This window comes from Mustela nivalis, assembly GCF_964662115.1.
Source record: "Mustela nivalis genome assembly, chromosome: 3".
In the NCBI taxonomy this organism is placed as follows: Eukaryota; Metazoa; Chordata; class Mammalia; order Carnivora; family Mustelidae; genus Mustela; species Mustela nivalis.
In genome coordinates this window covers 30,424,878-30,569,056 of record NC_139022.1, presented here as the reverse complement: position 1 = coordinate 30,569,056, position 144,179 = coordinate 30,424,878, and the positions used below count along the sequence as shown (strand labels likewise).

The following is a 144,179-nucleotide window of genomic DNA, read 5'->3' as shown; positions in this document are numbered from 1 at the left end:
TTGCATGGAGCACTGGGTGTGGTGAAAAAATAATGATACTGTTATGCTGAAAATAAATAAATGAAACAAAACAAAACAAAACAATGAATCTTGAAACACTGAAAAAAAATAAAATAAAAATTTTAAAAAATAACAAGAACAACACCTTTAGAAGAGCTTTTTTTTTCTTTTTGCAATAATGAAGTATTTTAAATCAGAAAAAAAAATAAAATAGATTCTTGAGGAAGTGGTATATATATAATGGAATATTACTCAGGCATAAAAAGAATGAAATCTTGCCATTTGCAAGATATAGATGGACATTGATGGAGCTAGAGAGTATGTGAAGCAAAGTAAGTCAGCCAGAGAAAGACAAATACCATATGATCTCACTCATCTGTGGAATTCAAGAAAGAAAACAAAGGAGTAAAGGGGGATAAAGAGGGAGAGGCAAACCAAGAAACAGGTCTTAACTACAGAGAAAAAACTATGGCTACCAGAGGGGAAGTGGGTGGGAGATGGGTTAAATACATGATTAGGATTAAGGAGGGCATTTGTTGTGATGAGCACTGGGAGGTATATGGAATTGTTGAATCACTATGTTGTTCACCTGAAACTAACATTCCAGTGTATGTTAACTGACTGGAATGCCAATAAAAACAACAGCAAAGACACAGGGTGACAAAATGGGTTAAAAAAAATAAGACCATCTATATGCTGCCACAAGAGACCCATTTTAGGGGTGCCAGCATGGCTCAGTCCATTAAGCATCTGCCTTTGCTCAGGTCATGATCCCAGGGTCCTGGGATCGAGCCCTGCATTGGTGTCCCTGATCAGTGGGGAGCCTGCCTTTCCTTCTCCCTCTGCCCACCCATGCTCTCTCTCACTCATTCCTCTCTTTTTTTAAAAAAGAGAGACCCATTTTAGATCTAACACACCTGAGATTGAAAGTGAGAGGATAGAGAAACATGTGTCATTCAAATGGATGTCAAAAGAGAGCTAGAGTAGCAATTATATTGAGTGAAACAAATTTAAAAGAAAGACTGTAAAAATTTATTTAGAAGGACACTATATGATAATAAAGGGAATGATCCAACAAGAAAATATAACAATTGTAAATACTTGTATACCCCAAATGGGAGCACCCAAATACATAAAACAGTTTGATAATGAACATAAAGGAACTAATCAGTAATAATACAATAATAGTAGGGGACTTTACTACCCTACTTACAGTGATGGACAGATCATCAAAACAGAAAATCAATAAGAAAACAACAACCTTGAGGGGGGACAAGATGACGGGGAAGTAAGAGGAGGCACCTTTTCAACCTGTACCCTAAAAAGTGAGCTGATTACCTACCAAACCTGTACCCTAAAGTGAGCTGATTACCTACCAAAGAACTCCAATCACCCAGGAAATCAGCCTGAGATCAGAATTATACACATCTGGATCTCTACAGGGGCAGAAGATGCCAGTGGGCAGGTAAAGTGGTGTGGGAACGGTGGACTGATATCGGAAGATAAACAAAAGGGGGAGGGAGCCACCAGAGGCTACTGGTAGGAAAGTAATACCCCCAATACAAGCGAGAGTGCCCTGCATCTGGGGACCAGCATTAACTTGGAGGCTGGTTGAAAGCATTCCAAAAGAGCAAAGGATCACGCTGGGGGTGGGGGGGAGATTGTAGGAATCGGGTTGGCTAGGGACAGGGGCTTAAGTCCCGGTTCCCAGGACAGCCTCCCCTGGCGCTGAGCCAGAGAGAGTGCGGTGGAGAAACCAGGTCTTTGTCCCTAAGCCGCCAGCGCGCCCGAGAACGCGTGGGGTCCGGCTCCTGTGAGGGGCTGGGAGACATGCCAGATGGAAGAATGCGCGAGCCCTGCAATAGAGCCTGAAATGGGCGTGCCCCTCATCCTCCCCTGAGAGAGGTACAAAGGCCCAGCTGGCGCCCTTTGATGTGCGCCACTGTTTCAGAGCCTAAGACGCATGCACCAAACTCTCCCCTGAGAGAGGTGCACGAAGGCCCAGCCTGGTGCTTTTGGACCTGCACCCCATTCTCAGAGCCTGAGACCCACGCGCAACCCACAGCCTCCCCTGAAAGAGGTGTGGGCAAGCTGGGCGCTCTTAGACCCAGAAAGACCAGGCACTCCCAGCCCAGGCCAGTGGGAAAATCTCAGTGTGCGATTGCTGTTTGGAACCTCTCTGGCGGTCTGGAGCTGCCCAGATAGCCGCCACTGCCGTGGCTTTGGGTACAAGCAAAAGATCTTGCGACCCCAGGGACCGGGACTCGGAATCTCCTCTGCCAGCGACCAAGGGGGAACTTATTTGGGCTCTGCAGCCAGACTGAGGCTTCTCTCTGAGAGGGAGGTCAGGGTGCAGTTTGTTTTCCTCTAAAACTACAAAAGCCATCAAAAGCGGTCAAGGTGAGAGAAAAAAAAAAAGTGAACAAACATAAAAACCGCCAGAGAACAAAAGCCTGAAAAAAACCAGTTTCCTCAGAGCCCACCCCCTTGAGGGGGGCAGGAGGACTTAAATCAGGGAACATCATTGACTGAAAAACCACTTGGCAGGCCCCTCCCCCAGAAAACAAACCAAGAAAGAAAAAAAAAAACAAGGACGACAAGAGAACAAAAACCACTACTTCATAGGAAAATTTTTATTATTTACTTGTTCCCACTACTCTGGTTCATTTTTTTTTAATATATAGATAATTATTTTAACCTATTTACCACCACAGTGAGCTGTCCAGTACATCAAATTCCATAATAAACTTCTAACCTGAACTTTTTGATACATACACTTATGTTTTTCTTTCGTATTTCTATTTTTTGAATTTATCTTTTTTAATTTTAGTTTAGTTTAGTCTAGTTTATTCCTTTTAATTTTAATTTTCCAATATTCATAGAGACTTAAACTTCAAAGTAATACCCTCTTCCCAATCAATAGTACCCCTATAGGTAAACCAATTTTTAATCCCCCTTTATCTTGGGAAAGTTGAGTCCTTTAACAAAGATATCAAGGTACATCCAGGAAGAATCAAAACAACCTTCCTCGCCCACACTGAGAATTTATAACCACTCTCCCATCTTTTTCTTCCACCAGTGTTTCTGTGTTTTTGTGTTTGTCCTGATAGTATATAAATCTTACACTTGGGGTTCTTTTTGATGAGATTCTTCCTTTATTTGCACATATATATATATATATTTTTTTTTCTCTTGTCATATACTTTTATCAGTCTTTTTGTTTGTCTTTTTTGTTTGTCTACTCCATAAATCTTACCTTGGGGCCCATTTGGGCTGAACCTTCTCTTTCATCTTCCCTTTCTTTCCTGTCTCTCTCCCTTTTTTTTTTTCTTTTTGTTTTCTTCTGTCTCTCGTTTGGGTGGGGAATTCTGATTACTCAGAAGTGTTCCAAGGTGCACCTTGACTGCACCACGGTCAATACATCCAGCAACATCTGTTCAGTCAACTCTCACCAAAATGACTAGGAGGAGGAATGCCCAACAGAAGAAAATTAGAGAGGATGGGTCTTCTGCAACAGAGCTAACAGCTATCAACATAGACAATATGTCGGAAAGAGAATTCAGACTAACAATTATCCAGGCAATAGCTAGGTTGGACATAGCCATGGATGACCAAATGGAATTGATTAGGGCTGAGATGAAAGCGACGAGAGATGATGTTCACAATGTTAGGGCAGAGCTTAAAGCTACCAGGGCTGAGGTTCACAATGCTCTCAATGAGTTCCAATCTAACCTAAATTCTGTCAAAGCTAGTGCAACTGAGACAGAAGATAGAATTAGTGATCTGGAGGACAAACAGATAGAGAGAAAGGATCAGGAAAAAGCATGAAACAAACAGCTTAGAAACCATGAAGACAGAATCAGGGAAATAAATGATGCCATGAAATGTTCCGATGTCAGAATTATTGGAATCCCTGAAGGGAAGGAGAAAGAAAGAAGTCTAGAAGATATAGTGGACCAAGTTCTTCATGAAATTTTCCCAATCTAGCGAATGGAACCACTGTTCATGTACTAGAGACCAAGCAGTCTCCACCCAAGAATATAGATTCCGAAAAACATCAAGGCACCTGATAGTCAAACTGAGGAATCAAAACTGTAGGTATAATCTCTTGAAAGCCGCTAGGACAAAGAGGGTCCTTACTTACAGAGGAAGGCCCATCAGAATAATGTCAGACCTGTCCACAGAGACCTGGCAAGCCAGAAAGGGCTGGCAATATATATTCAGGGCACTGAATGAGAAGAACATGCAGCCAAGAATACTTTATCCAGCAAAACTGACATTCAAAATGGATGGAGACATAAAGAGTTTCCAAGACCGGCAAGACTTAAAAGACTATGCAACCACCAAGCCGATACTGCAGGAAATATTAAGGGGGCTTCTTTAAAGGAGGAAAAAGCCCAAGAATAGCCTTGAAGAAATATAGAGACAATCTACAGAAAGAAAGACTTCAAAGGTAACACGATGTCAATAAAAACGTATCTATCCATAATCACCCTCAATGTGAATGGCCTAAATGCACACATAAAACGGCACAGGGCTGCAGATTGGAAAAAATGACAGGACCAATCCATATGTTGTCTACAAGAGACCCATTTGAACCTAAAGATACACCCAGACTGAAAGCGAAGGGATGGAGAAGCATTTTTCATGCCAATGTGCCTCAAAAGAAGGCTGGGGTAGTGATTCTCATGTCAGAAAAATTAGACGTTAAACTAAAGACTGTAGGCAGATATATAGAAGGACACTACATAATCCTTAAAGAGATTATCCACCAAGATGATCTAACAATTGTAAATATCTATGCCCCCAATAAGGGAGCAGCCAATTACATAAGAAAACTGTTAATCAAGATAAAGAATCATATTGATATGAATACATTAATAGTAGGACATTTTAACACGCCTCTCTCAGAAATAGATCATTGAAGCAGAAAATCAATAAATAACAAGAGCATTGAATGACACACTAGACCAGATGGACCTCATAGATATATATAGAACATTCTACCCTAAAACAACAGAATACTCATTCTTCTCAAGTGCACATGGAACCTTCTCCAGAATAGACCACATACTGGGTCACAAATCAGGACTCAACCGATACCAAAAGACCGAGATTATTCCCTCCATATTCTAAGATCACAATGCTTTGAAACTGGAGCTCAATCACAAGAAAAAGTTCCAAAGGAACTCAAACACCTGGAAGCTAAAGACCACCTTGCTTAAGAATGCTTGGATCAACCAGGAGATCAAAGAAGAACTGAAACAATTCATGGAAACCAATGAGAATGAAGACACTTCTGTCCAAAACCTATGGGATACAGCAAAGGTGGTCCTAAGGGGGAAATACATAGCCATCCAAGCCTCCCTCAAAAAAACTGAAAAATACAGAATACACCAGCTGTCTCTACACCTTAAAGAACTGGAGAATCAACAAAAGATCAAACCAATTCCACACATAAGAAGGGAAATCATCAAGATTAGAGCTGAGATCAATGAGGTAGAAACCAGAGATACAGTAGAACGAATCAATGAAACTAGAAGCTGGTTTTTTGAAAGAATCAATAAAATCGATAAACCATTGGCCATGCTAATCCAAAAGAAAAGAGAGAAAGCCCAAGTTCATAAAATTATAAATGAAAAGGGAGAGATCACAACTAACACCAAGGAAGTAGAAACAATCATCAGAAGTTATTATCAACAGTTATATGCCAATAAGCTTAGCAACCAAGATGAAATGGATGCATTCCTGGAAAAATATAAACTACCAAAATTGAACCAGGAAGAAATCGACAACCTGAAAAGACTGATATATAGTAATGAGATTGAAGCAGTGCTCAAAAACCTCCCAAAAAACAAGAGCCCAGGACCTGAGGGATTCCCTGGGGAATTCTACCAAATTTTCAAAGAAGAAATAACACCTATTCTCCTGAAGCTGTTTCAAAAAACTGAAGCAGAAGGAAAACTTCCAGACTCTTTCTATGAAGCCAGCATTACCCTGATCCCCAAACCAGGCAAAGTGCCTACCAAAAAGGAGAATTTCAGACCAATACCACTGATGAATATGGATGCTAAGATTCCCAACAAGATCCTAGCCAACAGGATCCAACAGCACATTAAAAAGATTATCCACCATGATCAGGTGGGATTCATCCTTGGGCTACAAGGATGGTTCAACATTCACAAACCAATCTATGTGATAGAACAAATTAATAAGAGAAGAGAGAAGAACCACATGGTCCTCTCAATCGATGCAGAAAAAACATTTGACAAAATGCAGCATCAGTTCCGGATTAACCCAGCAATTGCACTATTGGGTATTTACCCTAAAGATACAAATGTAGTGATCCAAAGGGGCACATGCACCTGAATGTTTATAGCAGCAATGTCCACAATAGCCAAACTATGGAAAGAACCTAGATGTCCATCCACAGATGAATGGATCAAGAAGATGTGGTATATATACACAATGGAATACTATGCAGCCATCAAAAGAAATGAAATCTTGCCATTTGCGACAACATGGATGGAACTAGAGCGTATCATGCTTAGCGAAATAAGTCAAGCAGAGAAAGACAACTATCATATGATCTCCCTGATATGAGGAAGTGGTGATGCAACATGGAGGCTTAAGTGGGTAGGAGAAGAATAAATGAAACAAGATGGGATTGGGAGGGAGACAAACCATAAGTGACTCTTAATCTCACAAAACAAACTGAGGGTTGCTGGGGGGAGGGGGTTTGGGAGAAGGGGGTGGGATTATGGACATTGGGGAGGGTATGTGCTTTGGTGAGTGCTGTGAAGTGTGTAAACCTGGTGATTCACAGACCTGTACCCCTGGGGATAAAAATATATGTTTATAAAAAATAAAAAGTTAAAAAAAAAAAAACACTTCAAAGTATAAGGGATAGAAGGAACATTCCTGAACTTCATCAAATCTATCTAAGAAAGACACACAGCAAATATCATCCTCAATGGGAAAAAGCCTGCAGCCTTCCCATTGAGATCAGGAACACGACAAGGATGCCCACTCTCACCACTCTTGTTCAACATAGTATTAGAAGACCTAGCAACAGCAATCAGACAACAAAGAGAAATAAAAGGTATCCAAAATGGCAATGAAGAAGTCAAACTCTCTCTCTTCGCAGACGACATGACACTTTATATGGAAAACCCAAAAGACTCCACCCCCAAACTACTAGATCTCATACAGCAATTCAGCAGTGTGGCAGGATACAAAGTCAATTTACAGAAATCAGTGGCTTTCTTATACAGTAACAATGAAAATACAGAAAGGGAAATTAGAGAATCGATTCCATTTACTATAGCTCCAAGAACCATAAGATACCTGCGAATAAACCTAACCAAAGAGGTAAAGGATCGGTACTCGAGGAACTACAGAACACTCATGAAAGAAACTGAAGAAGAAACAAAAGGATGGAAGACCATTCCATGCTCTTGGAACGTAAGAATAAACATTGTTAAAATGTCTATACTGCCTAGAGCAATCTATACTTTTAATGCCATTCCAATAAAAATACCACCGGTATTCTTCAAAGAGCTAGACTAAATAATTCAAAAATTTGGATGGAATCAGAAGAGACCCCGAATCGCTAAGGAAATGTTGAAAAACAAAAATAAAATGGGGGGGAATCACGTTACCTGATTTCAAGCTTTACTACAAAGCTGTGATCACCAAGACAGTATGGTACTGGCATAAAAACAGACACATAGACCAGTGGAACAGAGTAGAGAGCCCAGATATGGACCCTCAACTCTATGGTCAATTAATCTTCAACAAAACAGGAAAAAATATCCAGTGGAAAAAAGACAGTCTCTTCAATAAATGGTGCTGGCAAAACTGGCAGCTATATGTAGAAGAATGAAACTCGACCATTCTCTTACACCGTACACAAAGATAAACTCAAAATGGATAAAAGACCTCAATGGGAAACAGGAATCCATCAGAATCCTAGAGGAGAACATAGGCAGTAATCTCTTCGATATCAGCAATAGCAACTTCTTTCAAGATATGTCTCTAAAGGCAAAGGAAACAAAAGCGAAGATGAACTTTTGGGACTTCATCAAAATCAAAAGCTTCTGCACAGCAAAGGAAACAGTCAAGAAAACAAAGAGGCAACCCACGGAATGGGAGAAGATATTTGCAAATGACAGTACAGACAAAAGCTTGATATCCAGGATCTATAATGAAATCCTCAAGCTCAACACGCAGAAAACAGACAATCATATCAAAAAATGGGCAGAAGATATGAACAGACACTTCTCCAATGAAAACATACAAATGGCTATCAGACACATGAAAAAATGTTCATCGGTACTAGCCATCAGGGAGATTCAAATTCAAACCACATTGAGATATCACCTTACACCAGTTCGAATGGCCAAAATTAACAAGACAGGACACAACATGTGTTGGAGATGATGTGGAGAAAGGGGAACCCTCTTACAGTGTTGGTGAGAATGCAAGTTGGTGCAGCCTCTTTGAAGAACAATGTGGAAATTCCTCAAGGAATTAAAAATAGAGGGAGAAGTCAAGATGGTGGAGAAGTAGAAGGCTGAGACTACTTCAGCTAGCCGGAGATCAGCTAGATAGCTTATCTAAAGATTGCAAGCACCTACAAATCATCGGGAGATCGAAGAAAAGAACAGCAATACTGGAAACAGAAAAACAACCACTTTCTGAAAGGTAGGACTGGCGGAAAAGTGAATCCAAAGCTACGGGAAGATAGACGCCGGGGGGAGGGTCCGGCTCCCGGCAAATGGCGGAGCAACGGAGCACAAAATCAAGAATTTAAAAGTCTGTTCCGGTGAGGGTCATGCTCCAGAGGCTAAACCGGGGTGAAGCCCACGCAGAGTCAGCGTGACCTCAGGTCCCGCAGGGTCACAGAAGGATAGGGGGTGTCTGAATGTCGCAGAGCTTGCGGGTATTGGAACGGGAAAGCCGGCTACAGAGACAGAGCCGACAGTAAGCTCACAGCTCGGTGTTACCTTGAAACGGTCGCAGGCTCGGTGAGCTCGGAGCGCGGCCGGAGGTTTTTTAACTAGTTCATCTAGTTCATCTAATATATATATTTTTAACTAGTTCATCTAATATATATATTTTTTCTTTTTTATATTTTTCTTTATTCATTTTCTTTTTTTAACTTCTTTTTTTCTTTTCTTTCTTTTTCTTTTTTTTTCTTTCTTTCTTTTTGAACCTATTTTTATCCCCTTTATCCCTCCTCACGATTTGGGATCTTTTCTGATTTGGTTAAAGCATATTTTCCTGGGGTTGTTGGCACCCTTTTAGTATTTTATTTTCTCCTTCATATACTCTTTTTTTTTTTAAGATTTTATTTATTTACTTGACAGAAATCACAAGCAGGCGGAGAGGCAGGCAGAGAGAGAGAGAGAGCAGGAAGCAGGCTCCCTGCTGAGCAGAGAGCCCGATGCGGGGCTCGATCCCAGAGCTCTGGGTTCATGACCTGAGCCGAAGGCAGAGGCTTTAAACCGCTGAGCCACCCAGGCGCCCCTCTCCTTCATATACTCTTATCTGGACAAACTGAAAAGGAGGAAAAATTCACGACAAAAAAAAGAACAAGAGGCAGTACCAAAGGCTAGGGACCTAATCAATACAGACATTGGTAATATGTCAGATCTAGAGTTCAGAATGACAATTCTCAAGGTTCTAGCCGGGCTCGAAAAAGGCATAGAAGATATTAGAGAAACCATCTCGGGAGACATAAAACCCTTTCTGGAGAAATAAAAGAAATAAAATCTAACCAAGTTGAAATAAAAAAATCTATTAATGTGGTGCAATCAAAAATGGAGGCTCTCACTGCTAGGATAAATGAGGCAGAAGAAAGAATTAGTGATATAGAAGACCAAATGACAGAGAATAAGGAAGCTGAGCAAAAGAGGGACAAAAAGCTACTGGACCATGAGGGGAGAATTCGAGAGATAAGTGACACCATAAAACGAAACAACATTAGAATAATTGGGATTCCAGAAGGAGAAGAAAGAGAGAGGGGAGCAGAAGGTATACTGGAGAGAATTATTGGGGAGAATTTCCCCAATATGGCAAAGGGAATGAGCATCAAAATTCAGGAGGTTCAGAGAATGCCCCTCAAAATCAAGAAGATTAGGCCCACACCCCGTTACCTAATAGTAAAATTTACAAGTCTCAGTGACAAAGAGAAAATCCTGAAAGCAGCCCAGGAAAAGAAGTCTGTAACATGCAATGGTAAAAATATTAGATTGGCAACTGACTTATCCACAGAGACCTGGCAGGCCAGAAAGAGCTGGCATTATATTTTCAGAACACTAAACGAGAAAAACATGCAGCCAAGAATACTATATCCAGCTACGCTATCATTGAAAATAGGAGAGATTAAAAGCTTCCAGGATAAACAAAAACTGAAAGAATTTGCAAACACCAAACCAGCTCTACAGGAAATATTGAAAGGGGTCCTCTAAGCAAAGAGAATGCCTACAGGTGGTAGATCAGTAAGGAACAGAGACAATATACAGTAACAATCACCTTACAGACAATACAATGGCACTAAATTCATATCTCTCAGTAGTTACCCTGAATGTTAATGGGGCAAATGCCCCAATCAAAAGACACAGGGTATCAGAATGGATAAAAAAACAAAACCCATCTATATGTTGCCTCCAAGAAACTCATTTTAAGCCCGAAGACACCTCCAGATTTAAAGTGAGGGGGTGGAAAAGAATTTACCATGCTAATGGACATCAGAAGAAAGCAGGAGTGGCAATCCTTATATCAGATCAATTCGATTTTAAGCCAAAGACTATAATAAGAGGTGAGGAAGGACACTGTATCATAATCAAAAAGTCTGTCCAACAAGAAGATATAACAATTTTAAATATCTATGCCCCCAACGTGGGAGAAGCCAACTATATAAACCAATTAATAACAAAATCAAAGAAACACATCAACAATAATACAATAATAGTAGGGGACTTTAACACTCCCCTCACTGAAATGGACAGATCATCCAAGCAAAAGATCAGCAAGGAAATAAAGGCCTTAAACGACACAGTGGACCAGATGGACATCACAGATATATTCAGAACATTTCATCCCAAAGCAACAGAATACACATTCTTCTCTAGTGCACATGGAACATTCTCCAGAATAGATCACATCCTCGGTCCTAAATCAGGACTCAACTGGTATCAAAAGATTGGGATCATTCCCTGCATATTTTCAGACCACAATGCTCTGAACCTAGAACTCAATCACAAGAGGGAGTTTGAAAAGAACCCAAATACATGGAGACTAAACATCATCCTTCTAAAGAATGAATGGGTCAACCAGGAAATTAAAGAAGAATTGAAAAAGATCATGGAAACAAATGATAATGAAAATACAACAGTTCAAAATCTGTGGGACACAACAAAGGCAGTCCTGAGAGGAAAATATAGAGCGGTACAAGCCTTTCTCAAGAAACAAGAAAGGTCTCAGGTACACAACCTAACCCTACACCTAAAGGAGCTGGAGAAAGAACAAGAAAGAAACCCTAAGCCCAGCAGGAGAAGAGAAATCATAAAGATCAGAGCAGAAATCAATGAAATAGAAACCAAAAAAACAATAGAACAAATCAACGAAACTAGGAGCTGGTTCTTTGAAAGAATTAATAAAATTGATAAACCCCTGGCCAGACTTATCAAAAAGAGAAAGGACTCAAATAAGTAAAATCATGAATGAAAGAAGAGAGATCACAACTAACAACAAAGAAATGCAAACTATTATAAGAACATACCATGAGCAACTCTACGCCAAAAAATTTGACAATCTGGAAGAAATGGATGCATTCCTGGAAACATATAAACTACCACAACTGAACCAGGAAGAAATAGAAAGCCTGAACAGACCCATAACCAGTAAGGAGACTGAAACAGTCATTAAAAATCTCCAAACAAACAAAAGTCCAGGGTCAGACGGCTTCCCGGGGAAATTCTACCAAACATTTAAAGAAGAACTTATTCCTATTCTCCTGAAACTGTTCCAAAAAATAGAAATGGAAGGAAAACTTCCAAACTCATTTTATGAGGCCAGCATAACCTTGATCCCAAAACCAGAAAAGGATCCCATCAAAAAAGAAAGCTATAGACCAATATCCTTGATGAACACAGATGCGAAAATTCTCACCAAAATACTCGCCAACAGGATTCAACAGTACATTAAAAAGATTATTCACCACGACCAACTAGGGATTTATTCCAGGGTTGCAAGGTTCGTTCAACATCCGTAAATCAGTCAATGTGATATAATACATCAATAAAAGAAAGAACAAGAACCATAGGATACTCTCAATAGATGCTGAAAAAACATTTGACAAAGTACAGCATCCCTTCCTGATCAAAACTCTTCAAAGTGTAGTGATAGGGGGCACATACCTCAATATCATCAAAGCTATCTATGAAAAACCCACCACAAATATCGTTCTCAATGGAGAAAAACTGAAAGCTTTTCTGCTAAGGTCAGGAACACGGCAGACATGTCCATTATCACCACTGCTATTCAACATAGTACTAGAGGTCCTAGCCTCAGCAATCAGACAACAAAAGGAAATTAAAGGCATCCAAATTGGCAAAGAAGAAGTCAAATTATCACTCTTCACAGATGATATGATACTATATGTGGAATACCCAAAAGACTCCACTCCAAAACTGCTAGAACTTGTACAGGAATTCAGTAAAGTGTCAGGATATAAAATCAATGCACAGAAATCAGTTGCATTTCTCTACACCAACAACAAGACAGAAGAAAGAGAAATGAAGGAGTCCATCCCATTTACAATTGCACCCCAAACCATAAGATACCTAGGAATAAACCTAACCAAAGAGGCACAGAATCTATACTCAGAAAACAATAAAGTACTCATGAAAGAAATTGAGGAAGACACAAAGAAATGGAAAAATGTTCCATGCTCAGGGATTGGAAGAATAAATATTGTGAAAATGTCTATGCTACCTAAAGCAATCTACACATGTAATGCAATTCCTATCAAAGTACCATCCATCTTTTTCAAAGAAATGGAACAAATAATTCTAAAATTTATATGGAACCAGAAAAGACCTCGAATAGCCAAAGGGATATTGAAAAAGAAAGCCAACGTTGGTGTCATCACAATTCCGGACTTCAAGCTCTATTACAAAGCTGTCATCATCCAGACAGCATGGTACTGGCACAAAAACAGACACATAGATCAATGGAACAGAATAGCGAGCCCAGAAATAGACCCTCAACTCTACAGTCAACTAATCTTCGACAAAGCAGGAAAGAATGTCCAATGGAAAAAAGACAGCCTCTTCAATAAATGGTGTTGGGAAAATTGGACAGCCACATGCAGAAAAATGAAATTGGACCATTTCCTTACACCACACACCAAAATAGACTCAAAATGGATGAAGGACCTCAATGTGCGAAAGGAATCCATCAAAATCCTTGAGGAGAACACAGGCAGCAACCTATTCGACCTTAGCCGCAGCAACATCTTCCTAGGAACATCTCCAAAGGCAAGGGAAGCAAGGGCAAAAATGAACTATTGGGATTTCACCAAGATCAAAAGCTTTTGCACAGCAAAGGAAACAGTTAACAAAATCAAAAGACAACTGACAGAATGGGAGAAGATATTTGCAAATGACCTATCAGATAAAGGACTAGTGTCCAAAATCTATAAAGAACTTAGCAAACTCAACACCCAAAGAACAAATAATCCAATCAAGAAATGGGCAGAGGACATGAACAGACATTTCTGCAAAGAAGACATCCAGAAGGCAGACACATGAAAAAGTGCTCCATATCACTCAGCATCAGGGAAATACAAATCAAAATCACAATGAGAGATCACCTAACACCAGTCAGAATCGCTAAAATCAACAAGTCAGGAAATGACAGATGCTGGCGAGGATGTGGAGAAAGGGGAACCTTCCTACACTGTTGGTGGGAATGCAAGCTGGTGCAACCACTCTGGAAAACAGCATGGAGGTTCCTCAAAATGTTGAAAATAGAACTGCTCTATGACCCAGCAATTGCACTACTGGGTATTTACCCTAAAGATACAAAGGGGCACGTGCACCCGAATGTTTATAGCAGCAATGTCCACAATAGCCAAACTTTGGAAAGAACCTAGATGTCCATCATGATGAATGGATCAAGAAGATGTGGTATATATACACAATGGAATACTATGCAGCCATCAAGAGAAATGAAATCTTGCCATTTGCGACAACATGGATGGAACTAGAGCATATCATGCTTAGCGAAATAAGTCAAGCAGAGAAAGACAACTATCATACGATCTCCCTGATATGAGGAAGTAGTGATGCAACCTGGGGGCTTAAGCGGGTAGGAGAAGAATTAATGAAACAAGATGGGATTGGGAGGGAGACAAACCAAAAGTGGCTCTTAATCTCACAAAACAAACTGAGGGTTGCTGGGGGGAGGGGAGTTGAGAGAAGGGGGGTGGGGTAATGGACATTGGGGAGGGTATGTGCTTTGGTGAGTGCTGTGAAGTGTGCAAACCTGGTGATCCACAGACCTGTACCCCTGGGGATAAAAATAGATGTTTATAAAAAATAAAAATTTTTAAAAAATCATAAAAATAAAAAAAAAAGAAATTAAAAATAGAGCTTCCCAATGACCCTGCCATTGCACTCCTGGGTATTTACCCCAAAGATACAGATGTCGTTAAAAGAAGGGCCATATGTACCCCAATGTTTATAGCAGCAATGGCCACGGTCACCAAATTATGGAAGGAACCAAGATGCCCTTCAACGGATGAATGGATAAGGAAGATGTGGTCCATATAGACTATGGAGTATTATGCCTCCATCAGAAAGGATGAATACCTAACTTCTGTAGCAGCATGGATGGGACTGGAAGAGACTATGCTGAGTGAAATAAATCAAGCAGAGAGAGTCAATTATATGGTTTCACTTATTTGTGTAGCATAACAAATAGCATGGAGGACATGGGGAGTTAGGAGAAGGGAGATGGGGGAAATTGGAAGGGGAGGTGAACCATGAGAGACTATGGACTCTGAAAAACAATCTGAGGGGTTTGAAGTGGTGGGGGGGTGGGAGGTTGGGGTACCCGGTGGTGGGTATTATAGAGGGCATGGATTACATGAAGCACTGGGTGTGGTACAAAAATAATGAATACTGTTATGCTGAAAATAAATTAAAATAAAAAGAAAACAACAAGTTTGAATGACACAATGGAACAAATGGATTTAATAGATGCATTCAGAATATTTTATTCTAAGCCAGAAGAATACACATTCTTTTCAAGTGAACAGGGAACCTTCTCCAGAGTAGATCACATACTAAGTCACAAACAGGCCTGAAAAATTCAAGATCTAAGTTATATACCATGCAACTTTTCTGACCACAATACTATGAAACTAGAAGTCAACCACAAGAAAACGTCTGGAAAGATCGGAAACACATGGTAGTTAAAAAAAAAAATACAAATCTTACCCTTATTACCCTTATAAAAACAGAATATGTTTACCATAACTCAAGAAAAAAAGTTCAAATATAATATTTCCCAAAAAATTCTCAAAGAAATATTCCATTTTGACAATATCATTAACTTTATATCATTTTTCCTCTTTCCAATGATGTTTTGTAAGTTTCTTGGCCTGAGAAGTATTAAAAACTGCATTACCATTGTAAAAAAAATACTATGAAACAATGAATGGATCAACCAGAAGTCAAAGAAGAAATTAAAAAGGACATAGACATTAGGGAGGGTATGTGCTTTGGTGAGTGCTGTGAAGTGTGTAAACCTGGTGATTCACAGACCTGTACCCCTGTGGATAAAAATATATGTTTATAAAAAATAAAAATTTTTTTTTAAAAAAAAAGGACATAGAAACAAATGAAAATGAAACCCAGATGGTCAAAACCGGTCCTAAGAGGCAAATATACAGAAATACAGGCTTACCTCAAAGAGCAAGAAAAAGCTAAAAAAAAAAAAAAAAAATCCTAACCTTTCACCTAGAGGAGCTAGAAAAAGAACAACAAACAAAACCTAAAGCCAGCAGAAGGAAGGAAATAATTAAGATGAGAGTAGAAATAAATGATACAGAAACTACAAAAACAATAGAATAGATCAACGAAACCAGGAGTTCTTTAAAATTTATAGCTCTCTAGCTATGATTATCTAGAAAAAAGAGAAAGGAATCAAATAAATAAAATCACAAATAGGGGAGAAATAACAGCCAACACCACATATCATAAGAAATACAATCCCATAAGAGAATTTTATGAAAATAACTATAGCCCAACAAATTGAACGGTCTAGAAGAAATGGTTAAATTCCTAGAAATATATAAAATACCCAAACTGAAAAGACAAGAAATGGAAAACTTGAACAGACTAATAACCAGCAAAGAAACTGAATCAGTAATCAAAAAACTTTCAACAGATCAAAATCACAATGAGATACCACCTCACACCAGTCAGATTGGCTAAAATTAACAAGTCGGGTAATAACAGACATTGGCAAGGAGGCAGAGAAAAGGAAACCCTCTTACACTGTTGGTGGGAATGCAAGCTGGTGCAGCAAATCTGGAAAACAGCAGGGGGGGGGGCTCCTCAAAAAGTTAAAAATACAGCCACCATACGACCCAGCAATTGCACTACTAGGTATTTATCCAAAGGATACAAACATAGTGATTCAAAGGGCACATGCACCCCAATGTTTATAGCAGCAATGTCTACAGTAGCCAAACTATGGAAAGAGCTGAGACGTCCATCAACAGATGAATGGATAAAGAAGATGTGGTCTATATATCTCTAGTGGAATATTACTCAGCCATCAAAAAGCATGAAATCTTACCATTTTGCAATTATGTGGATGGAACTAGAGGGTATTATGCTAAGTGAAATAAGTGTATCAGAGAAAGACAAATACCATATGATTTTATTCATATGTGGAAATTTAAGAAGCAAAACAAGGGAACATAGGGGAAGGGAGGGAAAAATAAAATAGGATGAAATCAGAGAGGGAGACAAATCACAAGTGACTCAACTATAGGAAACAAACCGAGGGTTGCTGGAGGGGAGAGGGATGTTAGGGTAATTGGGTAATGGGCTTTAAGGAGGGCACTTGATAGAATGAGCACTGGGTGTTCTATGCAACTGATGAATCACTGAATTCTACCTCGGAAACTAATAATACACTATATGTTAATTAATTGATTTTAAGTTTCAAAAAATTCCCAATGAACAAAAGTTCAGAACCAGGGAGCTTCACAGTTAAATTCTACCACTAATTTAAAGATGAGTTAATACTTACTCTTCTCCAACTATTTTTAGAATAGAAAAGGAAATTCATTCTTTGAGGCCAACATTACCCTAACAGCAAAACCAGATAAAGATACCAAGAGAGAGAGAGAGAGAGCACGATACACCAACATCCATTATGAGCATAGATGCAAAAATCCTCAACAAAATCTTAACAAACTGAATCCAACAATATATTAAAAAACTCATTCACCATGATCAAGTGATATTTATTCCTGGGCTACAAGTGTGGTTCAACTTCTATAATCAATGTGATACATCACATTATTAAAGAAAGAATAAGAACCACATGATCATTTCAATAAATACAGAAAGACAAAGTACAACAGTGATTCATGACAAAAACCCTCAACCAAGTAGGTTTAGAGGGAACATACCTCAACATAATAAAGACCATCTATGAAGAATGGGGGGGGGGAGTGAGAGCTTTTCCCTCTATGGTCAGGAACAAGACAGGGTTACCCACTCTAACCACTGTTATTTAACATAGTATTAGAAGTCCTAGCCTCAGCAAGCAGACAACAAAAATAAATACAAGGAATCCAGACTGGCAAGGAAGAAGCCAAACTTTCACTCTTTGCAGATGACATGATACATTAAACAGAAAATCTGAAAGACCCCAACCAAAAAAGTGCTAGAACTGATACACAAATTCAGCAAAGTTACAGGATATAAAATCAATGTACAGAAATCTGTTGTATTTCTATACACCAACAATAAAAAAGCAGGAAGGGAAATTAAGGCAACAATCCCACTTACAACTGCACCCAAGACAGTAGGATACCTAAGAACAAATCTAATCAAAGAGGTGAAACACCTGTTCTCTGAAAACTGTAATATACTCATGAAAGGAATTGAAGATGGCAGAAAGAAATGAAAAGACAGTTCATGATGATGGATTGGAAGAACAAATATTGTTAAAATAGCTATACTATCCAAATCAATCTACAAATTTAAGGCATTCCATATCAAAGTACCAACAGCATCTTTTACAGAACTAGTACAAACAGTTCTAAAATTTGTATAAAACCACCAAAGACTCTGAATAGCCAAAGCCATCTTGAAAAGGAGAAACAAAGCTGGAGGCATCACAATTCTGGACTTTAAGATATAATGCAAAGCTGTAGTAATCAAAAGAGCTTGGTACTGGCACAAAAATCAAAGGAACATAATAGAAAACCCAGAAATGAACCCAAAACTAAATGGTCCATTAATCTTCAACAGAGCATTAAAGAATATCCAATGGGGAAAAGACAGTCTCTTCAACAAAACAACATGCAAAAGAGTAAAACTAGACCACTTTTTACACCATACACAAAAATAAATTCAAAATGGATGAGAGACCTAAGAATGTGTCAGGAAACAACAGAAATGCTTGAAGAAAACATAAGCAGAGAAAACACAGGTAACTTCTTTGGCATAGGCCTTAGCAACTTCTTCTAAATAGGTCTTGATACAGGTATCAAGGTAAATAAAAGCAAAAACAAACTATTGGGACTTCATCAAATTGAAAGCATCTGCCCAGCATAGGAGACAATCAACAAAACTAAAAGGCAACCCACTGAATGAGAGAAGATATTTGCAAATGACATATCTGATAAAAGCTTAGTACCCAAAATCTAGAAAGAACTTAAAAACACAATACCCAAAAACCAAATAATCCAATTAAAAAATGGGCAGAATGCAAAAAAGTCCACGTTCTCCCAAAGAATACAAACAGATGGCCAATAGACATGTGAAAAGATGCTCATCATCAATTCAACATCAGGGAAATGCAAATCAAATCTACAATACATTACCACCTCCCACCTGTCAGAATAGCTAAAATCAACAATATAAGAAACAACAGGTGTTGGTGAGGATGTGTAAGAAAAGGAACCCTCTTTCATTGTGGGTGTGAAAGCCACTCTCTTGTTTTTTTTTTTTTTATTGTGTTATTTAGTCACTATACAGTATGTCATTTGTTTTTGATGTAGTGTTCCAAGATTCATTGTTTACGTATAACACCCAGTGCTCCATGCCATACGTGCCCTCCGTAATACCCACTACCAGGCTCACCCATTCCTCTAACCTCCTCCCCTTTAAAACCCTCAGTTTGTTTCTCAGAGTCCACAGTCTCTCGTGGTTCATCTCCCCCTCCGATTTTCCCCAATTCACTTTTCCTTTCCTTCTCCTAATGTCCTCCTTGTTATTCCTTATGTTCCTCAAGTAAGTAAAACCATATGATAATTTACTTTCTCTGCTTGATTTATTTCACTCAGCATAATCTCCTCCAGACCCGGCCATGTTGATGCAAAAGTTGGGTATTCATCCTTTCTGATGGCTGAGTAATATTCCATTGTATATATGGACATCTTCTTTATCCATTGGTCTGTTGAAAGGGACCTCAGCTCTTTCCACAATTTGGATATTGTGAACATTGCTGCTATGAACATTGGGGTACATATGGCCCTTCTTTTCACTACATCTCTATCTCTGGGGTAAATACCCAGTAGTGGAATTGCTGGGTCATAGGGTAGCTCTACTTTTAATTTTTTGAGGAATCTCCACACTGTTTTCTAAGTGGCTGCAGGAACTTGTATTCCCATGAACAGTGTAAGAGAGTTCCCCTTTTTCCACATCCTCTCCATTTGTTGTTTCCTGCCTTGTTAATTGATAAAGTCTCTCTTGAAAACAGTATGGAGGTTCTTCAAAATGTTAAAAATAGAACTACCTAATGATTCAACAACAGTGGGTATTTACCCAAAGAAAACAAGAATGCTAACTGAAGAGGATACATGTAGCCCAATACATGGGGTATATGTACCCCAGTACTGTTTATAGCAGTATTATTTACAATAGCTAAAATATGGAAGCAGCCCAAGTGTACCTCGATTGATGAATGGATAAAATAAAATGTGGTATACATACATACATGTATGTATATATAATGGAATATTACTTGGCCACAAAAAATGAATGCTTGCTATTTGCAATATCATGGATGGAACTAGAGACTAGAGAGTACAATGCTAACAAAAATAAGTCAGAGAAAGACAAATACTATACGATTTCATTCATGTGGAATTTAAGAAACAAAACAAGCAAAGGGAAAAATATAGAGAGAAAATATTATATATGTTCATATATATGTATATATGAAATATATAGAGAGAAAGACAAATCAAGAAACAGATTCTTAAAAAAAAAAAGAAACAGATTCTTAATTATAGAGAACAAAGTGATGGTTATCAAAGGGGAGGTGGGTGGGGATTTGGGTTAAACATGTGATGGGGATTAGGGAGTGCACTTATTTGTATAAGCACAGGGTGAGCTATGTTAGTGTGGAATCTCTATATTACACATGTAAAACTAATATCACACTGTATATTAATTAACTGGAATTAAAATAAAAACTTAAAAAACAGTAATCCCTCATGGGAAAGTCAACACTGTGCTCTAATTTAGACTATGGTGTTAATTACTTTTTATAGTAGGCCTTCCGAAGGACTAGGTGGACTACAAAACAAGCTTCTCAAATCTCGAAATTTCGTCTGGAATTTCACTGGGGCATACAAAGTGGTTCTTGAGGTCTTCCCCACCCCATCTGCCCCCACCCCCACACCATGGTTCAAGTCCCCTGGGGAGAAAAGCGAACCTGATAAATTAGTCACACTTCTGTGCAAATTAAAGCAGCCTTCCTTCCCAGTGGCATTCGCATTAAAAAGAGAAAGATGTTCTAGGAAGGTGAACCGGTGGGAGTAAATGTTTAATGGTGGAATTGTAAACAAATCGTGTAATTTGCAGGAAAGGAGCAGGCCCGGTTTGTGGGAGAGTCTGAAGTCAGACCTCCGTGGCAGCTGCACGTGAATCCTGTGGGAGTGGAGATGTGGGAGGCGCAGAAGGATGGATTTAGAATTACATTGTTGCAATCCGCAGCTCTCCACTGAGCGCCTAAAGCTATTGAACACTTTCCACCGCACACGCACTGGGTTACCCCACTAGTCCGCAGCCAGCACTGTGGGCGCGGCACCCAGAACTTACCCAGTTCCGCTGTGAGTCTCTCTGGAGAAGAAACGAAGAAAAGAGGAAAATCTCAATGGATGAACACTGCGGCGTCACTCCCCTAGAGCGCACAGACTCGGTCCCTGTGCGTTCTGTGCAACCAGGACCGGCTGCGTGCGTTGGAGGAGTGGACTTGGTGGCGGGGCAAGTGGCAAAGCAAACCTCCAGCACCCTGCTCCCAAGTACCCCGGGGTCTGAAGTCCTTACCTCCCCCACCCACCAAGTCCTCCCCCTTCTCCCACCACTTTCTGCTACTTAGGGAAACGGGCGGCGTGCGCCCCTCTCCCTGCTTACCTTTGTCCTTCTCAGCATGCTTTCTCAGCTTTTCTGAAAGGTCGAGGGAAGGGGGGCGTAGGTGAGGGCGAGTGCTCGCCCTTCTTCTGCAAGGTCCCACCCCAGCCCCGCGTCGCCGTGCCCCTTCCGCCTCCAGCACTTTCTTCCCAGCAAAGCGCGCGCCAGGCGGGAGACCACCCTCACACACACCCCACCCCCCAGTCCAGTCTGCCCTTTACCTTGGCACTGCCGTTGCTTCTGAAAGAAGTACAGCGCCAGCGTCATGAGGAGAGCCAGTAGGAGCGGCAGAGCCACCAGCGTCCCGAGGAAAGCCCTCTTCCAAGGGGAGCCTCCGGGTAAAAAGGCATCTGGAAAACACCTCACAGGGAGCTGTTTCGCTCTAGGCGCCACTGAACACTTCAGGGGCAAGGCTATTCTACACCTAGCGTGCCGAAAAGCCTTCCAAGCCGCCAGGCGTTAAATCTCGTGGGCAATCTGTAAAACGTGCACGAGGGCGGCCGCACCTGCGCTCCGCGCAGCTCTCCGCGAGGAGGACCCCAGTACTAGGGGTGGACTTAAGCCACGATAGGAAAATACAAACTGAAGGGTATGGAAGGGAGGACTGATGGATCCCACCCACTCCCCCAGCTTTTAGCTTCTGGGATCTTGGCCCTATCCTCACCCCTCCACCCTAAACCTCTCTCCATAATTGTCCTACTTCTGAAGAACATAAAAATGGAAGGTGTTAGTATCCGAAAACCAGAGAATTATTTCTCTGTACCCACACGGTTAAACCCACAAGTCATTTTCCCTGCCTTTTTTTTTTTAATTAAAATTATCTTTATATTTATTCAGAAAATCCTTAAAAAATAAAAAGTGTCCGAATAGAACAAAGAAATCTACCAATATTTCAGGATACAAAATCAAAATACAAACATCAATTTGGAGTTTGTTGCATTAGCAACAACTTAAAAATAATATTATCAAAAATCTTAAAATACTTCAGAAGAATTTTATGATAGGTGATCTTCTTCCCACTTCTTACAAACACTTGCTTCTAGTTCTCATCACAGCGTTGGAAGAATTGGCTCACTGGGGAGGCTTTGTCCTCAGGCAGGATGTGACTGAGACCCTCTCCCACAGGGGCCAGTGGGCAAAGAAATACACAAACAAAATGGAAAGTAACCCTTTAGGAACTCCTGTGGCAATGTAACATTATAATTTGGTGTCTGGAAGATTATTATTTTCAAAAATGATGGTTTTTATCTCAGCAGTCTTTTTAAAAAATGTATTTTTTCCTTTTTTATGGTAGTAAAATATAAATTTTACTATTTTAACCATTTTTAAAGGTACAATTCAATAACATTAAGTTACTTTCACATTGTTGTGGATCATCAATACCGTCCCTATCCAGAACTCTCTTGTTCTCCTACACTGAAATTCTACCCCTTAAACACAAACTCCCCATTTTCTACTCCCTACCCACCTTGAACGCCAGCAACTGGCAACTTCTATTCTACCTTCCATCTTTATGAATTTGACTACTCTAGGTACCTCCCTTTAAGTGAATCAAACAATATTTGTCCTTTGGTGTCTAGCTAATTTCATTTAGCATTATGTGGTTCTTTTTTTCTTTTTCACTTTAATTTTTCTAGTAGCGCATTTTTATTGACTTGTACAAAAATATTGGGCCACAAGGGATTGGTCCTTCACTACAGATGGTTTACGGAGCTCTGATCTGTAGGTTAAGAGCAAGGGCTCCAGGTTCAATGCCTTCCACATTTGCTAACCTCTACTGTGTCCCCTTGTTCAAGCTTCTCCTGCCTCCTTCCTCTTTCCCCAATGACCATACATGTTCGTTCCCATTCCCACCGCTGGAACTTTGTGTTTGCTGTTCCCTCTACCTGAATGTGCTCCTCACAGACATGCATGTGAACCACATGCTCTTTTGAAAAGCATAAATGCAAATAAAAAGAGAAAGAATTGGATTTGGAAAGAGATGTCCTCCTTTTCCCTTTTCTTAGAACATTTCCTCATAAAACTCAAAAAACCTTTTCTCTCTCCCTCTGAGATATATGTAAATGTTTTTGAAAGCTAAATAAGCTCTTACTAGCTTTACAACCCAGAAATGTTTTTAATTATTTATTTATTTATTTATTTTAATTTTTTTTTAATTTTATTTTTTCAGTGTTCCAAGATTCATTGTTTATGCATCACACCAAGTGCTCCATGCAATAGTGTCCTCCTTAATACTCACCACCAGGCTCACCCAACCCCAACCCCTCCTCTCCAAAACTCTCAGCTTCTCAGAGTCCACAGTCTCTCATGCTTCGTCTCCTCTGATTTACCCCAACTCACTTTTCTTTCTTTCGCCTAATGTCCTCCATGTTATTCCTTATGCTCCACCAGTAAGGGAAACCATATAAGGAGTTCAGAGCCATTTCTTTGAAATGTAAATATCAAGGAGAAGGTGTCCCTTTGTCCTATCTCATGGGGTTTAAGGTGCCTGGCTCCAAGTTGTGACTATATGTTTGTCATAGAGATAGAAGCCACTCTATTTTTCCTCTGGATAACACAATTAGCTAACCCGAAAAGCCACCCCAATGACACAGTACATTTTCAATAAACTATGTGTGACTTGTGGTGTTGTTGGGTCCTCTTACTCAGTGACAAGTTATCATTTAGAAGGGTCAGATTTCTCTTTGTTTTTCCACAGTCGACCCTTGAACAACACACATTTGAACTGCGTGGGTCCACATAGATCTATTTTTTAATATAAATACAATACAGTACTCTAAATGTATTTTCCTCTTCTTAAGATTTTCTTTTTTTAAAGTTTTTATTTTAATTTCAGTTAGCTAACATATATTGTAATATCCGTTATAGTTGTACAATACAGTGATTCAATACTTCCATACATCACCCAGTGCTCATCACTACAAGCCCTCCTTAACCCCCATCACCTGTTGAACCTATCTCCCTGTGACTGACCTCCCCTCTGGTAACCATCAGTTTGTTCTCTGTAGTTAAGAGATTGTTTCTTGGTTTCTCTCTCTCCCCCTCTCTCTTATTTTATCCCTTTGCTTGTTTGTGTTGTTTCTTAAATTCCACATACAAATGAAACCATATGGTATTTGTCTTTCTCTGACTTATTTTGCTCAGCATAATACCCTAGATCCAACTATTTCCTTGCAAGATAGCGAGATTTCATTCTTTTTATAACTGAACAATGTTCCAGTTCCAATGTGTGTGTGTGTGTGTGTGTGTGTGTGTGTGTGTGATTTCTTCTTTATTTGTTCATCAACTGATGGACACAGGCTGCTTCCATATTCTGGCTATTGCAAATAATGTTGCTATAAGCATCAGGGTGCATGTACCCCTTCCAATTAGTGTTCTTGTATCCTTTGGGTAAATACCAAGTAAAGAACTTAACAGGGTCATAAGGTAGTTCCATTTTTAACTTTTTCAGCAACCTCCATACTGTTTTCCAGAGTGGCTGCACCAGCTTGCATTCCCAGCAACAGTGCAAGAGGGTTCCCCTTTCACCACATCCTTGGCACCATCTGTCATTTCCTGACTTGTTACTTTTAGCCATTCTGACAGGTGTGAGGTGACATCTCATTGTAGTTTTGATTTACATTCCTCCAATGATGAGTGATGTTGAGCATCTTTTCTATTTTGTTTGTAGTTTCCATATAATTTATTTCTGCTCTAGTCTTAATTATTTCCTTCCTTCCACTGGCTTTCGATTTTGTTTGTTCTTTCTCTAGCTCCTTTAGATGCAGGGTGAAATCATTACCTTTGAGCTTTTCCTTGCTTCCCCGAGTAGGTCTGTATTGCTGTAGACGTCCCTCTCAGAGCCACTTTTGTGGATACACCAGACGTTTTATTAGACTATTGTGGTTCCATTTTCATTTGTTTCTGTGTACTTGTTAAGTTCTTCTTTGATTTCCTGGCTGACCCATTCGTTTGTTTAGTAGCACGTTACTTGACCTCCGTGTGTTTTTTTGTGTTCTCTCCAGATTTTGTCTCCTTGACTTCAACTTTCACAGCATTGTGGTCAGAAAAGTTACGTGGTGTGATTTCAATCTTCTTGAATTTGTTGAGGTTTTTTGGTCTGCTAATATGTGATCTATTCTGGAGAATGTTCTGTGTGTACTTAAAAAGAATATGTGTTCTGCTATTTTAGGATGGAATGTTCTGAATTCATCTGTTAAGTCCATCTGGTCCCGTTCGTCTTTCCAAGCCATTGTTTCCTTGTTGATTTTCTGTTTAGATGATCTGTCCCTTGATGTAAGCAGGGGGGAGGAGGTTACTGTCCCCTACTCTTATTGTATTACTATCAATGCATTCTTTTATGTTTATTATTAATCAGTCATCTATTTGTGTGCTCCTATGTTGGGTACATAAATATTTACAATTGTTGATCTTTTATTTGTATAGACCCCTTTATTATTAAATACTGTCATTTGTCTCTTTTTACAGTCTTTGTTTTAAAGTCTGTCTTTTCCAAGGTAAATCATCGCTCCAGCTTTCTTTCGACATCCCCGTGCATGAGAGATGTTTCTCCATCCCCTCACGTTCAATCTACAGGTGTCTTTGGGTCTAAAATGGATCTCTTGTAGGCAGCATCTAGATGGGTCTTGTCTTTTATCCATTCTGCCACCCTTTGTCTTTTGATTGGAACGTTTGGTCCATTTACATTCATGGTTTTCCTTATCTCTGTGTTAAGTGTCTCAGTCATGTCTTCTAGTCTTTTCTCAAATCTGGTGAGTATGCTTATGATCATTCCTTTATTTTTTTCCCCTAGTTTCCTTAAAGGTATATTGGATTTTTTAAATTAACATATAATGTATTATTTGCCTCAGGGGTACAGGTCTGTGAATCATCAGTCTTACACAATTCACAGCACTCACCATAGCACATACCCTCCCCAGTATCCATCACCAAGCCACCCTATCCCCTCCCTCAGCAGCCCTATGATCATTGCTTTTTTTTTTTAAATTTCTTTTCAGCGTAACAGTATTCATTATTTTTGCACCACACCCAGTGCTCCATGCAATCCGTGCCCTCTCTAATACCCACCACCTGGCATGATCATTGCTTTAAATTTTCTGTCATACATGTTACTTACATATGTTTCATTTAGCCCTCTACCCTGGCTTTATCTCATTCTCCCATTTGTGATCAATTTCTCTGTCTCTTCATTTTGTCTGCCTCTCTGTGTTTGTTTCTGTACATTAAGAATGTCTTCTGCTTTTGAAAGCAGTGATTTTATGAAGAGTAGGTCCTGGAGTGCCCTGCAGGATAATGTTCCCTGTTTACGAGAAACTAGCACTTTAGCAAACCATCTTATGTGTTCTACTTATACCTTGCTGTTGGGTCTGGCCCCTTATCTTTTCAGTATAGTTGTCTACCCTCACTCTCCTCCTGCTGTGGGTGTGTTTGCTCTCAGTGATGTCAGTGAGACCCAGGCATGCCTGCTCTGAGGGGGTGTGCCCACTGGGGAACTTGGGAGTGTAGTGGTGATGTTAGCAGTATTTGCATTGGGCCCTGAGTCCAGAATCCTAAAGCACTATGGTGGCTGGGAGCTCTTGCCAGGCTGGTCTGAGTACAAGGCTGGCCATAGTGCTTGGTGATGGCTGGATGCGGCTGAGCCTGACATGTGAGGGTGGCTGGTGGTGCACATGTGGGCACTGCACCACAGCTGGGCAGGGTTTGTTGTGGCAGCTATGCACCTGTTGGCTGGACAGGGCACATGGGCATCTTTAACAAAATTTGCCCTGAACTCTGGGTCAAGACAATAACTGTGTATGCAGCCCCACCTCCCGCAGGGGGCTCTGTGTTTATGCTGGAGTGGGGGGAAGAAGATGGCACCTGCCACCTCCCTTATTTTTAGAGAAGTCCCCCAACACTCTCTGAAATCAGGATGAACAGATCTGACTCCCATTTACCTCAGCTTTGTGCAAACTGCCTTTTTTACATTGCCTCTCTGTGCAGTCTGCTGTCTCCCTGAAGGCAGTGACCCAGCTGTCACTCACACTGTAAGCCAGTGCATGGTCTGATGACTTTTAAAGCTCCAGGCTCCAAATCCCACTGTTTTTATAAACTTACAAACTTAAAGACAAACGTTAGGGGAAAGAGTCTTCCCTGGGTAAATTCCCTGGTACAAGGGCCCATTTTTCTGCCCTCTCTGTGCATGCAGCCTCCCTCTGCCTTTCTGACCTTCCCAACCTCTCAGCTGCAGCTTCTTCTCTATATTGAGCTGTGGAGTTTCTGGTTTGACTTGGATGTGGATGGCATCTAGTTGTAGATGTGGGATAGGAGGAGCTCAGGGTCCTCCCACTTGACCATTTTCCCAAGATCCTCTCTCCCTTATGGCTTTTAAAAATAGCATCTTCTTTTCTCTAGCTTACCAGATTGTAAGAATACAGCATATAATACATATAGAAAATCTGTGTTAAGCTTTTCTTTTTATGTTAACGGTCAACAGTACATTATTAGTAGTTGAGTTTATGGCTGTCAGAAGTTAATAGGGGGATTTTCAAATGCTCAGGGCAGAGGGTGGTGAGCACCCTTAACCCCCCGAAATTGTTCAAGGGCCAACTGTAACATAACTATTTATTTGTACCAATGCGAAGAATGACCAGAAGTTAGGTTTATCCTCAAGACTTAAAACAACTAGTCATGAACATTAAACCCTTCAGTATGTGCCTCATAATAAGACTTGGGTCCTAGATAATGGCCTCACCCTTCAACTCATTGCCTAACTATCTTCTTCCCTAACATACCACTTTTAAATCCACATGCACACCTCACCACACCTTAGCACCCTTCCCAGCTTCATTTTTATGTTACAGCACCTAATATCTTCTAATCTTATGATATAATTCACTCTCTTGTTTATGTTTCCCCCACAGAAATGTGAACCTGAGGGCAAGAGTTTGCGGCACATTGCTTACAAATATCATTTGGGGGGTGAAATTAGGAACACATAGGCTCTCGTGATGACCTCTAACAAGTAGTTTCTGGGTTTTAGGGCAGAGACTTTGGTGCATAATGTTGATTCTGTGGGGCCTCCCAGCATACTGTTTGGGAGAGTGGTAAGCTGTTGTACTCCCAGTAGGTTCCTCATATCCAAAGGGCTGACTTCTCAGGTGTCAAGTTCAGTCCACCCCAGAGACAACCAGGCTCCAGTACTATTGTGCCCTTTTAGATGACCTTTGGAACAATGCGCATGGAAGATATGGTGGATAGGAAGATGAGGGTTAGTCAGCATCTACTCACCTGCTATCTGGATGGTGAACTCTTTCTTCTGGAGCAGGAGAGAGTTCTGGATGGAGCAAGACACATTGCTATGGACATCTCCTTGGACAAGCACAGATATTTCCAGATTGAACAGGCCCTGAGCATCCTGGACAATTGTTTCCGTCTCGGGAGATAAGCACTGTCCTTTATGATCTTTCCACTGAGCCTGGGGTTTGGGGTACCAGCCACTGGAGCTGCACCTCAGCTGAACACCTCCCTTATTGAAGCCCTCAAGGGAGATGCGAGGGTCTGAGCCCAGCCCTGGGAGAGGCAGGAAAAGTGGGAAAGATCAGCCTCCTTCCTAGAAGGTGTACATGAAGTTCATGCTACTAATGCAACGTCTACAGTCATCATAAGGCATCACAAACTGTGACTGCTCTTAACACACATGTAGGCTCATAGCCCCCAGCTGTGGGCTATGAATGACAGTCTAAATTTGTGGTGGAACATGGGGTAAATGCCCCATGGGGTGGGACATGGGTAGGTGGGACATGGAAACAGTAGTACCCATGAGGGACATTTGGAGATATTGTGGGGGGCATTTGGCTAAGCAGGGGTCCTGGCATTTCATCATATTACACAAGAGACTGTCCCCTGAAGTAAAGAAAAATGCCACCCTACATTTCCATAGATTGTCCTCTGTCTCTCTTGAATCCCACCAGAGTTCAGGTACCTATGTTCCACACACTCTTTTGTCTCTCCATCCTGTGGAGCTAACTTCATATTTTGAATATGCAAAACATTGATATTTTTAAAGAGCAATACTGTAAAAAAATGTACATCAGGAAAGCCCCAGACCTTCCTCCATCCTCTCCATCCATTGCTCTCTCTTCTCCTTGAGGCAGCCAGTTCCATGAGTTCCTAGTGCAGCCTTCCTGTGTTCCTTTCATGCAGTGTTTGTTTTTTCTTATACCAAAGTTTACAGGCTATAGAACCTCTTCTGCACCTTGCTTCCTAGAACCTCCTCCTCATTTTTGGGGGGGTGTGTAGTGTGGATCACTCCATTGGGTGATGGATCATACTCAACACCTTTGCTTAGATAGTTAGATATCTCCCTGTTATGACCATTACAAAGGATGCTACACAGATTAAACTAATATGTAAGCCCTTTTCCTGTGTGGAGCTGTGGGAGGCTTATCTTCAGGGTAAGCTCCTAGAGGTGGGCTGCAGTTCAAATGGTGGATGTATAGGTAGTCCTGTTAGCTATTGCCAAATTCCTATGCACTGGAGCTTTGCTTCGCTTTCCATCACCAGGGTACAAAGCAGAGGCCTGCTTCCCCACAGCTCCACCAAGGGTGTATGGTCAAACTGTTGAGTTTTTGCCAATCTCACAGGTAAAAATTGCATCTCAATGTAGCTTTAATTTGCCTTTCTTTCATAATGGGTAAGGGTGATCATCTTTTTTATGTTTAAGGGCCATTTGTGTATCTTTTGTGAATATTTATTTTGTTCAATTTGTAATGAATCTTCCTTTTTAATAGTTTTTTTTAAAAAATAGATATGGGGTACACTATAGAGTATTATGCCTCCATCAGAAAGGATGAATACCCAACTTTTTTTTTTTTAGATTTTATTTACTTATTTGACACAGAGAGAGCACAAGTATACGGAGAGGCAGGCAGAGAGAGAGAGAGAGAGAGAGAGAGAGCTGAGCAGAGAGCCCGATGCGGGACTTGATCCCAGGATCCTGAGATCATGACCTGAGCCGAAGGCAGAGGCCCAACCCACTGAGCCACCCAGGCACCCTGAATACCCAACTTTTGTAGCAACATGGACGGGACTGGCAGAGATTATGCTGAGTGAAATAAGTCAAGCAGAGAGAGTCAATTATCATATGGTTTCACTTATTTGTGGAGCATAACAAATAACAAGGAGGACATGGGGAGTTAGAGAGGAGAAGGGAGTTGGGGGAAATTGGAAAGGGAGGTGAACCATGAGAGACTATGGACTCTGAAAAACAACCTGAGGGTTTTGAAGGGGCAGGGGTGGGAGGTTGGGGGAGCCAGGTGGTAGGTATTAAGGAGGGCACGGATTGCATGGAACACTGGGTGTGGTGCAAAAACAATGAATACTGTTACACTGAAAAGATATAAAATAATAATAATAATAAATAAAGTCACAATAAAAAAAAATAGATATGGGGCCACCTGGGTGGCTCAGTGGTTTAAAGCCTCCGCCTTTGACTCAGGTCATGATCCCAGGGTCGTGGGATTGAGCACCGCATGGAGCCTGCTTCCCCTTCTCTCTCTGCCTGCCTCTCTGCCTACTTGTGATCCCTGACTGTCAAATAAATAAATAAATAATCTTTTAAAAAAATAAATAAAATTAAAAAATAGATACGTTTTCCCCTTTTCTGTGTTTCTCTGTCTATTCTTGAGCAAAGCAGCTCTGTCTCTTTGGCCAAGTTACATACCTGCTACCTCCAGTTCCCAGACGGCTTCCTTGGAGAAGCTGCTGGAGAGGAAACGGCACCCGTACAGGCCCTCATCAGCAGGAACGACACCATGGAGCCACAAGTTCACACTTCCATCCATGATATAATCCTTGATGAGTTTTGTCCTGTTCTGGAACTGTGCCATTTGCTGGCTGTAGAGCTCTTGTCGCCCCTGGTACAGGTGCACCACGTCAGAGATCTGACTCCGGAACCAGCGGATCTCCATATCCTCGGCATCCAGGTATGGTGACAGGTGGCACGAGAACTCCACGTCTTCCCCGACGAGTGCCAGGATGGGCTCCCCGGGGCCTACCACCCTGACCTCCTCTAGGACAAGAAGCCAGAATGACAGCTGGAATCAGCTTTCACCCAAGGTGAGTTTATAGCACATTCCTTTGCAGCTCAGCAATCTACAGAAAACCATTCAAATGACAAAAGACACTTTGCAAGACAATTGGCTTTGGCTTTCTAAACATGTGATTGTCATGAGTATGCCAGGTGAAAATATACACAAAGGATATTACAACCAGGTGCGGTGCTGGACTAGTAATTGGTTTGAACCAACCAGCTGCAAATGTTTTCTTGGGGACAGTTACATAAATATGTCCAGGACATTAAATGAAAAGGAATCTTGGACCAAAAAAAGCAAGTTTCAAAACAGTATGTACACTATTCTCTTATTTGATTAAAAAATGACATGTTTGCATAAAAACATGGGCAGATAAAAGGTCCAAAAAGACATATACTGAATCGTTCTTGGTGGTAATTTCTTTAGGATGGGAATAGATATGTTCCTGTTTTTTCCTTATCTGATTTTCTAACTTTTTTATAATGCACGTGTACAGTTCCTGTAATAACAAAGAGTATTAACGTAATCTATGGGGGTTCCTTGCATCATGGGTTTTTCTATCTAAAGACCAATTCTGGTCTTCAAGATCTTTATTTATCAGAATTTTAAAAATTTGATCATCCTCTTAAATGGTGCCTCCTTGTGGCTCCTCTACTCCCCGTTTTCTGCAATTCCCCTGAGAGTGGCTATTTCTGGCACAGTCCCTTTGCATGTGCTGTTTCCTGCCACTCAGGATGCCTTCAGTATTCTTTCTGGCTTCACCTTTTCTTGTACCTCCTTTTCTTCCTTTGAAACTCTGCTAAAACCCATTCCCAGAGCTTCCCCTTCATATATCCCTCCCATTCTTCACTTTGCTCATAGACCATAGCAGTGATGTTTGTTGTTACTCACTCCATTTGAAACACCTTGTTGCCCACTGGATACAGCCCCAACACCCTCTCTACCAGCTTCCTTTTCCAGGTTCTCTCAAGCTGTCTCTTCCCCCACACTTGATGCCTGCCCCTTTTCCTGGGAGCATGGACTGCCTCAGTTTACCCTCCATCTGTCATCTTCCTGGAAATTATGTATCCTTCATGAGTCTACTCAAGCAGTACCTCCTCTCTAGTGTTCTTGTTGGCTTTCTGGAAAAAAACAAATTTCTCTTTTAGCTGTGCTTACAGATCTTTGGATATGTTTCTCTGACAGCCATATCGCTGAACAGCTTTTATGTTTTATCTCCTACCCTTGACCTTCTTGAGGCCTGGGATGTGCCTGGTCATTTCGGTGACCAGCTCGGGGAATCAGAGAATTGCATTTGCTTAATTAGTTTATACTCTTTGTTGGCTGCTTCCTTTGTGAGAGATGTTGAGCCTGAGGTCCTCCCTGTCCTTCAGAAGCTACAGCTTATATGTGGGGGAGGGCCTGATACAGCCGAGGGGGCTGTGGATCTCAGCCCTGGGAGCCCCTGGCGGGAGGGAGGTGAGAAGCTAAGGTGTTCATGGCCCGGCTGGCTGGACCACCGATTTGACAACTACCTGAGTTCAGCTTTCCGGGCTGGAGGAGAAGAAAGAGATGGGTGAGGAGGAAGACACTGCTGGGGAGAGGCCCTCTCTGGCAGGAGTCTGGGAAGACTGGGAAATCCACCATTTCTTCTCAGCGACAGGGGCCCCTGGAGAGGAACAATGAGATGCAGAAATGGAGCAGGAGAGCTGGAACACAGCCCAGCAGGCCTGATGTCTGTTGCAGCTTCAATATTTTTTTTCTTTTTAAATAATAGTTCCTACCAATCTCAGGGCCTTCTTTTAAACCATGGTTGGATGTGAGAGCTGCTTCTAATTTTACCAGGTGTCACTGCTGACCTTGGCACAAACTCATGGAGCTGCGAGGGGATAAGGCCAAAGGGTCCCAGAGGAAGCAGTTTCTTGGCTTTGCATTGTTTAGAGTCAGGAATAGAGCCACACATTGTGTGGGGGCTCCTCACAAAGGAAAGGAAAGGATTAAGTGCCTTTCCCCAAGCAAAGGGAAACCTATAAGGTCTCAGAGGAATTTTTGTTCTCCCTGCCCCACTTCCCTTTGGCCTGGAACATGAGGTCCACAAACAGGGCAACAAACACCGAGTTCTGATCTTTCAGAAGTGGGATGCAGCCTGCCAGCTCCCACCACAGCTGAGACACCTTCCTCTGGGCCCAAAACCTCAGGTGGAGGCTTCAAGAGTTCACCTGTGGCTGACCCTACCCCTGCAAGACTGTGTCTCCCAGGCCACATTAACAGACTTGTCTCATCTAGGGACATCACCCATTCATGACCCACTTGACCCAGACCTGGCACAGGTGAGGGCTGTCGCCTTTCAGTCCTGAAACCCCCTTGGGACCTGGGATGACATCTCACTGTCTGATAGCCACTGAGCCTGGGCAACCCATACATCTTGGGATACATTCAAGCTTCTCCACATGTCTCCTCTGTTTAGTGGTGGGACTTTAGGCAGATTCTATAACTGATGGAACCTTGATTTCTTTGCCTGAACGATGGAAGAAACCAATGCCAACTCAAGGGGTCATTAAGCCTTCCCTGGGAGGACTAGGTGCTCTTTAGTAAATAGAAGCCAGAACCACCAGCCTTTGCCACCACCTTCCAAACATCTTGCTCTCCATCTTTTAGACTGCACAGTCTCCTTTCACTTCAGCTTAGCACCCATGAGGGGAAGACAGATTCCTTCAGCTCCCCTGATCTCCCCATCTCCCCTCTTCTGCCACCTCACCCCTTTGCTTCATTCTCCTTCTCCTGAAAACATGTTCTTGATGTCCTATGGCTGCAAAGCCCTACCCACATGGTAATCACATCACCAGGGTGTAGAAGAAAGCCTTTAGAAGCTGCTGGGTCATGTAGCAGAAGAGTGGTCAGAGGAAATATGCAGGTGAGTTAATGGTGTGTGTGTGTGTGTGTGGTGGGGGGAAGTCTCTCAGCTGGAAGGACCCAGCCAGTGGGAATACAACAGGGAGGGGGCAATGGCCAGTGAAGCCAGTGGGCCAGGGGGCTGGGACCCTCCCCTCATGGAGCTCACACACAGGTGGGCAGGCAGAGGAGCAAGCTGGAACAGCTCCTTAATGCTTCAAAAGGGACCCCTCAGGTTTTGAAGGGGGGGTGGTGGGAGGTTGGGGAAACCAGGTGGTGGGTATTAGAGAGAGCACGGATTGCATGGAGCACTGGGTGTGGTGCAAAAACAATGAATACTGTTACGCTGAAAAGAAATTTTAAAAAATTAATACAAAAAAAAGGGGGGGAACCCCTCAGCAAGAGAAGGTCAGAGGAATCCCTGGAGGGAACTTGACCACTTTGATGGCCAGTAGGTATTGGAATTACTAGTCACACAATAGTCAGCATGAACACAGACTATGGGCCCAGGTCTAAGCTCTGGCCAGAAAGTCCAGCCCCTTGCCCTTTTACTGATGACAAGACACTGGAAGCAAAGGAGCCCCAGAACAGGGTGTCGCGCTGGCTTTGCATTTTCTCTCCCTCTTCCTGTTCCTTCTCTTTTTTCTTGTGTCTCAGTATTCTCTTCTGGACTCTCAAGACAGAGTCCCATGAAGCCAAAAGCCATGATGGTATATCAGTGCCAGCTGGGAGCTTCCAAAACAAGAGGGGCTCAGAGGACACTTATGGGTCCATTTAGACCAGTCAGATAGTGAGGAATTAGTCAAGACCTGTGTTAAGGAGTAACTCGGGTTCTCCTACCACACAGTAACAGAGCATTAGACAGGCTCACAGCTGGGGGGCCCCACTTTCTCTAAGCTAGGAGGCTGCCACCACCTGAGGGGAGCAGTCCCTGTGCTCCAGACCCTGGAATTCATATTGGGACCTCAGTTCTTATCTATTTATTTATTTATTTGACAGAGTGATAGAGAGCACAAGTAGGCAGAGCAGCAGGCAGAGGGAGAGGGAGAAGCAGGTTCTCCGCTAGGCAGAGAACCTGATTCAGGACTCCATCCCTGGAGCTTGGGATCATGACCTGAGCTGAAGGCAGAGGCTGACCTGAATGAGCCACCCAGGTGCACCCACACCCTTTTCTGGCAGAGAGATAGAGTCCGACCTCAGCTCTCTGTTGTGAAACACCATGTGAATTCCATCACTGAGGCTGCAGGGGAAGGAGATCATAAACACACACTCATGAATACATGGACTTATGCCCACAGTAATAAAAACTAATATGACCTGAGCACTTACTATCTACCAAGCATTTACTTATAACAAAGTAATTATCATCATCATCATCATCATCATCATCATCGAGAGGTCTGAATCTCAGACCACAGGAAACTGAGGCACAGGGAGGCAACTCAGTTAGGAGGTGGTGGAGTGGGGGTTTCTCCTAAGCTCTGCCCTTGTGCGGATCAAGCTTTGTCCTCACCAGCTTTGTCCTGGGTCAGGGCTGGAGCACTCTGTTTTCCTAACCACAAGAGCATGACTCCAGTCAGAGACCACCTGACCACAGACCAAAGTGCTCACCCTGACAACATCTCACATGCACTGAAGAAGCAGACTGAGTCCCCGGGTCTCAGCCACAAGACCAAGCAAGCAAGTATGAGCAACCAACGCACAAGTGAATAAAAATCCCAAACTTCCACTGCTGATAAAACAATTCAAAACCGGAGTCTCCCTCAAACCTTTCCAACAGTGTCTACTTGGAAAGGAGGTACATGCCTTGTGGACCCTTTGCTCCCAGTGCACAGGCACTGAAAAGCCTTTAACTTGAAGGAAGATTGGTGATTTCCTGAAAGGACTTCAGAGGGGCTGAATGCCCCTTTCTGCCCTAACAGGCCCCCCTCCTGCCCACCTACTGCCTGAAGTCCACCCTGTCTAACCTCACTCTCCAGCTCAAAGGCTTTGATGCTCACTGGAGCGCAAGTGTCTGTGAAGGGAAACATTTTCAGATCTCAGCTGTTCACACCACAGTGTAAGTGGATTTCAGACTATTTCTCATGAAGAGGTTTTGCTGGGGAGAGAATCTGGACACACTGGATGTGTCCAGGGGAAGGTGGAAGACCCAGAGAGGAGAGAGAGAGCCAGAAAGAGGGTCTCAGGCTGGAGCTAGTCTTTGCAGGTGGGGCACATTCCTTCTACTCTCCGGGAGACTCTGGGATGTCCTCTGAAGGCACACAGAGGAGTAAGGGTTGCACAAACCGATGATGAAGGAAAGCCTCCACCCTCCACCCAAAGGAATCATGTTTCCTTGCATTCTCTCCCTGGCCTCACTCTAACCTCATCCCAGTCTTCTCTTTCTGCATCTCCAAACCCTAACAATACCTGATGTTCTCTTAATTTGCAGTCCCTCAGCTCCTGAGTTTCTCTTTAAAGATTATTTTTTGCTTTTGCCACTTCTGTGAGCTTGGGCTGTGTAACAGCAGTGTGTCTGTCGTCCTTTCACTCTTGCATCCTAAGCTATACACCTTGAGAGGCAGAGAACTCTCCCACGCTCTCCGCCTCCAGGATCCGTTGCAATGTTCTGCCCTCCACAAGCTGTCAGCCAATGCTCACTAATCTACTCTGGTTTGATTTCATTTGCCCCACAAAGTGATTTCCAGCCCCAGTCTCCAGGTAGATGAACCGCCCCAGTAAGAGACCTCAGGAAGGCAGAAGGGGTGATGGGGTAGCTCAGAGTCCTACCTCCTTGTGTGAACCTGCCTGAATGAGTAGCTCCCCTTAGCCACACTTGGAACGACACACCCCACAGCCAAGTTCAGCCTGTGAGGTGAGGCCAACCCATCTTGTCCTCTCTCCAAAGCCATCATTTTCTGCTTCCCCATTTCTGAAAGGTGGAGGTTTCAATAGGTGTTGAGAATGAGGCACGTACCTGGCCAGTAATAACAAGGAGTCTGAAATAGCAGATGATTCCTGGTGAGCTCACCTCCCTGCAAAAGGCATGACTGTAGTAATGAGTCTTGGTCCCAGATACTAAGGTCCCCTGCACATGAACTATCTGCTGAGTTCAGGAGGCCAGCTCCTCTGTGACAGAATTACCCACCCACCTTCCACCTTAAGACACACACTGCATGCTCTGCCCTTTGCTATAAAAACCAAGATGGACACAACAAAACAAGGAAGTCTCTGTCATATCCTGTCTCTGTGAGAAAAATCGTGAATGGAATTTCCATGGACAATATCCCCCTGAGGTATTAGAAGGAGGGGAAAGGTAGTTGGAAGCTTTGCAGAGACTATGAATTGCAGAGAATCAGAGCAGGGAGAAAATGTTCCAGTTGGCTGCCTGGGGTCTTTGGGGCTCCCGGGGGAACGGGATGGCCATCCCCAGCTAGCCCCTCTCTCCTCAGTATCACATTGAAGGATGCAGAGACTGGACTGGACTATCTACAAAGGGCTGGTGATCAACTATTTACCAGCTCTGCCCATCTCTGCATGGCAAGGGAAGTAAAGAAGATAGCCTGAGAGGATTGCCCTAAGTAAAGCCCACAAAAGCCATTCACATAGAACCTGGAAATAGGATGGGGCACTGTACTGGGATTTCTCGAATGGAGTGGAGCTCCACGAAGAGGAAGCAAGCACTGCCTCACATCACCCCATGGCCAGAGGCCATGGTGCAGCCACCTGGCTGAACCCCACACTGACATCTTTCCTAGAAGACAGGTCAGATCTGGGGCACAGGGTAGCTCACTCACACGCAGGACACACTCAGGGACTCCCAGGACTGTCCGATTTTGGGGAATGGGCCTTTGCATGAGCTAGGGCTTTGAGTGAGTAGAGGGAAGTGAGAAGACTGAGCAGAAAGTGACCCTCCATGTTCAGGCAGGCTAGGGCCTGCATCAGAGGATTACGCATGCCTAATCCGAAAGAATGGGTTTGAACCAGGGGGTTGTCTGGAAGGGACTTAGGAGTGGGGGAGTGAGAGAACCCCCTCCGCAGCATAAGGACCATCCTCAAACACAGCGTGGGGCACCAGAGGAGACAGAGCAAAAAAGTCATGCTGATCTCGCAAGTGGATGAGTTAATCCTTCTCTGGAAAGAGCAGAAAAAACAGCAGTAAAAGGGGTTTAGGATGAATTTGGGAGTGCAGAGGCAGGCTTGGGAAGGCTGGGGAGCTACCTCCTCTCCCAGATTTGGAAAAACCTGTTTTCCCTCCTCTTCAAGGTCCGTGGGGGAATGTGTGGCACCTCCATCTCCACCTCTCCTCCCAGCCTTCTCTTTCGTTATTCCCTTCCTTGTTCTTCCCCAGTCAGCACCTGCAGCCACAACTCTACCCTTCTCGTCTTTCTGCCGGTCTGTCCTCTTTCCCCAAGATCCTGCTCAAGACTCCTTCTTCCAGCGTCGTCTTGGGTGAAGTCCACCTTTCTTGCTGGATGAACCTCTTCCTTCTTACTCAAGTTGCGCCTTGAGCTTGAACATGTGTTAATGTCTTATAAGAGCACACATGGCAAACATCGTTATGTGACTGTATTTTCATCTACAATTCTGGCCCTTGGAATTTAGGGATCAAGTCTCCCTGGCCCTTGGCATATTCTCAGAGATCAGCAAATGACTCCTTACAAAAAGACTAGTCAGTTGCACGGACTGACATACAAAAGAAGAGACAGTTATGGACAGAGAGGAATTTTGCTCTGTGCTCCTCAGGGGCAGAAAGAATGGGTTTGAACATTTTTTTCATGTGTCTGTTAGCCATTTGTATGTCTTCTTTGGAGACATATCTGCTCATGTCTTCTGCCTATGCTAAGTGAAATCAGTCAAGGGAGGAAAAACAATTATCATATGGTGTCACATATGGTATCATATGCTAAAACATAAGGAATAAAGCAGAGGACCACAGGGGAAGGGAAGGAAAACTGAATGGGAAGTAATAGAGAAGGGGACACACCATGAGAGACTCTGGTTGCCAGGAAACAAACTGAGAGTTTCAGAGGGGAGGGGGAAGGGGATGGGGTAGCCAGGTGATGGGTATTAAGGAGGGCACGTATTGTAATAAGCACTGACTGTTATACACAACTAATGAATCGTTGAACACTACAACAAAAACTGATGATGTACCATAAGTTGGCTAACTGAACTTAAAAAAAAAAAATCCCTTCTGGAGTTCCAAAAAAGAAAGAACGGGTTTGCTAATATCTCATTACCCCCTCCCCTCACCCCACTCAGTCCAAAGCCTGCCCCCGCCATCCCGAGGCTTCCTCATTACATAACTTCCTTTGTTGTTCTCCAAAAAGCTCAGACTGAAAGTCCTGTGCCTGTCAGCCAGCACGCACCCACTGTTGTAATTTTGTCACACAAACAGTAAAGCACACACACACATTGAGAGAGTGGGAGAAGTAAGTTGCTCTCTCTTTAGCTGGGCCTGGCAGGGCAGCAGGGGGCAGTATGTATGGAGCGGCAAAGACTGCCCATAACTGCCCAACCAGCAGTCTCCCAGGGCAATGGGCATCTCTGGGGTCATTTGGAAAGCATCAGCATTGGGCACTCCCACCTCAGAAGACTTTCTCTGCAGTAGAGTTAGCCAGCACCCTCTCATAACACGCAGAACAGCGTAGAATGAGGACTGGTTGTAAAGAAGCCACCAGCCGAATGCAGGCCCTGTGAGAACAGTTTCCACACGAGTCCTTTCCATTTGGAGGAAGGAAGTGGATGAGCTCTGGATAGTATGCCTGGATGATGCTTTTTCACAGAACCAGCTCAAACTTACATTTGGACAGAGACTGAATTATAGAAAGAGGTTGTAATAAAGGGGGGCAAAAAAAAAAGGTTAGGCTGTTCTTAAAGATGGTGCTTCCCACCAATGGGCCCCAAACCTGTGCTTCCTACCCCAGCTCTGAGTGGGCTCCACTGTGTCATTGACATTAACACTGAGCCATTCTCATACTCCTAGAATAAATTCCACTTAGCCATGGTGCATTATTTTTACAATATTCTTCTCTGTACACTCATATTTAACATCAGTGTTTCTTCTATAGTCATTAGTGCGGTAGGATGTAATTTCCCTTCATTTTTCTCTCTCACTAGCCCCACCCCCAGTGTTATTCTCATTTGGTTTGGAATAAAGGTTCTGTGGCTGGGATTCCTACTGGACTCAGCTGGTGGAGTGAGGGAGTGACTCTTGACCTCAGGGTGGTGAGTTTGAGCCCCATGTTGAGTGTGGAGAGTACTTAAAAAAATAAAATCTTTAAAAAAAAAAAAAGGAAAGAAAGTGCAACTAACTTAGAACAAGTAAGAAAACTTTCCATCATCTCTGCTAAGAACTTTTCTTATGGGCCACAGGACTGTTGTTTTGCTAGAATTAACTCAGAACCATCTGGACAAGGGTTTTGGGGACAACAGATGCATAACTATTGTAAAAATGTGTACTGATAGTGTCTGTTCAGTACCTGAATAGACCAGAATGAACAAATCAATTTGGGTCATTTACATTTTCCTGGAAAATTATTCCTTTCATCTCTGTTTTCATATCTATTGGTTCAAACTCTGTGGGATAATCTTGTGATGTTTAAACCTCTATACCTGGTGTTTCTGATATTAATGTGTTCCTCCTTTTTTCCTCCCCTCTTTCTTCCTTTGGAAGTCTTTCTAAAAAACTTATTTTATTGACATTTTGAAAGAAAAAGCTATCGTTTTCATTGAGCTTATTTCTTTGATAGCTGTTTTTATCTTTTGGATTTTTTTTTTCTTTTTTTACTTTTAGGGAAGGTCATTTTATTATCCTTGTCCTGCCTGGCATTTTGATTGATCTGCCTGTGACCTTATTTATTCTGGAACTCTTGCTTTCTAATAAGTACATGTGAGAATAGTCACTATTCTCTGTGTATCACCCGACCCACATCCTACAGATAGTTTATTCATTTTTGTTTATTATTGAGTAGTCTGTAATTTTAGTTTTGTTTTCCTCTTTTCTTTCAAAACTTTATCAGCCATCAGAAATGATGAGTACCCAACTTTTGCATTGACATGGAGGGGACTGGAAGAGATTATGCTGAGTGAAATAAGTCAAGCAGAGAAAGTCAATTATCATATGGTTTCACATATGTGTGGTACATAATAGGGAACAGCATGGAGTACATTAGGAGAAGGAACAGAAGAATGAAGGGGGAGAAATTGGGGTGGGAGAGGAACCATGAGAGACAGTGGACTCCAAGAAACAAATTGAGGGTTTAGGGGGTGGGTATTAAGGAGGGAAACGACTGCATGGAGCACTGGATGTTATGCGTGATGAATCGCAGAACACTACATCAAAAACTAATGATGTATTGTATGGTGACTAATATAACACAATAAGAACAAAGATTTTATTGATTTGAAAGAGAGAGAGTGGAGGGGGGGACAAGCAGACTCACTGCTGAGTGGGGAGCCTGAAGCAGGGCTCGATCCCAGAACCCTGAGATCATGCCCTGAGCTGAAACTGTAAGAGTCAGTTTAACTGACTGAGCCACCCAGGTGCCCCTGATTTCCTGTTTAATGCATGAATTATTCAGAAGAATACTTTTGATTGTCCCCCCCTTTGTTTACACACTTTCTCTGTGATCTTGTTTTAGATATTCCTCTAAAGTTACTACATACAGTGTATGTAGAACAGTGTCAAGCATATAGTTAATAAGCGTATGCTGTTTTCATCATTATTATATTTTAAGAAACATAAGATTTTTTCTGCCACAAGATAAAGTCTCCATCTTTTTTTTTATGAGTTTATTTATTTGTTTGTCAGAGAGAGCGCACAACAGGCAGAGTGGCAGGCAGAGGCAGAGAGAAGCAGGCTCCCCGCTGAGCAAGGAGCCAGATGCAGGGCTCAATCCCAAGACCCTGGGATCATGACCTGAGCTAAAGGCAGCAGGTTAACCGACTGAGCCACCCAGGTGTCCCAAAGTCTCCATCTTTTAATTAGAGAACTTAAGTCACATTTATTGTGGTTACTGATTTTCTTGGACTTATTCTCCCTTCATTTTATGTTCCTATGAAACATGCTTCCTTCTTATTTTCATTCCTAAGTGGGTCATGGAGTTCTTTCTTCCTGCCTCTTCTAGTGGTTTGAAAGCTCTATAACCTATTTTTTTTTAACCTGTAAGTCCCCTTAACAATTTATACATCTCTATCTATATATATAGTTAGAGATATATAGATATATATATTAAAGATTTTATTTATTTATTTGACAGAGAGAGATCACGGGTAGGCAGAGAGGCAGGCAGAGAGAGAGAGAGGGGAAGCAGGCCCCACTCCGAGCAGAGAGCCCGACCCTGGGCTCCATCCCAGGACCCTGAGATCACGACCCGAGCTGAAGGTAGAGGCTCAAACCCACTGAGCCACCCAGGTGCCCCTATATGTATATTTTTCTCAATATCTAGAAGTGCTGGTCAACTTCTGAATGAGACAAAATATTGAGCTTGCCTTTATTTCTGCTCTTCCTCCAAGACTTGATTGAAGCCACCTGAAAGTTTTGTTTCAGATGCTCTTACTGTAAGGGCCTATTCAGCCAGAGCAGCCCCACCCCGGTTGAACTGCCATTTTGTTGTAAAACTTATATTGACTCTGCCCCTCCCCCCCCAGGGGAACTTACTTAAAAACAAGTCCTGGAAACCAGTCCAAGGTAACAAAGCCCAAGTACAAGGGTGGGTCAGGCCAGGTGGAGGTATTCAGTCAGTGGGGGCGCATACTGTCTCCTAGCTACCAAGGAGTATGGGCCCCACCCTTTGGGTACCTTTGGGTGCCAATTCTGAACAAGGTGAGAGGCTGGTTCAAATGTCTACTAGGGTAAATTGTAATTCAACTGGTCACCTAGCATGACTGTGCAGCTTTCTCTGAGTGTTACAATTTCATTGGCCACCTGTGTGTGGCCAGGCCCAACCACATGGCCTTTGCTCTATAAAAGTTAGTCTGGACAGCAGGGAGGGGTCATCCTCTCTGTAAGCCCCTGCCCTGACCCGTCCGTTTGACGGTCGGTTTGATTCTTGATGCTTGGTGTGAAATCAAGCTTTGCTTGACTTTTTCTTTGTATCAGTCTCGCTCCTTTAATCACGGACCCATTATTGGGGTACCCATTTTGGGGGGGCCCAACATTTACATACAACTTTCCTTCCATTTTAGGAACTATTTTCTAGGAGTTACATTAAAAATCACAGGTGCATTAGCAGCAGGTTACAGGCACAATCACCATTGGGGAAATTTTGTTGCTCATCTCTGTTTCTTGTGTCACATGTCTCGTCCATCTTTCCTTGGGTTTATTTTGCTTGAAAAATCCTCCAGTATTTTATTTCAATACATTTCTTTTGGAAATGTCATTTCTCTGACTCTCTTCTTCTTTGAAGATTTTCTTTTACTTTCTTAATCGGAAGATGATTGTTTAAAAATGTGGGTGTGACCATGGGAGGAAAGAGGATCGTGACAGAGTCGAGTGGGAAGGTACAGGGTGGGATGAAAGAGATGATTCTGATCCCTCAGAGCCAGCAAGTCGCGATGCAAAAACACAGTAGTTTAGACATGTGAGAGGTAAGTGAGATAGTCACTTAGGTCAAGGAGTTTTTACAGAGAGCCAAGAGGCCACTAGAGGGCACCAAGGAGTTGGGCTTTATGCACGTTCTGGCAAGATGAAACCAAACAATTTGAACTGCTCTAAACTGCAAATATTCCTAGGACTCTACCCAAACACCTGCAACTTGCTACAGTAAGAGACTTTGTTTAGTGATAACCTTAGCCTTAACAGTCAACTATATGCAGCCAACCTTAGTTTTCCACTGCCAACCTCAACCAAAAGTCTTTGGAAACAACCCATACAAACATTTCTCTCTTTTTAAAAAATTTTTATTTATGTTTTTAATTTCTTTTCAGTGTTCCAGAATTCACTGTTTATGCACTACACCCAGTGTTCCATGCAATCGGTACCCCCCTTAATACCCACCCAGGCTCACCCAAAACACTCCCCTGGCCCTCCCCTCCAAAACCCTCAGTTTGTTTCTCAGAGTCCATATACAAACATTTCATTTTGTCTTTTGAAAACCCTTGACTTCTGCTTGCTAGAGGAACAAAATTTGCTCCCAAGTCTAGACTTCCCAAATTGTAACTCTGAGACCTCAGATAAATGCTTTTGTTTTATTTCAGCTCTTCCTTTTTTTCTCATTTAACCGACACAAGGACAAAAAAATCAAAATCAGTGAAATAAGTCAAGCAGAGAGAGTCAATTATCATATGGCTTCACTTATTTGTGGAGCATAACAAATAGCATGGAGGAGAAGGGGAGTTAGATAGGAAAAGGGAGTTGGGGGAAATTGGAAGGGGAGGTGAACCAGGTGAACCATGAGAGACTATGGACTCTGAAAAACAACCTGAGGGGTTTGAAGTGGCGGGGTGGGGGTGGGGGGGGTTGGGGGAACCAGGTGGTGGGTATTAGAGAGGGCACAGATTGCATGGAGCACTGGGTGTGGTGCAAAAACAATGAATACTGTTATGCTGAAAATAAATTTTTTTAAAAAGCCACAGAGTTCTCTCTCTGGGCAAAAAGATTAGTAAGGGTAGGAGAAAGAATTTAAGGGACAGTTGCTTTTTATTACAATGCTTGTGTCCCATTTCACTCTTCAAACAGGAGCAGGCATTATAATAAGTCTTTCTAAATACCAGGAAAAATACAAAGGAGCTTCTTAGTTCCAACCAGATCTGGTATGTGAAGTCAGATTTTATATGTGACTGACTTAGATAGTGGCCCCAGCTGCATAACTTTGAAGGTTTGTACTTCACTCCTGATCTACTGATTGGAAATTTATTGGTGAGGCTGACCCCTGATTCAGTGCTAGGAAAAACAGGGGGGGGGGGAGGTCTGTAGAAGCCAGGAAGGGCAGATTTTTGGACTCTTAAGATTCTGAGTATATTCTAGAAGCTAAATTGGAATCCCAGGCAAACAGAGGCTGGGATAAAGTCCTAGATGTCCTTGTTCTTAAGACAGAAAGCCTATGTTAAAGGCAAGCTTCTTTGTTTGATAGATACCATTGCGACCATGGCAGCTTTTCAGTCCATTGAAATCCCTCCTTCCCAAACCCTCACTAACTATATGCTTCTTTGCTATGGCGTTCATTCTGTTTATTTTCTTTCCTCTTGGAAACGTAATGTTACTGCAAGTAATTTGTCATTTCAAGGGCTTCTTTGGGAAACTTAATATCTTCCAAACCGTCTCCTCTAAGATGTATCCTCTCCCATCCCCTTCATGCCTCCGTCCTTTTACCTCCTCCAATCCTCCCCTCAGCTCCCTTAGACCTTTTGATATGTCAGCTTTCATACCCCTACCTCCTGAATTCTTCTGCTCACCCCTGTCAGACCCTTCCCTGTCCATTCTAGACCCTCAACTCCTTGTAGTCACTCAAAATCCACGCTCCCCCATCAGGGGTCTCAAGGACCCAGGGAACCCTAAAGCAACCACTTGAGGTTGAAAAGCAAAAAAAAAACTAACTGGAGATAGACTAGTTGTTTTTCCCACTCATATGGGCTTTGGAGACACCCAACTATTCAATGTCTCCTCAGTCCCTCAGCCCAGATTTAGTCCACAGCTTCCGTAAGATTACATACTGGGGCAAAGGCAATCATAAAAGTTGCCTCCCACAAAAGTGAAGAGTTTAACCCCCATATTGAGCCTGTAACCATAACTTCTTCCATCTAGCAGAAACACAATTCTGATGAAAATGTAAAGAAGGGCAGTGGCAAGGACCAATGCTTATACATTCTAGTGAGTTTTGTATTCTGTGTTTATGCCTGACTCGTGGTTAAAATTTTGGCATGAAAACCATAAAATCTCTGCTTGTGTCTGTCTATATGTATATTACATGTATGTGATATTTTCCCTCCAGATGGTGTTACCAAATTAATTTAGATAAAAAGTAAGTGCTTATATAAATTAAAAAATCCTAAAATTTCTGAGATTATGGAAATATTTTTCAAATTCACTTGATTTGAGTAAATCTTGGATAAACACAATTATTTTGATACTGTAGATTTTACTAAAAAACAGCCATGTCTTCCTAATTGTTAGCATTAAATAAAATACAGGCATACATTCTTATTCTACTTAAACTTACTAATCAAATAATCAAATATTATATTTGTTAGATGTGTAAGACTATAAAAATTATAAATTTTCATGTAATCAAGTAATGTCATTCTAACAAACTTTATTTCAACAATAATTTTTTATTATATGTCTACTTAAATGAAGTTTCCTAAATCTTTTATTATTATTATTTTTTATTATTTATTTTATCTTACACTTTATAAGATAAAATGTTATATTAGCTTCAGGTGTACAGCATAGTGACTTGACAATTCTATACACTGCGTTTAGCATAATAACTTCTAGGTATATTCATGTTGTCGCCAATGGAAAGATTGCATTCTTTTTTATGGCTGGGTAATATTTGTGTGTGTGTGTGTGTGTGTGTGTGTGTGTGTGTGTGTGTGTGTTCTTCTTTATTCATCTACTGATGGACATTTAGGTTGCTTCCATATTTTGGCTGTTATTAATAATGCAGTGATGAACATAGGAGTACATGCATCTTTTTGAATTAGTGTTTTCATTTTCTTTGGGTAAATACCCAGTAGTGGAATTATTGGATCATATGTAGTTCTATTTCTAATTTCAGGGGGAACTTCTATATCTTTTCCACAGTGGCATCACCAATTTACATCTCCACCAAGGCACGAGGGTTCCTTTTTCTCCACATCCTCACCAACACTTACTCATTCTTATCTTTTTGACACTAGCCCTTCTGACTTGTGTAAGGTAATATTTCATTGTGATTATGATTTGTACTTCCCTGATGATGTGATGTTGACCAACTTTTTGTGTGTCTGTTGGCCATCTGTACTTCTTCTTTGGAAAAAATGTCTATTCCGATCCTCTGCCCATTTTTAAATCAGTTTATTTGTCTGTTTTTTGGAGTTGCACAAGTTCTTTGTATGTTTTGGGCATTACCCCTCATTGGATATCTGCTTTGAAAATATTTTCTCCCATTCAGTAGGTTATTTTTTTGTTTTGCTGATGGTTTCCTTCACTGTGCAAAAGGCTTTATCTTGGTGAAGTCCTAATAGTCTGTGTTGGGTTATGTTTCTGTTGCTTGAAGACACATATCTAGAAAAGCATTGCTAAGGGTGATGTCCAAGGAATTACTGCTTGTGATTTCTTTTAGGAGTTTTGTGGTTTCAGGTCTCATATTTAGGTCTTTAACCCATTTTTGAGTTTATTTATGTGACTCGTAAAAGAAAGTGACCCAGTTTTTAAAAAAGAAAAGAAAGTGGCCCAGTTTCATCCTTTTGTACGTAGCTGTTGAGTTTTCCCAACACCATTTATTGAAGAGACCATTGTATATTTTTGCCTCCTTTGTTGTAGATTAACTGGCCATATAAGCATGGGTTTACTTTTGGGATCTCAATTCTATTCTACTGGTCTATATGTCTATTTTATGCCAATACCATAATGTTTTGATTACTATAGTTTTGTAGTATGTCTTGTGATAATCTGTAGTTTTGCTCTTCTTTCTCAAGATTCCTTAGGATACATCTCAATAAACAAGTAGGCATTGACATATAAAATATAATACCACTTACAACTGCTTGAGAAAAGAGAAATGCTGTGCTGTCAGTCTCCCCAAACATCTACTATATACCGTGCACATAGCTGAATACTTTTTTTTTTTTTTTTTGACAGACAGAGATCACAAGTAGGCAGAGAGGCAGGTAGAAAGAGAGAGAGGAGGAAGCAGGCTATCCGCGGAGCGGACAGCCCGATGCGGGGCTCAATCCCAGGACGCTGGGATCATGACCAGAGCCGAAGACAGAGGCTTTAACCCACTGAGCCACCCAGGCGCCCCATAGCTGAATACTTTTAACATTCTTGAAGTATCACTGTTAGAGTGATGGAGAGCATTTTGGTGTTTCCCAGTCTTTAGGGATGGGAGGGTCCGGGAGGGAGGTGGTTGTAGCTATGAAAGGGCAATAGAAGGAATCCTTGTGATCACAGACCTCCTCTCTTCTCTGTCTGTATCTGTGTTAACAACCCAGTTATGATATTGTACTAGAGCTTTGCAAGATGTTACCACTGGGTTGATACTGCTATATTACATTTTACAACTATATGTGAATCCCCAATCACATCAAAATAAAAGATTGTTTAGTACACATTTTCTAAAAATACATACACGTGTAATTTTTTGTTACATGTTCCCATCTTTAGTTCTGTCATCACCTTGAGGGTCTTGAGAATGCCTGGGGATCATAGCAACACGCTGTTTCAGAAACGGGTATCAGAAATGGAATAGGAGCCTTGACCTTGGCTGCAAGTTTGTGCTCACACTTTTCACAGGATGTTTGGATGGATTGCCCTTGGGGTATGAGTGAAAGCAAGGAGTTCATGTTCAGTGCCCAAGCAACTGGTTCAGCAGTAGTACTGTTTACTGAACACCAAGGGAAAACAAATGGGTAAATATCCAACATGATGTCAGGTGTTGATATGTGCTAAAGAGACAGTACAGCAGAGTCCCAGGCTGGATTGTTGCAGGGCGGGAACGGGGAGGTGATTTTAGGTAAGACGCCCAAGGGGGTAAAGAGGCACTACTAGGTGCCCTAAGCAAAAGAGGTTTCTATGGGGGGAAAATTGGGAAATAGTTAAATAAAATTACAGTTACTGCAGGATTCTCAAAGCCAATGAGTAGTCTAATGGCACTTAGAGGCCATGCTCCTGAGGTTGTCTGTCCCTTCTGGGAGCAGGCAGGCTGGTATAGACTGAGGAATGCTGCTGTTGTGAGACTGGAGACTGAAGGGACTCCATTTTTAGAAAGGCTCCCTCTCCACTGTTTCTATGCTAGACCCCATTTACTCATGTTCTGTATGTCACCTTGCATCTGAATGAAACCCAAGAAGCTATGTTCTTACTCCAAAGGGAACAGAAGAAAGTTAAGTCATTCTCTGAGTTAATTCTAGGCCCCCAAGCCCCTGATAATATCTAAGAACTGGATCCCAAACACGTTCTAGGACTCTAATTTCTGATAGACCTCAGCTGACAATGGCATCAACACCCAGGACCTTCAGTGATTAATGAGTGATTAATAAATATCAATGATTCATAAATAACACCTGTTGTTTATCTCTCATTTGCCCTTGACCAGCACCTACCCTGGATTCCTGAACAAACATGTACCCTAGACCCCTTTCCAATATAAACTCCTAGCCCCAAGCAACACAGAGACTCACTCTCCTTTCCTTTCCAAGTCTCCCAAACAATCCACCTGCTATATTCTATTTAATAATAATCATTAGTAATAATATTAATATTAATGATAATTTATTAATATTTAATTATTAGTGACTCTTTTAATGAACTGAACTAATTAACTAAAATGATGATTATTTAGTAATAATAATTAATAATTTCTGCTTTCACTTCCTCCTGGCTCGAGTTTGATGTCTACCCTGAGCAAAGCCAAGGACCCTCTTTGCTGGTCCTGTGTATCCCACGCTGGGTCCTATGTCTGCTGTTCTAAGGTCCCTGCACCAGGGGCATGGTATTTGGCTCTGGGAAGCCCTGCGGCCCCTCAAGCCATTCACCACCTCTCAGTGGGTATTTCTCCCTGCTACAGAGATGTGGCACCCTTGGCCAGCTGGAACCCTGAGTGTGATGAAGGAAATATTCAAGTTTTAATGTTTGTGGGTCCTGCTCCTGGTCTCCCAAGGAAGTTACACTTTTACCAAGGTCAGAATGTCTTCACCACACTTCAAAATAGGGACTCTATTTCTGCCCTGAGCACATACTGTCCATCTGCTTTGTTAGCCAATGACCTAAAAGAAACATTTCAAGCTAAAGATAAGAGTAAAAATCTCCCTACAGTTCTGTTCCCATACCTTCAAAGCCTGCAACCTTGCACCTGCTAAAAAGCAAAAACAAAGTGTGTATTTTTCTGAAATGTCCTTCATCATGATGAATCGTAACTCTTGATGTAACAGAAAAAAAAAAAAAAACCATATATAACACAGGATTAAACATTCCTTCTCTGGAGCACTGTCTTCTTTGTGAAGTTTGTGTATCCCCGGGCCGCTGTCCTCACTTGCGCTTGTGATCTCATAAAACTCTCGCCCTTTCTCTAAAGAAATTCTAAAAGGATTATTCCTTTTGCTTTGATGAGAGCACCTCCGGCTGTGGATTTGAAAGGGGCTCTGAGAGCAGAGGTCCAGAGGCCTGAGGGTGAAGGTGCAGAGTCTGTGTGTATCCACCAAATACTTTCATTTCTGTCTTCTCCTTTCCAAAATGTGACTGAGGCTTTTCTCATTAAACACACCCTCCGAAGCTCCCGGACTTAGGAAAGGCCTTCACCTTCTTCGTCCCAGCACCATGTGACCTGAGCTGCACAACCTCCCTAGCAGAGTGAGCAGGGATTGCTGTGACAAGGACCAAGGACCAAGGACCAACCCTAACCACGCCTTCCCTCAGCTGCTTCTTAACCTTTTTTCTTTTAAGATTTTATTTGTTCATTTGACACAGAGAGGGAACACAAGCAAGGGGAGTGGGAGAGGGAGAAGCAGGCTTCCCACTGAGCAGGGAGCCCAATGTGGGGCTCCATCCCAGGACCCTCGGATCATGACCTGAGCCAAAGGCAGACACTTAATGCCTGAGGCATCCAGGCGCCCTGCTTCTTAACTTATAATTTGGAGATGTTTGAACATATACAAAGGAAAATATAGTGAACCCCGATGTTCCTACCCATCATTAGCTTCAAAAATCACCAATTCCAGGGACATCTGGGTGGCTCAGCTGGTTAAGCGTCTGCCTTCAGCTCGGGTCATGGTCTTGGGGTCCTGGGATCAAGTTCTGCATCGGGCTCCTCGCTCAGTGGGGAGTCTGCTTCTCCCTCTGCCTGCTGCTCCCCCTACTTGTGCACTTTCCCTCTCAAATGAATAAATAGTCTTTTTTTTTTTTTTTTAAATCACCAATTCCTGGTCATCTCCTTTAATTTAAATCCCCATCTATCCCCTCAACCCTTCACATAATTCTGAAGCAAATTTCAGACATTATTTCACCCACAAATATTTCAGTGTATACCTCTAAAACTATAATCCTTTAGAGATATTATGTGAGAGTATGATAACCGTTATCATCTCTTTAAAAAAGTAATAGTACCAAAACAATGAATACTGTTATGCTAAAAATAAATAAAAAATAAATTAGGGGCACCTGGGTGGCTCAGTGGGTTAAAGCCTCTGCCTTCGGCTCAGGTCATGATCCCAGCGTCCTGGGATCGAGCCCCACATCGGGCTCTCTGCTCAGCAGGGAGCCTGCTTCCTCCTCTCTCTCTGCTTACTTGTAATCTCTGTCTGTCAAATAAATAAATAAAATCTTTAAAAAAAATTTAAAAAAAAGTAATAGTACCTACTTTCTGTCATCAAATATCAGATTATTCTAATTTCCCCAACTATCTTCCATAAACAACATATTTGGTTTGTGTTTAATCAGGATGCAAATACACTACGAATTTGTAACAAATTATAATTTGTGGATAAATCTCTTAAGTGCGTTGTAATCTGTTAGTTCTCTCTCCTTTTATTGTTCCTTGCAATTTTTTTGTGAAAGAAAATATAATTTTTCTGGTAGTCTGTATGTCACTGGCTGAATCACGTTTAACGTTTCTCTCTCCCCATATTTCCTGAAAATTGGCAACTGGGTCTCGAGGCCTGATAAGATTCAGGGTGGGTTTTTGTTGTTGTTGGTGGTGGTTGGTTATTTTTTGTTATTTTACCTTGTTTTTGTTTGCCCTACATCCCTCAGTTACTAGCAGTGACAGGACATCCTGTTAGCTAGGAGGCAATGGGGGGTACTAAGATCAGAAGGCTGTCTGCAGGGGGGAGGAGGGAGAAGGGACAAAAACGGAGAAAGAATGTCTCTGTTTTGCAGAACAAGCAGCTCCCACCAAGGAGACCCATGGCCAGGTGTTCCAACGGATTCGCTCTTGCATGAGCCCCTCCGGCACTTAATACTAAGATCTCCTATGGGCAAGTTCTTCTGCTCTTAAAAATAAGATCACCTATGGGCAAGGTCTTCTGGTGTTTTTTGAACACAGTGTATGCACTAGCCTGTTGACAAGATGAGTTTGCACACGTGAAGCAAACAACTAACAAAATACTTAGAAGTTCCCTAATGTATCAAACACCCCCAGCACACTGAATGAAAGCTTCCTGCACGAACCCCAATAGAAAACGGTGCTTTCGGGATTGTTTCCGTCTCCTTACTTGTTGCACGTAATTAAAAAAAAAAAAAAAAAGTTTTTGCTCAAACCAGGAGACTTGGGCTGGTCCATCGGCTGATGTCCACAAGCGGCGGACACTGTCTAGTTCGTGACCATCCTAACCTCATCCTTCCCTTCCCGATTACCCGGAAAGCCTTTGGAAAAGAAACTTCTGGCTCAGTATTTGGTCATACTCAGGATAAAGGCCGGATCTTTTTCTCCCCTCACGCACCAGTCCTCTAAATAACGACGTGGTTCGCCGATCCCAAAGGAGGTTCCGGGCGCTCTTTTTAGGGCGGTTGTGAGTTGGTAGATTTAAACGCACTAGATGTGTTTCAGTCCTTTGCACTTATCGCGCTCGCTGAAGCTCCAATAGGCTCGCCCAAAGGGAGCTCGGTCAGAGTCACCCCAATTCCTCTTGCCTGGACCAGGTGGGGTGTCAGGCTCATCCCCCAATCAGTCGTGGCTCCCGGAGACGCCGGCTCCTCTGTGTGCAACATGGGATTTACATGGTCGTCCAATTTACGGACCTCTCAGTTCTCCACCCCTGTTCCCGTTACCAGTCCTAACGGTGTCGCGGCCACCCTCCCTTCCGCGATTAACTCTAGGACACCCTCATCTAGAGCTCGGACCAGGAACCTAAACTCTCCGGATCAAAGGCGGCCGGAACCAGCGAGAGGCAGTCCGCCCGCCCTCCTAGAGCGGAACCGGAACTACGCCGGCGGAACTCGCGAGCGGCGCTCCGCAGCAGTCCCTTCGCCTTGGTTCCGGGTGTGCAAAAACTGGAAGGGAGACCATGGGTCGTCCGGGGCGCGAGCAGGGCCGCGGGGCTGCGGAGGAAGGACGCGTGCATATTCCTCGCAGGGCGCCTGCGCGCTCCGACCGTTGCGGGTCGGCGCGCGGGGCTGGGGCAGCGGCCAGGCACCCTGTCCGGGAGGGTGCCTCTGCCCCGCCTGCTCTGCGTCCCCCGGCTTGGCGTCCGAGGAGTCGCCCCTGCCGTGCGCGCCCCGCGGGGTCCTCTTCGGAGAACACTTTCCACGTGGCGGGGTGGCATTTTGATGTATCTTACCCGCGGGGAAGAGTTGTTAGGATGGGTAGGGAGGTAGCCTGTGCCGCCCCGACACCGGGCCCCTCGGCGTGGGGAGTATGTGCGCTGATCCCCGGGTCGGGGAAGGATCCCCGCCTGCCTGTGCGCCCAGGAGCGGGGCACCACTGTCCTCGCGGGAAGGCGTGCTTCTGCGTCGGGAGGAGTGACTTCTGTCCGGGACAGCGCTGGCACCGCGGTAAGTCTGCGCCGGCGGGCTTCCCTGAACGCCCGCCCCTTTCGTCCGCTTGTCCACGCGGCTCCTGGCGACGTCCTTGAGGCCGAAGCCGTCCCTCCGCGGGGGCCGTGCCTGTGCTCCCGGGTCTGACGGCCCGCAGTCCCGCTTCCTCCCTGCGCATCCCCCTGTGTGCAGAACTTGAATACAGTTGTGTGCCATTGTCTCCTGCGGGTCTGCCCTTCGCGAGTTGACCTGCACAGCTCCCAGCTCAGAGGGAGTCACGAAGGATTCCTCGACGGCTCACAGGCCGCATCCGCCCTGGAGACGGCTAGACAGCCCCCTGGTATCTGCAGAGTCTGGGTTGCGTTTCCGTGGAAAGCCTCTGTCTGCTCTCCCAGCACTTCTAGGTCTAGAGCTTTCACATTTCCTTGCGCATCTTTATCTTTGCATGAGTGGAGAGTCAGGCTTGCCCCCTGTGTTGGACAGAGTTCTTCAGAGAGAGAAACAACAGGGGAGAGACGGAGAGGTAAGACATTGGCTCATGCAATGATGGAGGCCAGGAAGTCCCAAGATGTGCAGCTCAGGTCAGCTCCCTTAAGACGCAGAAAAAGCCACCGTTTTAGTTACAATCCAAAGGGATGGGAAAAGGCCTAGTTGGAAGGTCACCAGGCAGGAGGAATTCTCTTCCTTGCAGAAGTGTCAGCCTTTTTGTTCAATTCAGGCCTTCAACGAATTGGATGGATCCCACCCAAATCACGAAGGGTAATCTGCTCTACTCAGTCTGCCAGTTCAAATGTGAGTTTTGTGCAGAAACACCCTCGCGGACAGGTGAGTAATGTCTGACCAAGTATCTGGGCATTCTGTGGTCTAGTCAAGTGGACCCAAGCAGACCCCTGTGTGCCGCTTTATGCTTTATGCTTAGAGGAAGACAGGATGAGCTCTAGGCACATCTAGGTAGGATCTTTAAACAGGTGGAAGAGGTAACAGGCGATACCAGCCAGCTGTCTTCTGTGCTGGTTGTTGTTGTTATTTCTATTATTATTATTATTATCATTATTATTATTACTATAGTTTAAGAAAAAACATTCCTGAAGTCCACAGCAGACTTCTCACACACTTCAATGGCCCCAAATGGTCACCTGGCCTTTGCTTGCAAGGGGGGCAGGGCTTGGGGAAATTGAATATCAAGAAAATGGGAGTAAGAATCATTGTGTTTGGTCATCTTACAGTAATCGTGATTGGTTTGGGCTTATTGCTACCCCTTATAATCTGGGGGCTCCACTAGCTGAGAAGGGAGGGAGTGAGGCATACAACAGTAATAGACGTAGTTCTCAAACAGAAATCCCAGTCCAGCCCTCCCTCTCTGAAACTGCATCCTTGGCTTCTTTAGGACTTGGAATGTTTATAAACTCAATCACATTTGTATAGATAATTTCTTGGCTTGTAAAACTTGATTATTATGTTTATTATTATTATTAAACATGTACAAAACAAACACTTTATTTATTAAAACTTTATTATTATAATTATTAGGTTTGAACTTTAACAGTTTCATTCCCAGATGGCAGCTTTCTTTCTCCTGTTTCTATGTCTCTTGGGGTTGGGGGAGGGTGTCCTGCCATGGACCCTTTGTATGGTTGAATTGAAACTTCTCAGAGGGGAAGATGGGGGTCCTGGCACTGACTATTGGTCTCTGTGGCTCTGTTGATCTGCCCAGATCCCAGGGCAAACCACTCATTTCCAGAGCAGGTCCCTCTCCTTTGCAATCAAAGACTCCCACCTTACCTTCCCATGCTGGTTCTGGCAAATGGCCTGAATATGCTCACAGGTAATGCCTGTGCTACCCTCCTCCCCTCTCATCCCATTTTCTGACCCAGTGCCCCACTCAGTGCCTTGTCTTAGACTGGACCAGGGGCCATTTCTGCAGGATGTAGATGAGATGTTGCTTTCATGATTCAGATCGTTTATGGTGCCCACACCCGAAGAATGAAGTCCCAGGACCTAAAATTTAAGATTTCTACCAAAAGATGGAGTCGAACTGCAATTCTTCCTGCCACCTCCCCCACAGTCTGATCTATCACCAAGTCCTGTCTGTGGAGCTCTTCCTTCAAAACACACACACGTGCACCCACATGATTTACCTCACCCTGGGTGTGATCACTGCCTGGCCTGCTCCAGTTACCAATCCCTCAAGGATAGTTGGTGCTAACTTTCTCTCCTGGGGACGCTTTACTATCCACCCCTCCCAATTCCCCATGCTACCACTTTACTCTTGCACTTAGTACTGTATGTTGCAATCACGTACACATCTCAAGCTAGAATACTAGGAATTGTGGTCTGGGTTAGTTTTAGGACAGCTGCAATAATTAATGCTACTTGAACAAGTAGCACGCCCATAACAGACCCTTTTCTAAATAATTTTTAAAGATTTTATTTATTTATTTGACAGACAGATCACAAGTAGGCAGAGAGGCAGGCAGAGAGAAAGGGAGAAGCAGGCTCCCTGCTGAGCAGAGAGCCTGATGCGGGGCTCGATCTGAGGACCCTGGGATCATGACCTGAGCTGAAGGCAGAGGCTTTAACCCACTGAGCCACCCAGGTGCCCCCTAAATAATAATCTTTAAAGATTTATTTTTAAATTTTAAAGATTTATTTACTTATTTATTTATTTGAGAGAGAGAAAGATACAGCAGGGGAGGGGCAGAGGGAGAGGGAATCTCCAGCAGACTCTCACCACTGATTGTGGAGCCTGACGTGTGGTTTGATCTCATGACCCTAAGATCACGACCTGAGCCAAAATCAAGAGTCCAATGCTCAACCGACTGAGTTACTCAGGTGCCCCTCTAAAGAATAATTTATGTGATAAAATGAGATATTTCAAATCAATAGGGGAAACAAACAACACGGCAATCAGCTCTTGGAAAGGGAAAGAAATTCGTATTTTAAATGAATTCTAGGAAGACTGCTGTGGTTTTGAAATATGTTCTCAAGTTCTTTTATAGACTTCCTTTCAAGCAATGGAGCTTAAGTCCCCTGTCCTTGAGGGTGGGGTGGACTTAGTGATTTGCTTCTAATGAAGAGCCTAGTGCAGCTGCAGAGACCAGAGCATGAAAAGCACCATGACTTCTGCCTCGTTCGCTCGCTCTCTCTGACCGTGGGCTGCCATGTCAGAGGGGCACTCTAGCAGGCCACTGGTGAGGGGCTGAGGCTTCCTGAGAACAGCTACGTGAGGAGCCATCCTGGAAGCAGATTCTCCACCCCCAGGGGCACCCCCGAGGGGACGCAGCCCCAGCCAACAACTTGCCAACTGCGACTGTGCCATGAGAGAACTCAAGTCAGAACCATTCAGTTAAGATGCTCTCAACTCCCGACCCAAGGAAACTGAGATAATGAATGTGAGTGGCTTTAACCCACTGAGTTTTGAGAAGTAGTATGTCACACAGCAACACACAAAGAATAAACCACAAAATATTTTTGAAAAAGAAAAAGAAAAAGAAGATACAACATAAGTGGGCATTGGAGGGGAAGGAACCCTCTGCAGTCTAATGAGAGATTCTAATAAGAGGTCTGCATGGCCACAGGGCCTTCCTCCTTCTCCTTTTTGTGATTCCCTGACTGTGACAAGATTATTAGTGTTCGCCAAATATCCATGAGGTCCTCCACTTCCCAGCCTCCTTTGCAGTTAGAAGGGAGCCTTGTGACTTGATTCTGGTGCAAGAGACGTGGGGCTCAGGGATAGAAGGCACCTCTGGGCCTGTCCCTTAAAAACATCCCATAGGCCCTTCCAGCTTCCTGTCCCCCTACAGTGGACACACTGAAGTTCACATATTCTAGATGTTATGGCTGCAAGGTGGAGAAGGACAGTCTGGTCTGCACAGAACTCTGTGTGAGCAGCAAGTAAACCTTGTGTCTAGCCATGGAGATAGAGGGTTTATGTGTTACTGTCACCTGGTCTAGCCCATCCTGATGAAACCATTTCCTCTTTCTAGTACCTCTAGTACCTGTAGTCCTCTAGTACTAGTACTTTGTAGAACCTGTCTCTGGGTCACTGGGACATTCCCTATATCCCCCAGGGTCCCTCCAGGTTGTGTGTATGTCTACACTGGGGTCCCCTCCAGCTTAGTTACAGTTCTTTGCATAGACAGATTATCACCAGAGTTGCAGGGATCATGGTGCCCACTGTGCAGGCACAAATACCGACCTGAGCCTTGACCAGGATTCTCTATAGCTCAGCCAAGACCAGGCTATCATGTTTCATAAGACTCAACACCCGCAGGCCCTGGGAAGTATTAAGTGATCCCTACAGGGCACCCTTCTAGCTCCTGGCCTGCTCCCCTATGTGATTCCGAAAGAACCAGATCCAGGGAGAAGAAGTCAACCGACTACCCAGCATAAAGTGTCTCCTCTGAGTCCTTGGGTTCCATCTCTTCCCCAGGGGATAGAGGGAGATAATCCACTCCCTTCCAGACCCCGTGTCTGTAGGAACGTGACCACAGCAACAATGGTAGTTAATACTGATATAATGCTTACAGTATGGCGGGTCTTGGTGTAAGTGCTTTACATATACTGATTTCATTTTCACCACAACTCTGTAAAGTAGGTTGTTTCACAACATCCCTATAAGGTAGGACAGCTACCTATCTTCATGAGGAAGCTGAGACCCAGGGAAGTGACATACCAGTGCTGGTTTACACAGATACCTAGCCCATAAGAAACCCAGAACCCATATGGAAAGAGCCAAAATGTCCATTGACAGATGAATGGATAAGGAAGATGTGGTACGTAGGTACAATGGAATGTCACTCATTGGAAAGAATGGAATCATGCCATTTGCCACAACATGGATGGAACTAGAGGGTATTATGCTAAGTGAAATAAGTCAGAGAAAGAGAAATACTATATGATTTCATTTGTGAAATTTAGGAAACAAAACAAAGGATCATAGGAGAAGGGAAGGAAAAATGAAATAAGATGAAAATAGAGAAGAAGGCAAACCATAAGAGATGTTGAACTCTAGGAAACAGGCTGAGGGTTGCTGGAGGGGAGATGGGTGGTAGAATGGGGTAACTGGGTGATGGGCATTGAGGAGGGCACTTGATGGACTGAGCTCTGGGTGTTATATGTAACTGATAAATCACTAAATTTTACCTCTGAAACTAATAATACAGTATATGTTAACTAAATTGAATTTAAATAAAGAATTTTTTTAAAAAGAAACCCAGAGTCCAACACTGATTCAAGAGAAATACCTTAGAGCAGGATGCCATTTTCCAAGAGCTCACCTTCCAGATTAGGGAAATGAAGTACAATTCCTCTGATTTTCAACTTCTCCAAAGCTGCCCATAACTGAGTTGACCCACGTATACCACAGGAAGTTCAGTTCTGCCTCTTTTTAGAAAACATTTCCTTCCTCCTGCCAAGTTGACCTCTCCATGGCCTCTTGGTCTTGGTACCCTGTGGTCTGTGAGTGACAAGTGGAGAAGAATGGCACCTCCAAGAGGAGACCAGACAGCCAGGCTTGGACCAGCAGGTGCCAAAGATGTTCTCAAGACAGAGCGTTTGGAAGATGTTAATGACTGACTGATTGATTGAGTGGCCCCCAGGGACACACAGAGAAAGAGAATCTCAAGCAGACATTGCGCTGAGCAGGGAGCCCAATGTGGGGCTGGATCTCAACAACCCTGAGATCATGACCTGAACCGAAACCGAGTCCAGTGCTTAACCAACTGAGCCACCCAGGTGCCCCTGAAGGATATGAAAGAGCTCGGCTTCAAAACTGCCCAACTGTGTGTCCTTGGGCATTTGCTTACCTTCTCTGTTTCCTCACCTATAGACAGGTTATCCTGGGACACCTGGATGGCTCAGTTGGTTAAGTGGCTGCCTTCAACTCAGGTCATGATCCCAGTGTCCTGGGATCGAGTCCCACATCGATCAGCGGGGAGCCTGCTTCTCCCTCTGCCTCTGCCTGTGCTCACTCTCTCTGACAAATAATTATATTAAAAAAAAAAAATAAGTCGTGTATCCATTACATAGTCCACTTAGAACAGAACCTGGCACAAAATAGGCACCAAAAAGTGTTCACTACTATTAATTAGCTTCGTAGATACAGTTTCAGTCAAGACTTCTGGAAAAAAGACACATCCCCTTTAGCACAGGGCCCACAAATGAGAATGGTGGTTGGGCTGCTATTCCTTCTAGATCTTTCTCCAGGGATTGTGAGCAAACCCTAAGAACCACTGATAATTCAGGGAACTCCAAGCTCATTCCTATCTCTCTGGCAGCTGGACAGTTTTTACATATCTCTTTAAATCTTTCATATGTGAAGGGAACTCACTGACATTAAAAACAGCAGCATTTATGGCAAATTCAAAAGGTGAAGCTCTTTGCTACAGAATGTGTTCCTATGACAAAAATTTCACAAAAGAGGGTAAGGCTATCCTTGACCTAAGGAGGGAAGGTGGCCCTTGGAGGATATCATTGTAAGGGTAAGCAAATTAAACAATCATATATGATGTGGTGTTTTTTGATTTTGGGGGTTTTGGTTTGGTTTGGTTTTTTTTTGTTGTTGTTTTTTTTGGTTTTTTTGTTTTTTTTTTTTTTTTGCCTGCAATTTTAGAGGAAAAAATCTGCTAAAACCCAATCCTGGGGAGGCAAGCATGTAAGACACTCTGCACTCATGGTTGGGGGCTTCATAAATTGGTATAATTCTTCTTGAGAGTAGTTTAGCAATTTGATTCGATTTATTATGCTTAAATATATGTTTTAATAAATAGTACATTCTTACGGTTCGAAATGCAAGGAGTATTAAAAAGATATGCACTAAAAATTCTCCTTTCCACTCTTCTCTTCCATCAGCTCAGGTACCTCTCCGCAGACACCCATGTTGGTGATTCCTGGTGCAAACTTTCATTGATTGTTCTATGAACATACAGAAATATGTACATCTCCTTTTCATCCTTTCTTACACAAAGTATAGCATAATGTAATTTAGAATATTGATTTCTTTGCATCTTGGAGATTTTCCCATACCATTTCATAAAGAGCCTCACCTTTCTTTTTATGGCATAACACCATTGCATGTCCCCTTGAAATTTCCTATTTTGAAGTTCTAAGTCTGAATACCTGAGAATATGACCTTATGGGGAAATAGGGTCAATGCAGGCATCATTATTTAGGATGAGGTCATTTGAGAGTAAGTTGATCCTAATCTTGCATGATTGGTTTCCTTATAAAGGGGGGAAATTTGAACACAGATATGCATACAGGGAGAAAATGCTCTACGGAGGTGAAGGCAAATTTGGATTGTCACATACCCAAGCCAAGGAACGCCAAAGACCATCACCAAATCACCAGAAGCTAGATGAGAAGCATGGAACAAACACTCCCTCACAGCTCTCAGGAGCAACCAGCCCTCTTGACCCCTTGCTTGTGGTCTTCTAGCCTCCGAAACTTTGAGTCACAACATTTCTGTTGTTTAAACCGTGCAGTCTGTGGTGCTTTGTTTTGGCATCACGAGCAAACTAATACACTTGGAAGTATCATAATTTCTTTGATCACTTCCTTACCTTGATCATTCAGAGGTGTTGGTTTTTTTTCAATCTTTACTTTTAACAGTGCTTCAGTGAAAAATATTTCTACATGCCATTTTATGAGTGTGTAACTACACCAACATGGTGAATTTCTAGAGTAGAATGGATGCAGCAAAGAGTGTGTGTGTGTGGTGATCCTTTCTGCCATGTACCTCCTTAGAGGTTCATAAAGTCAGCACTCCCACCAGCCGGCTAAGACAGTGCTTTCCCCCTGTTCTGATGACCACAGCTTGTTATCAAACTTTTCGATACTGACCATTCTGATAAGAGGAAAAAATGGTATCTCTGTGCTTTTTTGGGTTTGCATTTTTTATTATGAGTCATTTGAATATTTTCCTGTGAACGTATTTTTCTGTTGGGTTGTTGGTCTTGCTTACCAGTTTTGAAGGAGCTCTTTGTGCTTCAGAGACATTTGCCCTTCTTTTTTTAAATTTTTATTTTAATTCCAGTTAGTTAACAAGCAGTGTTCTATTAGTTCCAGGTGTATAATTTAGTGATTCAACAATTCCACATATACCTGGTGCTCATCATGACAAGTGTGCTCTTTAATCTCCATCATTCCTCCATCCTCCCTTCCCCATCCCTCTCCTCTCCAGTAACCATCAGTTTGTTTTCTTTAAGAGTTGTTTTTTTTTAATTTCTCTCTCTTACTCTCTTCCCCCCCCCTTCTCTTTGCTTGTTTGCTTTGTTTTTTAAATTCCATGTATGAGTGAAATTATATGGTATTTGTCTTTTTCTGACTTATTTCACTTAACACAATACTCTCTAGCTTCATCCATGTCATTGCAAATGTCAAGATTTCATTCCTTTTTATGGCTGAATAAAATTGCATCATATATGCATATTTATACACATCATATATTTTTAATCTATTCATTAATTGATGGACAATTGGGCTGCTTCCATATCTTGGCTCTTGTAAATAATGCTGCTATAAACTCAGGGGTGCATGTATCCCTTTGAATTCGTGTTCTCATACTCTGAGTAAGTAGTCAGTAGTGCAATTGTTGGACTGTAACATAGTTTTTTTGTTTGTTTGTTTCTTGAGAGAGAGAGAGAGAGGCAAAGGGAGAGGGAGAGAGAGAATCCCAAGCAGGTTCCATGATCAGCAAGGAGCCCAGTGCAGGGCTTGATCTCATGACCCTGAGACCATGACCTGAGCTGAAAACAAGGGTCAGACACCCAACCAACTGAGTCACCCAGGTGCCCCAAGGTGGTTCTGTTTTTAACTTTTTGAGGAACAACCATGCTGTTTTCCACAGTGGCTGCACCAGTTTGCATTCTCCCCAACAGTAAGAAGGTTCCTCTTTCTCCACATCCTCACCAACACCTCTTATTTCTTACGTTGTTAATTTTAGTCATTCTGACAAGTGTTAGGTGACATTGTAGTTTTGATTTGCATTTTTCTGAAGAAGAGTGGTGTTACGCACCTTTTCATGTGTCTGTTGGCCATCTGTATGTCTTCTGTGGAAAAATGCCTTTTCATGTTTTCTGCCCATTTTAAAAAAAAGATTTATTTACTTGAAAGAGAGAAGCATGAGTGGGAAGGCAGAGGGAGAGAGAAAATCCTCAAGCAGACTCCTTGCTGAGCAGGGAACCCAACATGGCGCTCTGTCTAATGACTCTGAGACCATGAACTGAGTTGAAATCAAGAGTTGGATGCTTAACCAACTTAGCCACCCAAGTGCCCCTCTTTATTCTTTGGGACTCTTATAATGCAAATGTTATTACATTTGATGCAGTCACCGAGTTCCCTAGGTCTATTCTCATTTTGCATAATTCTTTTTCCCGTATCTTTTGTTCAGCTTTGTTTCTTTCCATTCCTCTGTCTTCTAGATCATTAATTCCTTCCTCTGCTTCTTCCAGTGTGCTGTTCATTCCATCAAGTGTGTTTTCCTTTCATTTATTGTGCCCTTTACCTCTGCTATGTTTTTCCTTATCTCTGTGTTAAGGGTCTCATTCATGTCTTCCAGTCTTTTCTCACATCCAGGGAGTGCCTTATTATATTGCTTTAAATTCTCTATCAGGCATGTTACTTACATTTGTTTCATTTAGATTTCTGTCTGTCTCCTCGTCCTGTTCTTTCATTTGGGATAAATTTGTCTCCTCATTTTGTCTGCCTCTCTGTTTATGTAGGTCAAGAAAGTCAGCTATATGGGATGCCTGGGTGCCTCAGTCAGTTAAGCGTCTGCTTTCGGCTCAGATCATGATCCCAGGGTCTTGGAATCAAGTCCTGCGTAGGACTCCTTGCTCAGCAGGGAGCCTGCTTCTCCCTCTGCTTGCTGTTCCACCTGCTTGTGCTCACTTTCTCTCTCTCCTTCTGACAAATAAATAAAATCTTAAAAGGAAAAAAAAGTCAGCTAAGTTTCCACTCTTGAAAGTGATGACTTTATGAAGAAGAGGTCCTAGAGTGCTCTGGTGTGCAGTGTGCCCTGTCCCCCAGAACCTGGCATCTCAGGAGAATATCCTATGTGTGTTGCTTACACCCAGCTGATATGCCTGAGTCACTTTTCTTTTCAATGCCCTTGCCTGTACTATCTTCCTGTTGGGGGCTGTGCTTGCTTTCTGTGGCATTAGGAGGATCCAGGCGGGCCAGCTCTAAGGGGGCATGGTTGCTGGGGAATTGGGGAGAGGGGCCACAGTGTTAGCAAAATTTGGGTCCTACTCCTGTACTAGATCCCCCGAATCACTACAGTGGGTGGAGGCTGTGTAAGGACTGCGTGTGGGGCACATGCATGGCTGAGTATGGTAAAGGGTGGGGGCTAGGGAGGCCTGGCTGGGTGAGGCATGGAGGCTGGACAGGGCATGCTGGGTATAGCAGCTGTGCACCAGGTGACAGGTCTGGATGCTGGCACAGTTAAAAAAAATAATTTTTCTCAGAGCCCGGGGCTGACTGGGTGAGTCTTTAGGAGGACAGGTGGGCTTGGTGCACCACTAGCAAGTTAGGAAGCACGTGTCTGTGCAGCCCTGCCTCCCTCAGAGGTTTGTTCTGGGGAATGAGAGGAGAGTGGGAACCTACCAGTTCCCCCATTTTTTGTAGAAGTCTCTGGACTCTCTGATCTGTCTCCTGTTTGCCCCTGGCTTCTTGCAAAGGTCTCTCCACACAGTCTGCTGTCTCTTAAAGAGTAGTGACCCAGCTGTCACTCACCTTCCCTGCCTGCCCAGTGCTGAGTGAGCTGACTTTTACAGTTCCCTGTTCCAAGTCCCACTGTTTTTACAAACTCAAGGAATTCAACCCCTCTGGTTTTTACAGCCAAACATTATAGGGAGTAATCTAACCCATGTGAGCTGCCCGGTGCTGGGGCCCATTTCTCTGCCCTCTCCATGCACGCAGCTCCCTTCCTCCTGCAGGCAGTCTCCCTCTACAGCACTGACCTTCCTAACCTTTCAGCTGCAGTGTCTTCTTGATACTTAGTTGTGGAGTTTATTCTGCTAGTGTTCAGATTGCTTTCTGGTTGATTGACTTGGATTTGGATGATCTCTAGTTCTAAATGTGGGCAGGGGTGAGCTCAGGGTCCTCCTAGTCTGACATCTTCCCAAGCTCTTTAATTTACCCTTTTCAATATAAGACCCAAATATTTTTTTCCCAGTTATTCTTTTTTTTTTAACGTATGGTGGTTTTGCCATACAAAAACATTTTATTTTTATGCATATGAATTAATAAGTTTTTACTTTTATGGTGTCTGGATTTTGTGCTTATCGCAGGGAAGAAAAGAAAACAAAACCTTCCCCACTCCAAAATGATCAAAGAATTCTCCTGTGTATGTGTGTCTCTGGTTCTTTTTTCCCGTAATTCTTTTATGGAGGTGGAAGAAGCAGCAGTATGTTTTTACTCTTATGGATCATTAATGTGGGCACATTTTTTTTAGTTGCTTATTTACTCATGAGAGATCACATGAGCATGTGAGCAGCAGGGGAGGAGAAGAAAAAGAGAGGGAGAAGCAGGTTCCCCGCTGAGAAGGGAGCCCAATGTGGGGCGTGTTCCCAGGACCCTGTCTCATAACCTGAGCCACCCAGGTGCCCCACAATGTGGACAGAGTTTATGTCTTCAATACATCTGGAGTTTATCCTGATATAAAGACTGAGGTTTGAATCCAAACTTATATTTCCTTAATTCTTCATAGTTGTCCTTACATCCTCTGTTCCCCCCCACTGATTTGAAATGCTACCTTTCTCAAATACTAAATACCTGACAGGTTTATTTTTAGACTTTGTGTCTCAGAATTACACCAGCTTGTTAATATGCTATAATAGTGCCCCAACCCCATCACTTGTATTTTTTTTTTTCAAGGCACTTTCTAGCTAGAAACAAATGATCTTCATTTTCCCCCATGAACTTTAGAATCATTTGCGTGTTGCTGAATATTTTGTTGCTATTATTATAGTTATAGATTAACTTAGAAAGAGATGACATCATTCTAATAACAACTCTTTCCATTCATGCAGATTGTGCATCCAAGAATGTTTCCATAAGCTTAGTTCATCTTTTGTGATTCCTAGAGCACTGCAACTTTTCTTCACATAGGTCTTGGATGTGTCTTCTTGATTCCTGGGTATTTGGTTTTTTGCTTGTTCACTTCTGTTGTAAATGTAATCTCTCCTTCCATTACTTTCATTGTAGCTTGTATATAAGGAAAATATTGATTCCTCATGATAATTTTATTGTTTATTCTAGGGATTTTCTTTGAACGAGTCTCATTGGTTTTCCATAAATAAAACCCTTTTATCTACAAATAGGATAATTATACTCCTGCTTTCCATTATTTATATTCTGCTTTTTTCCCCCCTTATCCAGCTGCAGTAGGAAATAATGGTAGTGATGGGTTACACCCTTGTCTGATTCTCCATTCTTCTTGCCAACTGTTCCAAGGAAAGCTCTTGAATACTATTTATTACAGCATTGATTGACTTATTGAGACCCAATTGGAAAGAACCTCAAAGATCAACCACAGAAGAGTTAAGGAGATCATAGTTCAATGGAATATCACAAAGAGTTGTTAAATGAAAATGATACTGTAAAATATAAAAAATAAAAATAAAAAAAGAGTCGATAAGAATTACAGATGTAGTGCTATTACAACCATCTGAAAAACATCTGAAAATTGGTAGACATTTTGGTAGACAAGGAAGTTGATTAAGACATTGACAAGTAGTTGTCACTAGGTAACAGGAGTAAAAGTGGTTAGTGTTTCTAATTTTTCTTTCTTTTCCAATTTTTACATAATGAGCTTGATACATATGTTAGAGTGGAGGGGGATTTTTAATAATACTGAGCAAATTCAATGACTAAAAGTGGAGTTGGTATTAAGCTCCTTTGGCGCTTAACATTAATCTGTACTTGAACTACTTCAAAGGAGGTAGATGAGCTCTAAATGAAGAGCAAACTCAGGACAAAACCATTGCTGTACTTGTTGGGCTCTTAGAGCTGTACCATCTTATAAACAATTTCTAATTTTTTGGTAAACACACCTAAAATAAAAATAAATGTGTAAAATTCATTTTAATGATATATTTTATTTAACCCTATAAACCCCAAATATTATTTCAGCATGTAATCAACATATTAAAGTACTATTTTACAATCTCTTTTTCTACTAAGTCTTAGATATCAGATGTGGATTTTATATTTACAGCACATCTCAATTTAGACTAGGCAAATTTTTTTAAAGGTTTTTTTAATTTATTTGACAGATAGAGATCACAAGTAGGCAGAGAGGCAGGCAGAGAGAGAGGGGGAGGGGGAAGCAGGCTCCCTGCTGAGCAGAGTGCCCCAATGTGGGGCTCGATCCCAGGACCCTGGGATCATGACCTGAGCTGAAAGCAGAGGCTTTAATCCACTGAGCCACCCAGGCGCCTCTAGACTAGGCAAATTTTATGTGCTTTTTTTTCTCGTTTCATGTGCTTAATACCCACATGTAAAAAATGGCTTGCATACTGATCAGTGCAGGGCCAGACACTTTGCTTTGATTTGTAGATATCTAGAAGAGACAGGTATTGGAGAAGGCCAGCCTGTGTGTGTAGAGACAAGGCCAAACAAAGATGCCTGAAGCATGACAATGCTCATGGAGGAAAAACTACCACCTAAAGTAAAAATCACTGTAATTAAGATGATTTATGTGGCTTCCCAATGATCCCTCCTACACACATAGAACCTTCCAGTGAGAAAAACCTCCCAATCTGGAAGTAAGCATTAGGCACCTTGCTGCGTAAAAAGAAAAACCCAGTCTTCTCTGCCATAAGTGGCAAGTAACACCACAACCGTTCATCATGTGAATTCTTCTGGCAGCATGTCATCAGGACTGCCTGAAGCAACTTCTAGAGCTGTGCTAGAAGCCCTATATGGAGGGCATTACCTACATGTGCCTATTTATTTATTTATTTAAGATTTATTTTAGAGAGACAGAGAAAGAGAGAATGCACGGAATGGGGGGAGGGAAAGGGAGAGGAGAAGCAGACTCCAGGATGAGCAGGGAGCCCCATGCAGGGCTTGATCTCACAATCCTGAGATCATGATCCCAAGCAAAACCAAGTTCTGGTTTTGGCATAGAGCCAAATGTGATCAAGAACCCATAGCTCCAAGGAAACGCCTTCTATTCCCTCTATTTACCCTGCACCTACATGTATAAAAAGTGAAAATTAGACACAAAATTGATGCTGAACATGGGCTCACTCCAGTGAGAAGTGAAATCCACCCAAATACTTTGCATGACTTGAACTGTTTTTAAAAATCCATCTTAGTAAAAGTTTGCTTCCAAACATTTCATCTTTGTCTAAGGACTGATATTAAAATTTAGCAATTATATATAATTTTGCTAAAAATCCAGAAAAGAACATTTGAGTGAGGAAAAAAATGTAAACTTCTAATTTCATTACAGAGACATTTCCTAAACAATAAAACTTAAGGCATTAAACTATTTTACATTAGGTTAACATTCAGTGAGAATGAAAATATTTGAGGGACATAAAAGAAAAAGATTCAAATTTACAGCATTTCAAATCCAAATGGTGTAAAATCTCTGTCAAAAGCTAATTATATGGGGGGGTGGCGTTGGGAGAAGGGGGGTGGGGTTATGGACATTGGGGAGGGTATGTTCTATGGTGAGAGCTGTGAAGTGTGTAAACCTGGGGATTCACAGACCTGTACCCCTGGGGATAAAAATAAAATAAAAATTTTTTTAAAAAGCGAATTTATATATATAGTGTGAATTATAGGGATACCTGGGTGGCTCAGCAGGTTGAGCCTCTGCCTTAAGCTCAGGTCATGATCTCAGGGTCCTGGGATCGAGCCCTGCATTGGGCTCTCTGCTCAGCAGGGAGCCTACTTCCCCCTCTCCCTCTGCCTGCCTCTCTGCTTACTTGTGATCTCTGTCTGTCAAATAAATAAATAGAGTCTAAAAAAAAAAGCAAAAGATAGTATTAAATTGTGGATTTAGAGTCCGTTGTGTATATTTGAAATAAGCAGTTTTGTTTAAATGTCAGCATTTGGAGACATGTCTTGAAAGAGGTAACCTCTTCAACATCGGCCACAGCAACCTCTTTCAAGACATGTTTCCAAAGACAAAGGAAACAAAAGTAAAAATGAACTTTTGATGACTTCATCAAGGTTAAAAGCTTCTGCACAGCAAAGAAAACAGTCACCATACCAAGAGGCAACCTACGGAATGGGAGAAGATACTCAGAAATGACACTACAGACAAAGAGCTGATATCCAAGATCTATAAAGAACTCCTCAAACTCAAGACTCAAAAATACATGGGGTGCCTGGGTGGCTCAGTGGGTTAAAGCCTCTGCCTTCAACTCAGGTCATGATCCCAGGATCCTGGGATCGAACACCACATCAGGCTCTCTGATCATCAGGAAACCTGTTTCCTCCTCTCTCTCTCTGCCTGCTTGTGTTCTCAAATCTTAAACAAATAAACAAAAAAGATAATCATGTCCAAAAATGAGAAGACATGAACAGACACTTCTCCAAAGAAGACATAAAAATGGCTAACAGACACATGAAAAAACATTAGCATTAGCCATCAAAACCACATTGAGATACACCTTCCACCAGTTAGAAAAGCCAAAATTAACAAGACAGTAAACCACGGGTGTTGTAAAGGATGTGGAGAGAAGAGAACCCTCTTTCACTGTTCCTGGGAATGCAAGTTGGTGCAGCCACTTTGGAAAACAGTGTGGAGATTCCTTAAGAAATTAAAAAGAGCTTCCCTGTGACCCTGCAATTGCACTACTGGGTATTTACTCTAAAGATACAGATGTAGTGAAAAGAAGGGCCATCTGTACCCCATTGTTCATAACAGCAATGGCCACCGTGGCCAAACTGTGGAAAGAACCAAGATGCCCTTCAACAAACAAATGGATAAGGCAGATGTGGTCCATATACACTATGGAGTATTATGCTTCCATCAGAAAGGGTGAACACCCAACTTTTGTAGCAACATGGAGAGGACTGGAAGAGATTATGCTGAGTGAAATAAGTCAAGCAGAGAGAGTCAACTATCATATGGTTTCACTCATTTGCGGAGCATAAGGAATATCAGGGAAGACACGGGAAGATGGAGAGAAGTGAGTTGGGAGAAATCGGAGGGGGAGACCATGAGAAACTGTGGACTCTGAGAAACAAATTGAGGATTTGGGAGGGGAAGGGCTTGGGGGGTTGGGTGAGTCTGGTGGTGGGTATCATGGAGGAAACGTATTGCATGGAGCACTGGGTGTGGTACATAAACAATGACTTCTGGCGGGCTATAAAGTCCCGGCAACCCAGACCCCTCGGCCGCACCTCCTGGGGCCGGGAGGCTACACACCGACCTATGTTCCTCCGCGCCCACGCCCTCCCCGCGCGCCCTGGGTCACGTGCCCAGACCCGAACGATCATCGAGTCTGTCCTCCGGCCTCCCAGAGAGGACTCGGAAGTGTCTTGCAGCCAGCGCGGGCCCTTCCGGCCGGACCGTCCGCGCTTTTGTCCCTCCGGCGGCAGGGCTCCCGCGGCGCCGCCACAACCAGTACGTGAGTCCGCGGCCGCCCGTGCTCCCGCCCCCGGCCCTGGCCTGCCACGCCCTTCTCTTGGTGGCAGGGTCCCCGCTGCCCCTCGGGTCTCGGGCGGGATCCGGGCGGGAGTGCCCCCCGTCGTCCTGCGCACTCAGGAGGCACGTCCCGGGGGAGCGGAGCGGTGGGAGGACTTCGGGCCGGGTGGGGCGGGCCCGGGTGCGGACCGGGCTCGCTGTGGGCCCCCCCTCGGGCTGTCCGGGAGCGGCCGGAGCCGGCTGTGGCTGCCCGGTGTCCGGAGACGGGCTGGGGCCTGGCGCTTGTCCCGTCTCCGCTCTTCGCGGCTTCCCGGGTCGAGGGCGAGCGCCTGACGGGGGCGCTTCGGATTCCCCCTCGGGGCGCCCTGCCGCGAAGTTCGGCGCCAGGGCTGGACCGTGGTGGGCGTTACAGGGACCCCGGGGGGGATCTGATGTGAGCCCCCACCCCGCCTGCCTCCCTTCTCCCCGACGTTTGCGGGCATGGTGTGCCCAGGCTCGGGGCCCGGGGAGCCGCTGCCAGGCCCTTGGCCTGGGGGAGCAGCGGAGGATCCGCCGGCCGAGCGGCCTCGGTGGGGAGCGGGCAAGAGGCCCGCGGACGCGCGGCCGGCGGGGAGGTGCGGGGCTGCGTGCGCTGCGCTCCCCGGCGCTGGGACCCGCGGCCCCGGGCTCCTTCGGAGGGCGCGAGGGTTGTGCTGCGTTAGGGGATCTCCAAGTCTGCGGGCGCGCCTGTGCGTAGCCACGCGGCCCAGGTACTCAAACCACATGAGCGTATGCCTGTGCAGAGCGAGGTTGGCCCCGCTCGTCGTCCCAAGCCCGATCCCCGGGCGGTCCCCTGTGTCCGCGCGCAGCCGGCCCACAGGCGCCGACCCCCGCCAGCGGCAGTGCGCGAGCGCCCGGCCCTCCGCGCGGGCGGCGGGTGCGCGCCAGACCCGTCGCCTGCCTGCCTTCCTCTCGCTGTGCTTCCGAAGACACGCAGCTTTCGAAATCGAGCAGACAGACGCCAAACTGGCGCTGGGGTAGCGGCCTGGCTATTGTTTGCATGTTCTGAATGTTCCGTGAGTTTTCAGCTCTGTTCGGAGCCTTCCGGGCCGTTTCCTGTTTGCTGTTACTTCGGTGGCCCGCTCGGCGGCTCCTAGGGGATGCGTCAGCAAGGGTTTTGGCAGAGGGAAGGGTTCGACCAGGGCCGTGTGTGTCGTGCCCCAGCTCAGCCTGTGACTGATGCGCTGTTCAGTAGCCCGGTCGTGACCGCGACAGCTCCCCGAGGGTTCCGAGAACCAGCAGAGCCGATGGGTTTTCCGTCCCGGCTCTTGCGTTTATAATGCCGTGCGGGTGTGCGAGCCTCGCCAACGGACTCTGTGACTGACCGCCTTCCTGCCCTTCTCTGCCCCTTTAGCTTCCGAAAATCTTCCAGCCTCCCTTTCAGAGTGTCCTTTGCTTACCTTTTCCCCCAGGATGACTAGAAATCTCTTCACCGCTACCAGGTATGGGAATGTTCTGTTTCCGTTTTTCACTTTAAGGAAAAATCGCCTATAGTCCTTATTTCTGCTTTTAAGCAATAGAACCCACTCCTGTTAACCATTTGTAGTGCATTTGTGAGCTAGATGCAGTAACACCTACAGCCCACACCGTATTCTCGCCCTTTTCATCTGTACACCTCTCACTTCTTGGTTCCGTCTTTCATCCGTCTCATCCTCCAACGTCCTCGGTATCCTTCCTTCTGAATTAGTAAGCGTTGTGTGCGCACACGCCGTGTTTTTTCGTTTTCTTTCTCTGGTCGCTTCCAGTTCAAATGGGACATCCAAGAACTTAAGGTACAGAACCCAGGGGTCACCCTTGACGGCAGGTTGACTTGTGGAGTGTGTTTAGTAGTCTGGAACGGAGTAGCTGCCAATGTGTTGCTTGTTGCAGCCTGTGAATGGCAGGGTTTTTCGGCCAGAATGAGCCACAGCTCTCCTAGGGGTTGTCCAGGCTGGGGAGAATTGACTCATGACTCCTGTGGGCTAACCTGTTCAGTAGTCACACCACCCAGATGTTTAAAATACATAAGCGGATGCCTGTGCAGAGAGAGAAGGTTTGCCCCCTCTCATCGTCCCAAGCCCAAACCCCCCGACAGCAAGAACGAGGGGCAGGTTCTTACTCTGTACACAGGTTTTTGGGGCATTGATAGAACATGAACAACGGCAGAGAGGTGTCTAGAGGTGGTGGGACATGTGTAATTTGGAAGGAGTGGATGGTATTCCAAAGCTGGCTGTTGGGTCATGCTTCCTACTGACAGCTAGAGAGGAGTTAAGAGCAGTTTCCCATCCAGCTTGTAGAACTTATAAAAATTTAAACCTTTCCAGTCTGTGCTTTCAGAGTGATTGTTTTCTTGTGTCATCCAGGATGTGTGACTTAGCTAACAGATCAGTCTTTTTTTTTTTTAAAGATTTTATTTGTTTGACAAGAAAGATAGTGAGAGAGGGAACACAAGCAAGGGCAGCCTGAGAGGGAGAAGCAGGCTTCCTGCAGAGCAGGGAGTCTGATATGGGGCTTGAACCCACGACCCTGGGATCATGAACCGAATGGCAGGTGGACACTTAACTAACTGAGCCACCCAGGCATCCTCCCCTTTTTGTTTAAGTTGTTTTTTTAAAATTCCTGTTAGTTATATGCAAACAATGGATCATGGACCACTACATCAAAAACTAATGCTGTACTGTATGGTGACTAACATAACATAATAAAAAAAAATTCCAGTGAGTTGACATACAGTATAATACTAGTTTCAGGTGCACAGTATAGTGATTCAGCACTTCCTTACAAAGCCTGGTGCTCATCACAACCAGCGCTTTCCTTAATCCCCATCACCTATCTCCCCCTTCATCCAATAGCTACTTTCCCTCTGGAAACATCAGTTTGTTCTCTGGAGTTAAGAGTCTGTTTTTTGGTTTGCTTCTCTCTCTCTCTCTCTTTTTTTTTTCCTTTTACTCATTTGTTCTATTTCTTAAATTCTACATATGAGTGAATTCATACAGTATTTGTCTTTCTCTGACTTACTTCACTTAGCATAATACTCTAGGCCCATCTATGTCCTTGCAAATGACAAGATTTCATTTTTTTATGGCTGAGTAATATTCCACTTCTTTGTTCATCATTTGACAGACACTTGAACTGTTTCAAGTAAATGATACTACTATAAACATTGGGGTGTATGTGCCCCTTCCGATCACTATTTTTGTATCTTTGGGGATAAATACCTAGCATTGCAATTGCTGGGTCATAGGGTAGCTCTACTTTTACCTTTTTGAGGGACCTCCATCCTGTTTTCCACACTGGCTGTACTAGCTTACATTCCCACCAACAGTGCTAGAGGAGGGTTCCCCCTTTTCTGTATCCTAACCAGCACCTATTGTTTCTTGTATTGTTAATTTTAGCCATTCTGACAGGTGTAGGGTGGTATCTCATTGTACTGTTGATTTGTCTTTCCCTGTTGATGAGTGATGTTGAGCATTTTTTTGTGTGTCTGTTGGCCATCTGTGTCTCCTTTGGAGAAATGTCTCTTCATCTCTTCTGCCCATTTTCTAATTGGATTATTCGTTTTGGGGGTGTTGAATTTTATAAGTTCTTAATATATTTTGGATACTAACCCTTTATCAGATATGTCATTTGCAAATGTCTTCTTTCATTCTGTAGGTTGCCTTTTAGTTTTATTGATTATTTCCATCCCTGTGCAGAAGGTTTTTATTTTGATGAGGTCCCAATTGTTTCTTTCTGCTTTTGTGTCCCTTGCCTTAGGAGACATACTGAGAAAGAAGTTGCTCTGGCCGATGTCAAAGAAGTTACTATGTGTGTTCTCATCTAGGATTGTTACGATTTCAGGTCTCATATTTAGGTCTTTTATCCATTTTTTTAAAAAAGATTTATTTATTTTAGAGAGAGAGAGAGCACACACATAAGAGCAGGGAGGGGCAGAGGAAGAAAGAATCTCAGGCAGACTCCCTGAGTAGGGAGCTGAGCAGGGAGCCTGACATGGGCTCCGTCCGTCTCATGACCCTGAGATCATGACCTGAGCCAAAATCAAGAATCAAGATGCTTAACCACCTGAGCCATCCAGACGCCTCATCCATTTTGAATTTATTTTTGTGTGTGTTGTAAGAAAGTGGTCCAGTTTCATTCTTTGCATGTTGCTGGCTAGTTTTCCCAGTACCATTTGTAGAAGAGACTGTCTTTTCCCATTGGATATTCTTTCCTGCTTTGTCAAAGATTAATTGACCATATAATTTTGGGTTCATTTCTGAGTTCTATATTCTGGTCCATTGGTCTATGTGTCTGTTTTTGTGCCAGTACCCTACTGTTTTATTCACTGGAGGTTTTTAGTATACCTTGAAGTCCAGAATTGTGATGCCTCCAGCTTTGCTTTTCTTTTTCAAGGTTGCTTTGTTTATTCAGGGTCTTTTCTGGTTCCATACAAATTTTAGGATTATTTGTTGTAGCTCTGAAAAATGCTCCTGGTATTTTGATAGGGCATGTCAGTCCTGATTGGCTTATAATAACCTCTTCAGACTCCAGGACTTAGTTTTCTCTTCAGTTCATTTCACTGCAGCTAGTATGAGTGATCTTTATTTATTTTAATTTTTATTAGGAAAAAATTTAAACACACAGGAAAGTAAAATAATACAATGAACCCCATACACCCATAGCTCAGATTCAATAATTATTATGATTCTGCTGCATTTGTCTCACCTTTCCCTTTTAATTTTTTCTTTATTAAAGTATTTAAAATTTTTTTAAAGATTTTATTTATTTTATTTTGTAAAATTTTTAAAAAATATTTTATTTATATATTTATCTCATTTACTTATTTATTTGGCACAGAGAGAGCGAGAGCGTGCATAAGTGTATGTGAGTCAGGGGAAGAGGCAGAGGGAGTGGGAGAAGCAGACTGCCTGCTGAGCAGGGAGCCTGATGAGGGGCTTGATCCAGGAACCATATGATCATGACCCGAGCCGAAGGCAAATGCTTAACTGACTGGGCACACCTTTATTAAAGAATTTTAAAGGAAATTTCAGACATAATGCCTTTTCATCCTGGCATACTTCAGTCTACCAAAAAAGAAGGAAAAAAAATAGAAACTTCTAACATAGCCACAGTGCCATTGTCACATCATCCTAAATTAATTCTGATTACTTGATTCAGAATTCAGATTCAAAGGTTGGCAAACTACTGGGCCTATAGCTGTTTTTGTATGACCTGCAAGCTAAGAATTGTTTTTACATTTTTAAAAGGATGTTTAGGGTTGCCTGCATGGCTCAGTTGGTTGAGCGACCGACTCTTGATTCTTGCTTAGGTAATGATTGCAGGGTCATGAGATTGAGCCCCGTATTGGGCTCATGCTGGGCGTGGAGCCTGCTCAAGATTCCCTTTCTCCTTCTCCCTCTGCCTGTCACCCAGCCCCTCACACTTGCTGTCTCTGAAAAAATTAAAAAATAAAAGGATATTTAAAAGCAAACAAAAGTTAGTGACAGAGTCATATGTGGCCTATAAAGCCTAAAATATTTTCCTTTTCTTTGCAGAAAAGGTTACCAACCCCTGATTCAAAAGAATATGTGATCTTCCAAAATGCATATCTGAGTTTGCTATTCCTTTGCCTAAAACTCCTCAGGATCGAGACTGGACTCCTTAGTGTGAAGAGCCGGGTGCTGCCCTTACTTTTGCCCACCTGTTCAGCTGTGTCCACCACCCTCTGCTTCAGAGCAGTGACCACTAGTTCCTTTGTACCTGTTCCTCCCTCTGCTGGAACTACTCTGTTTCTGAAGCTTTCCTAGTCCTTCAAGGCAGAGTCAGCCCTTTCCCTCTCCTCTGTCATGTGTGTCCTTTGCCATTTTTATCATGTGTTTATTGCTGTTATTTTTGCTGGTTTTTTATTTCCTACAAACCTGCTAGTCTGCCAGCTCCTTGAAGACAAGATCTTACCTATCTCTACATCCCTAGGACCAAACCAGTGCCTGGGGAAAAAAGCAGGATATGGGTCATAATCTAAATTCTTGGGCAACAATAAGCCTCAAAGATAACAGATACTAGAATACATTTTATTGTTTGTAAAGATAACTTAATATTTTATTAGAAACTCTTGATTGTCTTTATATTTTAGCAGATATCTTAATCCATCTGGGCTATTATAACAGAGTACACGCTGGATGGTATATAAACAGCAGAAATTTATTTCTTAGAGTTCTGGAGCCTGGGAAGTTCAAGACAAGGTGCCAAGTCATCTCTGGGATGACTTTTTTATGAGAACACTAATCTCATTTGTGAAGATTCTACTCTCATGACCCAAGCACCTCTCATAGCCCTTGCCCCTAAACCATAATCTTTGAGGGTTACAATTGTAACATGAATTTGGGAGGAGGAGACACAAACATTAGGACCAAAGCAGTAGCATTTATCCTGTTTCTGGCTTTTCATGTCTTGGCACATCTCTGCCTGTGTTTTGATCGACCTTTTCTTAGACTCAGCATTGGTTAATATGAATCTCATTGCAAACAATCAGTTTTCAGTGAAGAGGCACATTTATATTAATTTGCTTTGACTTCAGTCATTAAGAGGTTGGGTGAACTGTATCGGGTAATATTATACACTGTGCCTCCATCCAAACGGGGTTAATTTAAGCTTGCCTGAAACAGAGAGACTCCTGGTGTCTGCTTAGGTCATAACGATAAGCAGTAAAATACGTGTGGTGCAGACCAAACCAGACCAGTCAGCAGCCACGCAAGGAATCCCAGGGAGTGTGAAGTAGATGAAGAATTAGCCTGTTTATCAGAGAAGGTCAGGGGAAGGGTCCAGCCGGGCCAAGGATCAGTGAATGCAGTACTAGGGGTGGGTTAGCATGGCCCATTTGGTGTCAGCAAGTCACTTGAGGTGGCCAGATGCAGAAAGCTTCAAGTGCCAACTACGTAGCCTGGGAAGACTTGATACAGGGAGTGACCAGGTGTGCAATTTTCAATACTTAAGATAGGGAAACTATGGCAAAAGTTCAGAAGGATAATTTAGGAAGGCTTAAACTAAGGCCTTTAGCAGTAGGAATAGAATTAGGGGTAGGGACTTGAGAACTGTTGAGGTAATAGAATCAGCTGGTGTTGTGGGCTCTTTTGGATGTGGAAGGGTGAGGCGAAGAGAAAAGCCCATTTCTAATTTAGACAAAGGGGAAGACGAGGTGGACATGAGAGTCTATAATTGCAGAGAGCAGTCTGGACCAGAGGTGATCTGAGCGGTGGCTTGTAGGAATGGTAGGAACCACCCATATAGATCCAAATGCTTAGGGAGAATATGTAGAGTCAGAGGGGAAAGGTTTAAAGTGGAACAGGGAAGCAGGAATATCTAAGAGACAGTAGGTGGGGGAGTGAGTGCTTGGCCCCAAAGAAGCTAATGCAGTGTGGTCTGAGTGTGAGAAGTCAGACTGAGTAGATGAGGCACAAGAGGAGATGGACATGAAGACCACTTTTTCAAGAGATAACTAAGCAGGTAGCAGATGGTAAAAGCGGTACCTGGAGGGGAAGGTACAGTTAAAGGAACTTTAAATTTACTTTTTGACCTTTTTTTTAACTTTTTATTTGAAAATTGTCTTAAGTATATATAGAAATATGTCAAGAATAAGAATGGTAAAAAGATAGCCTTTACTCATATTCACTTCATTTAGTCTTCTCTCTTGCTCTTTCATACATGTGATTTTTTTTCTAAACCAGTTGAAGATAATGCATAGGTCATGGCCTCCTGCCCCTAAATACTTCAGTATACATTTACTAAGGATAGGCATATTCTCTTGCCTGAGTACAATACAACTGTGAACTTCAGCACATTTAAAGTTGATACTTTGCAGTCAGTATTCCAGTTCTGTCAGTTGGCACAATTATTCTTTTATAATTTTCCTTCCAGTACAGAGTAACTGTAGGTCAGGTATTAAGTGTAGTGGTCTAGTCTCTTTAGCCTTTTTTAATCTGGAACGTTTCTTAGCCTCTCTTGTCTTTTATGAAAGTGATACTTTTGAAGAATACTACAAATACTACGTGGAGTAGAATAGTCCATATTTTGGATTACTTGATGTTTGCTTGTGATACTGAAGCTATGCATTCTCATAGGTGATACATCCTCAGGATGTCATTTCTGGAGCATGTGATGTGCCTCTGCCACCATTGCTGATCTTAATTTAGAACACTTGGCCAAGGTATTATCTGATTTTTCCAGTGTGTAATTACTGTTTCTTCCCTTTCATTCTGGGGGGAATATTTCAAGCTCACATGTATATACTGGCCCTTCTCAAAATTTCACCCCACACTTAGAATCCAGTGATTGCTCTACCCTGATCTGTTCTGCTCAGATAGTTACAGAATGCTGATTTTGTTTTTTTCTTTTTTCAACTCAGCTCTCCCCACATTTACCAGCTAGCCCTGGCATTCTGCTGTAAATAAGTGGCCTCTCTTTCTCCCCTGTTTGTATATGTATGGATTCACAAAATCCTATTTTCAGTGGTGTATAATTCTTACTGTACGTAATTATTATGGAGCCTAAATTGGGTGGTCAAGCTGACTTGTGGTCTTGTGACATGTGCCTGTCATTTTTAACTATCTCCTTATTTGTTGGAGTAACAAGATGCTGTTCATCTTGTGTGTATTCTTTTTTTTTTTTTTTTATCAGAGAGAGAGAAGGGGAGAGAGCAAGCACAGGCAGACAGAATGGCAGGCAGAGGCAGAGGGAGAAGCAGGCTCCCTGCCGAGCAAGGAGCCCGATGTGGGACTCGATCCCAGGACGCTGGGATCATGACCTGAGCCAAAGGTAGCTGCTTAACCAACTGAGCCACCCAGGAGTCCCTCTTGTGTGTATTCTGCCCCAGCCTAGAATCTGCCATTTCTCTGAAGAGCTCTGGTTCTTTTTAGTAGGCAATAGGACTAGAGATCAGAAACAGGGTGCTGGATGTGCTTACTACCACTAAGGTGTTTTTTGCTTCTTAGCTTTTCACCAGAGAGCTAGGGAATATGTGTACATATATACACATACAAATATACACACATGTGAATGTATAGATGTGTGTGCACGCAGAGGTAATTTTAGAAATCGTGAATTCACACCGATTATCTGATTCATCCCCACAGGGTTCTTTCTTGCCCTCCCCATTCCATATTTGGAATTTGATTCTTCCTCCAGGAGAGCCCTGGCTTGCAACTAAATCAACACATTTACTCAGTCCCCCAACACATCTAAAATTGCTTCAAATTACTTTGTTCATACCTCTGCAGACGACAAAGCTGCTTAAAAATTCATGTGTTTTCAGGCATTAACCACCACCCTCTCTGTCCTTCCCAAGACTGAGAGAATAGGTATATGGTTACGTGTTCTGTGATATTATATGTCTAAATTATGGGTTAGTTCTTTGTTTCCTTTTGTTTCCTTCCTATGGTTACAGTATCCATATGAAACATAATTGAGTTCATATGTTGCCATTTGCTTTGCGGTTTAGCTGCTTTTCCTTTTTCCAATTCTCATTGATTTAATTTTATTCTTTGAATATGCAGAACATTATCATGCTTCCATAGTAAAAACTATGCAGAAAGCTGTACTTACCCTGGGGATAAAAATATGTGTTTATAAAAAAATTAAAAAATTATTAAAAAAAAAAAAGAAAGCTGTACTTAGAATGTCTCTCTTCTCTGTCCCTCTGCTCTGTTCTCCCCACTTCACAGAGAATGGGGCTTTCTTCATTTCTGGTTTCTCTCATAATTATAAAGATAAGCAGTTATATCTTTGTTTTCATATTTTTCTTTCTGTGAAAAAGCAGAGCATATATGTTCTTTTTCTCTTTACATGGTATCCTGGAATTTGCTCCCTCTCAATCAATTGATAGAGATGTTCCTCTTTCTTGCTTATTACTCCATTGTATACATGTGCCATAGTTTATTTAACTGGTTTTCTATGCTAGACACTCAGGTAGTTATCTGGATTCTCTAGTTACAAACAGTACTACCATGAATAGCTTTGTGCGCATGTACTTTTTTGTATTGTTGGAAGTAGATCTTCAGTATAAATTCCTAGATGGCATTTCTGAATTGAAGTGTAAATACATACAGTTCACTTAGCTATTAGCAGATGCCCCTCAGTGGGTGTTATGCTGCTTTACAGTGCCATTAATATATATGAGTGCCTTTTTCCAACACAACCTCCCCACCAATGTGTGTTGTCATGCTTTTTAATATGACATATGAGAAGTGGTATCTTAGTGTAGTTCTTATTTGCATTTCTTTTTTTTTTTTTTAAGATTTTATTTATTTATTTGACAGAGCGAGAGATTACAAGTAGGCAGAGAGGCATGCAGAGAGAAAGGAGGAAGCAGGCTCCCTCCAAGCAGAGAGCCTGATGTGGGGCTTGATCCTAGGACCCTGAAATCATGACCTGGGCAGAGGCTCAACCCACTGAGCCACCCAGGCGCCCCTGCATTTCTCTTATGAGTGGTATTAAAAACATGTTTAAGGGACATTTTAATATTTCTTTCTGTGAATTGTCTGTTTTTGTCTTGCACATTTTTCTATAGGAATTTTAGTATATTTTTTCAACTTCTGAAAAGTTTTTATATAAGAGATATTAGTGCCTATATATGATGCATGTTGCAAATATTTTTTCATTTGTCATTTCTCAATTTTGCTTATAGCATGTAATTTATATTTGCCATGTTATTTATATTTATACAGTCAGATTTATCCATTCCTTCTTATTGCATGTGAGTCATAGTTTGAAAACTTTTTCTGTACGCAGGTTATAGAGGCATTTTCTCATGTTTTCTTCCAGTATTTGTATGGCAGCACGTTTTTGTATTTAGAGCTCTGCTCCATTTGGAGTAACATTCTTGAGTGTGGTGTGAAGAATGATCTAATTTTATCTTTTTCCGGGTAGCTTTAGAGTTGTTCCAACACTAAAGACCATCTTTGCTCCAAGAATTTGATATGTCATCTTTATCATTGCTTGATTTCTGTGTGTGATTAGGATTACTTCTGGACTTTCTGTTCTTTTCCTTTGGTCTGTACACTGGTACCATGCTGCTTTTGTTGTAGAGGCTTTGTGGTATATTTTAATACCTAATGGGGCTAGTCCTGACTCACAGCCCTTTTATGTTTCTTTCTAGTAATTTCTTTGTGTTTTATTTTTTTAACTTTAAGTAGGCTTCAGGCCCACATGGACCTTGAACTCGAAGATCCTGAGACTGTGAGTCCTAAGCTCTACTGACTAAGCCAGCCAGGCATCCCTTGTATATTTATTTTAGAGGATTTGGTTTTATGGGTGTAGGAACTTGAACATCTTTCTCTCCTGAGGGCCAAGGATGAATAGAGGTGGAGGGGCCAAGGCCAAAGGGAATTAATGGAGCATGGGCCCTGATGTGTGGGAGCAGGATTCAGAGCACGGATAAAAGGCACGTTGCTGTGTATGGTTATGGAATTCCACTGCCTGCCTAGTAGGCCTCACATTTAAGCAACATGGACAAGTGGAGTACTTTCAGGGGGAACAAAGAATTCCTGCCTGAGCCCTAAAATCTGTTTTAGGAAGGAGTTTACCTTTCCTGAGTCCTGTGCTTTATACCCAGCTTTCAGCCTGGATCAGATAACCCAACCTCAAATAATAAATAGTAATAACTAGGCATCTAGCACTCACCAAGTAGTAGGCATTGTTCACAACACTTTAAATAACTTTCTCAGGGTCACGCGGCTGGGTATTTGAACCCAGGCAGTAGTGTTTCCTTTGCTTGGCGGTTTGTATTTTAGCTTCTGATCTTCAATGTACTCCGATTGCCGTTAGCTCTTTCATAAAGTGGGCATGGAAGCCTCTGCCTGGCACACTGGAGCACACTGTTCCATGCAGATTCCCCCGACTGCCCAGTCTCCAGGGTCAGTTTTCCGTGCAGGGGAAGTCCAGGAGGCCAGACCAACTCCAGGAAGCTGCAGTTTGCTTTCTTTCTCATGTCTGTTGTGACTCTCTTCATGGTTTCATTCTCATCGCCCTAATACCATCACTTAGGTACTGATTTCTTTTAGCTTTGCCTCTTTAGTTCTGCTGATTATGTCTCTTTTGTCTTATTATTTTTCGGCTTCTTATTCAGAGATTTCTTCTGCTTTTTGTTTTTTCATGACTAGGTGAACATTCCCCAAAACTGATCAATACTGTCCTTGGTTCTGTGCATCATTTCAATGCCCTTATGCTAAACTGTTATGCAAGAATAGAAAAGCTCTTTGTCCCATTGAAAATCCAGGGCTCTAACATTTTAACATTAACTCCAAAGGGGCAAAAATTTTGGCATGTCCCATCTTGTATCCCCTGCAGCTAAAAATGGTACTTAATCACACAGCATGCAGTCAATAAACATTTGTCAAGTGAATGAGTAAATTTGGTTGTAATTCTTCCAGTTTCCTCTAAACAAAGTGAACAGGTATCATTTTCATTGTCTTGCTTTAGTGTCACATTTGAAGACGAGGGGCACTGAGGATGAGAAATCAACTGAAAAGTATGAAAATGTTGGAAATGCAGAATCTTTGTGGCCAAAAGTGGAAGGTCTTCACAAGGATTGTATACAGGAATATAAGGTTGGTGAAACTTGTGATTGGAATAGCAAGGTAGAGAATCAGCTGCAAAATCCTGAGGGAAAAAGAATGAAGGAAGACAAAAGTGGCATCAGGGAAAAGATCGACAAAGCCAAGAATGCAGCAAATATAAAGACAGAACGGGAAGACGAGGCATCTGAGGAAAGCTTACATCCAAGTTCAAAACATGTTATACACCAGACTCTCTCTGTAGAACAGATAAGCAGTGAACAAGACAGATGTGTGGAGAACTTTAATGGAACCTCTCACCCTGGTCTGCAGCAGAAAACCAGTGCTGTTAAGAAGTCACACAAATGTGATGAGTGTGGGAAATCATTCAAATATAATTCCCGCCTCGTTCAACATAAAATTATGCACACTGGGGAAAAACGCTATGAGTGTGATGACTGTGGAGGGACTTTCCGGAGCAGCTCCAGTCTTCGAGTCCATAAAAGGATCCATACTGGGGAGAAGCCCTATAAGTGTGAGGAGTGTGGGAAAGCCTACATGTCCTACTCCAGCCTTATAAACCACAAAAGCACCCATTCTGGGGAAAAGAACTGTAAATGTGATGAGTGTGGGAAATCCTTCAATTATAGCTCTGTTTTAGACCAGCATAAGAGGATCCACACAGGAGAAAAGCCCTATGAATGTGGTGAGTGTGGGAAGGCTTTCAGGAACAGCTCTGGTCTCAGAGTCCACAAAAGGATTCACACAGGGGAGAAGCCCTACGAATGTGATATCTGTGGGAAAACTTTCAGTAATAGCTCCGGCCTTAGGGTCCATAAGAGGATCCATACAGGTGAGAAACCTTATGAATGCGATGAGTGTGGGAAGGCCTTCATTACTTGCAGAACACTTCTAAACCATAAAAGCATCCACTTTGGAGATAAACCTTATAAATGTGATGAATGTGAGAAATCGTTTAATTACAGCTCTCTCCTCATTCAGCATAAAGTGATCCACACTGGAGAGAAACCTTATGAATGTGATGAATGTGGGAAGGCCTTCAGGAACAGCTCAGGCCTTATAGTGCACAAAAGGATCCACACAGGAGAGAAACCCTACAAGTGTGATGTCTGTGGCAAAGCGTTCAGCTATAGCTCAGGCCTTGCTGTTCATAAAAGCATTCACCCTGGGAAGAAAGCTCATGAATGTAAGGAGTGCGGAAAATCCTTCAGCTATAACTCACTTCTGCTTCAGCATAAGACCATTCATACTGGAGAGAGACCTTATGTATGTGATTTGTGTGGGAAAACTTTCAGGAACAATTCAGGCCTAAAGGTCCACAGGAGGCTCCATACTGGGGAAAAACCATATAAGTGTGACGTGTGTGGGAAAGCTTATATCTCACGCTCTAGCCTTAAAAACCACAAAGGAATCCATCTTGGGGAAAAGCCCTATAAATGTACCTATTGTGAGAAATCTTTCAATTATAGCTCTGCCCTTGAACAACATAAAAGGATTCATACAAGGGAGAAACCTTTTGGGTGTGATGAGTGTGGAAAAGCCTTCAGAAATAATTCAGGCCTTAAAGTACATAAACGGATCCACACTGGGGAGAGACCTTACAAATGTGAAGAATGTGGGAAAGCCTACATCTCACTCTCAAGCCTTATAAATCATAAAAGTGTACACCCTGGGGAAAAGCCCTATAAGTGTGACGAGTGTGAAAAAGCCTTCATCACATACCGAACCCTTATAAACCACAAAAAAATCCATCTTGGGGAGAAGCCCTACAAATGTGATGTATGTGAGAAATCTTTTAATTACACTTCACTCCTTTCTCAACACAAAAGGGTCCACACTAGAGAGAAACCTTATGAATGCGACAGGTGTGAGAAGGTCTTCAGAAACAACTCAAGCCTTAAAGTGCATAAAAGAATCCATACTGGGGAGAAGCCCTATGAGTGTGATGTATGTGGAAAAGCCTACATCTCACACTCAAGCCTTATTAACCATAAAAGTACCCACCCTGGCAAGACACCTTTCACATGCGATGAATGTGGAAAAGCTTTTTTCTCAAGCAGAACTCTTCTAAGCCATAAAAGAGTCCATCTTGGGGAGAAGCCCTTCAAATGTATCGAGTGTGGGAAATCTTTTAATTACAGTTCACTCCTTTCTCAACACAAGAGGATCCACACAGGGGAAAAACCTTATATATGTGATAGGTGTGGGAAGGCGTTCAGGAACAGCTCAGGCCTCACAGTGCATAAAAGGATTCACACAGGCGAGAAACCCTATGAATGTGATGAGTGTGGGAAGGCATACATCTCACACTCAAGTCTCATTAACCATAAAAGTGTCCATCGTGGGCAGCAGCCCTATAATTGTGAGTGTGGGAAGTCCTTCAATTACAGATCAGTTCTTGACCAACACAAAAGGATCCACACTGGAAAGAAGCCATACCGATGTAATGACTGTGGGAAGGCTTTTAATATCCGATCGAATCTCACCAAGCACAAAAGAATCCATACTGGAGAGGCGTCTTTCAGTGTGACCTCTGTGGGGAGTCACAGTGATACATCACAGAAGAGAATTTATGAGGGAGGGAGTACTCTGGATATGACCAACATGAGCTTATCTGTAGGTGGCCGAGCTTACCAAGTCTCAGGTCAAATGGAAGAAAAACCTTATGAATGTATGAACATCTGAGCTCTTTGTTCATTTGTAATTTACACAATGTACATGAGACTACCAGTGCTCTTCAGGGCGATCTGCATCACAGCCAGCAAAGAAGACTCCAGTGTCAAGATAGTTGAGCCTGAATGGGACACAGTTTGTCCTGGGATAAAACCGATCCAAGTAACAGTGATTTAAAAACCTTCCAAACAAGCAGACATTTCTGGACATAAAACACATGGATGAGGAAAGAACTTAGAGGTCATATAATTACCATCAGAAAGCTCATATTTGGGTAAATTTTGTGAATAGAAATGGGGGAAATTCAGGTATAGCTTTGAATCCTAATTATACATTGGTCGGTGGGAAAAATACAAGGAGGGCCTCCCAACAGGCAAATTCGGGAGAGAGATAGGCTTCAGGGAATAAAAACTTATTTAATAGTGGTGATTGCAAAGTATAAATTTGATATAATTGAGTAATTTGTGAGGGGTGATGATAAATTTTGAAACAAAATTGGATTTGTTGTAGGAAGAATAAAAAGTATAGACATGAATCTAGCAGGAAATAGTAATTTTAAAAATGTAAGTTGATTGGACTATATGGTTGTAGTGAAATACTCTGGGCAAAACTTTTTAAAAATTTTCAAATGAACCCCCTCAATGAATGATGAAGTGTGGTGAATGAAAACATCACACATTATGCTACACATACAAGGTTCTACCATAACCAGAAATGCAGCAATTAAATAACTAATGGAACACGTCTTCAACATGAATTTGCACCTACAAAAAAATATTTGATTCAGGGATTCCTGTGAATAGGAATGCTGAGAAAGAGATTTTATTGGAAAAGCTAGAAAGCTAAGTACCTATTGATAATTGAGGGATTGGAGGAAATTCATGATTCTTAATATTCCTGTTAAATATTTGGTTGTTTTGGAATGTGTTATTGTAAAGATTTCATGCACTACATGTGTGTATTGTCTGTTGTAAAATGTTATGAATACTTTGTTCAGGGCTCACTCTGTCTTGGCCGTGAAAAGCCAGATAGATATGGTGAGGTAAGGTGGAAGTCCAATAAAGAAACTCCTCAAAAGTAAACAGGCTCTGAGTGACTTTAGATGGAACAGTACACAGAGAAAACAGTTTGTGTGTCACATCTTTGTGAGGTAAATGAGACCAGATGTGAGTCAGGGAGGGCAGCAGGGGACTTATCCCATAGGACTAGTAGCTCAGGTTTCACAAGAAATTACGTGGTGTCTCTACCAGGATACGTGCAGAATGGACTGATCCTCATACCGGGCCTGGGTCATAGCTCCTGGGAGTGGGCAGGCTATGGGGCTGATCTGTTAACTTGCACAAATACTTCCTTTGCGAACAGAACTTAACAAAATGTGGTTTATGTGTTAAAGCTGTTAACAAGATGACTCAAAGGGTAAAAGTAGTCTGAGCATTAAGTAAGCTGTCAAAGAATACTTTGGATAGCGCCTGTCTGTAGAGGTTGAATCCTGGTCTTATCTGGGGCTCCAAAATCCAGTCTCCCTACCAGAGAGCAGTCTCCTCTAGCTGATAGTTTCCTGGCTTTCTAGGATTTGTCTCTAGCCGCATTCTAGTCTCTCATGGTTTCCCTGACCCTCTCTAGGTGTATAATTCTTTCACTTTGTCTCCAGCCTCCACCAGTAAGTTTTGATAGAAGGAGAGGGACAGAGCTAGGAAGGGAAGAGGGAAAGAGCATTTTTGCCACTCAGCTCCACTTACGTCACTGCCACACTTGTTATGTCCGTCTTGGAACACTGACCCTCTCCACAGACTTGGATTAATGGATTCAGCAATTACTCACTGAGGATCTGCTAGGCACAATCCCCTCTACTAGGAGCTAGGCAGCGGGAGTAAGTAAAGGGTAGGTAAGGGAGAAAGTCCTCAAGAAAACCACACTAGTGGATACTGAACTGAACTCTGCAGTGTTGAGTAGAGAGTGACAGCCACCAAAGGGGAAGAGGGAGGCAGTGGGGATATCTGGGTGGGACAGTTGGGTTTTTAAAGAGGAAGAAGCGGGAAATAGGATGGTTTGATTAAAAGCCTCATCAGAAAAGCTCACACATCTTCAAAAGGGGCTGGTCATTCAGGGTTGGTGTGTAATGGGCAGAAAGGAAGGCCATAGAATACCAATTCCCAGGAGTTACCAGGTTTCCACCTTTCATTTATCTGAGGCCACCAGCGGCTTGAACATCCCTCCTCCATGCACACACACACCCATGTACTTGAGCTCTACCTGGACCCAATGTGCCTCCTACAGTGGGGAAACATGAAATAAGGGAGAGGATGGCTACCACTCAAATGGGAATTCTGAGTGATCCAGCCTGCCAAGCAGTAGGACACGTTCCTGCTGAGGCCTCCACTGACTCCACTGACTTGCCCCACAGGAAATGGGCCTCAGGGCCTCCAGTCCCCCTAGGGCCGGTAACACGCTGCTCAAGCTGATCTCACAGGATTTCCACTTGTGCCAGGTGGACTTTGTGGCACAGATTCAACGAGCTGTTCAGACTGGAGCATGTTTCAGGAGCACCATCCGCCACCTCTTTCCAGAGAAAATACCTGATGTGCAAGAAGAAAAACTTGCCAACATGTAGGTAAATCAAAACTCTTAAAAAGGCAGAGTCTAATGCAAAGTCTAAAGATAGAACTGAAATGTTGGGGATGCCAGGGTGGCTCAGTTAAGCTGCTGTCATGGGATCGAGTCCCGCATGGGGCTCCTTGCTTGGCGGGGACCTTGCTTCTCCCTCTGCTGGCTCTGCCTGCCACACCCTCTGCTTATGCTTGCTCACTCTCTCTCTGACAAATAAATAAAATCTTTAAAAAAAAAAAAAAAGAATTGAAATGTTGGACCCTACTAGGTTAAATTGGAAGCTGGAGATCCACATGAAAGTGCCCCAAAGTGCTTGTGGTATTTCTGGGGAGGTCAAGATGCTCTTAGCTCTGCATTTTGTTACATTAACTTATGTGTGGTAAAATGTCATGGGCAAACCAGAAGGATCAAGTGTACGAAGGATCTAAAGATCTGGGCTGGAGAACCTTAAAGTCTGGAAAGAGAATAAAACAACACTGAAAAGGCAGGGCAGTACCTTCTGGAAAAGGTGGGCTAGGTTAGTTGGGTCAGTTTCATACCAACAACCACGAAACTCTGCATTTTAAAAAATGTAGATGGCATGCCACCCTTCCTCTCGAGAGCATTGAGGATAAAAAGACTGTAGTTTAAACAGACAGGGCAGTTTAAAAATGAGATCCTGTCACCAGAGAGGGGAACACCAAAGCAATTTCTGTCCTAAACTGTCAGCTGATGCTGCAGAGCTGGGTCGCACTTAACCAGCCTCAGGATAACCCTGGGGCTATACCCTGTTAACCAGCCACAAGGAGTGAGAGAGACAAAGGTCAGGACCAGGCCCACCCACAATGGAGAGTATTTTATATGAGAACTTTCTGAAGTTAAGCTGGGTTCCCAAAGGTCCACATCCTCAAGAGAAACCATCCCTCCATCCCAGGGGGCTATAGAGAAAGTGGCTGTGTACCTGAGCAGAGCAGTAGAAAAGAAAGGGAAAAGAAAATCTCCCAACACCTTGTGGTCGCCGACCAACCCTTATGACCCAGGTAAACACAACCTGAGCCCCAGCCAAAGCAACACAAGGCATCTTTGGAAGAGGACTTCTTCAACTAGACCTCAGGGAATATTTTAAAGTTCATTTTTCAGGAGCAGTTAATAAGTATGCAAAGATAACCAAGGCACAAGGGGAAAAGGCATCATGACAGAACCAGAAAAGAACAGATTCACATAGACTTCACATACTATCAGTTACGTTTTAAAATTGTTTTGTTTTATTTTGGCTTTTTTGCGGGGGGGGGGGACTCTTTAAAAAAAACTGCTTAAAATATTTAAAGATGTATTTGGCTACAGATTGTGACAAAATTAAAAATAATTGGTGAACTCAGAGGTAAAGGTGAAGAAATTATCCAGAATGCAGTGCAGAGTTAGAAAAATATGGGAAAATAGAGAAGGGAAGGTTTCAGTGGGAAGTTTTACATGCAAATATATTTAAAGTTACAGTCTCGGAAGGCAAGGACAGAAAAAAGAGGGCCAAAGGGACTGGGACTGAGAATTTTCCAGAGCTGATGAAGAAAGTCTGCAGTTTGAAAAGCCCAAAGAATGCATTTACAAAAATCACATCTAGGGGTGCCGGGGTGGCTCAGTGGGTTAAAGCCTCTGCCTCTGCGTGGCTGGTGTCATGATCCCAGGGTTCTAGGATCGAGTCCCACATTGGGCTCTCTGCTCAGCGGGGGGCCTGCTCCCCCACCCCACCCCCCGCCTGCCTCTCTGACTACTTGTCTCTGTCAAATAAATTAAAAAAAAAAAAAATCACATCACACATCATAGTGTAACTGTGGAAAAAGAAGAAAAATATTAACAGCTAAAGAGAAATTACCTTCAAAGGGCAGGAGACTTCTCAGCAACAACAGAAGAAAGATTGGAATGAAAACATGAGTGTAAAGGTAGACAATGATCGTCCACCCAAACATTCACACCCAGTGAGAATACCTCTCGAGAATGAGGACAAAATAAATACATTTTAGAACAAAACTTGTTTCATTTTCCCCTGCCGACCTTCACTAAGAGCAATTCTAAAGAAGGCATTTTAATAGAGAGAGAGAGTGATCCCAGATGATGTTCTGAGATGCAAAAATGAAGAGCAAAGAGTAAGAGCTATGTAGGCAAATGTAAATGAACGTTTTTTGTACAAAACAATAAAGATTTAAAGTTATTAAGATAGACTCAAAATACCAGACAACAATAATATCTGTCAAGAGAGAGTAAAAAAGGATTCAAGTATAATATGAGGTAAGGCTTTGGTTAATATCATACACATTGTAAAATCCAGGGGAATCATGAAATAGAATATATATATTTTTAATACTAGTAGAGGAAAAATGAATTTTTTTAAAGATTTTATTTATTTATTTGACAGAGATCACAAGAAGGCGGAGAGGTAGACAGGGAGAGAGAGGGGGAAGCAGGCTCCTCACTGAGCAGAGAGCCTGAAGTGGGGCTCGATCCCAGGACCCTGGAATCACGACCTGAGCCGAAGGCAGAGGCTTTTACCCACTGAGCCACCCAGGCACCCTGGAAAAATGAATATTTAAGAGATCAATTAAAAACAAAAGAAAAAACAGAAGGAGAAGGAAAAACAGTGGCAGATCTTAAGCCAAAAATACGAGTATTTCTTTTTTTTTTTTAAGATTTTATTTATGTATTTGACAGGCAGAGATCACAAGTAGGCAGAGATGCAGGCAGAGAGAGGGGAGGAAGCAGGTTCCTCACTGAGCAGAGAGTCCGATGTGGGACTCCATCCCAGGACCCTGAGATCATGACCTGAGCCGAAGGCAGAGGATTTAACCACTGAGCCACCCAGGCGCCCCCGAGTATTTCTTTTTAAATGACAAAGATTGTCAAACTATGTCTTAGTCAATTCAGGCCACTATAACAAAATACCATGGACTGGGTGGCTTATCAACAACAGAACTGTATTTCCCACAGTTCTGGAGCCTGGAAGTTGAAGGTCACAGTGGTTAGAGATCAGTATGGTTGGGCGAGGGCTCTCTTCCAGGTTGCAGATTTCTAATTGTACCCTCATGTGGTGGAAAGGGCTGGGAAGTTCTTTGGGGTCTCAGATAATAGCACTGATCCCATTCATCAGGGCTCCATTCTTCATGACTCAATCACTTCCCAAATCCCAACTTCCTAACACTATCACACTGGGCATTAAGATTCCAACATGTGAATTTGGGGGGAATATGAACATTCACACTGTAACAGGACAAAAATATAAAACTCCACTGTATACTGTGTACAAGAGAATCACCTTAAATATGAGGACATTCAAAATTTTGAAAGTAAAAGAATGGGAAAAAAGTTATTTGAAGCAAATAGTAACCATTTATAAGTTGGTGTAGCTCTGCTAATATTAGGTGAAATAAATAAGTCATAAACTATTCCTACAGGTAAAGGGATAAAACAACTAAAACTTTATTACATTAAGACAAAAGGTCCAGGGAAGAGAATATACTGGAAAGATACAAAAGTTTTAAGTTAGTATCTACTTATTAACATAGCTCAAGAGTTGGCAAATATGTGCAGAACTCAAAGGAGAAATATAAAATCCAAAATCATGGTGGGAGACTTTTGATACCTTTCAGTAATTAGTGGGACAAGAATATTAGATATTAGTAAAGTTACAGATTTGAACACTGTAATTTAGTAAGGAATCTAATACATGGAACCCTGCACCATTGTATTAAGGATACATTTTTTTTTTCCAAGCACACATGAAACATTTTCAAAAATTGACCTATACAATGTGAGATGTCAATTATATCTCAAGCTGGGGAAGAAATTGACCATACGCCAGATCATAAAGTAAACCTTAACAAATTTTAAAGAATTAAAATCATACAGAGTATGTTATCTTAACTATGCAATTAAGTTAGAAATGAATAATAAAAAGGTACTTAGGCCATCCCCATTCAGAAATTTACAAGTACTTTTCTTAATCATGGTTCAAGGAAGAAAATATTTTGAACTGAATACTGTAATCAAGACCAGTGGGATATTGCTTAAGCAGTGCTTAGAGACATTTATAGCCTAAAAAGATATTTTAGAAAACCTGGTAATTAATCATCTAAGTACCATCTCAAAAAGAGATTTATTATCAAAATAAATCCCAAAGAAGTTAAAATAAAGTAATAAAAGGTGGGACTTTTATGAAATAGGAAAACAAACACAATATAAAGAATCAACAAAACCAAATGCGTGTGTGTATTTTGGAAAAGACTAGTTAAACTGAAAAGCCTCTGGTGAGATTGATCAAAACAAAAAGAACACCAAAGTCAGAATAAGGAGAGCTGTGAAATTTTCTGCTCTGTGGACATGCACTGACCTCCCCACTCCCTGCTACTGAGAGAACTACCCACTCCCTCCAAATTCCTTGAGCAGCAATTCTGAGAACAGGCTGTAAAATAAGTGAGCCAAGTCACAAAGAAACACAATCCATTTCTGCAAGATTACAACACCTACATGACCAAAGCCCACCAGAATGTCAGTGAACACTGTGGCTTTAGTTTATTTCCCCTACAAACCCCATCTCATTCCTCATGTTTGGAGAGACAGTTCCTTTGAGAACGTCCCTTGTTGCAACCATTTGAATAAAGCACCCAGTCCCTTGGAGTTGAAGTCTCAGATTTCTAAAGTTTGATGTTACAAATGCTACAGGTATTAAAACAGTAAGATATTACAACTTTATTACAATAAGTTAGAAATGTTGTTTGAAATTTTAAAAATCCTAGAAAAGTGTAACTTACCAAAACTTACTAAGGGTCTCCCATCTTAAAGATGTGGAGTGTATAGGAAAGACAATGGAGGGAGTTACAGTCCTTAGGGAACTTGATGGAGAAGCCAGAGGACAGAGGAGAGAGGAGGAAGGGGTAAAAAGTAAAAAGGCAAAACCTTAACAGTGAGTATGGAAAAGTCTTCCATAGCACTCTCTATCAATGAATTTGAAAGTGAAAACCTGAAAAATAATTTTTTTTTAAGATTTTATTTATTCATTTGACAGAGATCCCAAGTAGGCAGAGAGTCAGGCAGGGGCGGGGGGCAAAGCAGGCTCCCTGCTGAGCAGAGAACCCGAATCGGGACTAGATCCCAGGATCCTGAAATCATGACCTGAGTTGAAGGCAGAGGCTCAACCCACTGAGCCACCCAGGCACCCTCTGAAAAATAATTTCATCCGTGTTTATGTATGGACACTCTAGGAGTGAAGAGGTACTGAGTGCCAGTCATGCAAAGCAAGGGAACTTTTCCCTCCTGGGTTTCAAAATCAAGAGAGGCTCCACTGAGGACCAGTTAGCTGAGGACAGACAGTGGGGACCTGCAGTCCGTCTGCATCAGGACCTTAAAAAATTGGGTATAACCGCTTCCAAGGGATTACTTGGGCTGGGAGGTTTCTCCAGCCTCAGCTTGGAGACCCAGAGAAAGAAGACACAAATTTTAACTCAATTCTTTCTACAGTGTGTTTCTATTTAGACCTGGCAGTTCTTCTCAGGGTGTGGAGTGTGTCCGTTATGCTCAGTTTGTGTGAATCCCACGTAGAGAGACTACAAAGTATAGTGGCCAAAACATGGCCTTTCCACAACAAAGCCCAGATGCAAATAAGAGCTGTAATAAGCCAGATGACTTCAGGCAAGTAATTAAATCTTTTGTTTTATGCTGTATGTCCTCAGCAGTCTCTTACTGGAATAACAATAGAAGTGAGTTGGAGAAGTTGGGTTATTAGAGCCCTTAGAAGTGTGCCTGGAATGAGAAGCTTTAGCATAAAAGTGTGTGAAGTGAGTCTCACCATGTGGTGGTCCATGTCCCAGGACTCTAGCGACCTGACAGTCAGGTAGTAGAAGACAGTCCCATCTGAAAGCCAAGAAAATAGCTGAATGATCACCCTACACACAGACACAACTGAAGATGAGATTCGAGAAAAACGACTGTCTTAATCTGGTTACTCAGCAGTATCTTGCTTCTAAGCAAGCAATCCATTGTTCCTAAGCGAAAATGCATTGCTTTTTCAGGCTGGAAAAAGGGTCAGCAGAAGAAGCTTCCAGCTCTACTCCAGTAAAGTGTTGCCTGGGACCAACGCTGCTTCACACTTGCTTCTCCAGCTTAGGCAGCCTGCCCACTCATACTATATGCATTTTGCTTCTCTCCCTCTCCCCGTTTTCCTGCAATAGATAGGCTATAAATTAATACAGAAAGGGTTGGCGGGAGCCAAGCCTCCACCATCTTAACCATGGCTGTTTGAGGGGAGAGAGTCCCTTAAGATCTCAAAATATGAGAAGATCAGGGGTTGGCAGGGCAAAGCCCTGGAGAGGAGCAGAAGTTCCTCTGGTCTTGGATGTAAACCTTAGGGTCAGCATTCCAGGGAATCCAACAACTATGAATTTCTTTTCCTGTTTATAATTTCCCCACCTATAAAAAGGGAAATGACCCAACTCACAAGGTTGCCTTAAAGATTCGTGAAAAAGCATTTTGTATTTTGAAAATCTCTATATGAACATCATTGTTAAATTGACTAGTGAACGGTCTTGTTTTTTAAAGTTAAAAGAAGGAGATAAAAATAACAGCAGAGATTAATGAAACAAAATGACACAACAGAAAAGATCAAAAATCAAGGTTGGTATTTTGGAAAGAGATTAAAATTGGCAAACCTCTGGTGTAATAAAGAAAGAACAAAAATCACAAATAATCACAACAGATTCCATAGATTATTTAGAAGTACGCTTTTAAAATGTACAAGGACTTCCTAGTTATATTTTATTATCGCATTGTGGTCAGAAAATACACCCCCCGTGATTGCTACCCTTTGATATCTGTTGGGATCTGCTTATGGTCCAGCCCGTGTTCGATCTCGTGAAGTTTCCATGGGCGCTGGGGAAGAATGTGTGTTCTGCTGATGCTGGGTACACTCTTCTAGATGACACATTAGATCACCTTTGTAATGCATTGTTCAGATCCTCTCTGCTCTCAATGGTTTAGCTGCTTTTTCTGTCAATGAACGAGGTAATTGTGGAGTTCCCCATTTCCACTTAAATGATCTGTGCAGTTTGCTTTGTATATTGGTGGCTGTGTTTTTAGATGCATGTAAATATAGAATTATTATATCCTCCTGGTGAATTGAAATTATAAGAAGAAAGCCTCTTCTCTGTTGTGATGCCTTTTGCTTAAAGTCTATTTCTTTCTGATATTAATAACATCAGCTTCTTTTTAATTACTGTTACATGGCATATTCTTTTCATTCTCTCACTAGATTTAAAAGCCCAAAGAATAGGGCACCTGGGTGACTCAGACAAAAGCGTCTGCCTTTGGCTTGGGTCATGATCCCGGGGTCCCTGCTCGGCAGGAAGCCTGCTTCTCCCTCTCTCACTCCCCCCATTGTATTACCTCTCTAGCTGTGTTTCTCTCTGTCAAATAAATTTTAAAAAGTAAATAAGTAAGTAAAATAAAAGCCCAAAGATGTGCTTAGATGTGTTTCTTGGAGATGTGTCTTTTGGAAATAGCATGTGGTAACTTCTTTTAACAGGAACATTAGGCTTTCCATGTATAATTTCCACTATGTTTGGGCTTATATATTTTTCACTGCTTTCCTGGTATAAGTTATGTTTGGGCTCTCTCTTTTTTTTTCCAAGATTTTATTCATTTATTTGAGAGAGAGAGAAACAGAGACAGAGCAGAGAGAGAAGGGCAGAAAGAGGGAGAAGCAGGCTTCTTGCCAAGCAGGGAGCCCGACACAGGGCTCCATCCCAGGACCCTGGGATCATGACCTGAGCTGAAGGCAGACGCTTAACTGACTAAGCCACCCAGGCATCCCTGTTGTTTCTTTTCTTGGCTCCTTTCAGATTGGGTTAGAATTCTTCCGTTAGGATTCTATTATTCTACTTTTCTCTCTGCTGGTTTGGAAGTTATATTGCTTTCTCTCCTCCTTTACTGGCCAAGGACTTAAAAGATCCATTCTTGATTTACCAAAGCCTGATGTAAACTGGCAGTTTTATCTTTGTACTAGACCATTGAAGGATCTTAGAACACTTCAACTTCACTTGCCTGTTATCTTACATGCCGTCGTTTTTGTGAACTTTAATTATGTGCATATAAAGCTATACGGGTATGCATGGAAATACAGTATTATTGTTGTCTATACCAAATATTTATTGAGATTTATTTTCCTCTTTACTACTTACTTCTCTGTCTCCTCAATTTTCCACACGGGGCCATTTTCCTTCCTTTTGTCTGAAAAACATCCTATAGGGACAGTCTGTCCTGTTAGAGGTAACACCTTCCAATTTTTGTTTGCCTAAAAATAGCTTTATTCCACCTCATTCTTAAAAGATATTTTTACCCAGGAATAGAATTCTAGGTTGAGTGTCTTTTGTCCCAGTGGAAGCATCAAGCCACCAATTCCTGACTTCCATACTGGTTGGTGAGCAGTTCATCTTCCTGTTTAATGCCTTCTTTTAAGTTTTTTTTTTTTTTCTCTGTGTCTTTGGTTTATTCCATTTTTACCAAGATACATTTGGGTGTGGATTTTTTTTTAAATTTATATAGTAATGCTGCTTAGATCCTTTGGGCTTTTAAATTTGTGGATTTGTATGTTCAGTTTTGGTAAATTCTCAGCTGTTTGGGTGCCCTCATTCTCTTTCTCTTTTCTTCTGTGACTCCAGCAAAGGCATATTAGACCTTATCACCATAACTCCTATGGTTAAGTAGTAACCTTACCCTTTCATTTTCATCCCTTTGTCCCCCCTCCCTGCCCAGGCAGGGATGTAACTTATATTTCAGTTCACTAAGTCTCTCATTGGCCGTGTAATCTGCCATTAAGTCGATATTCTGTTTTTCAGCTGGAGACTTTCCATTTGTTTCCTTTTTTATAGTATTCCAAACATGTCTTTTTTTTTTTTTTTTTCTCAAACATTATTTTAAACGCTGTATCTGATGACATCTGGCAGGGGCTTCCCCTACTGCTGGTCTCTTTGTGTGTCACATGTTCCCTGCATTAGATTCCCTCTGCCCAAATACTTAGAGTGGTTTCTGTTTTCCTGCTTGGAATCTGACTGATACACTGCTATCTGCCAAACTCTCAACCCTGGGCCTTACAACTTTCTACAATTTTTTTTCACTACCTTCAGCTCCTCTTTATGTTTTGTTAACTTTTAGCAAAAGGAAACTTAAATTAAGAAGCTACAGAATTTGTGGTCTAAAGCCAGGGGTCTAAACTGAACACAAATGGGAAAAAAGAATCCCTTCCCAAAGACTCCTACTCTTAGTAAATAATTTTGGAGGAACATTTTTGGGGGAGACACTGCCATCCCCCCAATTTTGTTTCAGTTGGCCTGTCATCCCCCTGTTCCACAAAACAATATCTGGGATACATATGTTAGTTATTCACTAATAGTTAAGTCATCCTGAAGCTGTCTCAATTACGTATTTAAAATTTTTTAGACAGAAGTCACTTCTTCCAAAAAAATTTTTTTTTCTTAGAGCCTGTCCTCTAAAGATACATTTAAAACAAAACAAAACACTTCAGTAAACACAAACCTCAGAGCTCCCAGGTCCCAGCTTCTTTATCAGGTGGTTTATTTTTTTCCCTCTCAAAAAATAAAGATAAAAATATGTTACAACAGAAAGACTATAAAAGCAGTACTCTGACTAGCATTTCTTCCTGTGATCTTATTTCCCTCCTCCACTTTTAGCCACTTTAATGGGAAGAGTTACATCATTTCCCAGTTCTGCTCCCACTTCTCCCCTCCCCAATCTAGAATCTTGGTGGTTACCTAGTTTATTTTGTCTGGGCATATGCTGACTAGTGGGGCCTTGAGGAGAAAACTCAGGGCCTTTCTCCCCAGCCCTTTAGCCCTCTCTGAGGTTGACTGACCCTCTCATGGCCTGTGGGGAGATCTGTCATTGGGCACACCAACCCTTGACAGAGACCAATCTGAAGACTAACAGTGCCTCAGTGCCTGATCAGTCAGGGGGAAGGGACACAGATAAACACCATTCTAGATGGATATCAGAAAAACACCGTCCTAGAACTTCTGCACAGAACACAGTCTTGAGGACTAAATGAGGCCCCCATCTGAGGATCCCCACTCACCTCTTTAGCCAGTCCCAAAGTGCAGTATTTCAAGTGGGCTGTATACTGGTGTAAAGGTACCACATACACCCATTGTGGGGTTAGAATAAGCTCCTTGTTTAGTTAACCAGCTTCAAAATCTTATCAGAAGCAAGATGGCATCTGGGCAGGATTCAGGACCTCACAGGGATGTTGACCTCAGTGCCCAGGGTCCCTGAGCAGCTAGGTTCTGACCAAAGATCTGACCAGATCTGGAGCATTTTTTTTCTTGTCTGGACACAACCATTTTAAACTCAATCTGTCTTTGGAATCCAAACCAAAAAGCTGTGCATTTATACTTTCAAGAATCTGTACAGACAAGAGGCTCTCGCTGGTGGAACTGGACCCAGCAGGACCAGGGAGCACATGAAGGGAAGTGAACTTGAAATAGCACTTGCACTGTTGCTTCCAAACATTCACTTCCAATTTTTCACAGAAAGGAAACTTCCCATACATGCATTAATGTGGTGGTTCTCCTTTCTGCGAAAGGACATAGACATCTTTTGCATTGTCTCTAAAGGCTTCCTAGTTACTTACTGTATAGTTACACCATAACTTACCCAGTCCCTAGTGCTAAATATTTGGGTTGTTTCCAGTTTTTTTGTTTGCTTGTTTGTTTGGGGTTTTTTTTTTTTTTTTTTGGCTAGTATAAGCAGTCTTGCAGTAAAATATATTTTCTCACCCTTACAGAAATTTATCTGAAGGATACATTTTTTCTTTTTTTAGAATCATAAAAATTAATCTCTTTTTTTAGTTTAAATTTTAAAAAAATCTGAATATAGTTGACACACAATGTTACATTAGTTTGAGGATTACAACATAATGATTTGACAAGTTTATACCTTATGATATGCTTACTGCAAGTATCACCACAAAACACTTACAATATCATTGGCTATGTTTGAAGGTTACATTTCTAGAGACAGAGTTTTGAGTCAAAATTTGCCTTAAATTTTTGATAACATCCTCTTGCTGTCCAAAAATATTGCAAAACTTATACTTCCAACAGTACTTGGTAGAACACTTTCACCCACACTAGGTACTTTCGACATTTTTCATCTTTGACAGGCTGATATTTTAAAAATTATATCTACTGTTTGTTTTTTTTTCGTATCTTGAAAACTGTCTCAAAGAAAAATGGAAAGTACAATGTAAGACTTCTTCTCTTCCTGAACTATTTGAAAACTAAGTGGCTGACAAGGCACTCCATCACCTTTGAAGACTTTTAGTGTATATTTCGTACAAGCAAGGATTTTCTACAACACCACCACAAAATCATCAAAATCAGAAAATTAACATTGACTAAGTATGACCATCCAGTATCCTGACCCTGTCTGTCCAAGTTTCTTTAATTGTCCCAGTAATGTCCTTTGGAAAAAAAAAAATTCAGTTCAGAATAATGCAGTGCTGAGTTTCTGCATCTTTTTGGTCTCCTTCAATGTGGAATAGTGCTCCCACCCTAGAACAGTGCTTTTCAAGCTTGCACAAGTGTCAGAATCATGTGGTGGACTTGGTAAAATTACTGGGTCCCAGAGCTCCTGATTTAGGGTATGGCTAAGAATTTGCAGAAAATTCTCAGGTGACACAGATTCTGTTGGTCCAGGGACCTCTCCACACTACAGTCCACCAGCCTGACTGGTCCCAGATTGCTCCTGAGACAGTCAGTAGGCTATTGCACAAGGTAGACGATCAAGACATAGTCTTATCTTCTTAGCATTTAAAATAATGCTTCATACTAGCAATAGGTAGTGTTTGGAAAAAGGAAATACTAAATGGGGTTGTATTAGTTTCCCAGTGCCACAATTCGGTGGCTTAAAACAATATAAATTTATTATATTAGCGTTCTGGAGACCAGAAGTCCAAAATAGGTGTCTTTGGCCCAAGATCAAGATGTCAGCGGAAGTTGCATTCTTCCTTGAAGCTGTAGAGGAGAATCCATTCCTCATCTTTTCCAACTTCTGTAGGCTCTCTGCCTCCTGCTCATACCCTTCCATCTTCAAAAGGCCCCTTCCAGCTTCAAAGACAATGGCCAGACAAATCTTTCTCATGCTGCATCAGTTCTGACTCCCTCTTTCACTTAGAAGAACCCTCATGACTACACTGGGCCCCTGGGATAATCCAGAGTAACACCCTCATTTCAAGATCCTAAACACCCTCAAGGTCTCTTTTGCCACATGAGGCAATACACTCACCAATTCTGGGGATTAGCACACCTTTGGGGTGCATTACTCTGCCTACCATAGTGAAGACCGCTGGCTGTCTACTAAACTCTGTTCTTCCCTCTTAGGGGCACAGAGCTAGACTACGTTTTCCGGTCTTCCTTGCAAATGGGTAAGGTCTCTCAAAAGGAATGTGAGCGGAAGTGTGTGTGCTTTCCAGGCCTGCGAGAACCTTTTTTGCATGTTCCTCCTGTTCTTTCTCCTTTCTCGGGCAGGACCTTAGATGATGGGGAGCCTAGGTTATCGCTGACCTGAACACCCATCCTAGACTATTAAGTGAGTAAAAAATTTAAAATTCTATAGCACGGAGATGACACTGTAGAGCCTTGCATTTTGGGTCTGCTTGTTGTAGTAGTCAATCCTTCAATAGTGAGTCAATCCTAACTATTCCATCAACAAATGGAATGTTTCTTCATAGGCCCTTGACTCCTAATGCCCATATTTCGTAAGACCCAAACCTTCTACTTCCCTAAGAAGACTGAGGTCCTCTGAAATAGGCAACCACAGTTTTTCACCTCCTCCCTTCAAACATTTATTGAACAGGCACAGGGCAGGTGCACTAGGAATGCCTGTGATGCCTGCTTCTTTTGTCTCACTGGGCCTACTTTCCTTTCTCTTTCTCCAACTCTGCTGCCCTCACCACCTTCTTCTGCTTTCTCCTCTCCACTGGTACTTTAACTTCTCCTTTCCAACCTGCTGGCCTTGACCCCAGTGCTGAGTCAGCCTTGCCTTCACTCTGCTGTGCCAACAAACTACTTCTCTATTCCTCTGCCTCTTTCCACTCTTAGACTTCAGGAGCTGGGGCCTCACTTTGGTAGAAGTCCAGAGATGGGAGGGAGCAGAGATTGACCTGGTCTGGGGGCTCAGAGAAAGACATAATGAAGAGGCAGCGTTCTTGCTGATGGGTGATGGCTGAGGAGGCATTAGCCAAGCAAATGAAAAAAAAGTTACAGGCAGACATGCTACTAAAAAGAGGCTGCACCCGCAAGTACACATGGCAACTGGAGTGGGTCAAGGACGCATGTAAAAGAGAGAAGGAAAGTCCTCTGGGGACAGGGCTGGGGTTCGAGGTGGGGTATGAAGAAGAGCTGGGGAGTAAGGTATACATGGCAGGGGGCTTGAGCTCCAAAGACAGCTTGGATTGTCGCCTCTACAAAGCTCTGGGGCCTGCCAGCCCCCACCCCACCGCCCAGCACACTCTGCAGACAGAGCTCAAACCCACAATCCAGCCAAAGCTGTAAGGCACCTCCAGAAGTGTGACCTGGGGTCCTGTGCCCCGCTTAGGCACCCAGGTTTTGACTAAAGGCCCATTCTAATTTGTAAAAATGGGAGGATGACCAAGAAGATGGGTGATGGCCCCGAGGTGCCTCTTCTCCCAGCTTGTGTCTGGAGGTGCTTAGGAGCTGTCAGGGATGTGTGGGGCTGCGAGCAGAGACGCCCTGGTTCTGACTCAGTCTCCCTATGCTAAGGGCTGTGCTGTTCTGGGGTCAGCCCACAAAGATCCCAGATGTGGAAGTGGGCTAGGCCGTGAGCCCAGGAGAAGAACTCTTGGCACATCATCACTTTGTCCAAACCCTGCATGAAAAGACTGGAACAAACACTTGCATAGTTTCTAACAGGTCAAGGCCATGTCCCTGGGATGTCTACTCTGGCCCCCAGAAGTTCCTGCATGGGAAAGCTTTGAGCTGCCAGAAGAATTTAGTGTACTCCAGCCAACATGCGAGGACAAGGTCCCAGTCTCCCAGTCTCTGTAGGAGGGTAGGAGCCTAGCTTCCATAAGCACCAGTTAGCAAATCCAGATAGCCCAAGCCTGCATGGGTATCTTTCCATTTGCCCAATTCTGCTCGCCACCCCTGGTGACTACATTCCGAGAAAGTTGGGATTTTTCAATGTTGGGATTCTTAGCTTCTCCTTTACTGGGAACCATTTGGTATGAGTGTGGGAGAGGGATCGGGTGGCAAAACAAATGAGCTTCATGTGTGAGGACGTATGGCTGGCTCTGGGTGGATTCTCACCCCCTTACCTTGGGTTCTGCTCATCAGACCGGCTCTGAGAGGTAATTCAGCCTCTCATTGACTTGATCCTCTTTTTCCTCCTCGGCACACTAATCCCTAAAATGGTCTTCAAACGTGTTTACGTGTAGAAACGCCATTTTTTTTCCTGATACAAATTTAGATAATGTTCCCAAACAGATAAAAGTAGATCCTCTTTTGTAGAGTGGGGAATTGAGGGCTTGCCCGTGGGGTCTAACAGACTCTCCAGGGGGAACTGAATCACCTCCAAAGAACCAGTTGTGGCAGGAACTACTGGTTCCTCCAAGGCACCCAGTCTCACTTTCTTCCACTGAGCAATCAGACCCCACCCAGCAGAGTGTTGGCAGGGCACCCGTTTATCTTCCCTCAGGCTTCTGGGCAATGGGATGTGAGCAGAAGTAAAAGATCCGCTCTCAGTGATTCCCTGAAAAGAAAGCTCTTAGCACTCTGCTTCCTCTGCCTTCTTCCACCTGGCTGGGGAAGGGGACAGCTGGAGTGGCATCTTGAACCCACAGGTAGATATCACGTATTGACAATGTGAAGCCCAAGATGTCACCCTCATTGCCCAGTGACCTCGTAGAGCAGAGCAACCATTGCTCTGACCCCCCGACCCCACTATACTATCACCTGAAAGAGAAACAGAGGCCCATTTCAAAGCCCATGTGTCTGGGTCTTTTGGGAAAGTGGCTCACTCAGCCAGTTGTGTAACCAGAGGATCAAGGCTCCTCAAAGGAGGAGTTGGGTAAAGTTCTACATGCTTCATGTATGGAAGACCATTTCGCTTATTAGGTTCCCCACGTGGCTTTGGCCCAGGTTTAAACCTTCCTCAACTCCACCCCAATAAAGAAGTCTTCAGGTTTGTTGAATGAGAAGATCAGAGTCAGTTCATCCAGTCAGTCAGCCCATAGATGCTAATTTCCGAACTGGTGTAAGAACGCAAAGGAAATTAGTAGAAAAGCTGATTTCTTTCTTTTTTTTTTTTTTAAGATTTTATTTATTTATTTGACAGACAGAGATCACAAGTAGGAAGAGGCAGGCAGAGGCAGGCAGAGGGAAGCAGACTCCCTGCTGAGCAGAAAGCCCGACAGACATGGGGCTCAATCCCAAGACCTTGGGATCATGACCCCAGCTGAAGGCAGAAGCTTTAACCCACTGAGTCACCCAGGCATCCTGAAAAGCTGATTTCTATTTCCTTTTCTTCTTGCATCATTTCCTACCAGCTCTCGCCTTTTGAATTTATTTATAAGGCAATTCTTCCTCACTTCTCTTTCCCCTTTGGATTTTCTCTGGAATGCCTACGTAAGTTGTTCAAACATGTGACATTATATGGGTCTTTAGTGATGGCTCATGGAAAAGTAGGACACAGCTGAGTTACGGTCACTTGAATACCAGGGGATAGTGACACCGCAGGAGAGCAGGGAGCTTCCTGCTGAGACTCGGCTAAACCTCAGAGGGAAAATGGAAAAAGGTCAAGAGTCACCTACAAGTAAGAAGCAGCTGTGAAAAGAATCCTAAAATGTTTAGTGGACTTTCTTTTCAAGTTGAAATCTTAATGATTGCCATCCTTTAGGCGTCAGTCATAGGTCTAGGTGTCTCACAGACACAACATCTTATTGTTACAGAATTACTCAAGGTAAACATTCTTATTCACATTTTACAAATGATACTGGAGTGGACACCTGGGTGGCTCAGCCAGTTAAGCCTCTGCCTTTGGCTCAGGTCATGATCCCAGGGTCCTGGGATGGAGTCCTGCATTTTCTCTCTCTCTCTCTCTGATTTAAAAATAAATATTTTAAAAAATGAGACTGGAGTTCAGAGTAAGATTAGGGATTTGGACCCAGCCATGACCCTTTGTCCCCTTTCCTCCACTTTAGACAAGAAACATAAAGTATTAAGAGCTGGTCTTAGAGGATGTGCAGAAATTCGTGTGTCACTTTCACTACCCACGGTGCCCAGGTATGCAGTCAAACATCCTTCTGGATGTTTCTGTGAGGGTGTTTCTGGATGAGAGATTAACATTTAAATTGGTGGACTAAAGCAGATTGCCCTCCATAATGGGGGTGGTCCTCCTCCAATTAATTGAAGGCATGCGTACACCAGACAGACGGACGTCCTCTGAGCCAAGAGGAATTCTTTCAGCTTTGGGCTACAGACTTCAGCCACAGCATCAGAGCTAGTCCTTGGGTCTCCTGCCTGCAGATTTTGGAGGAAACAGTGTTCTTGGAGATGAATGCCAGTACATCACAAATTGAAAGCCCCAGAGAGAAAGTGAAGTGGGTTCGAGGCTCTAGGCTGTACTGAACGGCTGTCTGCCATCTTCAGCGGTTTCTCTGTGAACGGCACAGGGGGTCGTGAGCTGTATAAGGAGGCTGAGTGTCCTTTCCCAGTCTGTAATCGCACATGCGTGAAGGAGTGCCTCTTCCTGGGCTCGTAGGAGGATGGCTTTTCCCAGTCTCCTTTGCAAGTAGGGGTGATGTTGTGACTGGGTTCTGGTCAAGGAAGGGTGGGTGGTATGATGTAAACTACTTCCTGGTGTGGCCCCCCAAAATTTCTGTAATCCTCCAGCTCTCTTTTCCCCCATTCCCATGACCTGGTAACTTCATGCTCAAAATGAGTTGACAAGAAGAAGGAACAGGGCCACTTTGTATGAGCAAGAAATAACCCTTTAAGCACATTAACTCAACTGAGATTTGGGGTTTACTGGTTCCTTCTTCTTAGGCTAGTCTGGGTTGACAAAGGCAGTAGTCTCTGTTGGTTAGAGGAAGTTAGGCTGTGGGAACATGAAGAGTCAATGACACAATGTTTGTAAAACCAACAGATCTGTTTACACAGCCTTCTCCCTGTGATTATTTTCACAGGTGTCTCCCTGTAGGGGATGTTATATGGACACCCTATTTAAGGAACAAAGAACTTTAAATCTCTCTCGCTTCCCAGTCCAAAGTGAGCATTCCTGCCTGGCAGCTCTGTCCTGAGTTCCTTTTATGTAATGGCTCTGCAGAATTCAGGACGCTGCTGTCATCTGGATGGTTGGAGCTGGGCTGTTGCCAGGCAGAAGTTGTCATCTGGGACTTTTTCCACTTATTTTTCTTTTCTTCCTTTCTTTTTTTTTTTGTTTTTTGTTTTTAGAGAGTAACAGTGAGTGTGCTTGGGTGGGGAGTGGTGAGGGGGAGAGAGAGAATCTCCAGCAAACTTCACGCCTAGTGCGGAGCCTACTGTGGGGCTTGATCTCATCTCCCTGGGATCATGACTTAAGCTGAAATTAAGAGTCGGATGCTGAACCAAAGGGGCCACCCAGGCACCCCAACTTTTTGATTTTTTGAATCTTCCGATTCCCATGGTTAAGGAAAGACCGAGGTAGAGGCCACAGTTTGAATATACCCCTAGCCACAGTTTGAATATACCCCTTAGTCATGTAACTGAAACCTAAAACTGTCGGGATTTTTTGATAATGCTGATTCTGACCATAATCAAAATTAAGCTTTCGGGGCGCCTGGGTGGCTCAGTGGGTTAAAGTGGGTTAAAGCCTCTGTCTTTGGCTCAGGTCATGATCTCAGGGTCCTGGGATCAAGCCCTGCAATGGGCTCTCTGCTCAGCGGGAAGCCTGCTTCCTTCTCTTTCTTTGTCTGCCTCTCTGCCTACTTGTGATCTCTGTCTTTCAAATAAATAAATAAAATATTTAAAATAAATCTTAAAAAAGAAGAAAGTCATAAAAAAAATTAAGCTTTCTTCATGTCAGCATAATCTATAGTGTACATACACTTAAACTTCTGTTGCTTTTCTACTCTAGAAGGACTATCAGTTCCTAGTAATCAATCGCAATTTCCTCATGCTCTATCAGTTGCTGGAGCCAACTATAACCACTTTCGGTTGAAGTCTTCCTGTTCACAAGTAGCTTGTTTTCTGGATCAATAAAATATTCATATCAAGTAAGTCTCTCCGGATTTTCTCTTGACACCATTTGAGACTGTAAGCGCAAAGAGACCAGAGTCCAAATGTTTTTGCTTCTAACTTCTTATCTTGTGATCCTTAGAGTCACAAGCAGTTGCAAGAACACAGAGATCCTTTTACCTAGTGTCTCCGGAGCAATGACTTCTTGCAAAACTAGTATCACTACTAGGATGTCGATATTGGTACAATACCAAGATCTTGTACGGAGGTCCTCAGTTTTACTTGTATTCGTGTGTGTGTGTGTGTGTGTGTGTGTGATTTAGTTCTGTGCAGTTTTATCACGTGTGTGGGTTTGTGTGACCACCTCCATGGCCAAGATGCAGACAGACCAACCTTCCTCCCAGACCTAGAGCAATGGCTGCCGCAAAGAAGACACTCAGTAAATCCTCGTCGAGTGAATGAATGAGCGCTGTGCTAGCTAGCTAGGGTTCTCAGAAGCGAGAAAGGGGATGCAAAAATCCACCAATGTAAACAGTCCACAGTCCAGAGGTAGGACTGGTGGGGACAGCTGTGCCATCTGCCTCTGTGCCCGGGGATGGCTGCAGCCCACCATGTCCTTGGCCGATGGGCAGGGGAAAGTCCTGGCATGCCCAGTGCCTCCAAGTGCAAGGCATAGACATTGCACACACTGCTCCCCTTGGGCTAGAACTTAGTTTCAGGCACACATCAAGCTACAAGAGAGGCTGAGACTGAAGGTGTCATGCACCTTCCCTTGTTTCTCCCCTCTCTGCCCTTGGCAAGGTTCCCCAAGGCGGGGAGTTCTTCCCTACCCCACTGATGTTCTGCTCCGGCCAGGGGAATGTGGACAGAAATGACAATGTGTCAGTTCTGAGCTGAGGCCTTAAGTGGCCTCTCGTGTTCCTCCCCACCCCACTGGCACAGCTGCCACCCTCCATGAGAAGAGCCTGCTCCAGAGAGCTAGGGGTCCAGAGCTCAAGACAAGCAGAGCCCCCCTAAATCTGTTCATGGCCTGAAGCAGAGCTGCCTCTATTTAACTGCAAGAAAAATAAACGGCTTTTTGGGGGGAAGTCACTGAGATTTGGGGTTGCTTGCTACGCAACAGAAACTTCATGCAGTGCCCCCAAGTTCAGCATTCACTGAGGAGTTCTACTGTTAAAGATGGAAAGAATGCAGGCACCTGGGTATTTCAGTCAGTTAAGCATCTGCCTTCAGCTCAGGTCATGATACCAGGGTCCTGGGTTCAAGTCCTGAATCAGGCTCCCTGCTTAGTGGGGAGTCTGCTTCTCCCTCTCCCTCTGGGTTCTCTCTGTCTCTCTCAAATAAGTAAATAAAATCTTAACACTGGTGTAGCATGAGAATTCCGTGGGTATGACAGGGGTCCTTCCTGGACAGAGCGGGACCATCCAACTTGTGGAGGGCTCCTTTAGGTATCAGAGGATGGCTGAGCCAGTGTAATGTGCATGAATATAACACGAGGGGAGCCCTTTCCTGAGACTGTATTGTGGATTGAAGCCCTGGAGATGGGCTGACCTGGGCCAAGCGGAATGGTGAGAGCAGACCAGGAACCCCTCTGTCCAGAGGCATCTTGGAAATGAAGGGCAGGTTCTGTGTGGGAGAGTGGTGATAATGGAAAACTGTTTGCCTTAACAAATAAGATGGTCCCACTAACTAAAAAAAGTTTGGGAAGAGTTTTCTCTGTGAGTTGAGAGGTGGTGCTAACAGTGGCAGCCTGAAATAAATGTGCTTCAGCATATTAAATGGTTAATCAGTGTCCATCTGTTGCCAGCATGGCTGGGGAGAAAGTGGCCACTCTGGTCTGCATCCCATACAGGTTTAGCAATATGTGGGGAGATTGCTGCTTCTGCGGGATCAAACTATACCTCTAAAGGAGCATTTCTCCACGGTGCCCTGGCTCCTCAGCACTCACAATTTGCCTGATAAATGCAGCCTTTTGAAGGAGGCAGCTCTCCGTATTACTTGCTGACTATTCTGCCAAGAACTTGTGTACAGGATTGGCATTGAATATTTTTCTACCCGGGACACACTGCTAGAAATATGCAGGAGGTGAAAAGCTTGCTTGCTTGCTTGCTTCCTTCCTTCCTTCCTTTCTTTCTTTGACAGAGATCACAAGTAGGCAGAGAAGCAGGCAGAGAGAGGGGGGGAAACAGGCTTCCTGCCCAGCAGAGAGCCCGACACGGGGCTCGATCCCAGGACCCTGGGATCATGACTCAAGCCGAAGGCAGAGGCTCAACCCACTGAGCCACCGAGGTGAAAAGCTTTTGAAAGCACAGCAGTTTAGTGGTGAACATCCCTTCGGAAGTAGATGAATTCATCCCTGTATTAGTATTAGCTGCTTATTTGAAACTGAGGAAAATAAAACATAGCTTAAAGCATTTCTTCAGTTACAAACATATCCTGGATTTTATCTAGGGTTTGTTTGTTGTTTTTGTTTTTTGGTATTTAATAACTTCCTACCTTTTGGTGTGACAATTTAAAAACACTTAAAAATGTTAAAAGACTAGAACCACAAACGCCTTCCATCTAGATTCAGTGGTTGTTAATGTTTTACCATACTTCTTTTTTTTCCTTCTCTCCCCCCTCCCAACATACCCAAATACACCAGTTTTGAAAACAAGTTATTAATCTGACCTTATAATCTCTAAATACTTCAGCACGAATCTCCTCAAAACAAGGGCAACCTCCTAAATAACCCCACTGCCACTATCACGTCTAAGCAAATTAACAATCATTCTACAATCATAACTCATATCCAAGCCATGCTTAAATTTCCCCCATTGTCTCCTAGAGATTTCTATGCAATTCCGCTATGATCTAGTCAAGGTTTAAGGATTCCATCTGGAGGTTAATCTGGAAAATTTTCTCCACCTTAACTTCTGTTCGGTTTTGACCTATGAGGCTGATTTTTCAAGAATCCAGACCAAATAACTCACAGAAAGTCACACATTCTTCATCTGGCTGATTGTATCTGGATGGTGCTCTTTAACACTTGTTTTCAAGCCTGTATTGTCCTTAAGATGGAAGTTAGATCTGGAGACTCTGAATTAGGTTTAAACTTTTTTCCCCCCCAGGAATACTGCAGAGGCATCTCAGAAGAATGTTCACGTGTCGGTTTTTCCACTAGTAGTGATGCAGAGGGTAATGCCTTAGTTGACAAAGTGACTGCGAAACTCCCATGGAGACTGAGGGAAAGTTCACATGCTAATGTTTGATGACAGGTGCAATCCTATGACTGCAAAAAAGGTGGGAGAAAAGAATTAAAGCAGCAAAAAAGGGAAAATGAATGCAACACAGTTTGTTGCCAAGCTGACCGTGGTTTCGTACACAGCCCCACTTGGTCATGTGGGGCATCTCTGGAGGTGCTCCGGGCACCGTTTCATGTGGGTGGAGCTGTTCTCTGGCAAAAAGCCCACAGTGTGTAAATGCGCCTGTACTTCCAGATTGTGTTACCAGGGCCTCTGGGCAGCCCCAGGGAAAGGCAGGATTCTGTGGGTCCCACTGTGTTTGACTTGGGTATGGGAGCTTCTATAGAGCTTTCCAGTGTAATGACAGCCTTGCCAGAGGCAGAGATACCTGTTATTGTAGGAGGAGAGGTGACAAGATGGAGCCTGGAGCTTTACAACCATCACTGGGACCTCATCAGGGCAAGTGGGTCCTGAGAGGCAGGCCGACAGACAGGACCAGACACATCCATGGGGAATGGGCAAATACTGGATTCAATACCAAAAGGAACATCTTTCTCTTTGAAACTAGTAATGCTGAGGAATGTTAGTTTGCCCCCGTAGGACTAGCCTATTGCCCAATTTTGCACTGGTTTTAGTACTCATTGTTTATTCGTGCCTGAATCACTTGTTACATCAGGAGTTGCAAGGTATGGGGGCTAGTGGTACCCACTGTTACTAGATCTAGGGTGTCATTTCTTCTAGGTTCTTCAGGAACACAACTGGGAATAATGTGTATGTATATATATACATATATATATGTGTATATACATACACATATATACTTAAATATATACATATATATATGAACTAGCAGAAGTTCATATTGTTTCTGGTTTTATTAAACAGTATTTTTCTTAAAATACTTTTTATATTTTATTTTTCCCTTGATATTGGAAATTCTTGGTTCCCAATACTATTAATGTAGGTATACTCAGAGTAGTTACCAGAATAACATTGTCTTTCATTGTTGGTTTAGTAACTAATTTTATATAGAGTGAGGTCATTTGTTTAAGGTCCAGGTTTAATGCCTTTTATGATTAACTTTTTTTTTGAGTATATAAAATACGTGGTTCAAAAATGAACATTGTATCAACATATTTAATCAAAGAAGCCCTCTCCCATTGAGCATCCTCTCCACTGTTTCATTTTCATTGGTTCCTGGTTTCTCCTTTACTATATTTCTTTTTGCAAAAATCAGCAAATACGGAGCTAGAGTTGACTCTTGAAGAACATGAGGGTTAGGGGTACCAACTTCCCATGCAGTCGAAAATCCATGTGCAACTTTTGACTCCCTTAACACTTAGTTACTAGTACCTTACTATAGTAAGTATTATATACTGTGTTCTTATAATAAAGTAAGCTGGAGGAAAGGTAATTAAGAAAATACATTTACAGTACAGTACTGTACTGTATAAGTGGACCCACACAGTTCAAACTCTGTTGTTCAAGGGTCAAATATACAGTTTAATTTCCCCTTCTTATTACACAAAATGCAGAACACTACACACTGTTCTTTGTCTAGATTTTTTTCTTTCTGTAACATATATGCAAGAAATTGTTTCATACTGTTCATAGATTTAAGTTAAATACTAAAATTCATTAACTGTTTACTACATATATATGTCAAGTGTATTAGTCAGGATAGGCCAGGCAATGTTGTAGTAACAAACCCTCAAATCTTCACAAATAAAGTTTGGTTTCTTGCTCACATAAAGTCCTGTGTGTGGTAGGACACCCTCCCATGTCTTATAGCCATGTGACTTGGAACAGATGTCCCCCGTGGTAGCCAGGCTGAATAGTCATGCCAGAGCCCAGTCACATGGCCCCAAACCAATACAAGAGAGGTTGAAAATGTGTCTCATTCTTCATGAAGAGGAAACAGAAACGGAATTTGGTGAGTCATAGAGCATTGTCTCTGCCACACCAGACTTCATATTCATTCTCTCATAGAAATCCCACCACAGCTCTACAAAGTAGGTACTTTTACTATGCCCATTTTACAGCAAAGGACATTGAGGCATCAAGCCTCCATATACCTTTCAAAATTATGGTGTTCCTGTGTGTTGGGATTAATTTCAGATCCAGGTGTATCTGGTATTGTTCACTTAAAAAAAAAACACAGCAAACCCATTTCATCCATGCATAAAAGCAAAATCTGCAGAAATGCTGGAGATCAGAGCAATTGGTGTGGGAGAGTAAATATTTAGGCTTAGGATTAATAAGATATTTCTTACAAAAAATAAGTGCAAAATAAAAATCAAATCTCTGGAACAATAAAGATGAAAACATCACAGGACACTGTGTTTCAGTAACATTGGAAGATAAAACAGCTTTATTTATAATTTCTGAATCAAGAGCTAATGTTATAGACATCTCTTAAAGTACAAAGTGAGATGGTAAACATTTTTTTCTGCCTCTTCCTCAGTAAAAGCATCATATGTTCACTGCGTGAGAGAAATAGTGACTCTTACAAAACCATTTGGGATAGTTCTGAGGAATTAAGCCACGTGAGCTCCAACGATTTTAAAGTTGAAAAACCTTCCTTTTAGAGGAGGAAATAAAAAAAAACTTTTAAAGGCCATTTGGACGGTGCATTTAGTTCCACATTATTTGTTATATTTATATGGTATGTTTAATTAGTCTATTTATTGCTAAAATTGGGTGCAACAATTCTGGATCCCAGTGTATGTTTCTAGTAAGCGACTGCAGCAAAATGAACAAAATGACAAAACTAGGAACTCCACTTTAAATGAAGCATTGGCCATCCATATAGGCAAGGGACTGCAGATTCCGTGAAAAGGGAAGGTGGTTCCAGAAAGTGATTGTTCTAAATCAAGGCAAAGCTCACCCTCCCCTATGAGTGTGAAGCAAACTCATTCTGCCTGTTGATCCAACAGTTTTCATAATGTCCTGCAAGCACCAACCTCTTGTCAGTGGTTTCCAAATATTTTCGACCCCAACTACAGTAAGAAATATTGTTAGCAGTGTATACACACAGCCACTCAAAGATGCTAAGTTTCATGAGACATAGTACAGGCAAAACAGTCTGATCCCCTCCCCTCGACCTACTCTATCCCCTCCTTTTCCCCAAATGCCGGCATCCCTGTATTCACATCCTATAAGACCAGCTGTGTGAAATCCCTAAGCTGTCACTGCTTATTGCTTTGGCTGGCCAATCAAACCAGCCTGTGTCAAATGTTTATTTTCTCTTTTTGTCCCACAGCTCCCAGAAGGAAGAGAGGCTCAGTGCATGGAGAAGGTATGGTCATCTCGGATCAATAACTAAACTCTGGAGCCTGGAAGACTCAGTGTAGAAGCTGCCACTACTTGTTTAATTCCATCTTCAAAAATGTTCAGATTCGCTTACCATGTTGGCGCATCGCTTGGATTGCCAGATTTGGCAAAGTGAAGCAAGCCAACAAAACCAAGATGCCCAGTTATGTCTGAATTGCAGATAAACAATTTTTTAGTGTATGTCTCATGCATTAACAATAATTCCTTGTTTATCTGAAGTTCAAATTTAACTGGGTGTTTTGTATTGTATCTGACAACCCAGTTGGCCACACACCCTGTTTCCTTTTACTTTGAACATCTTAAGGATAGATCTAGGCTGGACAGGATGTGGGCACTGCTCTTGGGAGGGGGGGACATTTTGGCTTAGCCTCCTTCTGCTTTCCTCTGTTTTAACTGCTGGCTACATGGCCCACAGCCCCCTTCAGGGTTCTCCCATCTGGTGGTTGCCCTCTTAGACTTGGCATTGGATAGGCAAGATGGTATAAACCCTGCTCCTGCTGTGTCCACTTGGCCTTCAGATCCTCTTGGAACCTTGGCATACAAACCTCAGGGATGCCAAAGGTGAGTCACCAGCCCTATCTAGCTGTTTCACAGAATCACAGTCTCTCCTTGCAGCAGTCTCCATAAGTGATCCTCTCCATGAGGGAGAGCCTGCAGGGTGGACAGGGAATTGCGTCCTGCTCCACGCCTCCTGGCAGGTATTCCCAGCCTCCTTCTGTTTCCAAGTCTATGTATCTCAAAGAAAAGCCTTGCCTTGCCATCAAAACACACTATCTGTCCATACAGGCCAAGCCTCTTCATCCCCTCAGAATTAGGATCTTTGGACTTGTTTTTCCTCTCATTGTCCATCCCATGCCACCCCAAGACAATCAGTCATTGTCCGAAGTGCTGGGATCTTCCCTCCCTGTGTGCTCTTTGGGTTGTTCTGGCCGTTCCCTTCCCGTTTGGTTAATGGCAAGAATAAATCTCACCTCCTGGTGCAGGCTTTGAGTCTGAGCTCTGAGCTTGGGGGCCTTTTAGGGCCTCCCTTCAGGGCTTGGATTGGGTTGTAAGGTAGTTACTGTGTTTCTTCAGGAGGCAGTGACAGCACAAGGACAGGGGCTCCACATCTGTGGAATTAGTACGTGTAGCAGAGTCTGCTGCAGGTGGATGGAGAGGAGCAGTTGAAAGGTATGAGCCATGATCCTTTCTGTCCCTTCCTTCAGACTTTTTCAGGAAACACGCCTCCCTCCTGACTGAGATCCATCAGGACTTGTTGCCTAGGCCAAAGTTTCTTCCAGGGCCTTCCCTCCCCTTGTTAACTGTCTAAATGGCTGCCACTGGGATAAGTTTGAAATTCTTTATTTAAAACAAAACAAAACAAAACAAAACCCCTCATAGATTATTAAGTTCTGCTATTTGTGCCTAATACTGTTAGGGTCACACAAGGTGAAGACACAAGTTCCTGCATTCAAGAATCATAGCACAGGTCAAGATTTGTATACATTAAAAAGCCATTTCAGGATGACCCTAAAAGTACATAATAAAATGCATTTGACATGATTTGTAAAGGTCATACAATGACAGTGTTTCATCATTTGTGGAATCAGAGGATTTGATCAATTTTCCCCAAAGTTTGCTTACTTATTCCCAAAAATTTTAAGATCGTTCAAGTTTTATAAAATAAAATAACAAGATACTGTATTCATGCTGTGCAAGGCACTGTTGCTGGCAACCCTTCCACTCTTCCTAAGAATACCATGAGGTGGCAATTACTCATTTCTCACTTGGCAGGTGGGGAAATTTAGGCACCGAGGGTAAGAATTTGTCCATGGCACAGCACTCTATGGTAGAGCTGGCATACGTACAAACCCGAGGCAACAGGCTCTCAAGTGCACAGACCCTAGAGTGCTGTCCTGTGTCTCTGCAGGCCTTCGCCCAGGCTTTCCCATACTTTTCAGGTTTCACTTCCTTACGTTTTAAACACAGAAGCAATATATTGTTCTTGGAATGCCTATGCTATTTTCCATTGCCTTACAAACTTTGTCCTCTGGGTTCAGACTTATACAATTTGCAACCCAGTTTCTACATTTTAGAAACTATGTATCTATGGGACTCTGGCTATATCTCCTTTTAGGGATTTGGTTTACTGGAATCTGTAAATTTCACTCAGATTTTAGCCCAAAGTCCTGACTCATTCACTAGGTCATGTTTCTTTCCTCATTTTCTCAAAACTGATCTAATTCAATCCTCAACATTCTGTCTCTCCCCTCAGGGAGGGAGTGGCATTTGAGTTGGTAATAAAAGACTTGCGAAGATTTTTCTGGGGAAAGAGAAGGACAAAGTAGAACTCAGGCTGGGGGAAGGGAGATGAATTCGGAGTCCCTGTCTTCCTCAGACCAAAGATCCCTGGTCTCTTCCCTGGAATGAAGTGCCTGTGCTATTCTAGGGATGGTCGAAGTCCAGAAAAAGCAATTTTTTTTCTTGGAATATTCTCCTCACTCTAGGTTGTAGCTGAGTATATCTGATCCATTTCTCTCTCTCTCTCTCTCTCTCTCACACACACACACACACACACACACACACACAACTAATTCTCTGCTGAAATTCCAACTGTTATTTGCTCACTTAAGCAAGCACGTTAATTAAATGCAGGCATGTGCGGTGCCTGGATGGCTCAGTGGGTTAAGTGTCCGACTCCTGGTTTCAGCTCAGATCATGATCTCAGGGTCATGAGATCCAGCCCCGTGTCAATGCCTGCATAAGGCTCTATGATCAGTGTGGAGGCTGCTTGAGATTCTCTCTCCCACTCCCTCTGCCCTCCTCTTCATGCATGTTCTCTCTCTCTCTCAAATAAATAAATGAATCTTAAAAGAAAATGCAAGAAGCCTGATATTTCCAGACACGACTTCAAATGGGTCTGATTCCTTAGCAGGGTCAGTCACTTGAACAGGCCAGCCCTTTAACAGGCACTAGGAATGAATCAGTGTATGACACAACACAGAGGTGATTACCACACTGCAGTGAGACATTTGGGAGGCACAGAGAAGAATTTAACTCCCAGAATCCCGTGGCTTTTTTTTTTTTTTCCTTAAACAGTTTCCAGATGATTCTTAATGAGTGTTAACTGGGGTGTTGGGTTGCCTTTAACTTAAATTCTTCCATTATTCCCAAGTAGCCTATTGTGGGGGTGGGGTGGGGGAGAATGTGGAGACACATGTGGACACCTTTATCCCAGAATAGGATGGAAAACAGTGAATCACCCACCTAGGAAAAGATCAAAGATGTTCCTTTGAAAGATTTAGGTATGTCCTTTCCTTTTTATGACTCAAAGATTGTTACTAAAAGTTATTTAAAATGTTTCCAATAATTAGAAATGGTTATTCTGGTTTAAAACCCATTTCAAAAAGATAAGGGAATTATGATAAGGTTATAGATAATTCGGGGATAAGACTGTAATCGTTTTCTCCCAAGTACTTTGAACTGCTCCAGTATGAGGAGAAGCTTTGAAGGATTTGGCTGGGATATGTGAGGACTGGTCACTGCAGCCAGGACCTTTAGAATCCAAGCACCCTTACACCAAAACCAGCTTAGGTTATAAGGAGTAGGAATATTCCCATTTGAGCTTGGTTCTGCTTGAAGCAAAGCATTCATGACCCCAAACCAGGAATTACTCGGATTATTATTTTTTTTTTTTGGCTCTCCAAACACTTCTTCAGTACTTCTGAAATGTCTTCAGTTTTTTATTTGTAAATTTCCCTATTCTTTCTTGAGAATAAGTCTCCTCTTCCATGTGACTGATAAGTCTTGAAGGCAAAAGGCACTTCTATTTTGGACTGTGCTCCTTTGACTTCTCCCTTCTCCATCTCCTCCTCTCTCCCAGCCACCCCCACCACCTGTGGAGGCTCAGTACAGGGAAACCTCAGCCTCCTGGCATCGGGAGCCAAGGTTTTTTATTCACTACATAACTGGATGACCCTCACTAATGGTGCTGGTCTATGGAAATGCTGACCCAAGCATTTCTGGGTTTAAATGCAAATTCACAGATTTAAAAACAAAGCCACCTAGGGTAGTCAGAACTTGTAATTGTTAAGAAAGGTGTTTGAAAGTAGACCAGCTTTCACTATGGCCTAATCATACTTTGAGAGCCCTGAAAAAGGAACAGACCAGGTGAGAAACAGGAGTGGTTTCCTAAGGGGACCAGGGGGAAGGTTGGCCCTCAGGCTTTCTCTGGTCTCAGATGGTCAGGGCATGAAGTGATCTCCCATGAAAATTCAATGTGACCACCACCCTGGCACTTTCCAATTGCTATCTGTAAACTTCTAAATCTCACAGATATTTACATTGCTGTGTGTAGTTTTAAAAGCGTTCCCACAGCCTTGGTTTCATTTGATCCTCATGAATACCTTGCCAGGGGTGAAGGATACATTTCCTTATCTGCACCTCGCTAAAGGAAACCAGATCTTCCACCACAGAAATCAGAGGAGCCAGGATCTGAGCTGGCAGGTAAATGTTCACCGAATTAAACAAATACAGAAATATATGAGTGTTTTAAGGTAAACAGGTCTCTGCCCCAAAGAAATTCATTGTCATCGCTTCTCGGCCTTTTGGCTAAGATCAAGTGAAGAAATTCATTGTCTGTTTGGGGAGAGATGCTCAAAATTAAAATAATTAAAATAACAATACAATATAGTACGGAAAGACCAGGTACAGTGCAGATATGATCAGTGCATCCTTCACTGTGAAATGAAATGAAGAAAGCACTAGGATTCCAAGTGTACTTAAGTAGCTTTCATCCCGTGACTGAACTGCAATCTCCAGCGTCCTCCCAACTGCTACCTAACCTTCATCTCAAGTCTCTGCTTAATATCCTGGGTTTTACTAGGATAAGGAATCCTAGTGTCTGTAAGTAAGAAGTCCAGCTTTACACTTAACTAGGGTGATGTTTGAGCTTGTCACATCCTCTTCAGTCCTGTACTGGCAGTGAAACTCCGGCCCTCCCCACCCTCTTGCTTTTTTTTTTTTTTTTTTTGCCACAAGGAACATGAAAAAGGGATTGGTGGAGATCTATCTTCAGTGTTTCCGAAAAGTCCGCCCTCACCCGCTGGATTTGCTGAAGGGAGCAGAGTTCAGAGAACGATGTGGTGACTAATGCATCAGACATTTAGGAGGAAAGACATTTAGGATGACGGTGTTTTAGGAAAGAATACTGACCAGGCCAAAGAGAAGACAAAGTCAGAACATACCCATGGTCAGGACTATCATCACCTGACACAGAAGAATAATTGTGTGATAATTATGTGTGTATGGATAGGGATAACTAATAGGAATAACAGATCATTTAAAATTGAGATTTCCAAAAATCTAGGATGGCACTTGGGTATCAATGCTCTCCAGAAAACATAGATTGTCCCCCAAACGCCTCCTTCTTCATCTGGGGACTCTGTGGCCTTTTCTTTGGAGATTATGGTCATGTCTTCTTATTTACTCCTTATATCACATGGGCAAAAACAGACACAAAAGTCTCTAGTCTACTCCTAAGCATTAATTTATTCTGAAGGCAGAGCATGGGCAGCAAGACCAGACTTCTGGCCTAAGAGCTGCTGAAACCTGCAATGTCAAATGAGCCAGAGACAGACTTAAAAGGCAAATAACAATCTGGGAAAATATTTACAACCTAAATAACAGTATTTTATTTTATAGTCTATAAAGAGTCCTAGCAAATGAGTAACATGACTGTAAAAGATAAAAGTAGGCAATTCACAGACGTGACATAAAAACAGGTTCCACTTGGGACACCTGGATGGCTCAGTCAGTTAAGCCTCTGCCTTTGGCTCAGATCATGATTCCCAGGTCCTGGGAATTGGGCTCCTTGCTTGGCAGGGGAGCCTGCTTCTCTTTGTACCTGCAGCTTCCCCTGCTTATGCTCTCTCTCCCTCTCTTTCTGAGAGATAACTAAATAAAATCTGTTGTTTTTTTTTTAAAGATTTGATTAGATTAAGATATAAGATTTTAAGATTGACTATCACTGGGTGTTTTTTTAAAATTTGATTATTTCTGGATGTTTTAATCTTTTCATTTTGCTTATTTATGGTTTACTGTCTTTCTGCAATGAATGTCCATTTCTTTTATAATAATTTTAAAAACTGGGTAATTATGTGAAAATAAAAAGATAGAAGAAAAGGTATTAATGAATTCTGAATTCACTGGAATTAAACTGTAGCTGATCATTAACAAATAAATCATAAAGTGCCAGCATTTGCCCTGAATTAACTAGATTTAGTTTTTCTGCCATCAGAGGTAATAAGGCCTAGAATTAAAAGTGACTTGAGTTACAGAAAATAAAGTTACAATTCTGGCATTACCTGTCTCTGAACTATGAAATCTGTACTTGTTATGTGTTTATATGTGTGTCTAGCAAATATTTGGGAATGTATCCACTAAATTTAAAAGTGGTCCTGTTCAGCAGGGTGGGATTAGAAGAAGATAATTTTTTCTTGATGCTACTCTGTATCATTTGACTAATTAGAACAAGCATGCAAAAAATCTAAGTATCTTTAACAAGCATTATTATGAATATTTAGAAATGTGAAGAGTATCTATGGTACGGTGAGAAAAAAAATCATAATGCAAAATATACTATATCATGTACCTACTGGTGGGAAAGGCCAGGGTGGGAATACTCTATCATGAAAGTAGTTCTTCCAGTTCATTTATTAGTTCCTTTATTCCACAAATATTTGTTGAGCACCAACTAAGGGCTAGGCACTTGGGAGACAGCAAGGAATCAAATAGCCAAATACGGCCCCCCTCATGGAATTTATATGGCAGCAGGGGCAGACGGACAATAAGCAGTAAGCATAATAAATATGTCGGTTGATAAGTGAGTGCTACGGAGAAACCGGAGCTGATGAAGACAGACTGGTACTGCTGAGTGAGGAGGAGGGTTACAGGGGTTGATCAGGGAAGGCCTCACTGAGCTGACATTTGATAAAACGTCTGAAAAGAGGTGAGGGGTGAGTCAGGCAAATATCTGGAAGAGCTTTCTAAGCGGAGGCAGCCACCAGTGCCAAGTTCCTGGGGTGGGCTCAAGGAAAACCAATGAAGGCAGTGTGGCCGAGTCAGACTAAGCAGAGGAAGAGCAGGTCATAGAGAAGCAGGGCAGCTACTAGGTGTTGGGCTCTGTAAGGAGTTTGGCTTTTCACTCCAAGTGAACTGGGAAACCAATGCCAGGATCCCTCTGGCTGTTGTATGGAGATTAGGCTTTTGGAGGAGGGGTTGTACAGCAGAGACCTGATTGGGTGACAGATGCAGGATGCTGTGGGGATGCTGAGGTGTTGTATACTAGATATAGTTTGAATGCATAGTCAACAAAATTTCCCAATTGGGTAGAGGATGTGAGAGGAGTGTATGAGGATGGGTCTTAAGATTTGGGCCTAAATAAATGAAGTGGAGTTGCTGTTAATTCACATGAGAAGGACAGCTGGATGCAGTAGGTTTGAGTTGGAGAAAGAACTTATTTGTGAACCTGTTATGTTTGAGTGTAACAGCAATGTAAGTTCTGTTTAAAGAATGTTTCTAATATGACATCTTTCCAAATAAATCATTTCAAGACTCCTGACTCAGCAATTATTACACTTCCAGTACTTAAAATATGTGTTAGTCACTGCTAGCAATCTGGAGAAATCACAGGAACAGAAGATATGCCAGAAGACTGGAGCCCAGGTTCCAGTTTTCAAAAACGGAAAAAAAACGAGGGCTGCAAATCCATCCACAGTCCTGGCCATATTCTAGAACAAGTGAACTCCAAAAATTAGTTACAGCTCCTCTTAGATTCAGCTTGGAGTCTAGCAAATCAGACCAATGTATGTACTAGAAAAACCCAGACTTTCCTTCCATGTCTTCTTTCCTTTTTTATAGAACTCTTCACTTCTGATAATTTCTGACACCAAATATGTGGGGTTTACTCCCCCCCACCTAGCAATTTTCTGTGACACCAGCTGGTTGTCCTACAATTTAACTAGTTAAATTGGACCCCACAGTCCATTTGAGACTAACCACACTTCAGACACCAATGACATGTAGCAGGTCCCCAAGTTACCCACGACTTCTGCCTGACCTGGCTACACATTGGCAGTTCCCAGGACCTCCTTCTCTTGGACTTATTTGCCACAGCAGCTCACAGAACTCAGGAAAACACTTACTTACACTCAACAATTTATTAAAGGATATTAAAAAAGGATACGGATGAACAGCCAGATGAAGAGCTACCAAGAGCTTGGAACCAATGGAACCGCCCTCAGTGACCAAACATTAGAACAGAAGATGCACCTAGTGCTCTTACCTCTTAGGAAGTTTCAAGGGTTTTAGGAACTTTGATCCAGGAATGAAATGAAGAGCAAACCTACACAATCCTTATAAATCATAACATCTCACAAGGCAGGCCAGAAGACCGAAGCCCAGGCTAGAGTTTTCAGAGAGGAGGTAAAAACAGAGGCTGCCAATCCATTCTGTCTCGGCAAGACTCTAGGACATGTCCTTAGGGGATGACACATGAACTCCAAAAATTAGTAGTAGCTCCTCTACTATTACTGATTCAAGTTGAGCGAGTCAGAACAATACATTTAGGACAAAAAGAAAGAAAGAAGGAAAAAAAAGCAACCAGGGCCATTTTGGGACTTGCAAGCCCCCTGCAGAAGCGACAGGTTTCTTCCGAGAGAGGTTACAGGCTGGGAGGTCGGAGACCGCCTCTACCGCTCTCCAGTCCCGTAACCGCAGGCTGACTCCCCACTGTTCGCGGGTGGTGGTGGTGACCAAGTAATACAATTAATACCGCAGTTATTAATACTTGCAAAGTGCTTCGCAGAGCGTGTACAATGTGCACTGAGGGCGCGGGGCCGGGGGGTGGCATTCATTTTAGAGCACTCTTAACATTTTCTGTCTCTTTTCTGACCCAAGGAAACGTCCTGCCGGGGCGACAGAAGCAGCGAGGAAAAAGCGACGCGCAGAGCGACACTTCCCGCGGGTGCCGCTCCGGAGCTGCCGGCGCAGGCACGGTTAACTCGGGCCTCGCAGCTTCCCGAACCGCGCCCGGCAGGCGGGACCCGAAGCCGGACAGCAGAGCCGCCCCGGCCTACCGCACCACCGGGGCAGCGGGCGGTTGCTAGGCGACCCGAGCAGGGCCAGGGGCCAAGGCGATCCTCCCCCATCCTTGCCCAGGGCGCCGCGGCGCATGCGCGCTTCCCGCCGCGCGTCGCCGTACTCTCTGCCCCGCCACTTCTTGTACTCTCGCTCCACGCTCAGTTCTCTTCCAGACCCGGTCCGGCCCACACCTCGTCTCCGGTCTTGGGAACAGTGCAGACCCACGTCCCGCGCTCCCGTGGTGGCGGTGGTGACGGGCGGGGGGGAGGGAGCGGGGTGCGGAGGAAGAATGAGGCGGGACGAAGGGAGGTGGACGTTGCCGCGGACTCACTTCCGGAGCACGGGCGGAAGTGGTTGCGGGGGATGGTGGGAGGGGGGAAGGAGCGCGAGGGGAGGGCCCGGCCGCCGGGGGTCGAGGGGGTGGGGCCTGGGCCGCCTGTCGGTACCCAGCTTGGGGCCTGGACTCCGACCTGGGAGGGCCATGGCTTCCTGCTGAGACCAGGCGGGCGGGACCCAGGTAACGACCCAGAGCCGCCTGGGCGAGGGTCGTCCGGGCGGTAGGGCGTGCGGGGTGAGGGGTGGGGGTCAGAGTCTAGGGAGGGTCTCCGTGTCACTCCCTTCCCGGGTGAGCGCGGAGAATGGGGTGCGGAGGAGACGGTTGGGAGGAGTTAAACTCTTGAAGGGGGGGGTCATGTGAACGCCACGCCCCTACAGGAAGGACGGATGTGTGCGCGCGTGTGTGTGTGTATGTGTGTTTAGGAATAAATTTAGAAGGGAGGGGGCGACGGGGTTTGTGTGTGTGAGAATAAACTTAGAAGAGAGGGGGCGACCGGGGTGGGCTTCCCAGCTGAGAAACTGGAGCTCGGGGCGGCTGCTGCTGGCCGGACTCGGGCCTCTCTTCTCTCAGAGCGCTCTCCGCGGCCCCGGGAGGGAGTTCGAGATCAGGAATCCCAGCCCTGCCACAGTTTTGGGAGCCGAGGGCGAGGCGAGGCCGAAGGGAAAGGAGCAGAGAATGTATGCGGAAGGGGCCCGTGTTGGGGTCTGGAGTGGATTGAGTTCATTCTAGGAGCGCTGACCGGGCGATTAAAACACTGAACCCCCTAAGCTTGGGAGCTGGAGGAGATTAGTGTGTGGCAGTAACAGGACAAGAGGGAGAAGGAAGAGGGATGTTCTTTTCCATGTGTCTTAGAAGACAGCCTCCATTGATGGTAGAGGAATCCAATCTAGGTAAGGGGCCTTAAGCATCCGTTGGGGTACAGCATAGGATAGAAAGTGTCGTAATGTTTAAATATTCCACAGGTTAACACTGACACCAGCCTTCTGGCCATGCCGGTTCTATGGCCTGTTTCTCCTCATGAACCCCAGCAGAAGACAAACCGGCGGGTCCTCACAGTGGATGACTTCCCTTCCCTGAGCAAGATATGGGATAGAACCCGGGATCTGCCCCACACCAGCCTCTGGGCGGAATAAGCCAGCTGAATGAAGGAATGTAACAGACCCCTGGGAGGGACACTGAACCCTGCCGTGGGGGGGGAGGGGCCTGGACTTACCCCTTCCCCCCCCAGACTCCTCCCCCTCAGAGTCCACTCAGCCATGGACTTTAGACCTGGATAAGGGGAAAGAAGCTGCGCTTTGGTGTATCTGATTTGGGATTCTGAGTTTTGGAAATGGAGTGCCAGAAGGGGGTTTGATGATCTCCAGGGGAGCAGCTGAGAGAAGAGAAGAAAGGTAAGGTTCCTGTCTCACTTCCCACTGGGTGTCTTGCTGCTCTTAGGCAGAAAATGTTGAGTGGGGCCAGTCTGGGGATGCTGCCATTTAGGAAGTGCCGGATGAGAACCCTTAGCGCAATGGATACACAGGAAGCTTTACCTCTGTTTCACTCTCTTAGACTTGTTCCCGGCCTCTCTACCCAGGTAGGAGGAGTACGTTGTAAGATGTTTTGTACGGTGGCATTTGAGAGGTTAGGCCTAGGAGAACATGAAGAGAATTTCAGCTTCTGAGGAGAGGCTGGGTTAGACTATATATAAGGACCAACACCGAGTCAACACATGTTGGGCTAAATAAGACTCTAGGGTGGGTTACTTAGGCCGAGGCAGGCTGCCGTGTTTTGGGGGAACTAACTGAGTGGAACTGCCTTGGGGGAGGTTAGATGATGGTCTGGATAACTTCCTAAATTGTCTCTCTTCAGATTAGGCCATGAAACCTTATGCAGACCACAGAAAAACAGAACACAGGTTTAAGATCAGTTGAATTTTTGTTCTAGCTCTGACTTTCTTAGTGTGTAACCCTAGGAATGTCGGTTAAGATCTGTCATGTTCTGTTCACCTGTAAGACAGGGGTACCTAGCTTTAGAGCTCCTCACAGATTGTCACAGGGAGCAAATGGGGGATAGATCTTGAAAAGTGTCCAGGGCCATGTGTGTGGAAAACAGTACTGTTGACATTGCTTGATAATGCTTGTGTAATTGGTACATACAAAAAAACCTCTGAATGAGAAGTTCTGTTCTTTTATTGAATTACTGTATTGGCAAAAGCCTTGGATGTCCTCAATTAGAAGCCTGCCCTGAATGTGTCTCATCTTGTTGCTGTTAAACAATACCTGGGATCATCAAGTGGTGGAAAAAGTGCACAGGTCCTAGGAGAGCTTAGGTTGGGGATTCTGGTCCTTAGGGCTCTCTACACTTGTGATAAGTATGCCTCTTGGGGTAGCAGATTAAAGAGGGCCAAGTGTGTGGTTAGGAGGTGGAGCTCCATTTCTTGGAGTAAATTCTGGGCCTTTCTTCCTGTGCCATATCCTGGTATTCTCTCCTGCTCTTGAAGATGACAGTGTTTTTGGACTTCCGTCTCTTAGTCCTTTCTGTTTTTGCAGGCTGTTCCCACAGACCTGTTTATAGTTAACCATCTCACCTCCTTCCTACTCCTTCCTTGAACCCCAGTTTACTTATGCCGAAATACCTGCTTTTCTCAGTTACAACAAACAGAAAGGAGATATGTTGGCAATTTTGATAGGTGGTAGGGTATGGTGGCCTGGGGGCATGGGACAGAAGGCTTGGCTTCTAGCATCTCTGCCTCTCAGTAGCTGTGTAACACCTGGAGCTCATATTCATTGGGGTTGGTGTAATAACTAAGATCATTTGCAAGCTGAAAATCACGTTATTTATGACTTAGCTGCTTTTCCCCCCTCCTTCCTTTCTTGCCTGCCTTTCCCCAGTGGTGAGCTGTTTCTTCTCTGGTCTGAGGCTGGCTTGGAGCAGTACCTTTGAGGCCGGGGCTCTACTTTAGAAGGTCTAGATTTCAGGGTGGCAAGTCACCTGCCCCAGCTTGGCCCACCACATTCCTAGTGCCAGTCCTTGCAAGGGCTTTCTGGTCCCAGGATCCTTTTGCAGCCCTCATCTTACCTGGAAGGCCTGTGAGTGTACAGAGTTGTGCTGTATATATATGGCGCTTTTGTTACATGAAATGTCCAGTTGGGTCACTTTTCTGTCATCACGCTGTTGTAAGAAAGAGAGAGCAGGGATTATTTCCCTAATTCAGTAGGTAAGGGGAAGCTACAGAAACTCTGAGCACAAAGGACTTGCCTCAGTGTCGAGAAGCAGATACTGTAATTGCCTGCCCAGTGCTGGGCTGCTTCTACAGCATCTGACCTAATAAGGACCATCTGGATCCTGCTGCAAACCTTCAGGGAGGGAAATTTAGTGCCTTGTCAGCAGCCTCTCTGGTAAGACATTTCCTCCCTAGATTGAACCAGAATTCCTCTTCCCTGTCATTTTTCACTGAAAGTGCTAGTCCTGTGCTCTGCCTGACCCTGTCTCAAGATAGTCTTCTCAAGACTATCTCACAGGGGTACAGGATCTCACGGCCTTCTCACAGGGGTACAGGATCTCAGACCACTTAGCCAGGAGCAATGGTAGACTTAATCAAAAGTTGTGAATGTGTTTTAACTGAATTTATTTATATCATTGTGTCACAAAAAAGGAATTGTATATAGTTAACCAAAAGTCTCATTTCATAAACTTTGCTCACTGGTCCTTTTATTAATCTTTTGTCTTTTCTTTGATCTTGATGATCTGTGTTTCTGGGTCTCCAAGGGGAGTGTCGATGTTGGGAGAATGGGAGAGGGAAAATTAGACACAGCGCTGATTTAAAACTTTGATTTTACTTCTTCTGATAGTTTCTAGCCGAGATCTGCCTTAAGTTCAGATCATGAATTCTTTTTAAGTTGTAAAAAATTTCAGGGTATCTTGGGTATGGTTTATGGGAAGGCAATTGGAACAATTTTCATGTCCTTCTCCGTATGTCTCCAGTCCTCTTTTGGAGGTAGTGGGGGTGGACAGGATACAGTATTTTCACTTCTAAATTCTCTCTTATCTTATGATCAGATCTTCCTATTTTTTCCGTTTTCGCATACTCCAGTTTCGGTTTCATTCCCAGAATTCAGGCACCTAGCTCCTTGTTTCTGCCCTTCTTTCCCTTCCCCCTCAGCCCATAACACCTCCTCATGAAATCTCCATCAAAAGCCCTGGGCCTCGGGGCGCCTGGGTGGCTCAGTGGGTTGAGCCGCTGCCTTCGGCTCAGGTCATGATCTCAGGGTCCTGGGATCGAGTCCCGCATCGGGCTCTCTGCTCCGCGGGGAGCCTGCTTCCCTCTCTCTCTCTCTCTCTGCCTGCCTCTCTGCCTGCTTGTGATCTCTGTCAAATGAGTAGATAAAATCTTTAAAAAAAAAAGCCCTGGGCCTCTTTTCCCAGGTCAATGTGGCACATGTCACCCTGGCTTCTTGCCTCCTAGACCAAGTGTTTTCTTTTGTTTCCGTCCAAGAATTCAGCCCAAACCTGTTCTCTAACCAGGCTCTTTCTGCTTGGGACAGTCCTTTTGTAGCTGGGGAATTTCTACCTTTAGATCTTCCTGTAAGCCTTGGAATTTCAACAAAGTAGTCATTGGGTGTTAGTTCTCATGCACAAGCAGTTCCCCATTCTTGTCCTCACTGAACTGCCTTGGATAGAGGAGGATTATTAGAGTGGGAATGTGACATCTCGTGGGCTGGTCTGCCCCATTTTTCAGCATCCTACTATGTCCTTTTCCTGGAGAGTGATTTTAGCTTCTCATATCTTAGATCTACAAACTAGTATTTCCCAACTCTTTACACTTTTAGAAATCACGGTTTTCCTTCTTACTTTGATGTGGAGTGTGAGTGTGTAGGCTTCCTGCATCCTCCAACTCCCTTCATAAGGAAAGCATAAAGAGAGGGCAGATGTGCAGACACAGTGGCTATTGGCTAGCATATGAGTCCATGAGACCATGGTTCATAAAGTCAGCTCAGCTGGAAACCTTGAAGACACACATAGTACAGTCTCAGTGAGGTGTCAGCTCTTTTCACTCTGCCCCTTCAGAGCTAGGCTCCAGGTGCTTCTTCCATAATTTCCTTGCTGCCCCAGTGTGCACCTGTCATGCTGGATACACAGCCATCTCGGTGTATTTTCACTCAAGGGTGTGTAAGAGGAAGGAATGAGTGCAGGAATGCCTGGGTCTAAAACCTGGCCATGCCCCTCACTAGGTCTTGTGACCTTCAGCCAGTTGGCACTTAACCTGAAATTCACACTGCCTTGGACAGAGTTGGCCCCCCTTCTGTAGAATGCCATGATAATGCACACTCTGCAGAGCTGTTGGGAAAGTTCTACATGTGGAGGCCTCTGTGCAACTGGTTTATTTCCTTAGCCCCTGGTGGGGGTGGGGGCTTTAGGGCATACTCTGCCCTTTTTTTGGGGGGGGGTCTGGAACCCTTCATAATTCCTGGTTTCATGTAGAAACACGTTAGTGAGCGAAAGCAGTCAGTAACCCCACACTGCTAAGTTCCTGCCAGAGGTGTGCGGTGTGGAACACAGGAGGGAAGTGGATTGGGGAAGGGCCTGGAGCCCCATCACTTGGTGGGGCTGGCCCTATACTGGGTGTGCGTGAGTAGCCAGGAGCTCTCAGTGCCCCACCCTCAGTCCCAGGATCAGATACAGACATCGGGGCTTTTCTAGGGCTCCCTCACCCCCTTTCACAGGGCTTCCACAAAATCCTGAGATGAAGTCCTGTATTCCTTAGGTCTCATGGTTCTTATCCCTGGGACAGGTCTGTCCTCTGCTCCTGTACTCAGAGTGAACAGCTCTCATTCCCCACCTCGAAAGAAAAAAAAAAAGTATTAAAAAAAAAAGAAAGAAGAAAACAGTTGCCCCCCCCCCCTTCTGCTTCTGGCAGCAGGTGTTTCCTCTCTGGCTTCTTTTTTGGCACCTTGGTTCTTGTTCTCACATCCCCGCACCCCGGGGTCCCTCTGTTGTCCCGGCTCCTCCCCCCCCCCCCCCGGAAGCTAGACTTTAGCGGGTTGATGAGCGCTGTCTGCACGACCTCGGCCTTGGATTTGGTGGACTTTGGTGGACGCACCGTCCGGCTGCCAGGCCTACCTGAGGCCGGACTGACCCCATCCCCTCTGTGGGCTCCAGGCGCTGGGGCTGGGGGCGACGAGGCTCCCAAAGACTCCTCGGGACGGGTTGAGTGTGCGAGTGGGGTCGGGATCGAGAGCCAGGAAGGGCACTGTGTAGCCGCTTCAGCACCGCGCGTCCCGAAGTTCCGAATCCCGGAAACTTGGGACGCCCGGCCGGCGGGGTTGGCCAAGTCGGGCGGAGGGGAGGGCCCGGGACGCAGGGCCCCCGGCCCCGCCCCTCGGCCCTCCCCGCCCCGCCCCGCCCTCGCTGGGGAAGGGCCACGTTGCTCGGCTGGCGGGCCGGCCCGGCGCGAGTAGGAAGGGCCGGCTGGGAGCAGGGCGCCGGCATCCGCGCGAGCGCGGGCAACGCGCCCCGGGGCGGCCGCTTTCGGGGCCGGGAGGTCGGGAGGACCTGGTGAGTAGGGCCCAGAGCGCCGGCGTCCGTCGGCTGGGTGGCCGGCCCTGGGGAGGGGAAGGGGGTCGGGCTGAAGGAGGCCCCGCGGAGCGGAGAGGGCGCTCCGAGGCTCGGGTCCCGGCGCGGGAGGCGGCGGCTGTCTGAGCACTTCGCGGCCCCGGGCGGCCCCGGCGGGAAGGGCTCGGCCTGGCGCGGGTTTGGCCGCGCGGCGCTCGCGAGCCGGGAAGGGGAACTCCGCGCTCGGTTTTCAGAACCCCGGGCCTCCAGCTGCTGGAGAGCGCGGCCGGGCTCCGCGGGCGGGAGGCGGTTGTGAAACGCGCTGGCGGGGCGACCATGGGTGCGGGGCGGGGGAGGCGGGGAGCGGGGAGGGGAGGTGGCCTTTCCCCAGACCCATCCCAGCGTCCTTCCACGGGCTACTCGGGTTCCTCCTCCTCAGCCGCGAAGAGGAGTGACTCCATGTGAAAAATATGTAGACGGGAAAGAAAACTTTCACCACCTGTTAGCCAGCGTGTGTGGGGTCGGGGTCCCGGACCCGTGCGGGGCCCCATCTCAGAAGCCGGAGCGGGGTGGGGGGGCTGTGTGGCCCGCTGATCCGCTTTCGGACTGACCCGTTGAACCCAGGGTGAGAGGCTCCACCTCGGTCAACCCTTGCCCCTGAGGCCTGTTTCATGACTCTTTGCTTTAGGTCATCGCTGGCTGTCGTTTGTCACAGTTTTCAGACCTCGGAGCCTTTTCTCCTAGACGCTCACATCCCCCCAGTCTGCCTCCCATGGTGAATCACCCCCATCTGACCCCATTGCGGGAGACTGTTGAGCTCTTCTGGATTCCTGCCTGTGTCCTGTTGTCAGAGTCGGACTGCACTGTAGTCATGGTTAACCTCGGTGCCATATGTGACACCTTGAGCTCACTTCCTGTTTGGGACATTGGGGGAAATAGTCGCTGTCCTTTTCATCATCAGAAACCAGGGAACCTGCGGAAGATCCAAATCGATTCTTTTTTTGTTCAAATAAGTGAACCAAGGCACAAGTGGGTCAAGGGACTTGCCCAAGGTTACCTGGTTTCCCAGGCCTTCAGGCTTTTTGCTGCACTAACATCATGCTTCCTCTTAGTCTCTTCTTTTTCAGGATGAATAACCTGCGTGCCTTCCTCCTAGGTCTTACTCTGTAAGCTCTTGAATTATTTAGTGTATTTTCCCTGACTCCTTTTCATTTCTTCCGTCCTTGTGAAAGTATGGAGACTGATACTTGATTCAGGAGTCTAGCAGAGGTCCAATAATGAACGAGAAAGTAATTCAGTTAGGTCTCCATTATCTGAGGTGTATTCTGTGCTTTAGGTTTTTTAGGCAGTGCATTTTAACCTGGTAAGACAAAGGTAGAAGGGAAAGCCTGTCAATATTACTTTAACTCCCATACTTTTTGAAGCTAAGTATGACTTTTCCATTATTGCTCATGAAGGGAAGTCAACTATTTGGTGTTCTCTTACTGTGTAAAAAATAGTTTTGCCGGAGAGGGGGGAGCTGGCTGCAGAATACCATGGAATCAGGGTGGTGGAAAGGGATCACAGCTTCTAGGTAGTCCTTCAGGGGAAGAAACTGAGACCCACAGGAGTTGGTGGGACCTCCTCAGAGCTTCCTGGGTTTTGCTGAGGGTTCACACTAAAAATGCTCACTCTTCATCTTCCACCACAGTGCTGATGTCTTTGTACTTGGTGGTGTGGATCAGCTGTGTCACTTCCCTAAAGGAGTGTAAAGACTAGCAAATCACAACTAGGTTTGAATCTGCGACTTGCAGGCAAATGTCATTAATTGCAGAACATCAGGAGCTTATGTCAGGGTTAAGGACTATCGTTCTATTTTAGTAAAGGAAGGTGTGGCAGATTATATTTTCCCCAAATGGTCACTCCATAAATATCCCATTCCACTTTTTGTTACAATTGCACATTGTTCTCCCCCCACGAGTGGTGGGATCTGTGGTTTTTCTCCCTTTGAGTGTGGGCAGACACTTAAGATTCCTCTGACTTATGAGTAGAATACGGAAGTGATCCCAGGCTGGATTATAAAAAGGATACAGTTTCACCTGGCTTACTCTTTCTCGGGACACTCATCTTCGGAATCCAGCCGTCAAGTTCAAAGGAAACCCAGGCCATGTGAAGAGGCTACGTGCAGGGCGTTGCAGCCAGAACTTCATCTAACCGTGCTAACATCAACCTGCAGACATGTGCCTGAATAAGCCTTTGAGGGAGAGTTCCCCTCCACCCATCCCCAGCGTTCCAGCCTTCAGCTGAGGTCCCAGACATCATGGAGCAGAAGCAGGTCATTCCCCTCTGCCCCACCGTCCAAATTCCTGACCTGTTGAAACTGTGAGAGAGAGTAAATGATTGCTGTTGAACATTAAATGTTTTTATTGTTCAATAATAGCTGTTGATGAGGAAGGGAATAGCAGTAGAGGCAAACCCTCAGATTTTGGACTTGGGGCTCTGAGCCAGAGGACAGGAGGAGCACATGCTGTGCTTAGATTCTGTCCTACTCGTTATTTCAGGTACTGCTCTATCACACATCACCTCAAAACCTAACGGTCTGAAACAGCAGAAGCATTTTATTCCTTTCTTAGCTTGTGGTTCTTCCTCATGGTCATTCCTGCGGTTGCAGTCCAGTGTGGCCAGGGCTGGGATCATCCAAAAGCCCTCCTCCCATGTCTAGTGGTTGGTGCTTGCTGTTGGCTAGAACTTTAGCTTGTGAGCTAAGGGTCGTGAGCTGGAACACCTGTAGGTGTCCTGTTCATGTGGCTTGGGCTTCCAGCCTCTGTGGCTGCAGTCAAAGAGCATGCATCTCAGGAGCAACAGGTGGAAATTGCATTGCATTTTGTGGACAGGTTTTGCAATTCATGCATGGTCACTTCCTCCGTAGCCACAGATCAAAGAGGGAACACAGACCTCACATCCCCCACCTCTAGTGGGAGAAATGGCATTACGTTCTTGTAAGAAGAGCATGTGGGATGGGATGTGTGATGATCTTCTTTGGAAAAGCACTGTCATGCTGCTGGTTTGGTCTTCTTTCTCCCCGATTTAGCTAATAATGCAAGCAGTCTGCCAGCTAGCCACTTGGACTCCGTAATGTGCGTCAAGCACTGTAATAGGGTTAAGGGTCATAGAGCTTTTCCCCTAAGGAATAAGGTGAGAACCACATAAGCACAGCCACAGATTCTGTTACACTGTGGAGGGGAGAAACAGGAGGAGGGGAGAGAGTGGCTTGAGGGTAGTTGCGGGAAGACCTAGCACTGGCAGTGGTGCTGTGGAAGGATTTGCTGACCTGGGCTGTAAAGGATTTGCAGGTGCCCACAGTGTGGGTCCACAGGTGATGTTTTGGGATGAAGGAACAGCCAGAGCAAAGACTGCAGCATGTAAGTAAGTGTACTCATTAGGGGAAACAAGTAGCTTGCTGACACCAGAGAATGGGGTTCAGAGGCTAGTGGTTGGAGGTGAGCTTGAAAAAGGATGTTTGAATTAATTTCTTCTGAAGGCCTTGTGTGTCATGATGAAGTTGAGTTTTATCCTGTAGGCAGTGGTAGCTAGCCCCTGATGGTTTTTTACAGCAGACTGGTGGTGTGACCAGCTGTGCATTTTAAGAAAGAAGGGTGCTCTGTTGTTGATGGGAAGGCTGCTTAGAGGGAAGCAAGATTAGCGATAGGTAGATGAGCTACATACATCAGAAGTTCAGGCTTAAAGCAGTATGGCATAAGCAAAGAGAGTTCAAGGGACTGGCATGAATGAGTAACTGTCTCTTCGATTTTCAGAATTGTGAAATGCTTGGAGCTGGATATGTTTCAGAATTTAAAATTATTTTGGATTTTAAAAAGATAATCTGGTGCATTTATGATGTAGTGTAAAGTGTGGAACCGCACCATAATCCAGCATCTTGACTTCTGTGGCAAATATATAGTCACACTAAATGGATAATAAATACTATAAATAGCCTTATATTAGATCACATCAGATTTCACCAAAGGTTTTACTGCCATATGAGTGAAGGAAACTTCTCTTTGTCAGTGCTTTCTGGGCTTGGGGATTGCAGGTAAGGGATTGTGGGTGAGTGGCATCCATACAGAAGTCACTTTTTAGGTCATTAGCAAATCTCAAGTCAAGGATCCTAGCACAACAGCTTGGATGCACTGGGGGAGCTGGTCCCCATCCTTGAATAGCTTGTAGCCCGGGGGATTTAAAAGATCTTGAGCAAGAAGTTGCACTGATGTCAGTGATGGTGAAGGGGAGGTAGACTTCACATTGTCTGACTTCTTCCCTGGCAGAGACATGAGGGCACACCAAGTGAAGGAGGGAGGGAAGAAGACACCAGGCATACAGGCTCATGCGAAGGCCTTGAGGCAGGCTCAGGTGTTTGTAGCCCAGAAGGATCTAGTAGAGTGGAGCATAGAGAGCCAGCTAGAGAGGGGACAGAGGAAGGACTGGCTAGCATCTATGTCACAGATGGGCACTATTCTAAACACCTGATGTAGATATCTCACCCAGGCTTTTTAGCAGTCCAGTGATGTATTCTATTATGATTTCTGTCTTAGAGGTGAGAAGATTGAGTTTTCAGAGATGTGAAAAAATGTGGGATGGTGCCAAGCATTTGTTTGGCTTGCCCTTATTAATCCTGACGGTAGGAACGAGAGCCGCACGTCCTCAATGAACTGGTTGGCTTGCCGGCCAAAGGCTTGGCTGGCCTTTGGGGCTTCATCATCCCTCAGACACAGCCATTCGCTGGAGAGCACAGGTGCTTGTGTACACACACACCGTTCATTAACTTCCATTTAGAAAGGAGGATCCTGTCCCAGAGAGTGTGTGAGGAAGCAGTGGGAAATGGCACTGGGACTCTGGATGAGTCTGTGTAGAGAAGCAGTGGGGCTTGGGAATAGACATGTTGTGTTCTCTGCAGAAAGAAGAGCAAGTTCAGTGACACAGTTTAGCAAAAAGTGGTCATGGTCTGGAGAATGAGGGCCTGGGCGTTAAGGTAGAGGCCTGGGCTGGACTGGGACAGCTGTTTCCTTTGGGCCATCCGGCCATGCCTGATGGTTACAGACCTGCTTGGAGTCCAGTCCTCTGAGAGACTGACAAGAGTGCTCCAAACTGCATGGCTTAGAAGGATGGGTGTATGGGGGAGTGGGGGGCCTGCTTCAGGGCTTCTGGAAGTAGATGTGGGCCACCTAGTTCTAATGTCTGGAGGAGAGTGAAGGCTTTTACATGTCATCTGCAGGGCAGAGAGGATGTGGTCCCCTGGGTTTTGCCACCAGTCTGAAGTCTCCTGGTCTGAGATGGTTCATCAGTAAGTCAGAGACAGGTATGCTTCTCCAGCCTTGAAGTAGCTTAGGATATGGGGGTCAGTCTCTTTTGTCCTTCTGCCATCCCTTTATCTCAAGACTTTTCCTGCCCAGTCAGTTAGGAGGCAGGAATTTGGGAGATAAGAAATCCTGACGAGGAGATTAGAGGGAATGGTTATCAATGACCATATCCTGAGGCAGAGTGAGAAAGAAACTGCAAATCTATTCTCTCTCTCTCCTAGGAAACTCTGATTTGTGTATGAGCATTGATAAAACGGGAATTTAATGACACAGTAAAGTGGAAATGGACTTGAGTTTTCTGAGGAAGACTGGTGCTGTGGAGTTGTCGGGGTGGATGGTTTCTCAAAGGAAGATAGTTGGTGGTGCTGCTAGCAGAGGCTGGAGGAGTCTCCCCAGGAGGGAGACCGAATCCAGGTTCCTCTAGAGATCCTTCTGGATCAACACTTTGATCTTTTGACCCTGGATCTGCCTGCCCAAGAGTCCGGAAGTGCAGATATGAGATCTGGAACCCGAGATTTTGGTGGCGGTGAGGCAGAGGGTAACTGGCAGAGCAGTGGGCACAAGAGGGCACATACCTGAAGCTTTAGGGTGTGAAAAGTGGGACCAGAAGTAGAAGGGTCAGGGAGAGAGTTGCATTGTCAATAATGTCAGCTGTCTGGAAACTGGATGGTATGGTAGATCTTTCAAGTAGTGGGTTCTAGTTGGGTAAGAGGGCTGGTAGGATCATGCCTTTTTCTTGTAAGATGTGTGTCCCAGTCCCTTCCCAGAGCTTGGCGGACAGCAGGTATGTGCCATGGGTGTTTAAGGAGTTCAGGACAAATGGATTGCTTCAGTTACCCCTACTGATGTGCCTAACTGGGGCTATATTGGACAAAGTTAGTCAAAACTGTGGACGACATTCCCATGTTGATTTTAAGAAACTTTACTTGGAAATTTCAATTTGCAAAAAAGATCAAGAATTAGAATGGTGTAAGGAAACTCATTCCATTACTCAGATTCACCTATTAGCATTTTGCCACATTTGCTCTCTCTCTGTATACATGATACTTTTTTTTCTGAGCCTTTTGAGAAGTTGCATCTTTCGTGGCTCTTTACTCCTAATTACTTCAGTCTGAATTAGCTAAGAATTGGGATTTTATTTTCCATAAGCACAGTATGGTTATTTGTCAGTCCGCATTGGTACTTAATTGACTATCTACATTTCAGTTTTGTAATTTGACCAAATAATGTCATTTTTTAAATAAAAAGTTTTATTGAAGTACAATTGACATAAAGGGCACATATTTAAAATGTACAGTATTATAAGTCTGTAAGTATATATACACCCATGAAGCTGTTACCCCAGTCAAGATAATAGCAAACTTTCCAACTGTCCCTTTGTAATACCTCCCCTCACTGTCCTTACCCCCTCCATGCCTAGGCAACCACTCTGCATTCTGTCACTCTAGGTTACATTGTATTTTCTGGAGATTTATGTATGTGGAATCAGTGTATGTGCTCTTCTTTCCATCTTTCACATATCACTAGATTATTTTGAGATTCACCCATGTGTTATATCAGTAGTTTATGCCGTTGAGTATTACTCCGCTTTATAGGTAAGCCCAATTTGTTTATCCATATTCCTCTGTGGATGGGCATTGGGTTTTTCCCAGTTTGTGGTGATTTTTGAATAAAGCTGTGATAAACATTCCAGATAGTTTTGCATGGACGTATGTTTTTATTCCTCTTCAGTATATGTCTAAGAGTGGACTTGGTAACTCTCTGTTTAGCATTTGACAAACTACCAAACTGCTGTAAAAGGACATTAGTTTCATACCTTACACCATATACAAAAATTAACTCAAAATGAACTATAAACCTAAATGTAAAACCTGAAAGGGGAAAGATATGTGTGATTTTGGCAAAGATTCCTTAGATACAGTGTGAAAAGCATGATCCATAAAAGATGAAACCCTTGATAATTGAATATCATTAAAATTAAGAACTTCTGCTTTTCATTTGACACTCTTAAGAGGACAACTGTTTGAACTTTTGCATCTGATGAGTGAGAAAATTTTATCTTAGTATAGTTCAGTTTGCATTTTTCTTATTTTAAGTGAAATTGATTATCTTTTAATATGTCTAAGGACCATTTCAGTGTCTTTTTGTGTTTTGGCTTTTTATCCCCTCAGTTTAAAAGTTCATTGTATTGGCTTTTTATTTGTATGTATATTACAAATATTCTCTCCAGTTTGTCTTTTAACTTGGCTAATGGTGTTTATATCATGCAAAAGTGTTTTTACTTATTACTCCCTCTCGATTTTGAATCAAACTTAGAAAGCCTTTCTCTGTATGCAGGTTATAGAGGAATTGACCCATATTTTCTTCTAGCAGTTACATAGTTATATTTATTCTATTTAGTTCTCTAATCCACTTGGAAGTTATTCTTCTGTACAGCTCTAATTTTGTCTTTCCAAATAGCTATATAGTTGTTATAACAACTAGTAAAACCATTTTTTTGTCCTAGTAATTTTAAATATCACCTGTATCATATTATCAGATTTCTACGTGAATTTGTGTAGTTGAAATTATATTCCTTTGGATGATCTGTTTATTTGTGTACTAATATCACATAGTTTTATTTATAGAAGATTTGTAATATGAAGTACTTTAGTGGATGGTAGGGCTAGTCCCTCTTTCACATCTTAATTATTTTCCTAGATGATCTTGTATGTTTATTTTTTTCATTTTTTAAAAAGTTTAATTTCAGGTAGCCAACATATGGCTACATCATTGATTCTTGATATAATGTTCAGGATTCATTAATTGCATATAACACCCAGTGCCCATTAGTGTCACTTTGGCTCCCAAAAACCGTATTTTTATTGAGATTTCTGAGGATGCAGAAATGTCCTAAGAACAAGGATATGTAAGTCCTCTTTTGTGTCTTTCAAGAACCATAGTCTTTTTCATAGAGGTTTTGAATATTTCTTAAGTTTGTTCTTACATAGCTTATCATTTTTATGGCTGCTGTAAATAGGGTCTTCTCAGCCATTGTGACTTGTAATGAGTTTATTATTTGTGGATATGAAGGCTATTGATTTGTGCAGGTTACTTTTTATATCCTGCTACTTTTCTCAATTCCTCAGTTGTCTGGATTTGTTTTATCATTAATTCTCTTAGAGTTTCCCACGCATATTCTTATAGTATCAACAAATAAAGATAGTCTTGCTTCCTTTGCAACTTCTGCCTTTGTCTTCTGTAGTCCATTCACATTGGCTGATCCCTGCAACTGAAGGTTAAATAGTCATATGGATGGTGGGCAGCTTGGCTTTGCCCCTGACCCTTGTGAGAATGCCCCCAGTGCTTCCTTACTGGGTAAGGTCTGGCTTTATCTTAAAGGTGCAATATTAGAGTTTTTATTTTTATTTTTTAAAAGTTTTATTTATTTATTTATTTGAGAGAGAGGAAAAAAACATGGTCTTGTGAGCTGGCAGAGGGAGAGAAACTGCAGCAGACTCCCGGCTGAGCCCAGAGCCCCTGTGTGCTCTGTCTCAGGACCCTGAGATCTTGACCAGAGCTGAGAGCAAGGGTCATCACTCAACTGACTAAGCCACCCAGGTGCCGCTGACATTAGAGTTTTAAAGGCAGTAATCTGGGGGCGCCTGGGTGGCTCAGTGGGTTAAAGCCTCTGCCTTTGGCTCAGGTCATGATCCCAGGGTTCTGGGATCGAGCCTTGCATCAGGCTCTCTGCTTAGCAGAGAGCCTGCTTCCCTTCCTCTCTCTCTCTGCCAGCCTCTCCGCCTACTTGTGATCTCTGTCAAATGAATAAATAAAACCTTAAAAAAAAAAAAAAAGCAGGGACGCCTGGGTGGCTCAGTTGGTTAAGCAGCTGCCTTCGGCTCAGGTCATGATCCCAGTGTCCTGGGATCGAGTCCCACATCGGGCTCCTTGCTCCATAGGGAGCCTGCTTCTCCCTCTGACTCTGCCTTCCACTCTGTCTGCCTGTGCTTGCTCTCGCTCGCTCTCTCTCTGACAAATAAATAAATAAAATCTTTAAAAAAAAAAAAAAGCAGTAATCTTTGAGCAGTGGGGGACAGGTGGTCTCACGTCCAGCCCTGCCCCTGAACTCTGAATGGAAGATAAGACAGAAGGGTGTCAGGTATGGCAGGGAAAGGAGGATTCTCTTGCTTCCTCCTCTGCAACATCACTCTCTACTTCCCCTTCACACCACATTGCTTTCTGAGGACTCATGGACTCACTGCGGAGTGGTGGGAGTATGGTGTCCTGTCCCATAGGCAGTGCTTTTCTGAGAGAGCTCTGGGTCAGCCTCCCGGCCTCCCTCCACCCAGCGCGCCCCGTGCCTCTGTGATGAAGGCTGGTTTTCTGTGTCCTCTCCGCAGGTGCATGGCTGCTTCCTAGCCCCGCAGTAGGCGAGCCCCGGGCAGCCCCGGGCCCCACCCCGGCCGGCCTCCCCTGCGGGGGCCAGGATGCTGAAGAAGCAGTCCGCAGGGCTGGTGCTGTGGGGTGCCGTCCTCTTCGTGGCCTGGAATGCCCTGCTGCTGCTCTTCTTCTGGACGCGCCCGGGGCCTGGCAGGCTGCCCTCGGACAGCGCTCTCGAGGAGGACCCAGCTGGCCTCACACGTGAGGTGATCCGCCTGGCCGAGGACGCTGAGGCCGAGCTGGAGCGGCAGCGGGGGCTGCTGCAGCAGATCCATGAGCACCATGCTCGCTGGAGCCGGCGGTGGCGGGCGCCCTCGGTCGCCCCGCCCGGGCCGCCGCGCCCGCCCGCGTCCCCCGCACCGGCCGTGATCCCCATCCTGGTCATCGCGTGTGACCGCAGCACGGTGCGGCGCTGCCTGGACAAGCTGCTGCACTACCGGCCGTCCGCGGAGCTCTTTCCCATCATCGTCAGCCAGGACTGCGGGCACGAGGAGACGGCGCGGGTCATCGCCTCGTACGGCAGCGCCGTCACGCACATCCGGCAGCCGGACCTGAGCAGCATCGCGGTGCCCCCCGACCACCGCAAGTTCCAGGGCTACTACAAGATCGCGCGCCACTATCGCTGGGCACTGGGCCAGGTGTTCCGCAGCTTCCAGTTCGCGGCCGCCGTGGTGGTGGAGGATGACCTGGAGGTGGCCCCGGACTTCTTCGAGTACTTCCAGGCCACCTACCCGCTGCTGCGCGCCGACCCGTCCCTCTGGTGCGTGTCGGCCTGGAACGACAACGGTAAGGAGCAGATGGTGGACGCCGGCAAGCCCGAGCTGCTCTACCGCACCGACTTCTTCCCGGGCCTCGGCTGGCTGCTGCTGGCCGAGCTCTGGGCCGAGCTGGAGCCCAAGTGGCCACGGGCCTTCTGGGATGATTGGATGCGCCGGCCAGAGCAGCGGCAGGGCCGGGCCTGCGTGCGCCCCGAGATCTCCAGAACGATGACGTTTGGCCGCAAGGGCGTCAGCCACGGGCAGTTCTTCGACCAGCACCTCAAGTTCATCAAGCTGAACCAGCACTTCGTGCCCTTCACCCAGCTGGACCTATCCTACCTGCGACAGGAGACCTACGACAGAGTTTTCCTGGCCCGCGTCTACGCGGCGCCCCTGCTGCAGGTGGAGAAGGTGAGGACCAGTGAACGCAGCGAGCTGGGGGAGGTGCGTGTGCAGTACACCGGCAGGGACAGCTTCAAGGCCTTTGCGAAAGCCTTGGGTGTCATGGACGACCTCAAGTCTGGCGTCCCCAGGGCCGGCTACCGGGGCATCGTCAGCTTCCTGTTCCGGGGCCGCCGTGTTCACCTGGCCCCCCCGCAGACCTGGGAGGGCTACGATCCGAGCTGGAATTAGCTGCTGCACCTGTCCGCCCTTCTCCTGCTGGGCTCCTTCCTCGCTGCTTGGTGGGCTGAGACAGACCGAGCCCCTGGGCTGCATCGTCTTCTCTGTGTCTCTTTTGGGTACATTCCTTTTCTTTCTTTTTCTTTTTCTTTTTTTGAATGGCATTCGAGAGCACAGAGGATGAGATGAGGGTTATTCTCCTGTTCTCAAGGGGGTCAAATCAGGGGAACCTTGGTGGGGGTATGTTGGGTGGTATTAGCAGGAAGCCGCTGTGTGGCAGGGAGAGACTTGGGCATGTTGGGGCCACAGACTCCCACGTTCCAATTTTTCTCAGAGCATCTGCTGAGGTGGGCAGCTTTAGCTGTCTTGACCAGCTCTCTTTCTCTTGTCCTGCCTCTTCTAGCCAGGGTATGGGCTCACCTCCTGTATCTGCTCCCCATTCCCACCTTCCCCCAGTTGAAGGGGTTGTTGGGTTCTTTGCAAAGGGGACTTACCTGTGGCCAGAGTGAGACTAACCAAAGGGGTGTCATCATCAGAGTCTGGGTGGAGCTCTTGGGCTTTCAGGGTTTACTGCTGCCCACCCCTGTTTCTCTTCTGCCCCTCTCCTAATCCTGACCTCCTCTCTGCTCTTCTTTCCTTGCAGCTTAGCAGTGTGTGATTCTAAGATGAGAAGTGGAAGGGGAAAGCCAGACTTCTCCTCAGCTTATCCACAGAAGTTGGGGTGGGAGGAGCAGAGAATGTGGTAGGGAGAAAGCCTTGGTGTGCTGGGACATGCCTCCCTCATCCTGCCTCAAAGAAACAGACTCTGTTCCTGGATTCCTGGCCTTTCTAAAAATTGACCCCTTTCCTCTTTTAGTAGGAGGTTTCATGCTGGCTTTCTGGAAGACAGATTAGCTCCTTGTGTCCTTTTTCCCATGGGGTTTGGGACACAGGCCCCTCTCTGAAGGTTGAGGCCTCAGGTGGCCCTCTCAGGGTGAGGTGGAAAGATAGCTCTTGCCTCCCTCCCCTGTCCACCAGGCATTCCCCTGTCTGCTCCGATTGCGGTGAGAATGGCAGGTTGGAGAGTGATGTATGTGTGTTTGCTTCTGGCCTGACCTCAGTTCATGGAAGAAAGTTGAAGCTACAGAATTATTTTCAAAAATAAAGGCTGAATTGTCTGAAAAACTGTGTGCGTGTGTTTGTGTCCTTGAACAGGAAGGAGCTGAAGGGTAGAGGAAGAAGGAAAAAGAAGGGAGGACAACAGCTGAGGGAAGGGCCTGGATGGCAAGAGGAAGTGGATCAGCTAAAACAAGGAAAGCAGATGACCAGAAGATGGGAGCTGGGAGGGGCTGGGTGTGAAAGAAAGGCCATACATGGGGGTAGGGGTGGGAGAGGAGGTGCAGGGGTGGAGCGGGTTAGTCCAAGGTTATAGTACTGTGTTGCTCATCTCTGAAGTTGTGCTGTGAGCCGTTGGTGGACTTGAGCTTGCTGTAAGGCTGAAGACCTGGTCTGAGAGGACCCAGGCAGTCCCTCACAAAGTGGGGGCTATGTGCTGGGTGCCCCATTTCCTGGGCCTGCCCCCAAGCTCCAAGATGCAGTCCTGATACCAGGGCAAGCTCTGTCAGGGAGAGGCACTCAGAGTCCTAACAGTGATCCCAGTGAGAATGCTTTTGTCCTGCCACCTACAACACACACACACAGCTGGCAAGCATGTCCTGAGACTTTGAATCATGGGAAGCACATGCCACGAGTTTCTGTTCTCTTCCTTCTTTTTTTGATGATTCACTAGTGCGTTTGACAACCCTGGGGAGGTGACTTTGTTCACTTATACCATTCTGGAGCTTCACACATACTAGCTGTAGGGGGAGTGGGTTCACCTGGTGCCAAAGGGAGTAGCTCCGGCCTCCCTTCTGGGCTTAGGAATGCTGAGTGTGCTACGGGAACCGGAGTCAGACATTCATTTTAATCTTTCAGATTTCTGTAGAGCTAGTTTTGTCTTCCCGTGTGCTCCCAGATGGATTATTTAATCCTGTGGGGTAAATAAATTGGGGTAGGGAGGTGGTCATTATCCATGATTTGCAGACGGGGAAGGGTGCAGTGATGCCCTGGCCGGGAGTACTTGGGCTGCCAAACTCCATGCTCTTAGCACTCAAAGTATTAAAACAGTTGCTCACGAAGCACATTGTTCTGAGTGCTCCGTGGTTAACATGAACTCATGTAATCCTCCAGGTAATTGTGGGGGTAAAACTCCTGTTTTACAGGTGAGGAAATGGGCACACCGAGGTTCCTTTGACCCACCACCTGGTTGGGATGGAGTGGTGGATTTGAACGGGGCCCATGCTGTTAACGACCACTTAGTACTGGACTGTTCCCTTCTGTCCTTTACTGCCTTCCTCCAGGGATGCCTCCCCGGTCTCCTTTGTACTCTGTCTCCCCTCTGTCAAGCCCCAGAGTGGTGAATGGGGCCAGACTTCCTGGCCAAGCAGCACACAGTCAGCCTGACATGGTGGGCTGGTGGGGGATAGCCCTCTGGGAGGGATCTCCGAGGAGAGGACACTCTTGGAAGATACCAGCTGATTTCTCAGGTTTCTCCTGAAGCAAGGAGAACTTCCAAAGGTCTCCGGGTCCTGTTTCTCTCCCTTTTGATGTAGGTCCTCAGGCCGCATTTGCCCTGTCACGTCATCTTCAGGTGTGGTTTATGGGTGCATGGCTGCTGTCCCTGCAGGACTGTGATCCTCCTGTATGCACAAATGTACACGTACATGTACAAAACCAAACGCAAAAGTACATGATAAAAATGTCAGGATGAACCTTGAGGTCAGAGATTCAAAGGTAATTCTGAAGAGTTCACCCAGCTCCCTGCAGCTCCCCTGCTGGGTGGGTCTGCCCCAAAACACCTGGTGACTGACTGGCATGGCTGGTGCTGATGGCAAGTTCCCAGGGGTAGAGGGTCTCAGCTGCCTACAGAAGGCCTTGCAGGGATGTAGCGTGCCTGTGGGTCCAGTAGCTGCTCAGGCCAGACCTCTGCCTGTGTCCCCTAGGCCTTCCTCGACTTCCAGCCATCCTCTTCCCGCTCCGGGTTCCTGAGAACCACTGTTTCTGCCTTCCCTCCCCCAGTCTCTTGGCCTTTGCTGTTGTTGAATAACAAATATTAAATTTTAAAGATCTAATTGGCCTTGCTGAACGATTCATGATCGTCGCATCCCATTTGGCAACTAGAAAAGAGTTGTAAAGGGCTCCAGAAAGGGAAGGTTTTTAAAGGCAGGACAAGGAAGTCCTAAACAGACTTAAACAACAACAACAAAAAACTTATTTTGGGGGACGCCTGGGTGGCTCAGTTGGTTAAGCAGCTGCCTTCGGCTCAGGTCATGATCCCAGCGTCCTGGGATCGAGTCCCACATCGGGCTCCTTGCTCCGCAGGGGAGCCTGCTTCTCCCTCTGACTCTGCCTTCCACTCTGTCTGCCTGTGCTCACTCTCGCTCGCTCTCTCTCTGACAAATAAATAAATAAAATCTTTAAAAAAAAAAAAAAAACTTATTTTGGGCAAGTTCACCTCCTTTTGCGAAACAGAAG

General features: G+C 43.9%; 3 protein-coding genes and 1 long non-coding RNA gene across 10 annotated transcripts in view; 2 read left to right on the top strand and 2 right to left on the bottom strand.

Annotated features, from left to right (window-relative positions):
• Nucleotides 1-37,777, bottom strand: part of BTNL9 (butyrophilin like 9) — a 50,940-nt gene extending 13,163 nt beyond the window's left edge. Inside the window, exons 1-7 of the mRNA XM_082723456.1 lie at nucleotides 37,581-37,777; nucleotides 33,265-33,401; nucleotides 31,384-31,731; nucleotides 28,950-29,231; nucleotides 21,902-22,030; nucleotides 21,684-21,716; nucleotides 21,369-21,389 (exon numbers count right to left, since the gene is read on the bottom strand). Coding sequence (XP_082579582.1) covers nucleotides 21,369-21,389; nucleotides 21,684-21,716; nucleotides 21,902-22,030; nucleotides 28,950-29,231; nucleotides 31,384-31,731; nucleotides 33,265-33,379 — 928 coding nt within the window. The 5' untranslated portion in view covers nucleotides 33,380-33,401; nucleotides 37,581-37,777. The remainder of the gene's footprint in view (nucleotides 1-21,368; nucleotides 21,390-21,683; nucleotides 21,717-21,901; nucleotides 22,031-28,949; nucleotides 29,232-31,383; nucleotides 31,732-33,264; nucleotides 33,402-37,580) is intronic.
• Nucleotides 37,778-53,726: 15,949 nt separating this feature from the next.
• LOC309861055 (uncharacterized protein) lies at nucleotides 53,727-122,121 on the top strand. Its single transcript, XM_082723498.1, has 4 exons — nucleotides 53,727-54,239; nucleotides 113,429-113,464; nucleotides 117,893-117,984; nucleotides 118,519-122,121. Exons 1-4 carry the CDS (start codon nucleotides 53,753-53,755, stop codon nucleotides 118,624-118,626), a joined length of 723 nt encoding a protein of 240 aa, XP_082579624.1. The 5' UTR covers nucleotides 53,727-53,752; the 3' UTR covers nucleotides 118,627-122,121.
• A 77-nt stretch (nucleotides 122,122-122,198) lies between these two features.
• On the top strand, nucleotides 122,199-141,791 carry MGAT1 (alpha-1,3-mannosyl-glycoprotein 2-beta-N-acetylglucosaminyltransferase). Of its 7 annotated transcripts, XM_082723483.1 has the most exons (4): nucleotides 122,199-122,295; nucleotides 122,437-122,529; nucleotides 123,919-124,347; nucleotides 139,209-141,791. In XM_082723483.1, the coding sequence occupies exon 4, from the start codon at nucleotides 139,296-139,298 to the stop codon at nucleotides 140,637-140,639; it is 1,344 nt and encodes a 447-aa protein (XP_082579609.1). In that variant the 5' UTR covers nucleotides 122,199-122,295; nucleotides 122,437-122,529; nucleotides 123,919-124,347; nucleotides 139,209-139,295; the 3' UTR covers nucleotides 140,640-141,791. The 7 variants fall into 7 exon arrangements, with proteins under 7 accessions (XP_082579609.1, XP_082579607.1, XP_082579608.1 ...); XM_082723481.1 differs by lacking the exons at nucleotides 122,199-122,295; nucleotides 122,437-122,529 and adding an exon at nucleotides 122,713-122,797; XM_082723482.1 differs by lacking the exons at nucleotides 122,199-122,295; nucleotides 122,437-122,529 and adding an exon at nucleotides 122,725-122,866.
• On the bottom strand, nucleotides 125,115-129,311 carry LOC309861062. Its single transcript, XR_014309753.1, has 2 exons — nucleotides 127,352-129,311; nucleotides 125,115-127,143 (listed from the first exon to the last, which is right to left on the bottom strand). It is a non-coding gene; the product is annotated as an uncharacterized lncRNA (long non-coding RNA).
• Nucleotides 141,792-144,179: the final 2,388 nt, after the last annotated feature.

Bases quoted from the DNA above. Each gene is read 5' to 3' on its own strand.
- LOC309861055 (XM_082723498.1), top strand. From the start codon at position 53,753: ATGGGTCGTCCGGGGCGCGAGCAGGGCCGCGGGGCTGCGGAGGAAGGA. The intron at 54,240-113,428 runs GTAAGTCTGCGC...TTTGTCCCACAG, and splicing joins GGGACAGCGCTGGCACCGCG to CTCCCAGAAGGAAGAGAGGC. The intron at 117,985-118,518 runs GTAAATGTTCAC...TTTTGCCACAAG, and splicing joins GCCAGGATCTGAGCTGGCAG to GAACATGAAAAAGGGATTGG.
- MGAT1 (XM_082723483.1), top strand. From the start codon at position 139,296: ATGCTGAAGAAGCAGTCCGCAGGGCTGGTGCTGTGGGGTGCCGTCCTC.